The 144,179-nt window shown below is 40.2% G+C and overlaps 3 protein-coding genes and 1 non-coding gene across 6 annotated transcripts; 3 read left to right on the forward strand and 1 right to left on the reverse strand.

The window, feature by feature from the left end:
- Positions 1 to 43,714: 43,714 nt before the first annotated feature.
- Positions 43,715 to 43,797, forward strand: trnal-uaa (transfer RNA leucine (anticodon UAA)). The gene has a single exon. It is a non-coding gene; the product is annotated as a tRNA-Leu (tRNA).
- Positions 43,798 to 47,361: 3,564 nt separating this feature from the next.
- zfand1 (zinc finger, AN1-type domain 1) lies at positions 47,362 to 62,055 on the reverse strand. Of its 2 annotated transcripts, none has more exons than XM_066687162.1 (8): positions 61,951 to 62,055; positions 61,038 to 61,080; positions 59,012 to 59,051; positions 58,584 to 58,711; positions 53,899 to 53,990; positions 52,186 to 52,322; positions 48,949 to 49,104; positions 47,362 to 47,634 (listed from the first exon to the last, which is right to left on the reverse strand). In XM_066687162.1, exons 1-8 carry the CDS (start codon positions 62,003 to 62,005, stop codon positions 47,458 to 47,460), a joined length of 828 nt encoding a protein of 275 aa, XP_066543259.1. In that variant the 5' UTR covers positions 62,006 to 62,055; the 3' UTR covers positions 47,362 to 47,457. The 2 variants fall into 2 exon arrangements, with proteins under 2 accessions (XP_066543259.1, XP_066543268.1); XM_066687171.1 differs by having other exon boundaries at positions 52,186 to 52,307; positions 61,951 to 62,054.
- A 1,951-nt stretch (positions 62,056 to 64,006) lies between these two features.
- Positions 64,007 to 93,208, forward strand: chmp4c (charged multivesicular body protein 4C). Its single transcript, XM_066687184.1, has 5 exons — positions 64,007 to 64,346; positions 75,654 to 75,831; positions 85,631 to 85,745; positions 86,059 to 86,170; positions 91,231 to 93,208. Exons 1-5 carry the CDS (start codon positions 64,160 to 64,162, stop codon positions 91,290 to 91,292), a joined length of 654 nt encoding a protein of 217 aa, XP_066543281.1. The 5' UTR covers positions 64,007 to 64,159; the 3' UTR covers positions 91,293 to 93,208.
- Positions 93,209 to 101,097: 7,889 nt separating this feature from the next.
- gimap4 (GTPase IMAP family member 4) lies at positions 101,098 to 121,156 on the forward strand. 2 transcript variants are annotated; one of them, XM_066687196.1, is made up of 6 exons: positions 101,098 to 101,212; positions 101,928 to 102,082; positions 104,868 to 104,970; positions 107,451 to 108,188; positions 115,241 to 115,300; positions 120,166 to 121,156. In XM_066687196.1, exons 3-5 carry the CDS (start codon positions 104,910 to 104,912, stop codon positions 115,285 to 115,287), a joined length of 846 nt encoding a protein of 281 aa, XP_066543293.1. In that variant the 5' UTR covers positions 101,098 to 101,212; positions 101,928 to 102,082; positions 104,868 to 104,909; the 3' UTR covers positions 115,288 to 115,300; positions 120,166 to 121,156. The 2 variants fall into 2 exon arrangements, with proteins under 2 accessions (XP_066543293.1, XP_066543301.1); XM_066687204.1 differs by lacking the exon at positions 104,868 to 104,970.
- The last annotated feature ends 23,023 nt before the right edge of the window (positions 121,157 to 144,179 follow it).

The raw sequence follows: 144,179 nt of genomic DNA on the forward strand, positions 1-144,179 counted from the left end.
TTGTTGGGGTTCAGGTCATGCCAAGGTTCTCACGTTCTTGTCTCTCTCCTGTCTGCTGTCCATCTGTATCAGGGCTGGAGTTTGAAAAGGTGTGGTGAGGGGGAAGGCTGTGTGTCCATTTAACATCTGGATATATATACAGTGGCTCTCAAAATAATCTACCCCCCTTGAGAGCCACTGTTTATTTATAAAACAAACAAAAGACCAGCTGGACTTAATGGCATTTTATGGACATTTGCATTTTCTTTCAAACTAATAAAATTGCTTGTGTGTACTCTTGTTATTATTTTTCCTTCAAGTGTAGCATGTTCCATATAATTTTTTCCACACAATACCACATGATCCTGTGCAACACTAGGATCTAGTACAATATGTTGTCAGGATCCTGTGCCAGATCTTAGGATATGATTTAGGATCCTGTAGGATGCTGTAAGACCTTGCAGGATCCTATAGGATCTTGTAGGATCCTACCTGATTTGGTTCAGGATCCTACAAGATCCTATAGGATCCTGCACAGGATGTTGTAGGATCTTGCAGGATCCAGCACAGGTGATTTTAGGATTGTGTGCTGCTGCTTGGCCATGGAAAACAATTTCATGAAGCTCCTGACAAACAATTCTTGTGCTGAAGTTGCTTCCAGAGGTAGTTTGGAACTTAGTAGTGATTGTTGCAACCGAGGACAGACTATTTGTATGTGCTACGTGCTTCAGCACTTGGCGGTCCCCTTCAGTGAGCTTGTGTGGCCTACTGCTTCATGGCTGAGCTGTTGTTGCTCCTAGATGTTTCCACTTCACAATAACAGCACTTACAGTTGACAGGGGCAGTTCTAGCAGGGCAGATATTTGACTAACTGACTTGTTGGAAAGGTGGCACCCTATGACGGTGCCATGTTGAAAGTCACTGAGCTCTTCAGTATGGCCCATTCTACTGCCAATGCTTGTCTAAGGATATTGCATAAATGCATAAGTAAACACCTCCTTCAGTCAATATTTGGTAGAGGCACCTTTGGCAGCAATTACAGCCATGAGTCTAAGTGGAGAAGTCTCTACCAGGTTTGCACTTCTGGACACAGCAATTTTTGCCCAATCTTCTTTGCAAAAATGCTCAAGCTCCATCAAGTTGTATGGGGACCTTTGGTGAACAGCAATTTTCAACTGTATTTTTAAGGATGATGTGCAGTGTTAGACGTATGCCAAATGTAGCACTTAGCTTTTAGGCCAAAAAGCTCTATTTTGGTCTCATCAGACAATAGAATCTCCCTCCACTTGGTCTCAGAGTCTCCCACATGTGTGTGGACATATACACTGATCAGCCATAACATTATGACCACCTGCCTAATATTGTATAGGTCCCCCTTTTGCTGCCAAAACAGCCCTGACCCGTCGAGGCAAGGACTCCACTAGACCTTTGAAGGTGTGCTGTGGTATCTGGCACCAAGACATTAGCAGCAGATTCTTTAAGTCCTGTAAGTTGCGAGGTGGGGCCTACATGGATCGGACTTGTTTGACCAGCACATCCCACAGATGTTTGATTGGATTGAGATCTGGGGAATTTGGAGACCAAGTCAACACCTTGAACTCGTGATTCTTCAGACCAGGCCACCTTCTTCCATTGCTCCGTGGTCCAGTTCTGATGCTCACATGCCCATTGCATGCCTTATGTTGTAAGTCGCCCTGGATAAGGGCGTCTGCCAAGAAAAAATAAAAAAAAAAATAATAATAATAATAATTGTAGGCGTTTCGGCAGTGGACAGGGGTCAGCATGGGCACCCTGACTGGTCTGCGGCTACGCAGCCCCATACACAACAAACTGCGATGCACTGTAGGTTCTGACACCTTTCTATCAGAACCAGCATTAACTTTTTCAGCAATTTAAACTACAGTAGCTCGTTTGTTGGATCGGACCACACGGGCCAGCCTTTGCTCCCCACGTGCATCAATGAGCCTTGGCCACCCATTACCAGGTCACCAGTCCACCACGTTTCCTTCCTTGGACCACTCTTGATAGGTACTGACCACTGCAGACCAGGAACACCCTACAAGAGCTGCAGTTTTGGAGATGCTCTGACCCAGTCGTCTAGCCATCACAATTTGGCCCTTGTCAAAGTTGCTCAGATCCTGCTTGTAACACATCAACTTTGAGGACAAAATGTTCACGTGCTCCCTAATATATCCCACCCACTAACAGGTGCCATGATAACGAGATTATCAGTGTTACTCACTTCACCTGTCAGTGGTCATAATGTTATGGCTGATCGGTGTATATATTCAGTTGTTAAATGGAAACACAGCCTTCCCCCTCACAACACGAGAGAGTTTCATTTTACATGACTTGTGCCCAATATACACTCACCTAAAGGATTATTAGGAACACCATACTAATACTGTGTTTGACCCCCTTTCGCCTTCAGAACTGCCTTAATTCTACATGGCATTGATTCAACAAGGTGCTGAAAGCATTCTTTAGAAATGTTGGCCCATATTGATAGGATAGCATCTTGCAGTTGATGGAGATTTGTGGGATGCACATCCAGGGCACAAAGCTCCCGTTCCCCCACATCCCAAAGATGCTCTATTGGGTTGAGATCTGGTGACTGTGGGGGCCAGTTTAGTACAGTGAACTCACTGTCATGTTCAAGAAACCAATTTGAAATGATTCGACCTTTGTGACATGGTGTATTATCCTGCTGGAAGTAGCCATCAGAGGATGGGTACATGGTGGTCATAAAGGGATGGACATGGTCAGAAACAATGCTCAGGTAGGCCATGGCATTTAAACGATGCCCAATTGGCACTAAGGGGCCTAAAGTGTACCAAGAAAACATCCCCCACACCATTACACCACCACCACCAGCCTGCACAGTGGTAACAAGGCATGATGGATCCATGTTCTCATTCTGTTTACGCCAAATTCTGACTCTACCATCTGAATGTCTCAACAGAAATCGAGACTCATCAGACCAGGCAACATTTTTCCAGTCTTCAACTGTCCAATTTTGGTGAGCTTGTGCAAACTGTAGCCTCTTTTTCCTATTTGTAGTGGAGATGAGTGGTACCCGGTGGGGTCTTGTGCTGTTGTAGCCCATCCGCCTCGAGGTTGTACGTGTTGTGGCTTCACAAATGCTTTGCTGCATACCTCGGTTGTAACGAGTGGTTATTTCAGTCAAAGTTGCTCTTCTATCAGCTTGAATCAGTCGGCCCATTCTCCTCTGACCTCTAGCATCAACAAGGCATTTTCGCCCACAGGACTGCTGCATACTGGATGTTTTTCCCTTTTCACACCATTCTTTGTAAACCCTAGAAATGGTTGGGCGTGAAAATCCCAGTAACTGAGCAGATTGTGAAATACTCAGACCGGCCCGTCTGGCACCAACAACAAAATTGCTTAAATCACCTTTCTTTCCCATTCAGACATTCAGTTTGGAGTTCAGGAGATTGTCTTGACCAGGACCACACCCCTAAATGCATTGAAGCAACTGCCATGTGATTGGTTGGTTAGTTAATGAGAAATTGAACAGGTGTTCCTAATAATCCTTTAGGTGAGTGTACACATATTTAGAGTAAGCTTCATTCCAAGTTAGGCGCATTCTAAGTTATAATTGTATTTGCAAATATGCCTCCCCACATGCATACCTTTCTTGTATATATTTTAAATGTGTTTATTTGAAATGTAACCACAGTTCCAATGTCAAAGTATTTTTATTGTTCTTGTCAATTACAGGAAACCCTGTCAGTACAGGGATTAGGTCTACTATCAAAATAATGCATGGAAGGCATTTCCTTCTCCCTTTCCCTCCCCTCCCTCCCCACTCCACCCACTCTCTCGGTCAGTGGGTCCGCCGTAATCTCCACTCTCCCCCTCCACCCTTGCCTCCACTGCCCTCAATCTCTTACCTTTCATTGACTGTTTTTCCCATCTATCTGTCAACTGTGCTACCTCCTCTTTGTTCTCCTCCCTCACCTCCTCCCTTGACTCTCTCTGTCCTCTCACGTCTCGTCCTGCTCGTCCCTCGTCCCTCCCCTCCTCAGCCTTGGCTCTCTGCTGTTCTCTGCTCAACGTGAACTAGTCTGCGTGCCGCCGAACAGAAGTGGAAAAGGACCAAACTCTACCGCTCTCTACTGTCCACATTCTCGTCCTCTCTCACCTCAGCCAAGAAGTCTTACTTCCAATCTCTCTTCGAATCCACTGTCAACAACCCCCGCAAACTCTTCTCCACCTTCTCCTCCCTCCTTGCCCCCCTCCCCTTCCTCCTCCCCCATCTCTCACTGCTGATGATTTCGCCTCCTTCTTCTCCTCCAAGATTGCAGACATCCGCAGGCTCTTCAATACTCCACCCTCCTCTCCCATCACACCGAAACCTCCCACCGATCAAGCTTCCTTTTCTTCATTCTCACCCCTCTCAGATGCTGAAGTTTCTGCTCTCCTCCTACGTCACAAACCCACAACGTGTGCCCTGGACCCTCTCCCTTCTCGTCTCTTCCAAGCAACCGCTCGTGATCTTCTCCCCTTCATCTCCTCCCTCCTCTACTCCTCACTCCTCTCTGGCTGTTTCCCCTCTGCATTTAAACAAGCTGCTGTCATCCCACTACTCAAGAAACCAACCCTTGATGCCACCTCTCCTCAGAACTACCGCCCTGTCTCCCTACTCCCCTTCCTCTCCAAGACTCTCGAGTGGGCGGTCCACAGTCAGCTCTCGGACTTTCTGTCCCAACACTCACTCCTTGATTCTCTGCAATCCGGCTTCCGCACAGCTCACTCCACTGAGACGGCTCTCCTGGCTGTCACTGACTCCCTCAGCTGTACTCGGACGGCCTCCCTCTCCTCAGTCCTCATCCTCCTTGACCTCTTTTTGACACCGTTGATCACTCTATCCTCATCTCCTGCCTCGCTGACCTTGGGATCTCTGGGACTGCTCTCACCTGGTTCTCCTCCTACCTCAGTGACTGGTCCTACCAAGTGACATGGCGAGGCTCCTCATCCACCCCTCAACCTCTCCTCACAGGTGTTCCCCAAGGCTCCATCCTGGGCCTGCTCCTGTTCTCTCTCTACACTCGCTCCCTGGGCCCCCTCATCGCTTCCCAATGTTTCTCCTACCACTTCTACGGTGATGATGCCCAGATCTTCCTGTCTTTTCCCTCCTTCTGACCCTCTCATCCCCTCTCACATCTCTTCCTGCTTGTCTGCTATTTCCGCCTGGATGCACTTGCACCACCTCAAGCTCAACCTCTCCAAATCGGATCTCTTGTTTTTCCCCCACTCTTCCTCACCTTCTGCTGACCTCCCCATCTCGATCCCCTTGGAATCCACCACACTCTCTCCTTCTTCTTCTGCAAGAAATCTAGGAGTCACCCTCGATCCTGCGCTCTCCTACACCCAGCACATCACCACGCTGACACGCACATGTAGATTCTTCCTGAGCAACATACGCCGGATCCGTCCCTTCCTCGCCGACTACTCAACTCAGCTACTCGTCCAGTCACTGGTCCTCTCCCGCCTGGACTACTGCAACTCCCTCCTGGCCGGCCTGCCTGCATCTACTACCCACCCGTTCCAGCTCATCCAGAACTCTATGCCTCGTGTGGTATTCTCTCTGCCACGATTCGCACACGCTACTCCACTGCTCCGCTCCCTCCACTGGCTCCCGATAGCGGCACGCATTCAGTTCAAGACTTTGACCCTCACCTACCGCTATCTCGACCACACTGCACCAAGCTACCTTCAGTCACTCGTCTCTCCATACACCCCCTCCAGACTACTGCATTCCTCCAGTGCCAGAAGACTAACTCTGCCTCCTCTCCACTCTCCTTCCTTCAGAGCCCGCTCCTCCTCATCCCTGGCCCCTAAATGGTGGAACGACCTGCCCACCGAAGTCAAAACAGCAGAGTCCTTGACCTTATTCCGGCGCTTACTGAAGACGCATCTTTTCTGACAGTACTTGTAATATTAGTCCTCTATCCCTGCTAGATAGCACTTCACAGGTTTTATTATGCTTCTCGCGTTCTTGATTGTTTTCCTCCTTGCTCCCTTTCCCGTAGCCCTTGTGTGTGACCCTACATCTTGACAGTACTTAGCTTTTACCGTCCAGGATGTAGGAAGTCACTTACTGTACTTGTGTAAATTGTAAATTGGAATTTGTAAAATGTATTATTTTGAATTGCTGTTTTAGCTCAATTGAATTTGTAATGATTGATGCCTTGTACTGTATTTTTGCACTTTGTTTGCACTTATGTTGTAAGTCGCCCTGGATAAGGGTGTCTGTCAAGAAATTAAAATAATAATAATAATAATAATAATAATAATAATAATGTATTTATTTTCTGTGAGTGACGTCACTCAGCCCCCCACAACAACAGAATCAAACCAAACATACCTTTTTAGTTTGTGCTACATTTGTGCTGGTTGGTGACGTTGAAACTAATGTTTGAACTATTACGGTTTTAACATTATTAATGATTTTTTATTAAACGAGTGACGTCACTCAGCCCCCCCACAATAACATAATTAAACCAAATGCCTCTGTTTCGTTTGTGCTATGTTTGTGCCGGTTTGTGCCATTTAAATTAATGTTTTAACTATTATGGTTTTAACGTTATTCGTGTTTTTTTTATTAGCAAAGTGACGTCACTCAGCCCCCCCACAACATCAGAGAGAGGGGGTTGTAGCATTCTGTGGTCCATGGTCCAGGAACCATATCGATCGAGTGGTCCTAGTGGTCCCTGGCCTGGTCCGAGTGGTCCTTACACTGGTCCGAGTGGTCCTTGCACTGGTCAGAGTGGTCCTTGCAGTGGACCGAGTAGTCCCTGGCCTGGTCCCAGTGGTTCCTGCAGTGGTTCCAGGAGTGCTGCGGACCGCTGCGCAGTGGTCTCTGTTGTTCCCCGGACTCCTCCGCTGAGCACCTTACAGTGATAGCTGTGCTTTGAATTGCCAGTTCAGTCCTTTGAGGAAGACTATTCTTATCGTTGTTTGGTTTTAGTTGTGTGTGTGTATATATATATATATTTCTGTTGTTGTTTTTGTCTTTATTTTTGAAAGTATTTGTATTTTTAGTAATACATATCTATTGGAATTTGCAAATTACATAATGCTTTGAACTGTCCTGTATTATTGCACTTTGTATTGCTCTTATATTCTGGATAAGGACGTCTGCTAATAATAATATCTGTAATAGGCTATATCAGGGGTGGTTCTAGACTTCAAGGTCTAGGGGGGCTACAAAACAATGTCCAGGATCGGTGTAGGTGGGGGGTTGTTGCTGACAGTGTTTTGCGGAGTGACTTCTTCACTCTTGGATTCCTGTGTTGTATTGATTTTCATAATTGACTTCATAATCGTATTTTTTTAGGTGGGCTGACAAAATACAGGGGGGCTGAATCCCCTCTAAATAAGGTTTAGCACCGCCACTGGGCTGTATGTGAGTTAGCCAAAGCACAATAACATCACAATCAATGGTTTCGAATATAATGTACATTATATTTATATTTATCAATATTACCAACAAGGACAGTAATACATACTTATATCAGCTCGTATTAATTGATTATTGTCAATCAATATTTATTAATTCATTAAAGTAAGGTCTGCCACAATATCATAATGTGTTTCTCTGGTGGCTGGCGTGGTCGGGACACTGCTGATGGTCCGAGTGGTCCCTGTGGTGGTCCCTATTGCCAGCGCTGTAATTACGGTGCTCTGTGTGCTGTGAATTGCGAGTTCCTACACTACATTGAAGACTACTTTATCTGTTAGTGTTAAACAGAGTACAATACAATGCACGGTGTCCTACAGTGAACTAACCACTCAAACTGTTCCATTACTATTTGGTAGTTTTATATACAGTATTGTCTAGTTTGCGTCTCAATAATAAAATGCAAATTACATTAACTAAGCACAAATAAGTATGTTTTCCTTAGTGTGCTGAACGAATAGTAAATGCATAAAACATGAACATGCGATTTTGAGTGTGTCACGGTTCCCACGTACTCACCCTCTCTCACCGCTAGAGGCCGCAATCACCCTGTCTTTCCCTGTCACTTCTGCCAGCTCCTGTCAATCACCCTATTAACATTCCGGTCTCCCATGTGGACGTGTTCACTCTACCTCTGCTTCCATTGGCCCTGCACCTGCCTTCCCAGTTCCTGCTCCTCTTCTTAAACCCTTCACTGCCCTCACTCGGGGCGAAGTTTCGTAAGCTCTGTCTGAGATTCCAAGCCTTGTCTCCTTGTCCTGTCTAGCCTCCATTGCCCTGTTCCGCCAGCACTCGACCCTCGCCTGTCCGACCACGCACTGCACTTGGGTCCCCTGTTCCCGAACTCCCTGAGGTAAACGTGACAGAGTGTTGTGACTGGGCACTGCTGTGTTCCCCTGGTATGGTCTCTGTTGTGGTTCCGAGTGGTCCGCACTGTGTAATTTGAGTTGGCTCAGACATTTATGTAATCTGTTATTACTTTTTGTATATGTTGTTCTTCCCTTTGTTTATATATATTTTTAGCGTTTTTTTGCGTAGTCTATCACAAGGCTTAAATTATCTGTTGCGAGTGTATTGACAGCTTGTTTTCTAAATATCTGTGTATGCATTTGTTTGTTGATAGGAATACAGCCTTATTGTACTACTGGATTTACAGTACGGTGAAGGGCACACAGAATTCTGAAATGTATAAATGTAAATACAAACCGTTTTTATGAATCAATTACATGACACAATATTACATAATCTGAATTGTATCCTAATAGTGATACTTTCATCTGGCAAGAATGACTCAATATAGCATTAATTCTGACAAGTTTTAAATAAAAGAATAACTGCGTTCTATATTGGGGCTTTCACTGTACTTGTCATTATACTTGCCTTATGCTTATGTTTAAGGTCCATTAAAGTGCATATACATCTCTATAACTTTGTCACCTCTCAGCCTTAATTGTTTTGCTTATTTGTAATTTGTTTTAAATGATGGAAATATAAAATGGATTCTACCTTATAAATTAGTCAAATTGGATGCGAATATGGAAATTGTTAATTTCTAAATTGATTTCACTTGGTAGACTAAATTAGATTGGACACTGTTGGCTATAAAAGGCAAGGGAATTTGAGGATTTGAGATTCATTTGTCTTCTATTTTGAAGCCTAAAATACAAACACACCAGCACTGAAGCCAAAAAAGAAAATGACATTATTGCTGTTCAAACAGTGGTTACAGTTTCTGCTTTAAGAGTTAGATAATAACCTTAAAAAAAACAAAAAACAATGTTTAATGTTTTTTGGACATTCTCGTGTTTCCAGGAATGGGAACTCGGCAGTCTTTTGGGATTACTACATAATCTTCAAATTTCGATTAGGCCCTTCTGAATCTAATGTGACTTCTGCCTAAAATCTGCAGAATCCTTCATGCTTTTCTAATATTTTGATGATGTGAAGAAAAAGTGCATCAGTTTCTGTTAGAGATCACCATTGCAGTGTTAACTGTGGATATTCATTATTTAATTCATAAATAGTGACATTTTTCACATGCATAGTTTGCCTACATAAGTAAAAGCAGTCCTAGCATGGCTATCATATATTACATGGTAATGCAAATTGTAAAATATTTAAAACTACACAAAATAAATATTTACCTCTGGAGCCAACACATCTACCAGTAATAATGTATTCTTATACGTCATGTCCAAGTTCACCGCACTTTTTATTTTATCATATAGAAAAACTGTCTGCAAAAGAAAGGGAGATCACATAACATAGTACCAACACTGCTATCAACATCAATGACAGTGAAATACTCTGTGTAAATGTACTTGCCTCTTTTTCATCGAGTATTGACATCCTCATTTTTAGTGTCTGTTTCAGTTTTGGCATATAGGAAGGGTTTTGGCACAGAAACATCCTGTTTGATTTATTTTTGCCCCTCATTAAGTCATGCACCAGTTTCTGTTGGATTAACAATATATTAAAATATCGCATTTATATCAGGTCCTCTCTCCAATTAATAATATCCATTTAAACTTTAAATAGCATTATTTACTTTCCTATGCATTACATTTATTTCAGTGTTTTATATAAGCTGGAGATAAGAACATAAGAAAGTTTACAAACGAGAGGAGGCCATTCAACCCATCGTGCTCATTTGGTGTCCATTAATAACTAAGTGTTCCAAGGATCCTATCCAGTCTATTTTAGAATGTTACCAAATTTTCAGCATTTACCACATTGCTGGGGAGTTTGTTCCAGATTGTGACTACTCTCTGTGTAAATAAGCGTCTCCTGTTTTCCATTTTGAATGCCTTGTAGCACAATTTCCATTTGTGTCCCCGGGTGCGTGTGTCCCTGCTGATCTGGAAAAGCTCCTCTGGTTTGATGTGGTCGATGCCCTTCATGATTTTGAAGACCTGGATCAAGTCCCCACGTAGTCTCCTCTGTTCCAGGGTGAAAAGGTTCAGTTCCCTCAGTCTCTCCGAGTAGGACATTCCCTTCAGACCTGGAATAGGTCTGGTTGCTCTCCTTTGAACTGCCGCTAGAGCAGCAAAATCCTTTTTGAAGTGTGGTGCCCAGAACTGTACACAGTATTCCAGATGAGGTCTAACTAGTGCATTGTACAGTCTTAACATTACTTCCCTTGTTTTAAATTCTACACTTTTGACAATATACCCTAACATTGTTTGCCTTTTTTATTGCTTCACCACACTGTTTGGATGGAGAGGAGTGAGGAGTCCACATAGACTCCTACGTCTTTCTCATGCGATACTTCATCTAGTTCTATTCCTCCCATAGTGTAATTATAGTGGACATTTTTGTTACCTGCGTGTATACCTTGCACTTGTCCACATTGAATTTCATCTGCCAGGTGTCGGCCCACAACTGAATGTTATCTAAGTCCCTTTCAATAGTCTGTGCTGCCGAGATTGTATCTGCTGAGCCACCTATTTTAGTATCATCAGCAAATTTGACAAGTTTGCTAACTATCCCAGAGTCCAGATCATTAATATAGATTTGAAAAAGCAAAGGCCCTAGTACTGATCCCTGTGGAACTCCACTAACAACCTCCCTCCAGTTAGAAGCGACTCCTCTAATCGACACCCTCTGTTTCCTATACATCAACCAGTTCATAATCCATCTACTTACATTACCCTGAATGCCTACAGCTTCCAATCTGAGGATCAGTCTTTGGTGTGCTTTATTCCATGTAAGTATAATAACTTACGGTAAAACACATTAAAATTAGATTCTCTAGTAACCTTTTGTACAAATAATATTGTTCATTTTGATTTACCTTAATTTCTTCATCAATTCAAGCACCAGCTCCTCCCATCCTAAGTGTTTTTACACAGCAAAATATAAATTTATAACCAAGCATAGACTGTCAGAAAAACATTTTAGTGTAACATGAAGCATATATTGCAGTTGAGAAAGTATTGTACAAACCATGCATGAAAAAAAAATTCAGCATGTTGAGCTGTAAACTTGCAGAACATCAATTAATAATCCAGTGTGTATTGCAGGTGAAGGCTTTATTTAAATCAAAATCATATCTTTATGTATTACTGTCACAATATGATAGGTGGTCGAAAAATAAATTATGCAAACCTTTGAAAGTGGTATGGACTTGGAAGATTGCAGCCACAATTAAAAGCTCTCTCGCCAAGGTCTTCAGGTGTTACCTCTGCTCAGTCCATATGAAGCCAACCCTTGCAAACACTGCATTGTTTTTTCTTCTGGGTACAGCATTCTAAAATGTGGAGCACAGAATGTAATTAGAGTATTTGACAATTATACAATATTTTTTACATGCTTTGAATATTGATCTTGATAGAATAAAAGTTACCCACTTCTTCCCAGTTGTACTTCTTTGATAAATGCAGGCACTGATATTGCTGGCCATGCACAAATCACTGTCTTCTTCAGTTTCAGGTAATGTCAGTGTGTCTTTTTCTACCTTTAAATATTTCAGAGGCAATAGTATTATATAAGTTTATATGTCAGTATTTTCTGTGCATACTTTTATGGAGAATGGTAAAGTAATATTTTGTTACCTTGGGATGCAAACAGGTCACCAAGGCTGAAGCATGGTACACTCTCAGATGTGAGACTTGGCTTCTGTTCATTATTCTTGGTATCATGTCAATGCCTTTTAATTTCAAGCTCTGCAGTCTTGAGAGATTCAAGGAAACCTATGTATCAAATACATACACACTATAATGGTTTAATTTGTAACTTAAATATTACTTACAGTGCAAATGAATACTCCACAGCTTTCTGAATCATTCTGCATCCATGGGGGTGGATAAATTGTACTCCATGTAAATAAGTCCCATGTTTCTCTGAAAACATTCCTAGATAAATATAAACCATACTTGTAATTGTGTACATATGAAGCTTCCTAGCTCCAATACAAGAAAAGATAAAAATAGAGCACATTGTAATTTGGTTGCCATTAACTCATCTACATGTACATTAATTCATATATACAATGTGCCTCTCACGGTCTCACTTGACCCTACCTGAGTTCACCACCAGAAGTCTCTCTCTCCCGAATATTAGCCCCAGTGTTTCTCCTTCCCTGTATCCAGATCAACCAGTCACTCCACATTCCTTCCATCCAGGTGCACCTGTTTCATCCTCCCTTCTTCCCATTGGTCAATCAGTCCTTCACCCAGTTCTAGCCTTCCCTTCTACACAGTATTTAAACCCCTCCGTTTCCCAGTATTATCGTGAAGTCTTGCATTCTCTCTCAAATCATTTCTAAGCCTTGTTATTTGATTGCTTTCCCATGTTTTTTTTTTTTTTTACTCCTGCTTCCCCGTTTCATTCACCTCTTTCGGATTTCCCCATTAGCCTGTTTGCCCGATTGACTGACCCTGGACTGTCCCTGTTTACTCTCTCTGATTTTCCCTGTCAGATTGTTTGCATTAGCATTTTACCAACACAGAGCCTGCGATTGGATCCTTTCCCATGATTCTCTGAGGACATTACAGTGCCAGATGCATCGTATATCTGAAGTAATATTAGGAAAAGGACGTTGTAAGAATGGAACCTATAAAAGTGACGGGAACCAAGACAATTCAGGTTAAATGCAACGTATTACAGACCTCATAATATAGAGCAGTTTAACAGTAGACTTGATTGACAAGCCTGTCCAACTCCACCTTCCAGTGTTCCCACCCCTCCCACCAGAGTAGCCAATGGCAGCCGCATACAAGGAGACAATGAAACTCTCCCACATTCCTGGGTAACGACTCACACCTGTATCTCTTGAAGGTGATTCAATTATCTCTCCCCAAAGTCTCCTCACTAACCTTTAACAGTGGCTATTGTTGTGCTATTGCAGTATTTTATTCCTTACAGACTTCTAACCAATTATAAAAAATAAAATACCTCAAGATTTCCATGTCCTGTTCTTGAATTTGTTTGTAGCATCCGAGGGAGTCATACACTCTGATTTGTTTTTGTTTTCCATCAAACACCTTGTGAAAAATACAGAAATGCAATGAATACTTTTATGCAATTTTCAGAAAATGTAAGTATTAGGTATTTTACAAAAGTAAATGAGTGTTCTGTGTCAAGGCAAAGTTTTTAATACCTCTTACTCCAGTACTTAATTGATATCACTTCCACTCTCCATTATCAAGATATTATTAAATCAAATTAAACGTTTTTATATTGGTTTTCACTTACCCAAAGAATAAAGTGGTTTCCTGATTCAGGGGCCGAGTGGCCCACAACTCATGGAAACAAAACTTTTGTCTCTTTTGAAAGGATCTGGTCATACAAATTACAATATAATTTTACTTACACATAGAGACATTTTTATTTTCAAATTAACAGAAATGTTGAGAAGCACTAAACATATTGCTAAGATTGCTAAATAACCAAATGCTCAATATGTACGTACTTTTTGTGCACTTTAGATACATGAGCGTAACCTGCTTTTTGGTTTTCCAATCTCTCCACCAAAGTGTGAACCAAAATGACTCAATCTGTGAAGAAACATTTTAACAATTTAACATTGCTTTAAAGGTAAGGCTGATTTAAATTTTGTATTGAATAAACATAGGTATGTCCTTTTTCCCAGAAGTTGCTTGTTTTATCCTCACATTGACAATCTTTAAAATAAAACAAAGTTATTTTAAATGAAATAGGACATATCATGTTCATACAATTTAATTTTACAAAGAAGCCTTACTTACACTATCTGTCAGCCAGGGTCCACCACCCCAATTCTTACGTGTTTCTTCTTCAGCAAAAATAATGTAGGGTAGCACAAACTTTTCACATCTCTTAAAGTGGCTGTAGTCATCTCCACTGTAATCACTGGGTCGAATTCATTCTGGCCCTCCTGCAGAAGCCTGTGCAGTTTACCCTTAATAGGAAATACAAAACCATTAATAATTTTCAAATGGATATTTATTCTTTATCAAGTGTGTACATATACTGTAATTGCTTTTAAATACCTTATTTTCATTTTCTATGGGAAACGTATCAAAAGAAAATGTACTGCTGCTGCCCTTCTCATCCGTGTCTTGGGGTTGTGCAGAAACAACCCGTCCTTGTGCCAGAGATTGCCTTTTGAGCCTCACTGCTGGCATTCTTTGCTCTATCAAAATCAAAACAGGGTAGGTTATAATCCTCAACATATATGATATTGTTTATTGCATACTGCAAGGGTTTCTTTTGTTTCATTTTTATGTAAACTGTGTTGACGTGCCGCTTCTGATGTACAGTGTATATATATAGAAGTAGTTTAAGGTTTGTTCTTGTGTACTGCCTGGTTTTAGGTTTCATATTTGTACTTATTATTGTAACCCACAGAACTGCTTGTAATCCCTGCAGCTGTGGCTGACACAAAACATGTTATTCGCACAGTATGTGCTAAACTATCTCCCCCTTCTTTGCCACAAATATATTCTGTGTTACACCTCCTCGGACAATAACATTCCCACGAGGCATGACGTGCACCTGCTTGTGGGAACACTGCAGAACTTTTTCTTACTCAAACCCATTAACCAATGAATCATTACTATTATGTTATGTAACTACGTATCGGGACTGCCCTGTAACTGTTGCTGAAGTTGTTTGTTAGACTGTATAAAGGCTGTGTGAAACTTTCAATAAACTGAAGATAAACAAATGGACTACTTCTGTGTCTGTGCATTTTTCTTCCCAAGCGCTCGTCTCCTGCTGAACGGTCTCTCCTGTATTTGAAACGCTGACTGGCCTGACTGCCTGATTCACTGGGATCTGAAGGGTTGCTTCAACTGAAGCATTGTACCTTAACACATACAAACATAACATTTGGTGTAAAATAACCTAAAGTTCAAATAAGTAATCGTAGCTTGTTTAGTTAGTTGATTCTTAAAATGGTAAATACTAACCAGATCCAAAAAGTGTTAATCTTCCATCAGGAGAAATTTCCAAAGGGTCCGATGTTTGCTTTCTCATGTGTCTTAGAAATTCCTTATTTATCTTTTCATTATGAAAATAAAAAACTAGCCGTAAAGAAAACATGTAATGGGTGTCTTTCATTTCTGAAAGGAAATAACAGCTTGAGGAAAGTTCCCGGTTCAGCTTCGGAGGTATTGACGATTCCTAACAGCTCAGGCAACAGTTTCATACTCCTTAATTTCTCCTCTGGCCTCTTCTGTTTTTTTTTTTTTTCATGAAACCGGTCATACAGAGAAAAATGTTCATTTGTCTCGGTTAATGGATGCACTTGAGTGTATCTTTCACATGGCACTTGCTCAGTCTTCACAGCAAAACCTTTAAAGTGTAGCGCAGCTATCCAGGGCAATTCTACGTTAAGTGTGTCATCTAGGGCATTGTTGATATTGACTTCTGATGCTTCACAGAGCCTGCCATCATGTGGTTGAAAATACTTCTGTGAGTTCCAGTTGTTGGTGTGTCTTGCGACCCTGCCTGCAATGTCTGAGATATAGATGTTTGGAGGGTGTCTGAAACTCGGCAAACCATCCTCATGATCTCTTGCCGATTCTTGCCACCACAGTGGTGAAGAGTAATAGACCACAGAGTGCATACACCCCATATGCAAAACTCCACCTGGACAGCAAGGAAATGAAAGAGTAATACAACAAAGTTACGTTTTTGAAACTTCTAAAACAAGTAATCATGCTTTTGATTGATTTCTTTATATTGTTTTTCAAAATATACATACCTCCTGTTTTTTGAATCTGAACAAACATCTTTGGATATAGGTCTTTATAAAGTAACAGCTCCTGCAGTCAAATGATCAGGTCAGCTCGGGAACCTTGACCAGACACACCAAGGTTTTGACAGGCTGCTTCCAGCTGATCTCTGTTGGCCTATGAATATATATGTATTTTTACATTACTTTTTTGTAGGGGGGGGCAGTCCATATAGAAGCATAGTTATTGTGTGTATCTGTCTGATAACACTTAAGTGATTGTATGATGAAATAACCTAAATAGATTTATAGCCAGCTGATCAGTTAAATGCTGGATAAGATGCATGTTCCATGTTTTCGGGAAAAAATACCTTTCCAGATTCCAGAAGGTGAAAAACCATGTCCTCATCAATCTTGGTGATGCTTTTAATTTGCTGCTGGTCAGCTTTTCTTCTAGGCATACCCTTTAATGCTTGTGTTTTTCTATTCTGCTGGCTGCCCCAATCCAAGGTGCAAATGCAGAATATGACAATGGTTTATGGAAGGGATTGTTACCAGTATAACCTATAAGAATAGAAAATAAAAATATAAAATTTCATAGCAGAACACATGTGCATTTTATTTCATACATGGACTACAATTCGAATACACACGCATTACATGCTAATTATTATACAGATATAAAATATTAAAATGGCTACGAAATAATCAAACGTATGAAATTATATATGATATGAGATAACATAAATGTTGGATATCCATAGAATGACCTCTTGCAATGAATGTGTCAAGGATAATAAAGTTGAATGTTATTAAGAAGTGTAGGTGAAATTTCCATTCTCAAGGACTTCTAAAGGGAAATACATAGTATGTGTATTTGACTGTTTGAGCATTGTTTATCATTTTAATTACAATTTCTTACCATCACATAAACCATTGGCTATAATTTCTCCCTCCAAGTTTTGCCATGTTAAGTCTAAGTCCATTTCCATATCCTCTGCAGGTACATTGTCCTGATTGGGTCTTTTAAACAGATTGACTAAAGGAAAAAAGAAATGCTCATCAATTAATTGTATAGCAATTTATTAAAATCTGTGGACATTAGATACAACAACATAAATTACACTAATCAGGAAGATCAAATACGGTTTTCCAGTTTGCATCTGCAATGATAACAGGTGGTTGGTGGCCACATCGCAAGCAAAAGTAATTATAAGAACATGCTCTCATAGCAGAAAAATGAAAAAAATCTTTTGTTATGGTGTTGTGATGTATTTTAATCCCCATAAAGGTTTCCATTGTCCTCAGAAAGTGTCCTACTGCTGTGTGGTTCCGTTGAGAATATGTATGACAGAAACTCATTTTTAATTAATAGTACTATACAGTGGGGGAAAAAAGTATTTGATCCCCTGCTGATTTTGTACGTTTGCCAACTGACAAAGAAATTATCAGTCTATAATTTTAATGGTAGGTGTATTTTAGCAGTGAGAGACAGAATAACAACAACAAAATCCAGAAAAACACATTTCAAAAAAGTTATAAATTGATTTGCATGTTAATGAGGGAAATAAGTATTTGACCCCTTCGACTTAGTACTTGGTGGCAAAACCCTTGTTGGCAATCACAGAGGTCAGACGTTTCTTGTAGTTGGCCACCAGGTTTGCACACATCTCAGGAGGGATTTTGTCCCACTCCTCTTTGCAGATATTTGCAGAAGGAGGTTCTCACCCAAGATTTGACGGTACATGGCCCGGTCCATCGTCCCTTTGATGCGGTGCAGTTGTCCTGTCCCCTTAGCAGAAAAACACCCCCAAAGCATAATGTTTCCACCTCCATGTTTTTGACGGTGGGGATGGTGTTCTTGGGGTCATTCCTCCTCCTCCAAAACACGGCGAGTTGAGTTTGAGCCTCACTGCTGGCATTCTTTGCTCTATCAAAATCAAAACAGGGTAGGTTATAATCCTCAACATATATGATATTGTTTATTGCATACTGCGAGGGTTTCTTTTGTTTCATTTTTATGTAAACTGTGTTGACGTGCCGCTTCTGATGTACGGTGTATATATATATATAGAAGTAGTTTAAGGTTTGTTCTTGTGTACTGCCTGGTTTTAGGTTTCAGCTCAATTTTGGTCTCATCTGACCACAACACTTTCACCCAGTTCTCCTCTGAATCATTCAGATGTTTATTGGCAAACTTCAGATGGGCCTGTACATGTGCTTTCTTGAGCAGGGGGGCTTTGCGGGCGCTGCAGGATTTCAGTCCTTCACGGCGTAGTGTGTTACCAATTGTTTTCTTGGGGACTATGGTCCCAGCTGCCTTGAGATCATCCTCCCGTGTAGTTCTGGGCTGATTCCTCACTGTTCTCATGATCATTGAAACACCACGAGGTGAGATCTTGCATGGAGCCCCAGACCGAGGGAGACTGACAGTTATTTTGTGTTTCTTCCATTTGCGAATAATCACACCAACTGTTGTCACCTTCTCACCAAGCTGCTTGGCGATGGTCTTGTAGCCCATTCCAGCCTTGTGTAGGTCTACAATCTTGTCCCTGACATCCTTGGACAGCTCTTTGGTCTTGGCCATGGTGGAGCGTTTGGAATCTGATTGATTGATTGCTTCTGTGGACAGGTGTCTTTTATACAGGTAACGAACTGAGATTAGGAGCACTCCCTCAGCTCGTTACCTGTATAAAAGACACCTGGGAGCCAGAAATCTTGCTGATTGATAGGGGATCAAATACTTATTTCCCTCATTAACATGCAAATCAATTTATAACTTTTTTGAAATGCGTTTTTCTGGATTTTTTTGTTATTATTCTGTCTCTCACTGTTAAAATACACAAACCATTAAAATTATAGACTGATCATTTCTTTGTCAGTGGGCAAACGTACAAAATCAGCAGGGGATCAAATACTTTTTTCCCTCACTGTATGTATTTTAAACGGCACAGCGCGACTCCCTTAATTTATTAATCTTACTACAGATTTGTAACTGCAAACAATACTTTTTGCCGAATTATTTATAATTTACTTATCAGATGTCCTTAACCAGGGCAAGTTACAGTTGAAACAAAATACACACGTTTCATGATTATTCATCCAGCTACAATATAGCAGGTTATAGTTTAATTAAAGTGTGCATGTCTCAGTCATGGCGTTTATGGACTCATTTATTAAACCAGTCCTTAATGTTTTAGAGGGAAACCCAGATCTGCTGTATTCATTTATTCATTAATTTAACTTGTAAATGGGCACACGTTAACTTAATCGTGATCGCCTTCCCACTGATTGTCTCTGCGGATTGTCCTGCACACCATTCACAAAACACAGCCTGAAACACCGGCCAGCTGTTCATAAAATATTAATAACATCGGCTGCTATGATGCGATTATTATCCTTCAGTTTATTTTTAACTAGTCACTGCACCGGTCCTGTGAAATCCAAATTTTTAATGCACTTGGATATTAACTGTAAGCAGTCATTGTTTCTGTACGTGGATTTCACTCCATGCTGCTAATAAAACTGTAATTTATTCGTGATCACACAGGGCACTTGAGATTATATCTTCTGATATAATGTATCTGATCTCTTCCCTGTGTCTGCAAGTCAAGCGCACACCTCCGTTCCTGAAAGCGAATCATGTCCTCAGTGGGCGGGACGGACGCTTACTGACACGTCTAGCACCAGATATTTAACCGTCCACAAAACACTGACGCGTCCGGACGCTTAGCCAGTGGAAACACCCTGGGGCATTGGATGCCTGTGTATATACAGTATACAGTGTATATACAATACTTAAAAACAAATATTAATAACTGCTTAAATAGAAAATACTTACCTTTGTGAACCTTGAAAAGTCCATATACAACAGCATTCTTAGTCACCAGTTTTGGATCGGAGAGCTGTGGTGGGATTGGTCCAGGACAGTAAGGACATCTTGTTTCATGTGGGATGAACTGTCCAGGTACATCTTTTTCTTGCTTTGGTGTGTCTTCCCAGTGTACACAAAAAGTACACAAATCTGTCAGAGAACCTAGCATTAAACAAAACTGGGTAAACACTACACACCCCTTCAATGGATGTTTGTGTTTGTAATGAAAGACATTAATCTTTCCTAAACTTTGAAATAAGGCCATTATCACACATATTTTCAAAAACTTTGTCTTGTAGTGTAGATGGTGGAGTGAATGGTAGTAACACAGCAGTTCTCTGTAAATTAATACATTCCAAAGCAGGAGCCATAAACTCCCTACACTTCTCCGATTCACAGTCAATCACTTGTGCAGTGAAAGATTTGCAGATATGTAATGGTGCCCTTTGACCACTTTTGACTTTGGGAGTGAAATAAATACCACTTTTAACAGCAACACAGTAAATGGGATCCTTTGCTACCCCATGTTGATGCATAGCGTGTTGTTGCAAGGAAGCATCACTTCCAAAACTGGCATTGCAGGTTGCAATGGTTTAAGTTTAATCTTTCCTCCAGGACTGGTTGGCTGTCTAGAGGAATCTTTCTCCTTTCAGACAGTGTTTCTAATAAAACAAATGCACAATGTTTAATGAAAAACACATATGTCAGTATAGTGTATGTTAGGGTGCTCTACTCACACGAAAGGGTTTTGAGATCAGTGGTTTTCTTATTTCATCTGATTTGCCTGTATAGCATTTTTAGAACTGTGTAGGAATGTAACTTGTTAACAAAAATACAACAGTGGTAAAATATTAGGATCAGCCTTAGATAGTAGAGTCATTTAAAAAGCAAGTTAGAATGTGTTAAAAAAGAGTCCTTACCTGTACCATAGTTTCCATTTTTAATTTTGCAATCTGTAGTAAGAAGGACATATATAGTTTTGGGAATGTTTTTTAAAGCAGAATAGGCTAGTATGATGTACATTTGACATAAAAAATGATCAGTATGGAAGAAAGTGGAGCATAAGACTGACTATGAAAATATACAAAAGTAGAGCACTTATTCTTAGGCATTTCAAAGAGTTAAAATTAATTATATAAAAACAATTTTACTAATTTGTAATGGTATGAAATTTGTAAAATACAATGGCTTAAATATCTGTATTACCATGTTTTTCAAGGTGTTTCTTGAAATTATGCTTTAACAGCCATTTTCCATTCACCAGGAAGAGTCCCTTCGTTATTATAGTGATTAATATGGAGCAAAGCTTTAACCAGGCTTTGAAGGAACTTCATCAATCTTTAGTAGATTGTCTCTTAAGAAGAGATAAGCAAATAGAAACCAATCTCAAAGTTCATGCCATTAAAAGTAGCACTCCTCATAAACACAATCAGAACACTTTGAGTTTCCAACATCCTGTTCCCAGTGCTAGCACAGGTAGAAGTAGTCTTGCTGTGACAAACATGCCTCAACATTTTTCTTGTTTTGGAGGAGCGGGAAATGAAACTGACCCATTGTCTTATATGGAACGTTGTGAGGGATTCCTGGCTTTACAACCTTTGTCAGATGCTGAAGTTCTTGCCACACTGAACACAGTCCTGAAGGGTACAGCCAAGGACTGGTGGGTGGCTATGTGTTCCTCGGTTTTCACATGGCCTCAGTTCAAGGCAGCCTTTCAACGTTTGTTTCTCGCAGAAGACTATGAGGCTGAAGGGGAAAAGCGCCTGAGAGAGTGAATTCAGAGACCCAACGAAAGCATCAGGGACTTCGCCTTTCACTATTGGGTGTTATGCATGCGTTGGAAATCTGGTATATCAGAGAAGGATTTAGTTCAGCTTATTTTGCGAAACAGTAACCCCAAATTGGCCAGTAGCCTGAGAGGAAACATTACTACCATGGATGAGTTGGCTCGGGTGGGCACGTTGATTGAATCGGACTGGGCTGTGCAGAAACAATACTGGGCAAAGGTAAACTATGTTTCTTTTGCCTCTGAGCCTAGTAAGAACATAAAAGCACCCAGTTTTCCATCTGTCAAAGCTCCAGAGTTCAAATTCCCTCCTAAGAAAGGTAATCAGGGGGTTATCCAGCCAAAGAGCAACCCCACCTTCTTGGGTCAGATTACAGTGCTGGTGGAGGTGAGATCCTTGCAATGTAAGGCCATGATGGCTGTACCTTCACCCTAATGCGTGAAGATGTTTGGGATCGCATTAAAAAGCCACAAGAAGTGTTGAACACCTGCAAGGAACAGTCCTTTGTACTGGCAGATGGGAATAGCAACCCAGCGCTTGGTTCTGTGCAACTTGTTTACAACCTTCATGGGAGAACAATGGTCACTTACCACCTTCATCATGGCTAACTCACAGCTTGCTTTCTCCCTTGTTTGCTCCTCAGTAGTCAAGCACCGCATCTACACCTGTGATGATATCCCTGTAAGTAAAAAGGCCTACTGAGTTTCCCCGTAGAAGCGCCAAATAATGAAAGATCAGATAGCGGACATGCTTCAAAATGGCATCATAGAACCATCCCTATCATGCTGGGCTGCTCCAGTACTCATTATTAAGAAGGAAGGAGGTTTCCACTTTTGTATTGATTACCGAGGGGTGAACGCCAAGACCAGTTTGGATGCATATCCTATGCCACACGTACAAGAAATTCTGGAGTCACTAAATGGAGCCCAAGTTTTTAGCACACTGGATCTGAAAAGTGGTTACTGGCAAGTTGCCATGGACAGAGCCAGTATGGAAAAAACGGCATTTGTCTCTCCTGATGGGCTCTATCAATTTAAGGTCATGCCTTTTGTCTTGAAAAATGCAGCTGCTACCTTTCACAGACTGATGGAAGTAGTGCTGGCAGATCTGAGAGGCAAGAACTGCCTAGTGTACATAGATGACATCATTGTTTACTCTCCATCAGAAGCACAACATCTGAAAGACCTGGAGAACATGTTTCTACGAGTTCAACAGGCAGGGCTAACTTTAAATCTTAGCAAATGTCATCTGTTTCACCACTGCATCAAGTTCCTAGGTCACACTGTCACTAACCAAGGCATCACCACAGATGAACAGAAGGTCAAAGCTGTCCAAGCTTTTCCTACTCCACGATCGGTAAAGGAGGTGCAACGATTCCTGGGTTTAGCGGGTTGGTACCACCGCTTTATTCCCAACTTCGCCGAAAGATCAGCACCATTGAATAACCTCAATTGAAATGATGTAGTGTGGGATTGGACAGTTGAATGCCAAACTGCCATTGAGGATTTAAAATTTTCTCTCTCCTTGGCTCCTGTTTTAATGCACCCAAACTTTGAGCTCCCATTTCGGGTACATACCGATGCCAGCCACATAGGAATTGGCGCTGTATTGACACAGCAGGGACAAGACGATGAAAAGGTGATCGCCTATGGCTCCCGCCTCCTCTTGCCCACAGAAACCAACTACTCTGTGTCTGAAAAAGAGTGCCTTGCAGTAGTATGTGCAGTGGAGAAGTGAAGGAAGGAAGGACATTTGAAGTCATTACGGACCATGCTGCTTTAGTTTGGGCTTTCAATCACCCGAAGCCAACCTCCAGGCTGATTCATTGGACAATACGCTTGCAGGACTTTGACTTTAAAGTGGCCTATAGAAAAGGGAAGTGCCACACCGTTCCTGATACCCTCTCTCGGGCTCCCCTTGGTTTGGAAGGATTTGCTGCCTCCTATGTCAGCAGAGATATGGATAACTATTATTCCAACTTACCTGCAGACTGGCCTGACATATTGAAATTCCAGGGTCAAGATCAAGAGACACAGGCCCTTAATAGCACGAATGGGAAGTCATACAGATCAACTCCACTGCATCACTTACATTCTGGAGCAGGGTATTCTTTATCGACAGGTACCTGGGAAAAATGGTGGTTTCCATTTTCAATTGTTTGTACTAGCTGTGCTCCGAAAACCATTTTTGCACTACTTTCATAATAATCCTCTGGGGGGACACCTTGGGAGGTTTGAAGACACTCCTGAGAATTCTTTGAAGTAGCCTACTGGCCACAAGTGCGTCAAGATGTATGGGAACACACCAGAGGATGTCTGGTGTGTCAACAGATTAAGCCCACCTGCCTTAGACCTGTTGGGATGTTACAATCCACCCCTGTGACAGAGCCTGGAGAGATGTTGGGAGTGGATTTGATAGGACCCTTTCCACGAAGTAAACAACGGAACCAGTACTTGATGACACGGCGAATGACAGAGCTCCGTTTGCAGCGCAGCTCCCCGGCTGAGCAGCGACTCCCACAGGCTCTGAAGCGCCGCTCTCCATAGTTATAAGGACATCCTTAAAACTCGCCTTTAAATAAAAAGCTTTTATGAATCTCTGTTAGTTAGTTGATAGTTTTAAATAATACTTTTGTTGCTACTGCTGTTGCATGTTTTATCTTTTTACTATGTCTGTTTTGACTACTTGACTTGTCGCTTTGTTTATGATAAAAGAGGGTTATAAATAAAATTATAGGATTATTATTATTATTATTATTATTATTATTATTATTATTATTATTATTATTATTATTTTTATTATTATTGTAGTTGATGAGATACAGAAACAGTGACGTAGCTTGCGATATGCACACCAGTGCGAGAAATAGACTGTGCAATTGGTGCTGGGGCAGAGCAGACTGACTAACATGTATTGGGAAATGGAGTGAACAATTAAGATTGTTTAATTAATAAACTGTACAGCACTTTAGCACAATATCGTTTTATGAAAGTTGTATTATTGACTCTTTCATTGCAGCTGCAGAGCCACGTTCAGATACAGCAGCAGTCAGGCAGCTGGATTAACAGGAGACTCACAGTCACCGCAGCGCTGCTCAGTACCGGATCACATACTCACATCAGTGCTGCCGGATCTTGACTGCTTCGTACAAAGCCTTTTCATGATCCAGATCTAGTGAGCCCGGATCCGATCCTGTTTTCGGATCCTGTTTTTTGATCCTGTTAGTACTAGGACTGTAGCCTACTGTGTTTCTTATTCATATGCAATAGGAGTTTCAGCACATTAATTTCGTTATATCTTTAATACTAGAATAGCTGAAACATTAGTTTCAACGGCACAAACCGGCACAAACATAGCACAAATGAATGAGATATGTTTGGTTTGATTCTGATGTTGTGGGGGGGCTGAGTGACAACACTCGTCTAATAAAGAAACACGAATAACGTTAAAACCTTAATAGTTCAAACATTAATTGAAATGGCACAAACATAGCACAAACGAAAGAGAGGCGTTTGGTTTGAATATGTTATTGGGTGGGGGGGGGGCTGAGTGACGTAACTCGTTTAATACAAAATCAAGAATAACGTTAAAACCATAATAGTTCAATCATTAGTTTCAATTATTTTCAACGGCACAAACCGGCACAAAAGTAGCACAAACGAAAGAGGTATGTTTGGTTTTATTCTGTTGTTGTGGGGGTGCTGAGTGAAGTGACTCGCCGAAAATAAACAAATGTTAATATCTTCAAAACCAAAGCAGCACAAACGTTTATTTCAACGACACAAACGGCACAAACCGGCACAAACGAATGATATGGAATTTATTGTTTGTGCTGTAAGTTGGGGGGCCAACTTCACGGAGCTAAAGGAAACCAGAACCCAACTCTGCTGCTGCCCCTCAGTCCCAACAGGTTTCACTATTTTCATATTGTAACACATTATGCGACATTCCTGTTTTAGATGCCATATTTTTCAAGTTCGATTGTAATACATAAGAGTGAACGCTAAAATAAGTGAACTATTATGCTATTAAAGTTTTCACGTTAAGTTGTACATCTGATAGACTAACAAATATGGATATTCGGATTTTGTTTTGTGAAAGTGGCAAATGATTTAATGCAGGATTTACATTATATTAAAAACAGTATTTATATAGGCTATAAGACAAGGTTTATGTAGGCTGTGTGTAACACCGGGGAGACATCATTCATAAAGTGTGCATTTTGTTTGTTGTGCTAATGTAGGTAATCTGGTAGATATATACAATAAAGATCAAAAATAATAAATTAAGAGTAATTAATTAATAAACGTAAACCATAACTGTGATAGCAAAATCACTTTGCAGGAAATGTTTGTCAATAACTTTTCATGCGGCCAATCTGCAGAAGATACCTGTCAGTCATGTTTAATGTGACCAATCACCATTCTTTGTAAGCACTTCAAGGAGGAGGGAGATACACAATCTTCCTGTCAGATCAAATGACATGTTTACACTCTGTGGAGCTGAGTATAATTCGCATAGCATATTAGCATCACAATAACATGCCACAGCAAAGCAGACCCCCATTCCCCACAATATACGTGCAAAAAGCATTGTTCATTAACAACTCATCAGAACAGTCCACACTCCTTTATTGTCTTCTTTACTAACGGTAAAGTTTAGCTTGGGCTAACAAGACCCACCCTGCCCAGAACACCCTGCCTACAGAATGAAAAGAAGCAAAAAAAAAACGTCCGGGTTCCTACGTCCTCTTTAAAGCTCACATCTTAAAAGTCCAGTCAGTAAGTGCAGAACGTCACGGTGTTACATAATAACATTTGCAGGTTCGATTTTTCAAATGGGCATTTTGTGGGGCATTTTATAGATCTTGTGGAACGCTGGACAAAGGGTACAAATACGGGACTGTCCCACGAATTTGTACGTAAATACAATTTTAGATATCTTGAAATGGAGTTAGTTTGAGATATTTGCAACTCAAATCAAAATATCTCTAAATTACACTTTGGTTTGCCATAGAGGTTTGCCCTGCCTGTGTTCGCATTTTCCTTGCGTTACATGGAAAGAGAACAACAAAATAAAGTTTTAATAAAAAGTATTTTAAACTGTGTTTAGTGATGTGAGTGTGATGTTTTTAGGTTATATATTTTATGATTAGGTTTGGCAGGTAACAAGCTGAGATTAGGAGCACTCTCTTAAAGGGAGTGCTCCTAATCTCAGCTCGTTACCTGTATAAAAGACACCTGTCCACAGAAGCAATCAATCAATCAGATTCCAAACTCTCCACCATGGCCAAGACCAAAGAGCTGTCCAAGGATGTCAGGGACAAGATTGTAGACCTACACAAGGCTGGAATGGGCTACAAGACCATCGCTAAGCAGCTTGGTGAGAAGGTGACAACAGTTGGTGTGATTATTCGCAAATGGAAGAAACAGAAAATCACTGTCAGACTGACAGTGATTTTCTGTTTCTTCCATTTGCGAATAATCACACCAACTGGCTCCATGCTAGATCTCACCTCGTGGAGTTTCAATGATCATGAGAACGGTGAGGAATCAGCCCAGAACTACACGGGAGGATCTTGTTAATGAACTCAAGGCAGCTGGGACCATAGTCCCCAAGAAAACAATTGGTAACACACTAAGCCATGAAGGACTGAAATCCTGCAGCGCCCGCAAGGTCCCCCTGCTCAAGAAAGCACATGTACAGGCCCGTCTGAAGTTTGCCAATGAACATCTGAATGATTCAGAGGAGAACTGGGTGAAAGTGTTGTGGTCAGATGAGACCAAAATCGAGCTCTTTGGCATCAACTCAACTCGCCGTGTTTGGAGGAGGAGGAATTACCCCAAGAACACCATCCCCACCATCAAACATGGAGGTGGAAACATTATGCTTTGGGGGTGTTTTTCTGTTAAAGGGACAGGACAACTGCACTGCATCAAAGGGACGATGGACGGGGTCATGTACCATCAAATCTTGGGTGAGAACCTCCTTACCTCAGCCAGGGCATTGAAAATGGGTCGTGGATGGGTATTCCAGAATGACAATGACCCAAAACACACAGCCAAGGCAACAAAGGAGTGGCTCAAGAAGAAGCACATTAAGGTCCTGGAGTGGCCTAGCCAGTCTCCAGACCTTAATCCCATAGAAAATCTGTGGAGGGAGCTGAAGGTTCGAGTTGCCAAACGTCAGCCTCGAAACCTTAATGACTTGGAGAGGACCTGCAAAGAGCAGTGGGACAAAATCCCTCCTGAGATGTGTGCAAACCTGGTGGCCAACTACAAGAAACGTCTGACCTCTGTGATTGCCAACAAGGGTTTGCCACCAAGTACTAAGTCGAAGGGGTCAAATACTAATTTCCCTCATTAACATGCAAATCAATTTATAACTTTTTTGAAATGCGTTTTTCTGGATTTGTTTGTTGTTTTTCTGTCTCTCACTGTTAAAATACACCTACCATTAAAATTATAGACTGATCATTTCTTTGTCAGTGGGCAAACATACAAAATCAGCAGGGGATCAAATACTTTTTTCCTTCACTGTAGATATTGACATGGGTGACCAATGACCCTGCCTCCCCAGCACCTACAGCAGCCAGGAAGAAACAACTGAACTGTACTGCACTAGCAACTCCCTCTACTTGTATATTGGCAAGGGCTGTGACACTGATCATGACTATTCTGTCTAGCACAGTGTAGAAATTGGGTTTGGTCATGATAGGAATAGTATTTCCAACAGAACTCTGCAGAACTTTTTGGACAGCTGTAAAAGCAGATTCACCAGGTGGTGACTCTTTTTACAGCATTCTCTTGAGCACATTGGGGAGGGCCTCCACTGTTATCTCAACATCAGCAACTAGTGATTTCACATCAGAATTACCAGTATCATACAAATCACCAATCTTGTGAGCTATTAGAGTGAGTGCCACGGTCTCCCCTGTTTCTACCTTAGTTCACCACCAGAGGTCTCCCTCTCCTGAATACTAGTTTAGTGCTTCTCCTTTCCTTTATCCAGTCAAACCAGTCTTTCCACATTCTTCCCTACCAGGTGCACCTGTTCTGTCCTCCTCTCCTATCATTGGTCAATCCTTCATTCACCTTGTTCAATCCCTCTCTCCTTCACAGTACTAAAACCCCTGTTTCCTAGATTCATTGCGAAGTCTTGCATTCTCTCCTGGATCATTTCTAAGCCTTGTTTCTTGATTGCCTTCCTGTGTATTTTTGACCTCTTGTTTCCTTCTCTCGTTTACCCCTTTTGGATCTCCCTACTAGCCTGTTCGCTTGATCGTTTGACCTGGACTGTCCCTGTTTATGGTCTCTCGTTTTTCCCTTATTGGATTATTTGCTTCAACTCTAAAAGCCTGCACTTGGATGCTTTCCTTTGGTCCTAGAGGACGTCACAGAAGACTTCGCCATTAACATGGATCCAGCGGCTTTACCTGATGTTGCTGCAGCTTTGACGGCTCAGGGGGCATTATTGGGAGAACACGACGCGATGCTACGTCAGATCAACTCCACTTTGGAACAGCTAATGAGGCGATTACCTGCTTTATCTCTCGAGCCCACAAGACAGACAACGCATGAAGCAACCCCAGGCTCGTCAGCTTCTCCAGTTCCAGATAGACCTGTACATTTGGCCATCCCAGACAAATATGACGGCTCACCAGACCGCTGCAAGGGTTTTATATTACAGTGCTCCCTTTATTTCACCCATTTACCAACTTCCTTCCCTTCTGATGATGCTAAAATCGCCTTTATTATTACTCTACTTACCGGAAAGGCACTTCGCTGGGCATCAGCTGTATGGGCTCGTAAGGGTGAAGTAACAAGATCTCTCTCCGGTTTCCTTGAACATTTCAAGCAGGTTTTCCATCATCCGACAGCTGGAAAGGACGCTGGTGAACAACTGTTCTCTCTCCGTCAGGGTACCTCTTCTGTCGCTGAATATGCTCTGGAGTTCCGGACCTTGGCCGAGATAAGTGGATGGGGTGAGCCTTCTTTAATCACTCTTTTTTGTCGTGGCTTATGTGATGATTTGCAAGCAGAATTAGCTTGCAAGGGAGACACACTTGATCTGGAGCAGTTAATTCAACTTGCCATTAGACTCGACAACCTTATGAGATCCCGAGGCAAACGGTCATTGTCTGCTACATCCCGGTTATCCACCAGATCTTCTTTCAAGCCTAGCCCCATTACAGAACCAGAAGCCATGCAGATAGGAAGGACTCGACTACCTGCTGAGGAAAGACAGAGGAGGATACAACAGCGCCTCTGTCTGTATTGTGGTCAATCCGGTCATTTCCGAGACGCCTGTCCTAATGTTCCTGGATCTTCTTCGACCACTCCACAGAAATCGGTGAGTACTTGTCCCCTGATAACACCTGCTCAGTGTATGCTCTCAGTACGCATCCAGCTCCACACCCAACACGTCTTTTTGTCTGCTTGAATAGATTCGGGGTCCCCGGGGAACTTCATTGACAGAAGAACCGCGGAGCGTTTGAACCTTCCTCTCTCACCGTTCTTGCCACCACTTAATGTCAGAGCTATCAACAACCAACCCATCGGTTCCAGTCCAGTTTCAATGAAAACCAAGCCAATCACTATGTCCATCAGAAAACGACATTCTGAAAAACTGTCTTTTTTAGTGATTGATTCCCCTGGAGCTGACATAATACTTGGACATCCCTGGCTCGTACATCATAATCCCAACATTTCTTGGATCAAGGGGACTATTATTTCTTGGGGAGAACATTGCCTTTCTAATTGTTTTTCTTCACCTTGCAGAGCCACCCACATCGAGAGTCCGTTTCTATCCACACCGCCCGAGTTTCCATCAGAATACAAGGATCTGGCTGCTGTGTTTAGCAAATCCCGAGCCTCCTCTCTGCCTCCACATCGTCCTTGGGATTGCGCAATTGATCTTCTCCCTGGCTCTACTCCATCTTGGGGCAGAAACTTTCTTCTCTCTCTTCCAGAGTCGCAGGCCATGGAGGAATACATCAAGGAGGCTTTAGCACAAGGCATAATTCAGCCATCCACTTCTCCTGCTGCGGCAAGCTTCTTCTTCGTGGCAAAGAAAGATGGTGGTTTAAGACCCTGTATTGACTATAGGGGTCTTAATTCGCTTACGGTCAAGTATAGATATCCTTTACCTTTAGTTCTGGCTGCCCTGGAACAGGTAAGAGGAGCTCGGTACTTTACAAAACTTAATCTACGTAGTGCATACAATCTAATCCGGATACGAAAAGGAGATGAGTGGAAGACGGCATTTATTACTAACTCGGGACACTATGAATATTTAGTCATGCCTTTTGGTCTGGTCAACGCACCTTCAGTCTTTCAAGCTTTCGTAAATGAGTTATTACGACCTTATCTTCATCACTTTGTGATAGCCTACATTGATGATATTCTGGTCTACTCCTCTACTCTCTCTGAACACATCTCCCAGGTTCGTCAGGTGCTTCAATGTCTACTACAAAATGGACTCTACGTCAAGGCAGAGAAATGTGAATTTCACCAACAGCGCGTGGCTTTTCTTGGATACATCATTGATGCCAGTGGAGTTCATATGGATTCTGAGAAGGTGAAAGCAGTTACTGAGTGGCCTCAACCTCAAACTACTAAAGAGTTGCAACGTTTTCTGGGTTTTGCTAACTTTTACCGTCGCTTCATCCGAAACTTCAGTTCGGTCGCCTCTCCTTTAACCTCTCTATTAAAGGGCTCTGCTCGTTGTTTATTATGGACGGATTCTGCTGAAGTCGCCTTCGACAAACTCAAGTCCCTGTTCACCACTGCTCCAGTCCTCAAGCACCCAGACCCTAATCTCCCTTTCGTTGTGGAAGTAGATGCTTCTGAAAATGGCATTGGGGCAGTGCTTTCTCAACGACACGGTCAACCACCTAAGCTTCATCCCTGTGCATTCTTTTCTAGGAAGTTATCACCTGTAGAGAGGAATTATGACATCGGTAACCGGGAACTCTTGGCAGTGAAATTGGCCTTTGAGGAGTGGAGGCATTGGCTGGAGGGATCAAAACACCCTTTTCTGGTACTCACAGATCATCGAAACTTGGAATATATTCAAGCAGCAAAACGCCTTAACCCCCGTCAAGCGCGCTGGGCTTTGTTTTTCACTCGGTTTCAATTCACCCTGACTTATCGCCCAGGATCCAAGAACATCAAAGCAGATGCTCTCTCCCGTCAGTTTGACTCTGTTCATGAACCTCTGTCTGATGATCCCATTCTACCTTCTACCTGTATTGTCGCTCCTATCAAATGGAATTTCTTGGATCAACTTCAAAGGGAACTTTCCTCTAATCCTCCCCCTTCCACATGTCCTTCTAATAAGATCTATGTACCTTCATCCAAGCGTCACACACTCCTTCAATGGATTCATTCTAACCCTACTTCTGGACATCCAGGGATTCATCGTACCATTACCTTGATAAGACAGAAATTCTGGTGGCCCACTCTGGTACAAGATGCTACCCAGTTTGTCAACGCTTGCTCCATGTGTGCCCAGTCTAAGTCTTCACGACATCCCCTCTCTGGTCTCTTGGAACCTCTTCCAATTCCGCGGCGCCCCTGGTCACCCATTTCTATTGATTTTGTTACCGACCTTCCTAGCTCTCAGGGTTATACTACCATTTTAGTGGCAATAGATCGTTTTTCTAAATCATGTTGGCTTGTACCCTTACAGAAGCTTCCCACTGCTCTTGAAACTGCGGAGGTCCTGTTCCATCATGTGTTTCGCATTTATGGGATTCCCGAAGACATTGTGTCTGACCGAGGTCCCCAATTCACATCCCGCGTCTGGTCTGCATTCTTCAAGGCTCTAAATATTAAGGTCAGTCTCACCTCCGGTTATCATCCACAATCTAATGGACAAACAGAACGTCTAAACCAGGAGATCATACGCTTTCTTCGATCCTACTGCAATACTTCCCAAGATGATTGGAGTCGTTTTTTGCCATGGGCAGAATACGCCCAGAATTCCCTAATCAGTGCTTCTACAGGCCTCACCCCCTGTGTGTCTCTTAGGATACCAACCGCCTCTGTTTCCTTGGAATGAGGAATCCACCAAAATCCCAGCAGTTGATGATTGGTTCCATCGCAGTGCAGATGTCTGGAATGCAACACATGTCCGTCTCCATAGAGCTATCCACCGTCAAAAGACCTTGGCAGACCGTTATCGACAACCTGCTCCGCAATATCATCCAGGACAGTTGGTTTGGTTATCAACTAGAGATATTAAACTTAAACTCCCATCCAAGAAATTGAGTCCTCGCTTCATCGGTCCCTTTCCTATCCTCCGCCAAATTAATCCAGTCACCTATCGTCTCCAGTTACCTCCTCACTACAAAATAGCATCATCATTTCATGTTTCTCTGTTAAAACCTTTTCGCCCCGATCCCTCCTCTCCTTCTGATTCTCCTCAGGTCTCTTCTTCCTCTATTCCGCCTCCTCCTCCCTTGGATCTTGACGACGGTCTGGCATATGCAGTCAGGACCCTGTTACGGTCTCGTCGCCACAGAGGACGCCTGCAGTACTTGGTCGACTGGGAGGGGTATGGTCCTGAAGAACGCTCTTGGGTTTTTGCCTCAGATATCCTGGATCCGTCTCTCATTGCGGACTTTCACAGGGCTCATCCCACTGCTCCTGCTCCTCGGCCTCGTGGCTGTCCTCGCCGCCGTCTTCACCACCCTGGTCCGGCCGAGGCCGATTCTGGGGAGGGGGGTACTGTCACGGTCTCCCCTGTTTCTACCTTAGTTCACCACCAGAGGTCTCCCTCTCCTGAATACTAGTTTAGTGCTTCTCCTTTCCATTGTCCAGTCAAACCAGTCTTTCCACATTCTTTCCTACCAGGTGCACCTGTTCTGTCCTCCTCTCCTATCATTGGTCAATCTTTCATTCACCTCGTTCAAACCCTCTCTCCTTCACAGTACTTAAACCCCTCTGTTTCATAGATTCATCGTGAAGTCTTGCTTTCTTTCTAGAATCAATTCTGAGCCTTGTTTCGTGTTTGCGTCTCTGTGTTTTTTTTTTGACCTCTTGCTATCTTCTCTCGTTTACCCCTTCTGGATCTCCCCACTAGCCTGTTCGCCTGATCGATCTACCTTGGACTGTCTCTGTTTCTCTCTCTCGTTTTGCCCTTATTGGATTATCTGCTTCAACTTCTAGCCTGCACTTGGATCCCTTCCTTTGGTCCTTGTGGACGTGACACATACAACCTAACAGCATGTAAACGCCGGCATAAATTTAAAAGTAATAATAATATTCTAAACACATTTTTGCTAAGTAAAAATTTTGTTTTACATCTTCAGTCCTTCTAAGTTTTGTGCTTGGGGCCCAAGTATCATCATCAGCAGAGTGGTCATCAGCGGAGTGGCCGTTAGGGGAGCTCTTCTTGGTCGGTGTTTCCATGGCTAGCAGTGATCCTTCCAGGTGTTAGCTGAGAGCTGGCCGAGCCAACCTGATGACGTTTTCAATGTCTGCATGCACTTGTTTTATACCGTAAGTGGGGTGGGGTGGAGAGTTCTTTTGAGGAGTCAGGGCATAGGTGGAGTTGGAGGCATGTATATTTTTTTCTCAAACCGTTGGGTTGGGGGAGAAAAACATTTTTGGCGGTTGCTCGGAATGTGTTATGGAATACAAGTTGTGAAATAGGTGGGTTTTAAAATAGGTAACACTGTGGAGTAGCGGTTAGGGCTCATAACCAGAAGGTGGTGAGTTCAAACCCTACGTGTAGCAATGCTGTTGTATGCTCAAGCAAGGGGCTTTACTTAGATGGCTCCAGTAGGGTACAAATGTAAGTTGCCCTTGCTAAGTGATGATATGTAAAACACACACACATTCTGGCCTAATAAATAAGCATCACCATTTGTCCTATTTACACGTCAGACACAGCAGCAGCTATACCATGCCACATTTTCAACAATATATTAACCACCAACGTGTTCATCATGTCAACTGACTGGGACCTCTTCGACGAGATAGAACTACTGGAACTAATATCATGTATTGATGGTAAGTATAGTTCTGAAACAGGGGTATTGGGGCTGGGTATGTATATTAATATAGTCTGGTTCCTTTAACCTAGAGGGTAGTATTCGAAATGAAGAATATCGAAAGCAGTTGGTAAGTTTCTTAGGAACTCAAAAATCAAATTTACACTGTTACGGTACAAAGCTTCAGTTGAAGTTCGGATTCCCCAGTGAATCAGGCACCCCAGTTAGCGCTTCCAGTAACAGATGAGGCTTTTCAACAGGAGACAGGCCCGGGAAGTAAAGTCACTGACACAATGTCTGTTCGTTTATCTTCAGTTTATTGAAAGTTTCACACAGCCTTTTATACATCTACAAGCAATATTTCAAAGGAGGTTCGGGGCCGTCCCGAACTTGGATAATTTCTTTTTGACATATGTCCCGGGGCAGTTCCGAGACACGCGAAACAATAATTCATTAGGTATTCTTTATAATTAGGGAAACACTATTTCATCCAGACATGGTACCAAGAACACAGCACACACTATACTGATAAGAACGTGATATATATATTTTCGGTTCGTTACCTAAGGAATGTCCACGGCAGTAGAAATTATCTCTATCTGCCACACAGATAAGTCTAAGCAGAGAAATTCTAATAAGAACAAAGAAACCCTCATAGGAGCAAGTTTTAACTAGTAACTTACTGGAAGGTTTCTTATATTTTCTAACATACACAAAATAGTTTCTTATTATTTTACATTATGAAATATTACCTCTTGGTATGTTGTTGGGACTGAGTATATTTAGTGTTGCAGTAACCATGTATACTGCAGATTTGGGTCACTGCACCGATGTGACAGTTTAGGCTCCTGTCCCTTTTATTCACTGGAGAAGAGGACCTTAGATAAACCACACAAGCAGTCTGGTAGAAACATGTATTCTGGAAAAATAAAAATATATACAGGGTGCAGGGCAACATTCCTCATTCGGCAAAAAACGCAATGGGTACTAACTTAGTACCGCACTATCTAGTATGCAACTTAGTACACAGCTCCTTACTAACTCTGCAAGTTTGTTGACTATTAAGTCCATTACACAGACACTTTAATTATTTATTTTGAACCAATCTTTCAATGCCAATTTTCCTGTTTTACTATCCAATTTGGAATATCCAACTGTACCCTGGTCAGTCTGGTTCACAGCTGCAACCCCCTGCACCAATCCAGGAGGGATGAAGACATGCTACATGTGTCCTCGTGTAAAGACATGTACAGTCAGCCATCCAATTTTCTCACACCACAAGCACTGACAGGGAAATCCATTGCACTGATTGGAGCATAGTACTGGTCTCTCTGACTTCAGCCACAGGTTTGCAGGTGCCTGGTCAATCAGAGGGGGGGGTGCTGAAGCATGGTGAGCTGAGGAATCTAATGTTGACTCCTCCCTCCCAACTCTGGGCAGCATTCATTAAATTATATGGCTGCTGTAGACACTGTTTTAACGTTGCATGGTGGACCAAATTCCCTATCAGAACCAGTTATGTTTAATACAACACCTGTATTGACATACATTTCAATAATTTCAAATATCAAAACTTGGCAAAGTAGGTGGGAGTTCTGTAAGAGACAACGTCCAACAAGTGATGGAATGGTAATATTTTCCTTTTTTTTTAATAGATTGTGGTATAGCTTTTGCTTACTTTCCAGAAAGTATATGTGGGGTTAAAAAAGGTATATTGTATACTAAACCAAACTTTGCAGGCCATATACTTAATTTTATACAGATAAGTTCACTTTATTTTTCCAATAATAACAGCTTTATTTTGTGGTTATTATTTTTTATACATGTTTATCTTTTTGTGACATTTACAGACTCATGACAAATGAGATTATGGCTGGAATGAATCTGAAAGGGAAAGGTGGGAAAAAAACATTTGTGAAATCAGACATTTGAAAAATTGTTACAGGTAACCATCAGATCCAATATATTTAAAATTACATTAATTAAATCAATCTCACATTAATTAAGCATTTGAGCCTGGGGGCTTAATCATGTGGTTAAATTAACATAAGAAGAAATGCACCACAGACTTATGATCACTCCTGAAGGCTCAAATGCTATTAGAATATGGATACATTACAGATAAAATATATTTATATATTTTGTATAGTATGTTTTGTGATTGTATTAAGGATTTGTCAAATTAATATAATTTGAATACTAACAATCACCATGATTTTTCAACCTTTCCTTCAAAATGTAAGTTTAGATAAAAGTTTTTTGTATCTAAATATGTATATATTTTTAGTTTTAATTTTCTGTACTTACAGAAAGTGTGATGAAAACACAGAAGACCACAGAGGCAGAAATATATCAAGCACTGGAAAGGATCCTCAAGTATGCTCCTGATAGATGAGGTGGAGGTGGCAGGCAGAAAAAGATGCCAAACTTAGTGTTTAGATGCTAATGGCAAGGTAAAAAATATTTATATCTGTCCTAATATTTATTTTTCATGTATTTATTTTTTACCAGAAAGTAATGTCAGCATGTCAGTAACCTAGCTGAGTCTTGGTCCTGGAGGACCCCTTACCTTGCTGGTTTGTGTTCCAACTGAGTTCAGTTATTTAATTGAACACTTTAATTGGAGTAATAATTTACATGCATTTGACTTTTTAAATTAGTATCTTATAAAAAGTTTCAATTCAAATTTCTAATACCATATTATGCTTAACTTGAAAAACACCTTTTTAAAATTATTTAAAGGCTCAGATTAGGCAAATTATTAGTTCAAAACAGTAATTGAGAGCTCAGTTGGAACAAGAAACAGAATGGTTAGGGGGTCCTCCAGGACCAGGGTTGAGAACTACTGGCCTAGCTAAATGCAGCTTATGTAGCTATCCCAGTTTTTTTGGCTGTGTTTTTACGGTGTGATTTTATTCTTGTTAATTTTCCTTTTAATGCAAAATTGTATTCAATAAAGTATGACTTTCTACAATATAGTCTCACATTATTTCAATTATAGTAATGTCTAAATTGGGGTATTAATAGCATTGTAGCATAGACTTGCAACATTGATATGATTGATATAATAATGTTATACAGAATCTGACATCAGATTTTGGTCATGTAATTGTTGTATATGAAAGTTAATGTCGTTGTTATGATGTCAGAATCTGACATCATTCCAACTTTCATATACAACCATTATATGACCAAAATCTGACATCGGTTTCAGACGTCTATACAACGTTACACATAAGTCAGCATCTGACGTCAGATTTTGGTCATATAATGGTTGTATGTGAAAGTTGGAATGACGTAAGATTCTGACGTCATTACAACGACATTATTCCAACGTCAATCCAACTTTCATATACCATTACATGACCAAAATCTGACGTTGGTTTCTGACGTCTATGCAACATTATTCCAACTAACTGTGCCTGCTGGGCTACTAGAGACAGTTCTATGTCTATAGAGAAATCCTATTCTCCTGAACCAGACTTTTATATTTCGATGGAGGGGGTGGCCGCATCGCCCGAAACGCCACAAAGAGACCAGCCTGCTAAGAGGCACAGGCTGTTTGGAAAATTACCATGGCTGTCTCTGTAAAGCGGGTCCTCATGGTTTTATTTATTATATTATTTTGGTTGGCGTTTGTTTATATATAGGCTATAGAAATACATAAATTGTTATCTGTAAAATGTTTAATCCTTGTGTGATTCTGATAAAAAAAAAATTATCATTATTATTGTGTTTGCATGTCAAATAACATTATCAGTGGTGTTTAACTGTTTTTGTTTATTTGTTTTTTGTGATAAGTGTGCTGAATACAAAATGTAATGCGTGATAAACAATGGTGTTTGTATGTATGGATTTATTAACTAAATATAAACATAATTCATGTGTATATAATATTTTATTATCAGGTTAACAGGCGTTACGTAAATGAGAATTTCAAATGTCATTAAGCTTAAACACACACACAAGCACTATTCTATCATTCCTCTGTGTCTATAGCGTTATCCATACACTGTTCTAACATTGTTTATCTCTGATTTAGCAATTATGACAGATCCTAAAATCATGCATTCGGTTACACACCTGGCAATTCTCATTTACATGAAGCTTAAACAAATACATAGGTCTCGTTCTACTGTTATAACTTTTCACAAACTGCATTACCATGTTGTCATTACTAATTAAATCTTCAGAATACAAGCTAAACCTTTACAATGCTGTTGTAAAAAATACACACAGTGGTTTCCACATGTTGTGGATAAAGCATCCTGCAACTGTTTGGAGTTATACACTGTTAACACTGCGTTTGTGTTTAAAAAACGCATTATTATTATTATTATTATTATTATTATTATTATTATTATATATTATATCAGTCTCATTTACGTTTAGGTGCCGAGAAAGATCCTATCATTACTTGTTACCACAATTTCCCTTAACTGATTATTATTCAATGATTAAGGATAGGCAGGGCCACTAATAATGTAATGTCTATTAACTTGTGTCAATTTCAGACTAAACAGTTAAACAGGAATGAGAAGATATTTCTCGGCGTTGACAGATTTTATTTCTAAAATTATCAACAAAACAGTTTAATGCAACACACATTTATATTTAAGAAAACTAAATGATATTACACATTCTAAAGATATGAATCACAGATTAACATTTCTAATTGATTTCTCAAATGTCATGAATCACAAACTCCAAACTGTTAAACTTATCTGAACTTCGTCGCAGAGAGGCCTCTCTGGCTTCGGGCTCAGATAACAGCACACGGCACGAGGTCCGTGTGGTTTGGAAGAAAGGCAGTCCGGTTCAGCTTTTTCCAAGAACTTCCACTCAGTCGATGCACCTGGAAGTTGGGGTTTCGCGAATGTAGAGTCTTTTCCAAACAGATTTTCCACTGGTTTGAAGGCTCCAAGGTTGTGCACAAAATCTTCTTTGTAAGCAGGGTTTCCACCGTAGTTACTTGAAGACAAAGTCTTTGAGGAAAGCAGGGCCCTGTTTGTTCCAAGGGTCAAGTTTCTTAAGACTCAAAGAGCTATTTAAATGACTGAACACTTTCGTATACAGTCGACTTAGTCAATTGTCCAGCTGTAAAACTCCACTGGGAGGTGGGCACAGGCGGGCATGCGCAGTCTGTAAAGTTCTTTATTTAATAAAGTCCTTTAAAAGAATTCTTCGTACGGCTCAAATCTCCTTCTCCCAGTTTAACTCTTCTGTTGCCGGCAAAGACTTGGTTGGTTTCTGGTTCCGGTTCGGGCAACAGAGCTACAGGTTGAGCTGTTGCAGCGAGTTTCTGGTTCAGGTGAGAGAGAGAGAAAAAGAGGTTGTGCGCTGTTCTTTATACGTCTGTCTGATCAATAGGTGATTGGTTCTTGAGTTTTTGAGATTGGATTTCGGTTTCAGCCACCAGTGTCCTATTGGAGGGGGGTTTGATTTATGACTGATGTCAATCCATGCCATCTTTTGGAAATGCCGGTTGGCCCGGGTTCGTACCTCTATGTCGGGATTTCGGCTCTCGTCCACTTCAAAGAGTTTTTTTATTACCTACAGGCCCCTTTCTCCAGACATCTCATAGCAGGATTCCAAACTATTTGGCCTATTCTCGGTGCCATCCTCCCCAAAACTGTCATTTTGATGTAAACCAGTTCCAAGCTGATGAGTTAAGGAAATCTGATAACTTCAGTGCTTCAGCTCAGAGCTAAAATGCTCTTATCAAAATACACCCAATATAACGCTACACTGACATCCTTGGACAGCTCTTTGGTCTTGGCCATGGTGGAGAGTTTGGAATCTGATTGATTGATTGCTTCTGTGGACAGGTGTCTTTTATTCAGGTAACGAGCTGAGATTAGGAGCACTCCCTTTAAGAGAGTGCTCCTAATCTCAGCTCGTTACCTGTATAAAAGACACCTGCGAGCCAGAAATCTTGCTGATTGATAGGGGATCAAATACTTATTTCCCTCATTAACATGCAAATCAATTTATATCTTTTTTGAAATGCATTTTTCTGGATTTTGTTGTTGTTATACTGTCTCTCACTGTTAAAATACACCTACCATTAAAATTATAGACTGATAATTTCTTTGTCAGTGGGCAAACGTACAAAATCAGCAGGGGATCAAATACTTTTTTCCCTCACTGTATATATGCCACTATTTCTGAACCCCTGGTTTGCACCGTTCAGTGCGGTTACTTCATGCTGGCCGGCTGTGTCCTTGACAAAAAGGCCTGCAGAGTATTGTGTTCAGGGTGCTTTCACTGTAGTTGAGAATGGATTATATTATAGCCCTGTATGGATAACAGTTGTTGCTCTGGCTAATAAGTCTGTCGCCGATTGTGATGTTGACCGATCATCCTGGGCCAGATCGGTGCCATCGTGCTTAGTTATTTTACAAGTAAGATAGATGACAGTGTTGTTCAGATCTAGATAGTCTTCGCCATTTCCAGTGATGTAGAATTCCAGCGGGGCGTTGTCAGAGAGCGCTGTGAGGGGCGGCACCTCCACATAGAAGCTCTTTTCATTGCTGGTCTGTGTGGGCGCCAGCTGAAAAAGGTCCAGTTCAGATTTGGTGCAAAACTGCAGTGAACGAAAGCCATGTTTAAAATATATCCCCGCAATGTTGTTGCCTGGAGCTCCTCTTCTTACCGGTCCCGTTTCTTTTATGATTGTGTTTCTTCCGTACAGCCTTCATTTAACAGGTGCCGGGGGTCCTGTGAGCCCCAGTGGTGTCGTTATTTTCCTTTTAATGCCTCTCCTTATATACATTAGGCCCGAGCCCTCCTGTTTTGGAGCATTTATTCTACTGGCCACTGCACTTGTAACCTGTCCGACCACATCTTTAGCTATGTTTGTGGCCGCCGATCTGACGTGTTGTTTGACAATTTCTAATCCGCATCTCAAAAAAGGCATAGCTTTTCTGAATAATGATCTAAATTTTCCAGCTACCCCCACACCGTATTGTACCGGAATCCTGGCGAAACCGGGGACGCCGTTACCTGCCTGATACTTGTAGTAGTTCCTATACATGTGCGGGTCTCCATAGTTCTTAACAATCACCATGATTTAAAAGTGGTTGTATCTAACAGGTCGGAAATGCAACTTCACTATCACCTTGCCATATGCGAATGCGACATGTTCGTTCTGATCAGTCTTTATTTCAATGCTGATGGTGTCGAATTGATCCATGCTCAGGGGGACATAGTGGGGCTTATCATATATATATATATATATATATCATATAACTTCCCTTTTCCCCTTTTTTAGGCATACAACGCAGAAGTGGGGCATATGTGTCACCCACTAGTTTGTGTTCAATTATATCGGTATAAACATACATGTGGTTAAAACCAGCAGTAATAGCCACAGGATGGGGCGATTTTTTCCCCCCTTCTTGGGAATGAACCCCAAGACGTGTGCTAGTTGGCCCCTGGTAAAAAACAATAAAGTCGAATCCCCGAAAAGCCTCACGCTTCTACTAATATAATTGTATTGAAAGTATACCTTGGGTGATGTGGGGACTGCCTTGACAGCATTATTCATGGCTGTTAACAATACATCAATGTTTTTATAGTAGCCTTGTGATATTTCATAATACCAGTTTGTATTGGTTGTTTCAGAATGCAATTTGAAGCTCTGTTTCCTGTCAAATGTACTGATGGTCATGGGGTAGTGCATCTCCACCATCCCTACCTCCCATTTACCTGATAGATCGATGGATTTGGCTAGATGATCAGTGAAGTTGGAGGCATTACTGGTTAAAGTCAGGTAAAATCCATTTTCACTCATTTTTTTTTAACCTCTCACAACCCCTTTAACCTCACAATGTCTTTCACCTCAGAAGCTTTGATCCAACTATTTAATTTAAGTCCCCAACCCAGCCATTTGATTAAAACTTGTTTATTCTGGCCACGGCCTCTGAAGTCTAAAATGTTCTGTATACGATAGACTCTATCACCATTTGGGTTTATCTCTTGTAAGTTTTCTGTGTAAAACTGCCCTTTTATGTCATCACCAGCATAATCTTTTAGTTTGTAAATAGGCCTTAATACAGGCACACATTCTTTGAAAAATAATATTTCATCTGTGAATGTCTGGTCATACCCCTTTTCAAATGTCCCTTTTATTCTCGACACCCTCACATGATCATCTTCTTTAAACTTAAATTTTGAAGGTTTGCTTTTCACAAATGACCCATACACAGTCCTCCACACCCTCAGGGCATTGTCTGGGGTGACATCTACTGGACGTTCCTTGACAGTTCTGTGGAATGTGTGATTGTAACTGTGAACCAGATCTGGTAAGACATCCACATACCTAAAAGTGTTCAAGGTTGTAAAGTACTTCCACATTTTTGATTGTATAGTTCTATTGAATCTCTCTACCACGCTGGCTTTCACTTGCTTGAGAAGACTTTGAAAACCATGGTTGAGGAATTCTTTCCCCTGATCTGTCTGCAGTTTCTTTGGAACGCGCCCTTGGGTGAATATTCTTTTAAAGGCTGCGCACACTTGCTGACCCATTTGGTTTTTAACGGTACTGCCCAGGCATATTTGGACAGCACATTTTTACAGGTTAGAATGTTTTTCATACCGTTATTGAAGTTGGAGAACTGACCCATTTCCACCAGGTCTGCATGCCATTGCCAGTTAATGTCTTGTACCCGTGTCAAGTTCCTCTTAAACCGCACCCTCGCCGGTTTGTGCACTGTGTATGTATATTGATATGATAACCATCGTGAAACATGTTCTCTTTTTACATGGTCACCATTTGCTCTAGTACTTCTCAGTAGTGTATCGAGTCCTCCAAAACTACTGGCTTCATTAGGCGTATAATAGATCTATTTTAATCTCTCTTCATGGTTCATTTTCTCATGACTTATTCATACACCCTTCAACTTAGTAACTTATACTAATTAATAACACCTGGGTGGCCAAGTGGTTAAGGTGTTGGACTTAAGATCCAATGGATTTATGTCTATGTGGGTTTGAACCCTACTCTGGGTAAATACTTTTTTATTAAAACTTTATTTTGTTCTCTTTTTTATTTTTATTTATTTTATTTTGAAACTTTATTTTGTTCTTTTTTTTTTTTTTTTTTGCTAACACCATATCATACCAAACCTAATCATAAAACATATAACCTAAAACAAATTATAATAAGTTTAAACTCTTAAACATTACACACACACCATCAGAGGTGTCAGTGAACTGCTGTCAAGATGACCTGTGCCCTTTCCAAAATGACTGTCATCCTAACAAGATGGTGGCCATCCTTACAAGATGGCTGACTGGAGAGGGTCAAAGGGTAAAACCTGGGGGATGGTGGGAAGGAGGAGAGGGTTCCGGTTCAAGGGGCCAACTGGGGTAAGGAGGGGCTTCCTGGCCCATGAGCACCCGGGGTAAGGCGGGGGCTACCTAGCCCATGGGGCTTCTGGGTAAGGTAGGGCTTCCCGGCCCATGGGGCTTCTGGGTAGGGGCGGGGCTTTCAACTGTCACTTTGACATGAAGTGCCATTATCACTACTATCTTCACTTCAACATGAATTTATAAATGTTGTAGCGTTAAGTGGGGGTGTATTTTGATAAGAGCATTCATAGCTCTGAACTAAAGCTCTGATCTAAAGAAGACCTATCCCCCAAAGTTATCAGATTTCCTTAGCTCATTGGCGTGTGAACTGTTCTACATCAAAGTGGCAGTCTTGGGAGGATGGCACCAAGATTGGGCCAAATGGCTTGGAATCCCTGCTGTGAAATGTCTGGGGAATAGGGCCTGTAGGTAATAAAAACTCATTGAAGTGGACAAGAGCCGAAATCCCGACACAGAGCTACGAACCCGGGCCAACCGGCATTTCCAAAAGATGGCATTGATTGACATCAGTCATAAATCAAGCCTACTCCAATAGGACACTGGAGGCTGAAACCGAAATCCAATCTCACAAACTCAAGAACCAATCATCTATTGATCTGACAGGCATATAAAGGATAGCGCACGGCATCTCTCTCTCTCTCACCTGAACCAGTAACTCGCTGCCACAGCTCAACCTGTAGCTCTGTTGCCAGAACTGGAACCAGAAACCAATCAAGTCTTTGCCGGCAACAGAAGAGCTAAACTAGGAAAAGGAGATTGAGCCATACGAAGAATTCTTTAAAGAAATTTATTCAGTTAAAGAACTTTAGAAACTGCGGATGCCCGCCTGTAACCATCTGATCAGTGGAGTTTTACAGCTGGACAATTGACTAAGTCGACTGAATACGAAAGTGTCAGTCATTTAAATAGCTATTGAGTCTTAAGAAACTTGACCCCTGGAAACGAACAGGGCCCTGCTTTCCTGCTTGCAAAGAAGATTTTGTGCACAACCCTTGGAGCCTTCAAACCAGTGGAAAATCTGTTTGGAAAAGACTCTACTTTCGCGAAACCCCAACTTCCATGTGCATCGACTGAGTGGAAGTTACTGGACAAAGCCGAACCGGACTGCCTTTGTTCCAAACCACACGGACCTGGTGCTGTGTGTTTTATTTGAGCCCGAAGACAGAGAGGCCTCTCTGCAACGAAGTTCAGATAAGTTTAACAGTTTGGAGTTTATTATTCATGACATTTGAGAAATCAATTAGAAATGTTATTCTGTGAGTCATAAACTTTAGAATGTGTAATATCATTTAGTATTTTCTTAAATATAAATGAGTGTTGCATTAAACTGTTTTGTTTGACAATTTTAGAAATAAAATCTATCAACGCTGAGAAATATCTTCTAATTCCTGTTTAACTGTTTAGTCTGAAATTGACACAAGTTAATAGACACTAGATTATAGGTGGCCCTGCCTATCCTTAATCATTGAACAGTAATCAATTAGGGAGAATTGTGGTAACAAGAAATGATAGGATCTTTCTCGGCACCTAAACGTAAATGAGACTGATATATATATAACGAGAAGTTACCTGACATAAATACTAACCTGCAATTAGTGTAGTGCTACATTTAGTCTTTGTTTTGAATAAATTTGACAATTTATATCTTTGGAATTGGTGTCTGCATCCAATTATTACAGAAATTGAGTTCTACAAGATTCCAGGATTCGTGATAAGGTGATACTATAAATTCACTTCTTTAATTGAAATTTATAAGTGTACCTTACGCTACACCAGCACAGATGTTGATGGGATGACACACACGCAACAATCTTCCAATGCACAAAGACCTGCGACATGAAAGGGAGCACACAAAGTCAAACGCTAAACGCTAAAGAGGAGCTAAAGAAAAAATAAAAACAACTACATGACCAGAGTGCTAAACAATTACCCAACCTGAGGCCTGGAAATCAAGTATGGCTCCAAGACTATTCCACAGGAACTTGGACACAAAAGGGAGGTGTGAAAATAAGAAATAACACTTGTTCTTATCAGATCCAGACAGAGCATAGGACAGCTCTGATGAGAAAGTGAGTGGATATTTGGCTTCAAATATCAAACCAAGAGACTGATACCAATCAAAAACACATCAGAAGTTCAAAAAGTTACCAACATTGAACAAGATGAAAGCAGTTCCCTAAATCATTCTGACTCGGGTCTGACAGCTATACGCAGTACATCAGTGGAAATATTTAGCAGGACACGAAGTTAATAAAAGTTATAAATCTATGCCCAGTTTGTCTTCACAGAAAGAACAAACAACACTCACAATAAGGGACAGTTGTAAGGTCCTCAAGGTGAGAGATGAGACAATTCTCACTCCAAGCTCATCTATCACGTGATCTTCATGTTTTAGATCATAGTTTGTTTACTTGTTTATTTTGTTTAAAAACAGAATTAAGAATTTAATCTATTATTAAATATTTTGTATACAAATTATATCCAATTATATATTTGTAAGGTAAGTGCAATGGTAGAGGCAGAGATGGTAATCAAGCAATGTTATTACTAAAGACCATTTTTTATTTCCAATAGAAAAAATCTTATAAGAATCATTTTGGAATTTATATCATGATTTGGAAACAATTCTATAAGATTCCTACTGGAAATTCTTAGAGGATTGCCAATGGAAATTCTTATACGATATTTATCGGAGAAAATCCTACTGAAATTCTTATATTGCATTTTACAGAGCAAAGTCCTATTTGTCATCAATAACAATAATAATTCTAAGACTTTGTAATATTTCTTATTATTCTTCTTGAAGATGATGTAATTGCATTATCTTTTAGGCTTATCCTAAAATAGCAGATTCAGGACAACAATGATTCCTTGTGGATTATATACTTTCACATTTTCTATTGGGTTTGAACATGTCATTTACACACACCTGAAGTTAATTAAATATATAAGAAATCAATTAATATTTTCTGTAAAGTCTACTGAATATACACAGCACTGGCATTTGTTTGCAATTTTACTTTTTATTGCTTGAAATTGACGTTTAAAAGTAATTTTGATAATGTCTGAAATTCAATGTTCTAATTAAGCCTCTTTACCCTCCAGCAGTGTGCACATCCTTGTTTCTCAACTGGATCATCAATAACTTAGAATTAACTCACCTTACTCACAAACTGAGGATCCAATACATTGACTTGAATGTATTATTAACTGAAATATGTTTTAATACAAATTCAAAGAAAACATTTTACAAAATGAATTATTTTCCAACATCATAAGAATCTGAAAATATAATTGTTAACACTCAGTGAGATAGGCACTTGTATATTTTACTCCAATACTGTCATTGTCAAGATATTCTAGAATGACATCTCCCCCATTATAAAGAGGGGATTCTGTGTTGGAGAGCAAGGATTCCAAAGATAGTTCCATTTTCAGTGCTTCTCCAGAGAGAGGATGGCACAGCCTCAGTTTCTGAAGAGAGCAACAAAAATTACTTAAGAACACCATGGTATATTAAGGCAATTGTTACAATAAAGGACACATATTTTGTGTGTGTTAATAAATTAATACAATTAATAAAATGTTTTGAAAAATAACCATTCGTAAAAGGAATTGAGCTAGGAATAATTAGTAGAAAAGTATTCGTTTCCTGTGATTGTGTAGTCTTTGGGTCAATGAAGTTACATTGCTGTTGTTGTTACAAACAGTTCTACGTCTTTCCATCATGCAGTTTTCACCATGGGCATTTCATCATGGGGTACATTTCATCAACCGTGTCAGTTCATCACCAATTTGAATAATCATCAGCATTTTCCATATTCAGTTACAAACTACACACACACAGTCTCTTTTGATTTAGATAGAATATTCTTTAATGACCTATGATTCCAAAACAGACTTTTATCAAATCCTAAAGTTACAGCAAATGTAGTCTCTCTTTAATTTTACCCACCCCTTAGTTCTAATGTTTATCAACACTTCTCCACTTTATATCGATTAATGCATCACTCAGTTTACACGGGGTGCGTTCAAGTCATGCAGACTTTCTGCATTAAGTGTGAAGGAAGCTGTTTACATGATCTAAAAGTGAGAAAAATATACACGGGAAGGAATTATAACTTTTCCATTCTGAGGAGTTTACAGCTGAAACACCCTATGTGTATTTTATTCAAATATTTATTAACATATACAACAGATATGAGGGAGAAATTTCGTTATTTATTTATTTTGGCACAAATTACCCTCCATATATATTTACTGAATTGATTATTGACTACAACTGCTGGTCTAAAAGTTTGTGTGTAATTTCTAACTGAATATGTATTTTGCTGATGAATATGAAAATTGGTGATGAACTGACCTGGTGATGAAATGTTTGTGATGAAAAGTACCTGCCAAATTCTGTTACAAACTATTATTGTGCAGTTAGTTTACCATAAATTAAAATAAAATAATATATAGACATTAACATTAACAATGTCAAGCTGTCAGTTTTTGGAATATGCATAATAACACACAATAATTAAACTCCCGATACTGTAAAGTCTTAGATAAACATTCTGTGTGTGTGTAAAGATTAGAAGGCTTTTTTCTACTTTTCTTACTTATTTCAAACTCTATTATATATATAATTGTATATATGTGTTTTGGGCTGAGAAAGAAAGCATAACATAAAATACACGAACAAATGCAACCACCATGTATGTTCTAGGAACACACACACTAGAATGAAAAAGAACTTTAAAGGGCATGCATGACAATTTAATATAATATTTGTGAATCTACCTTGGCTGTTAAAATGTTGTTATTGTTCTTTAGACTTGCCAGTGAGCTGGCAAAGTCCACCACTTTCCCCACACTCCACTTAGAACAGAAATACATTGGCAGACATCTGTCCTTGGTTCCTTTGGGCAGAAATACTTGGAAATGTATCCTTTCACTCTGTAGGGCAGAAAAGGTTTGTCCTTAATATTTTTTAAATATTTAAATCTGACAGCTGGCCTATACAAATTGTAGTCTAAAAGTTCATCAAAATAATCTGGATCAAGCTCTGAAAAGATTTTTGTGTCATAACATCAACCTACCTGACATATCCATATTCACTAGTGAGGGTACAAAATGCTGATTCTGAAGTGAAAGTGGTTGTGTGTGGGGGAGTCTCTACGTAAGGGAAACCACGGTAAGTGTTGAATCAGCACAATAATCTAGTGTTGAATGCCATTTCTAATTTAAGTGACGATAGCAGCAATGAGGAGTATATATTAGATCTAGAATGTGAAAGTGGCATAAAGCAATAATTCCCAACCTGCGGGCTGCAGCTAGTGGGCCGTAGAAGTACTGCAGGTGGGCCACGAAAATATATTTTTTTAAATTGCTTTTAAAATGGCCTAAATAGGATTACATTTTTTGTTTAAAATAATAATAATAATAATTAGGGCTGTTTTCAAAGGTTTGTTCAGTCTTAGAAGACTAGTCACGTGACAATCACATCGGTTTTCTTTTGTTAATAGAAATTTAATGTATTCAAAACTACATACTATATGTACTACATAACAACATTTCTGAAATGTTGGTATGTAGTACGTATAATATGGGTTGTATGCAGTTTCAAATACAGCCATTAATTTCAAATGTCACTCCCCAGCTACCACACAACATTGCCAAAACATTGTATAACGTTGTGTGTTAGCAGGGTCGTAGCCTATCTAAATTAAAACATTTGATTTGTATAATGCCCATTACTTAAATAATAGTTATGGGATATAACAAAGTTTAAAACTGTTGTGTCAGCAGGTATTGGACCAGATTCAATTTAAACAATGTATTTTGAAAATGCACAATTATACTAATAATTTAACATTTAGAAGAATCTACCAGCATGCATGTGGACCACTCTGTGTTATTCTGCGTTATTGTTTCTTTATCTGCCATCATGTAAAGTGTTGTGCAATATAATGCAAAAGTTAAAAAAAAACTAAACAAATGGCTGTTGTGATTTTTTGCTAAATGCCCAGAAGACACCCAGAAAGTTGAATGTAAGCTGTGCAACTGAAAAGTGTTATATCACAGAAAAACAATCTCCAGGATCCTTTAATCAATATAAATTTAAATTATGTATAATTTATTCAACTTAATGGGTCAATTGCACCAAACTGAAAGAAGCACACCAACTGGAGATCATCCTGTGTTTAGTACGCATCTCCGTACTAAGTTCATTGCAATTGACCCATTAAGAACATAAGAAAGTTTACTAACAAGAGGAGGCCATTCGACCCATCGTGCTCGTTTGGAAGACATTATTATTAATATTATTATTACTCAATTACTTAGCAGACACCCTTATCCAGAGTGACTTACAATTGTTATAATATATCACATTATGTTTTACATTTTACACAGCTGGGCATTTACTGGAGTAATCTAGGTAAAATACCTTGCTCAAAGGTACAACAGCACTGTCCCCCTCCTGGGATTGAACCCACAACCCTCCACTCCAGAGCCTACAACTCCACACTGCTGCCTGCTCATTATTACTGCTTATTATTAACAATGTTAGGTTATTATCACAACCCCGGTTCCCTGAAAACCTTTCAGAAACTGGATCGCCAGGAAATGGGCTCCTGGGGAGACATTGTCAATCTTATCATGGCATGCTGAGATGGCAGCCAGATAAACTTACAGCATGGATGCAGATTTCCCATCTTCAAGCAGCTGTTGCACAGCACAGAATCGTCGATATTGGGCACTACACATCTCTCTACACACCAGTTCTAGAAGGCTGACCACTTATAACTATATTAGGCCCTGGTGGAGGGGGCCCTGGTAGACTGCATCATTTCCACAACATTAACAGGCAGCCTCAGAGACATCAGGTTGTGCGTTGCAGGGGCCAAACCCAAAACTGTAGCTGTGCTGGGTTGGGGTGCGACAACAGTCCATCTGCTTGGCTCAGCATGTCCAGTCGAAGCGGAAACTGCCATGGATCCACGTGAAGTGTTTAGGTGTTACCCAAGTCAGACACAGGACAGGTGAGAGAGAGCATGCTATTTTGTTGTGTTGTTCTTTCAGAAAGTATTCAAGTTTACAAATGAGATGAGGCCATTCGACCCATCGTGCTCGTTTGGTGTCCAATAATAACTAAGTGATCCAAAGATACTATCCAGTCTATTTTTAAATTTTCCCAAATTTTCAGCTTCAACCACATTGCTGGGGAGTTTGTTCCAGATTGTGACAACTCTCTGTGTGAAGAAATGTCTCCTGTTTTCTGTCTTGAATGGCTTGAAGCCCAATTTCCATTTGTGTCCCTGGGTCTGTGTGTCCCTGCTGATCTGGAAAAACTCTTCTGGTTTGATGTGGTCGATGCCTTTCATAATCTTGACATTTTGAGCTCTCTACGGGTGTGTGTTGCTTCTACCAAAACATTAATGGTCTTGTTTTGATCAGTAGACTGTCTGGTTCTAGGATATGTCATAATTGTCAATATTTTCTGAGATTTCTGTATTCCTACTCAGACCAAGTATCTCCCCACCCCCCCATTTCAGAATAAAAACCTAAATTTTTCACATCGTTCAAAAGCTGAGTCTCAGCTTTCATGGGATACCAAACATTTGGCAAACAACACAACAGTGAAGAGTATAAATGGGATTAAAGAGATGCACATGGATTTGGTGCCCTTTTAAGGGTTTTGTTAAACAAAACGATTCCGTTATTTATTTTTTTATCTTCAATTGTTTATTTGTTCTTTGCTTTAATTTCAGAGTACATTAAGATATTTAACTGCGTAAATTTCAATAAAAACTGGAAAAATTGAAGTGTTCTAAAACTTTTGACCAGTAGTGTATATATATTAAACTATAAACTATAAAAATATATCTTAAACTTTTCCATTTATATTACTTGACTCACCATTTATTTCAATATGAGGACAATTGAAATAAATTTAATAAATTGAGAAACAATCTGAGAAGCCTCTCCAAGGTTATGAAGTTTTGAGTAACTCCATCCACATAATAATGAAAGTACCTGTGGCAACGACTTATCCCCAGTTGCACAGAGTTTCAGCTTCATCAAGGCCACCTTTGCTGCTGTTGCACTGTTTCTTGCCCCTCTTCGACCTTTGCTGTTTGGAGCCCCTTTCTTTGATTCTGTAAAGCAATGTTCTTGACAACATCAAACATTCTCTCAATAGATTTATGCATTTAGGGCCATTTTCAAAAAGTGTTACTTCATGTTAAGTTTATCGCTCTTTAAAAAAAGATTTAAAAAAGACATGGAATAAAATAAAATAAAACTTTATTTTTATTTTCTCATTAGGAAAACCCCCGCCTCAGAGTCTCAGCCACGTCTAATAATTTTTGCTTTGTTTTACACTATGCATAATGCAAAACCAATGTGCGTGTTGTGCACACAAACACTAGAAAGCTAATTTCTTCATGCCAAAACTGTGTTCTTGTGATCCATAAAACCACATGCATCCAGGAAAACGCATCAGCAGCTTCCCCTTGTTTTGCATGGCGTCTTGCAAAAAGCAAAAAGCAAAAAGCTTTTAATATTGTGTGCTATATATATGCTGGAAGAAGTGCTAAATCAAGATTACAAAATACAAAATATGTACCATAGAGCTGTTCAATTAAAATTCAATTGATAACAGCACTTTTTGATGGCAAGTATATCGAAAAGAGCTGTTCCTTTGCATGGGCTATTGGTGTTTTTGAGAAACTTGGCAGGTTTTTTTTTTTTTTTTTAAGAACAATTTGCTCTCGGAACGGCTCAGTTTTGTCATGTCCATCCATTGTATAATTCACCAGTCCATCTCTGTGCAACACTAGAGCAATGCAGGAAACCATGCCTTGCCATGCTTTGTTAATTTCATTCGGGAGCATCTAGTCTTCAGCATTGCCTCTTCAGGGATCAATTTGGAAGATGCATAAGCGGCACACAGACTTGTTACTGCATAACGAAGTGTGTTGTCTTAGTTAGGGCAAAGCACTGGATAGTTTGTGCTGCAGGAGGAGATCCGCAAAAGGCGAGCACGTTTCATGAATTTGAGTGAAAAAGACAACATTGTATTTTGTATGCTACATTTAAACACGGGGGGGCCTCCCAGGCATTGCGTTAGGGGGGTATGGGTAATATTCTTGTCTCGCCTGTTGGTTCATGTCATTCTTTGAATATGGCCCGCGGTGAAAAATAATTGGGGAGCCCTGCCCTACAGTGTCACAGATTATATATTATATATATGTCCACAATTGTTGGCACCCTTGCCTTGATAAAGATGAGCAAAAAAGGCAGTATGTTCCTGGAAATCAACAACGTCATGAACTCTATCAAGTTCCAGGACATTTTAGCCAAAAACATGGTTGCCTCTGCCAGGAGTCTGAAACTTGGCTGCAAGTGGATCTTCCAGCAAGACAATGACTACAAGCACACATCAAAATCCACAAATGGTTAATTAAACACAAAAACAAAAATGTTCAATGACTATCTCAGTTTCCAGACTTGAATCCCATTGAAAAGCTGTGGTTTGAATTGAAGAGGGCGGTTCATATGCACAGACCGAATTATATCAATCCTCCAATCTCATAAAAAAAAAAATTGAAATTATTAACGTGGGAATGCATATAGTACTGAAAACAAGGGTGACAATAATTGTGATACATTATTCAGCTTCCACCTTATTTTGATTCTGTCACATATTCATTTACTTATGGATTATTCAGAAAATAGTACACTCACCTACTATTTGTTTAACAAGCTGCTGAGTGGCAGACATTCTTGGTTTATGTGCTTCTAATTTCTCACACTCATGGTCATCTTGATGTCGATGGCTGTTAAAAAATATTTATTAAATAACTATTTTACATTCAAGTGTAGGCCTAATTAATTCAATATTTGAGAAAAGCCAGATAAATACTTTCATAGAAATTTGTAAAATCAAACGTAACATTAATGTAAGCATCACTATAACATATCTTGTTTACGGGTATTCATAGTCATATTTAAAAATGTCAAAACAATTAGCAACTTATTTCAAACCCCCTACTCAGATACTTGCTGAATGAAATATAGCAGTGATGCTTAAGTCATAAGACAAAAAAATAGCTTACATACATAGGGACACAAACATATTTTTGTAATTAAAAAGACATCACTCATGATAAATTAGAAAGATGCCTCCGCTTAATTTTAAGTTGCAGTGGAAAGATCCAAAATGAAATATTCATTATTTTATTCTGGACAAATCAAAGATGAGTACACACAGTTGTCTATTTCCTGGCTGACTGGTTGAATGCTCTGATGTAATGTATACAAAGGTTATTTTGAATTTAATCTTAAACACTCATAAAACTGTACTTCTTACTTCCAGACACCTTTCAAACATTATATCATTATCTTTTTTCCACCTTTGAAAGATTTACAAAATGAGGCCTATGCTGTACACGTATGTAAACATGATTCATACTTTTGTTTTCTCATATTGATTATTGTAATCTAAATGAGCTAGTGTCATTAACACACTATGTTTTATGCAGATTACAGTATGTTAAGAACTCTGCTGCCTGCAAACTTACCAGATCGGGGTACTGACCACATTACTCCTTTCTTAGAATTGCTGGAATAGCTTTAGTTTAGTTTAGGACCAGAATTAATTTTAAAATCCCAAAAATCTGCACCCTCATATGCTCTTTGTACTTTGGAATCTGGGGTCCTGTTTGTCACTAATGATAAGTTAATTATTTTTTTGTTTGAATTATCTGCCTGTAAAGTCCTCTGTGAAACTTGATTTAAGGGTACTATATAAAATAAAGCTGAATTATTAATATTATGATCAGTATTGTCCATTCTTCACAGTTGCTAGTGGATTAGCAAATTCAGTGATTGCACTTTTTACAGATAAATCACAGTACACACAGCATTCTCTCAATACATGATTCACCATTTTGAGAAGGGACAGGATAAGGCCCTCATCCCGTTCCACCAAAAATCATGAGTTATGTAAAGCAGTGGTTCTCAATCCTGGTCCTGGAGTACCACCTATCCTGCTGGTTTTTGTTCCAACCGAGCTCTCAATTACTTAATTTGCCCTTGTTTTCAAGCTGCTTCACACTAGAGGTCTTCACAGGTCCAAAAATGTGTACCCAAACCCAAAGAGACCCGAAAATGTGCTATCCGGAACCGACCCAGACCCGTCTATTATTTGAAAGTTTGGACCCGGAACGTGCAGAACTGAGAAATGCCGTAAATGTACCACCCGGAACCTACTCGGAGCCGTCTATTATTTGTAATCTGGACCCGGAACCAGCCGGGACACATAGACCCGATTGAACACGATCGGCACAGATCTCCTGTCTTTTCCCTCTTCTGACCCTCTCATCCCCTCACGCATCTCTTCCTGCTTGTCTGCCATTTCCGCCTGGATGCACTCGCACCACCTCAAGCTCAACCTCTCCAAATCAGATCTCCTCTTTTTCCCCCACTCTTCCTCACCTTCTGCTGACCACCCCATCTCGATCCCCTTGGAATCCACCACACTCTCTCCTTCTTCTTCACATAAAATCTAGGAGTCACCCTCGATCCTGCGCTCTCCTACTCCCAGCACATCACCACGCTGACACGCACCTGCAGATTCTTCCTGAGCAACATACGCCGGATCCATCCCTTCCTCACCGACTCAACTCAGCTACTCGTCCAGTCACTGGTCCTCTCCCGCCTAGACTACTGCAACTCCCTCCTGGCCGGCCTGCCTGCATCCACTACCCGCCCACTCCAGCTCATCCAGAACTCTGCGGCTCGTCTGGTATTCTCTCTGCCATGATTCGCAGACGCTACTCCACTGCTCCGCTCCCTCCACTGGCTCCCGATAGCGGCACGCATTCAGTTCAAGACTTTGACCCTCACCTACCGCTATCTTGACCACACTGCACCAAGCTACCTTCAGTCACTCGTCTCTCCATACATCCCCTCCAGACCACTGTGCTCCTCCAGTGCCAGAAGGCTAACTCTGCCTCCTCTCCACTCTCCTTCCTCCAGAGCCCGCTCCTTCTCATCCCTGGCCCCTAAGTGGTGGAACGACCTGCCCACCAAAGTCTAAACAGCAGAGTCCTTGACCTCATTCCAGCGCTTACTCAAGACGCATCTCTTCCGACAGCACTTGTAATATTAGTCCTCTATCCCTGCTAGAAAGCACTTCAGCTTATTATGCTCCTCACGTTCTTGATTGTTTTCCTCCTTGCTCCCTTTCCCGTAGCCCTCGTCTGTAACCCTACATCTTGACAGCACTTAGCTTTCACCGTCCAGGATGTAGGAAGTCTCTTACTGTACTTGTGTAAATTGTAAATTGGAATTTGTAAAATGTATTATTTTGAATTGCTATGTTTTAGCTAAGTTGAATTTGTAATGATTAATGCCTTGTACTTCTCTGTATTTTTGCACAAATGTTGTAAGTCGCCCTGGATAAGGGCGTCTGCCAAGAAATAAAAATAATAATAATAAAAAAAAAGATCCCACAGCGAATTGCTATTAACAAGTTAATTTACAAGTTGTGAAAATAAAACTTTGTGTCTTACCTAATGTAACGTTAGTAGCCTTCTATCCTGTACCTGACCGTGACGCATACAATCCATCCTCCTTGCTAAGAAAGTTGATAAAATAACACCCATGTTGTTCCTCTCTTGGTGATTGAAAGAGCATGTACACTCACCTAAAGGATTATTAGGAACACCTGTTCAATTTCTCATTAATGCAATTATCTAACCAACCAATCACATGGCAGTTGCTTCAATGCATTTAGGGGTGTGGTCCTGGTCAAGACAATCTCCTGAACTCCAAACTGAATGTCTGAATGGGAAAGAAAGGTGATTTAAGCAATTTTGAGCGGGCATGATTGTTGGTGCCAGACGAGCCGGTCTGAGTATTTCACAATCTGCTCAGTTACTGGGATTTTCACGCACAACCATTTCTAGGGTTTACAAAGAATGGTGTGAAAAGGGAAAACCATCCAGTATGCGGCAGTCCTGTGGGCGAAAATGCCTTGTTGATGCTCGAGGTCAGAGGAGAATGGGCCGACTGATTCAAGCTGATAGAAGAGCAACTTTGACTGAAATAACCACTCGTTACAACCGAGGTATGCAGCAAAGCATTTGTGAAGCCACAACACGTACAACCTTGAGGCGGATGGGCTACAACAGCAGAAGACCCCACCGGGTACCACTCATCTCCACTACAAATAGGAAAAAGAGGCTACAATTTGCACAAGCTCACCAAAATTGGACAGTTGAAGACTGGAAAAATGTTGCCTGGTCTGATGAGTCTCGATTTCTCTTGAGACATTTAGATGGTAGAGTCAGAATTTGGCGTAAACAGAATGAGAACATGGATCCATCATGCCTTGTTACCACTGTGCAGGCTGGTGGTGGAGGTGTAATGGTGTGGGGGATGTTTTCTTGGCACACTTTAGGCCCCTTAGTGCCAATTGGGCATCGTTTAAATGCCACGGCCTACCTGAGCATTGTTTCTGACCATGTCCATCCCTTTATGACCACCATGTACCCATCCTCTGATGGCTACTTCCAGCAGGATAATGCACCATGTCACAAAGGTCGAATCATTTCAAATTGGTTTCTTGAACATGACAATGAGTTCACTGTACTAAACTGGCCCCCACAGTCACCAGATCTCAACCCAATAGAGCATCTTTGGGATGTGGTGGAACGGGAGCTTCGTGCCCTGGATGTGCATCCCACAAATCTCCATCAACTGCAAGATGCTATCCTATCAATATGGGCCAACATTTCTAAAGAATGCTTTCAGCACCTTGTAGAATCAATGCCACGTAGAATTAAGGCAGTTCTGAAGGCGAAAGGGGGTCAAACACAGTATTAGTATGGTGTTCCTAATAATCCTTTAGGTGAGTGTATAATCCACTCATTATTTCAGCTTCAAAAGTCCACTTGCTGTCACGGTGGCAGATGACAAACGCGACTTTGCAGCTTTGCAGTTTTTTTGGTATCTCGCATAATACGATAACTTCCACTGTTTGCCCTTTTGAACTATAATAACGATTGCTCGTTCAGTGCCACGGCCGCCGACGTTAGCATTACTAATTTGCTGTCATCTGTGTTCTGAGATGTGTCTGCCATAGATTTTAGATATACAAAGTGAACGAACTCCAACCACGATATCTCAAAAATCGCGCCGCCGCCAATAATGCACTTAGGTTTATGTCATCTGTCAAACACTGATATGGCGGAATAAGTCCCGCCTTATAAATAAAAGAGCCAATCACCAATTGGTAAAGTAATCGCGTCACTCGGGTATTACACACAATGTTTAACAGACCCGGGTCCTCGGGTTCGGGTGGACCCGTGAAGACCTCTACTTCACACTATACAGGAGCATTATAAGCAAAAACGTATACTTACGTCAGGCAGACGTTTTTCTGGCAATATGGGCAAACAACTGGTAAAAGTTCTTTGCCATCGCAGTCGTGAAAAGAGCACAAATAGGAAGTGTTACTGACAGACTTGAAAATGTCCTTTCTGAGCGATACCTAAAAATAAAAATAAATTAATCTGAATATGCCTATTCAATTTGCATAAATGGCTGTAAAATGCAGATTACAAAATTGAAACTTGATTCTTCAATAGTTTTCATATTACAGTAATTTATAGTTAGCTTTTTATTATTAATAATTGTACACCAATTTTATACATTAACTCTTTAAGTAAATTAAACTCTTCAGAAAAGTGGTGATGTGATCATTATATCAAGATATAAATCATATAGGTAAAATCCATAAAGTTTTTGCAACTACAACAATATACAGACTAACTCAACAATAGAATATTACCTCAGAACAACAGTGTGATTCTCTTCCTTTATGATGGAGGCTTGAAAAGAAAAGACAGACAATCAGCATAATATACATTTCACATACATCTGGAATTGGTTTAAAAAATGTGTTATATAAAAAAAAATATTAGACATCAAATGTTTATTAATAACATGTAGCGTTATGTTGGGTGTATTTGGATAACAGCATTTGGGCTCTGAGCTGAAGCACTGATCTAAAGAAGACCTCTCCCCCCCCAAAGTTATCAGATTTCCTTAGCTCATCAGCTTGGAACTGGTTTGCATCAAAGTGACAGTTTTGGGGAGGATGGCACCGAGAATGGGCCGAATGGTTTAGAGTCCTGCTGTGAAATGTCTGGAGAAAGGGGCCTGTAGGTGATAAAAACTCTTTGAAGTGGATGAGAGCCGAAATCCCGACATAGAGCTACGAACCCAGGCCAACCGGCATTTCCAAAAGATGGCATGGATTGACATCAGTCATAAATCAAGCCCCCCTCCAATAGGACACTGGGGGCTGAAACCGAAATCCAATCTCAAGAACTCAGGGACCAATCACCTATTGATCTGACAGACTATAAGGAACAACGGACAGTCTTTCTCTGTCTCTCTCACCTGAACCAGTAACTCGCTGCCACAGCTCAACCTGTAGCTCTGTTGCCCGAACCGGAACCAGAAACCAACCAAGTCTTTGCCGGCAACAGAAGAGTTAAACTGGGAGAAGGAGATTGAGCCGTACGAAGAATTCTTTTAAAGGACTTTATTAAATAAAGAACTTTACAGACTGCGCTGCCCGCCTGTGCCCACCTGATCAGTGAAGTTTTACAGCTGGACAATTGACTAAGTCGACTGTATACGAAAGTGTCAGTCATTTAAATAGCTATTTGAGTCTTAAGAAACTTGACCCTTGGAACAAACAGGGCCCTGCTTTCCTCAAAGACCTTGTCTTCAAATAAGTACGGTGAGAGACCCTGCTTGCCAAGAAGATTTTGTGCACAACCTTGGAGCCTTCAAACCAGTGGAAAATCTGTTTGGAAATGACTCTACTTTCGCGAAACCCCAACTTCCAGGTGCATCGACTGAGTGGAAGTTCTTGGACAAAGCCGAACCGGACTGCCTTTGTTCCAAAACACACGGACCTCATGCCGTGTGCTGTTATCTGAGCCCGAAGCCAGAGAGGCCTCTCTGCGACGAAGTTCAGATAAGTTTAACAGTTTGGAGTTCATGATTCATGACATTTGAGAAATCAATTAGAAATGTTAATCTGTGATTCATGACTCTAGAATGTGTAATATCATTTAGTTTTCTTAAATATAAATGTGTGTTGCATTAAACTGTTTTGTTGATAATTTTAGAAATAAAATCTGTCAACGCCGAGAAATATCTTCTCATTCCTGTTTAACTGTTTAGTCTGAAATTGACACAAGTTAATAGACATTAGATTATTGGTGGCCCTGCCTATCCTTAATCATTGAATAATAATCAGTTAAGGGAAATTGTGGTAACAAGTAATGATAGGATCTTTCTCGGCACCTAAACGTAAATGAGACTGATATATATATAACGAGAAGTTACCTGACATAAATACTAACCTGCGTAGTTATTTAATGTCTGACTAATAATACTAACGAGAGACTCACCTTCGTCTTACTAACCGGTATTGTAGTCAATGTGTTTATAACCTTTTTTGTTTAACGATTTGTGTTATCATATGCGATCCCATGGTCTTTGATTTGGTCACGGAAGTGATTTGTCTTTGATTTGTTGATCTAGAGTTGAATTTTAGTTAGTTTTTCCCTTTTGTATAATTAGTGTAGTGCTACATTTAGTCTTTGTTTTGAATAAATTTGACAATTTATATCTTTGGAATTGGTGTCTGCGTCCAATTATTACAGAAATTGAGTTCTACAAGATTCCAGGATTCGTGATAAGGTGATACTATAAATTCACTTCTTTAATTGAAATTTATAAGTGTACCTTACGCTACATACATCATACAGACTGATTGTATCTTAGTGAGACCTTACCAGAAAACCCGGGAGCAGCCATCACAAAAAAAGGGTAGAAAATCTGAAATTAAAAAATATAAATGGAAGTGATTACATAGATCCTTCCACTGATATATATCATTAACAAGCTCACTACAAAGTTTTCCATAACTTGGTATGAAAAACCTTGTAAGTGGCTGAAGTAACTTCTGTGTGTAAGCAGTATATTAATTAATTATATTCACATTAACACTAATCATTTCTTAGACATCACTATTAATTGCAATTTTCTTCCAAAGCCTTGTTGTGAATATATATATATATATATATATATATATATATATATAGACTTAAAATTAAAGGTGTCCTGAAAATCTTAATGAAGGAAAAGTATACATAAACCCTTGTCTTAAGCAAAAATGTATAACTAAATTCAAAAGAAAATACAAGTGTTTATCTTATAGTTTTTCTAAAGAAACTTGTATTCATCATATGATTGTATAGTGGTTTAACACTGCTCTAAAGAAAATAATCGATTATTGGATTGTGTATTTTGAGTTACTGTTGAAATAAAAAATAATAGGAAGTCATTTTAAATTAGGTGCGCAACACAAAAGGCAATTGAAAAACAATGGGAAGGCATGCAAAATATATATATTACTTAATGGAAATGTTAAGGACAGCACAACTGAGAGCGTTTATATTTATGTATAGCTTTGAGATTAAACAGCATGTTAAAAGTTGAGATGTAAACGCTATTATTGCTTTAACACAAATACGTTTCTCGAAAAAAAACAATTACACGTACATAATGTAAATATGCGACTATGAAATGAATAACGAATGAATTTACGAGGTATATATATATCTCGTAAATTCATATATATCTATATACACACTGACTTCTAATACTGCTGTTTAAACATTTAAGTTTTCCTAACAGTAGTTATACCTTTCTGGTTACAAGTTCCAAATTGACAGTGTTTACCAATATCCAACTCCGCCATGATTGTTTGGCCATCAACTTTAACCTCTGAACTTTAGCATCATCTTGATCATGTGATTGTTAGGGGTCGTGATAAATCTGGGCTTCGTCCAAAACCTGAGACTGAGACTCCAGCAGAACAAACATGGAGTCGCTGTTGAGAGAAATCAGTCCTATTCACAGAAGTTAATGCAATCGAATCTCCCACCAGCTTCACACTTTACAGTGTAATCAGAAAATGGGCCATTTAATCAGTTCATATCAGATTAAGTAGCTTTACGATCCGTTAATAATCTTTAATTAATAGAAATCTGTATTCCTACTCATTGTTGGGACACTTAAGGGTTAAATACTCACATACTGATCAAATTAATTACAACAGATTTTGTTTGTGTGTGTACAATATTATATGTGCACTGGTTTCGAATCTACATTAAACCTGTGCATTCAGAGAAATACAAATGTACAATATGCTGTATGTATTATTATGGATTTCCTTGCCAGGTGTGCAATTTACAAATTCACATAATACGTGGAAATTAAGTTATAATGTATACGTACACCACTACACATGCATATTATTTTATTGTTGAACTGTCAATCTTTAAAATATATTATTTCTGTTGTACTTAGCCATATCTAGCATTAAATTAATACGATCCTTCATGACATGACTCAAGGGTGATTCACACCCCCTGACTAGGTGGCGCTGGCACATGCAGTGAGCTCTGTCTCTGGCTGATACACACGTCTTTGTCACACAGCGCTCCTTTGTTGTTTTGAAGCCGCGGCTGCACCAGCGCAGTACCTTTTGAGAAGCTGCGCGGCTGTGCAGACTTTGCAGCCTGTGGATGCGTCGCATTGTGACGTGTTTTCCGACTGAGTTCATGCAGACGGGTAACTTGGACAGTTTCGTCGCAGAGTATGCGAAAAGTATGCGCAGACTCGGCAAAGTATGCGTGTCACCTAGTCAGGGGGTGTGAATCACCTTTGAGTCATGTCATGAAGGATCTTATTAATTTCATGCTAGATATGGCTAAGTACAACAGAAATAATATATTTTAAAGATTGACAGTTCAACAATAACATAATATGCATGTGTAATGGTGTACATTATAACTTAATTTCCACGTATTATGTGAATTTGTAAGTTGCACACCTGGCAAGGAAATCCATAATAATACATACAAAATATTGTACCTGTGTATTTCTCTGAATGCACAGGTTTAATGTAGATTCGAAACCATTGCACATATAATATTGTACACACACAAACAAAATCTGTTGTAATTTATTTGATCAGTATGTGAGTATTTAACCCTTAAGTGTCCCAACAATGAGTAGGAATAAAGATTTCTATTAATTAAAGATTATTAACGGATCGTAAAGCTACTTAATCTGATATGAACTGATTAAATGGCCCATTTTCTGATTACACTGTAAAGTATTAATCTGGTGGAGCACGAAGGGAACTTTGATTGCATTAACTTCTGTGATTAGGAATGAATTCTCTCAACACCGACTCCATGTTTGTTCTGCTGGAGTCTGCAGCTCCAATGCCAAAGCTGTCCACGCTCCGTCTGCGCAGACCGTGACGTCACATGCAGACTCCCGTCTGCAATCTACCCGGCAGAGAAGTGTAGTGAACGCGGCCATAGTTTTAAGCTTGTAGACCTGGTGACGTAATTTCTTACTGAGTTCACGCAGACGACGAATTTGGACAGGTTTATCGCAGAATCTGCGCAGATATAGGAATGTCTGCGTGTCGTGAACGCCTTAGCATTGTCGATGCTTTAATAAATAATTACATACATTATTTTAACAAATATAATATAAATATATGATGTATAATAAAGCTGTAACCTAAATTATTGGCAAAATAATAATACAACAACATGTCAATTACATCGATTACTGCAGGATTTGTGAAAGGTGCGTATCGATCAGACAGACCGCAGCCACAAGCTGCCAGCAGAGCAGTGGGATACGTCAATCCACCAAAGTTTTTTTTTCTCCCTCACATTCCCTTCGAAGTGTCAGGTTTCAGGAAGTGTCAGGTGTGGCGTTCTTTATAGTAAGAAGAATATCTGGAATTGTGACTTCCTACCGTTTCGTTGGTCTGACATTTTTGTTTATAAACATACATACATCAATATATTAGTTGTAAATTGAAAACATGAGCAAAATCTCCAAACTTTTTAAAGGTCCAAGCTCCTCGAAGAACCGAGGACCGTCTCCGCAGGAGGCGATCCATAAACTCCGGGAGACCGAGGAAATGTTAACGAAAAAGCAGGAATACCTAGAGAAAAGAGTGGAACAGGAGATCTCTATTGCCAAAAAGCACGGTACCAAAAATAAAAGAGGTAAGGACGCTTATAATCATACAGTAAATTGCACTGTGTGTCAAATTGATGGACCGTAGTAAATTCTTACTATATTTTAATTTGGGCACCAGACTTACCAATCCATTTGATAATGCAATATATTTTAACAAAGTAGTTTAATATATGTATCGTGTATTTAAAACGTAAATTATTATTCTGCAATTTTTTATTTATGTATCTTAATTGTTTAAAATATTTTTCATTTATATTTTTATTTATACAGTTATAGCCTAACATTTTTTTAAATAATTATAAGGTATGTAAAAAAAATTACACAGTTATCTTGTCAAACTAAAATGTATATATTTTCAAAAAACAAATAACAAAGCAAAACGTTGGTATATTAAAAAAAACACGTTATTGTTACCATTAACTTTAATAAGTAAGCGCTTAGTTTGTATCCACATAAAAATCTAACGTTTAAGGGTCTACATCAGATCATTGGGATATTTAATTCCTGTATAAAAAATATTGATTATTCCTGAAGACCTATCAACTTTATGAACAGTGAAATATTTTGGAAACTTCCAAATAACAAGCATTATAGAAAACTAAAAACATCTGGTAACTTGAACTGCTGTTGAAATGGCTTCATTGTTTAAATGTACTGTCAGGCCTACACCCTGCAAAAAAATTCACTTAAGGAGGCTTCCAATATTGCAGGGATGGCAATATTGAATGGAGTGCCCAAAATCTGGTTTGTAAACTTTGCTAAGTGCCAAAGGGTGCCAATGATACATTAGGGGTATTAAAGTTTATACAGGGTCTAAACAGCATTTTTTTTTAACCAATAGTTATATGTATTTTTTGTTGTAATTAACTTATTAAGCAAACATGCCAACAAAACAAACCGCAATCCTGAAAAATGTAAAAACTATGGACAAGATAGAACCATCCCACCCACACGCCACCTGTATCCACTGCCAACCTCCCCCCACCTTGAACCCACCCCTTATCCCTCTGTAGTCTGGAGAGCAAGTGTAGCTCCAGTCTGCCAATGGGAGTCTGCTGCAGAATATGAAGCTGAATGAAGAAAGGCAGATATTCTTCCTAAAAAGATTATAAATATGCAGGTTCCATTTTTGCTCACAGATTATTGTCAATTTACAAATATAAAAAAACAATAGTAATAGCAATAACCACTAGCTCGGTAATTATTGGAATATGTCCCTTTTTATTTTGGACAATGAGAATCTTTATTTCTCATTCAAATTAAATCAATCAATCTTAATTGTATATAGTGGAACACCATGCCATAGCATGTCACAACATGAAAGAATAAAGAATAAGTGTTTCATACAATTAATACATCATGTATATGTTGCAGTATTGCTACAGTGCAGAAAAATGTATGAATCACATTTCATCAGGCATTAAGTTTGAGGATTATAATGCTTAAGTACATTTAAAACCCCATTAAAATCACAATCTACCCCCAAAACAAAGTCCCGCAGGTTCTCCCAGTGCCCTGCCGTTACATACAAGAAGTAGAAGTTTGTTCATTTGGCTACATTAGTAATCCTTCCATATTGTTTTGTGTTTTGCTTGCACTTACACAAATGACGGCAAACCTAAACGCACAAATGGTGTGCATTCCCAGAAAAAATAAACACTCCTGGAGCTCCATCTTTTCTTGTACTCCTCAACTTTTATAAACAAAAACATTCTGTATGTAATGTCAATATAATAGTGTTTGTGTGTAGTTCTACATATAGAGGGGCTAAACATTCTCTTGGAAACTAAAATGCTATCACATAATAAAATGGTTTAACAGCTCCACTCATTAATTTCACATTGACTCACATGTGGTCTAACCATCCTATTTCTGCAATAACAGGTAGGGATCAAGTAGAGAAGTACTGTTCATGGTTATAGTTTCCACTGCTACCTGAAAATATAGGGGAAACATCAGTCTCGGCAGTTATGAATATGTATTTATTATTTGTGTGACTCCACTACTAAAAATGTATTAAAAATGTGATTCCCAACGATCTCTGAAACATTCTTCCATGCATCAATTTTTAGAATTAGATCTCTAGCAAATATAATTGGGAAACCGGACACCGCAATAATACGTTTCTCGTCCATGTTTTAAGCTAGCCAGTAGAAAAGAGAAGGGACTTCAAGATGCAGAGAACATCATTACAGTTTTTGTCACCTTCCTGCTGCTCCCAGAGTACCGCACAGTAGCATAAACAGATATCATAACATTAACATCTCGTTCATGATTTTCGCAGTTCTGTGCAAATCTGTGCAGCTCCACCAATGGGAGAGGAGGATTCTGCAGTTCTGTGCATAACTGCGAAAATCTGCACACAAGAACCCAACCCAAAACATGAATATTCAGAATATAACGTGAGCACTGCTCAATTACTTGGGGACGGTGACGCCACTGCCAAATATATTGACTGGTTTTCTAGTGCCAATTAGTTTATATAATTGAGCGGAGGGCTGCCACAAGAAAAAAAATGCAGATAGTTGCTCACGGTTTCGCCATCCCTGCTATATTGTAGTTCAAACAGAACTTTAAAGAGGACAATTTTAGATTTTTTTTCTTTGTCTTCTGTGCCTTGTGTAGTCAAAGTTAACTTATTTGTTTAACATACTCTCGTGGTATTTCCTCCCAAAAAGAGTCAGGCCCAGGATGCCATTATCATTTTGAATGGACTTCCTCAGAAAAGTAAACTGGGCAAAATGCTAAACTAGACAAAAAACATTAGTATTTCAGCAAGTCAGTGTTTTAATTGTAAATGCTGACCAGCACAATTAATTAGATTTAATTGGAGCACGCAGGAAGTTTCGTTTTTAAAATTCCAACCTATAAGTTAGATGTTTTTACTTTGAAGCCCACAGTTTCTGTATTTTAAACCGAAAATGTTAGTTTTTATGGTAGCACATTTTCAAACTGTATTGTTTTATGTATTCAATTATATTTTACAATATAGAAAATTATACATTTTTATTTCAAAATAAATAGTCACTAGCCTGTATGCCATTTTGACAGAAGGTCAGAATCCACAGAAAATGAAACCATACCCAAGACTATATGGTAGAGATCATATCTTGATGGAGGACCCATATTTTGATGATGTTCCAAAGTTTGATATTTATAAATCTATTTTGCAGAATGTGCAAGAATCTGTTTTGCTTAGTGCAACAATTATTGGATTCCTAAAGAAAAGTTCACATTGTGCCACTCAGATATGACATTGCTATGCAAAACACCTAACAAGTTAGGCAAGTGGTAGGAATTAGGGTTGGCAGTGCTCTGGGTTTGCTGGCTCCGGCTCTGGAGTGGCTCCAGAGGTTCAGCTCCAGCTCCAGGCTGGCTCCAGAGCTGATGGAGACCCCCTGCTGTAGCTCCAGGCCGGCTCCAGCAGCCCCAGCTCCAGCTCTGTAGCGGCTCCGGTGGGGCTCCACACTGTGGCTCCGGCTCCGGCTGCTTTTAACCAGCTCCGGCTCCGGAGCCACAAAAAACAGTGCAAACTAGGATGTGAACGTTATAAATAAGGATTTATTTTTTACTTCCTGTATGTAAATAACCGTAAAAACTAAATATTAATAACAAACATCTGTTTAACCATTCAAACATGAAAAAGTAGAAAATTGTAAAGATGTCTGTGGCAATCAGGGTTGCCAGCCGGTCAGTATTTTAGCGGACTGTCCGGAATTTGTACACTACATGGCCAACAGTATGTGGACACCCATTCTAATTAGTGTACTTGGCATGTGGGAGACTCTGAGCCCAGTCAATGCCTGGACCTCAATCCAATTGAAAATATGTGGAAAGAGTTGAACATTGCTGTTCACCAAAAGTCCCCATCCAACTTGATGGAGCTTGAGCAATTTTGCAAAGACGAATGGACAAACATTGCTGTGTCCAGATGTGAAAGCTGGTAGAGACTTATCCACATAGACTCATGGATGTAATTGCTGCCAAAGGTGCCTCTACCAAATATTGACTGAACGGGTGATTACTTACAATAATTTTCTGTTTCGTATTTGCAATTAATTTAGAAAAAAATGCAGATCATATTTTTCACTTTGACATTATGGAAATTTTCTGTGTTGATCAGTGGCAAAAACTCCTGATTAAATCGATTCTGATTTCATGTTGTAACACAATGACATGTGGAAAAGACCAAGAGGGGTGAATACTTTCGAGAGCCACTGTAAAATCAAGCCACATGGCAGTCTCCTTAGACAAGCATTGGCAGTAGAATGAACTTTACTGAGAGCTCAAAGACTTTCAATGTGGCACCGTTATGGGATGCCACCTTTCCAGCTAGGCATTTTTTAAAATTTCTGCCCTGATAGAGCTGCCCTTGTGAGCTGTAAGTGCTGTTATTGTTAAGAGGAAACATCTTGGAGCAACAACAGCTCAGCCGCGAAGTGGTTGGCTACACAAGCTCACAGAACGGGATTAAAAATAGTCTTTCGTTGGTTGCAACAATCACTTCCGAGTGCCAAACTGCCTCTGGAAGCAACGTCAGCAGAAGAACTGTTTGTCAGGAGCTTCATGAAATTGGTTTCCATGGCCGAGCAGCCGCACAAGCCTAAGATTTCCATGTGCAATACCAAGCATCGGCTGGAGTGGTGTAACCATTTGGAGTGAATCACGCTTCACCATCTGGCAGTCCGACAGAGGAATCTGGGTCTGGCAGATGCCAGGAGAATGCTACCTGCACGAATGGATAGACCAACTGTAAAGTTTGGAGGAGGAATAATGGTCTACCATTGCTGGGGAGTTTGTTCCAGATTGTGACTACTCTCTGTGTAAAGAAGCGTCTCCTGTTTTCCGTTTTGAATGCCTTGTGGCCCATTTGTGGTCTCAATTCTCCTAGGTTTTGGCGTGCACACAATCTCTCTAATGGGTTGATTGACCAATTCTTCTATATCCCTAATACAGCGCAGATCAACAAACTGAGCCTCAAGATCATGAACCTTGATCTCTAGGATTTCAACCTGTCGACAACGTTCACAAATGAAACCTTCTTGGATAAGTTCATCCAGGAAGGCAATCATTCTGCAAACCTGACACTGTAGTGGCCACATGCTTCTAAATGTGAGTTTTTGTAACCCTTGGTTACTGTTGCCTAGTCAACTGCTTAACTTTCGTGACCGAGAAACAGCACAGCTCTTTCTCAACAGCTGCTTTAAGTAGCTTTTGTCTACCTGCCCCCAATTCACACCTAACTAGCCACACCTGGCTCCTCCTGCAACAGAATTCCTGCTAGTCCTAGACAAAATCTCCCTTCTACAACCTGTTTACTTTCACCAACTCAGCAGCTGAACTGAATTGACTTCAATTTAGGCAAACTACAGACAATGCTAACTTCAATTTAGGCAAACTTAAAACAAAATGAGCAATGCTAAGACTGGTCTAATGCTCTTGTGGCTGAAATCCCCTCAACAATGTTCCAACATCTAGTGGAAAGCCTTCCCAGAAGAGTGAAGGCTGTTATTGCTTCAAAGGGGGGACCAACTCCATATTAATGCCCATGATTTTGGAATGAGATGTTTGACGAACAGGTATCCACATACTTTTGGCCATGTAGTGTATGTACTTTGACCCCCTATCCAGTATTTTTGGACGATGTCTGGTTATTATAAGTACTGTAATCTATTGAATATGTCATTAAAAATGTTATCAGTGTACAATTTGCCCCCAACCACCCCATCATTGCCAGCACCCCCTCTAGGTTGACATTTCGCAAACCAGGGGTCCGGTATTTTCATATCTCAAAAGTGGCAAACAAGGTGCAGGGGGCATGACTCTGCATGTGACCTTAACTCCCTGGCAACCAACTTTTGGACAAACTTCAGATACATTTCAGATAACAGATGGCTGAAAAATGAGGTTCATTTAGGCCAGGGGTGGGGAACGTCCGGCCTCCGGGCCATATAGGCCCCTGAGGCTGTTTGCTCCGGCCCTAGAGTCCATTTGAATAAAATAATTTCTGTGACATACACTTAACACTAGAAGTGCCAAGCTTATGCAATAAACATCTCTACTGCGTTTTAACTGCATAAACACGAAAATAAATAAGTTATAAACACATTTACCTAGAATAGCCAAAATCAGGTTATTTTCACCGGTCATTAAGATATATCATAACTCAGATAATAACCCATAATCCTGCCTGCCCTTTACAATAGAGTCAGTCTGGCACTCCAGTGATCTCTACCTGTCTACAGTCTTTCATGTGATTGGAAAACACACGCATTGACAGCATTAGAGGTGTTTTCTTACAACTGTAGTCAGTGGATACAGTGATTACCCACAAATAAACATGGATTCGAAACGGAGATTGAAGAGAGCTCGTTTTGGACATGCTGTGTATATGAACATGACTGATTCAAGGGGCATCAGTGATACTGGCAATGACAGATCATTTGTGGGTTTGTGCCAGTGTTGTGAAAACATTGTGAGTGAAACGCCAGGTCCAAATGGCACTGAGTGCTTTTACTCTACTGATCAATATGCGATTGCTACTGCAATAGCGCAGGCACATCGCATGCAAAATAATGATTCATGCACATTATCAGCGAAGGAGCATTTATTGTGATGTTATATATTCGTGGAGTAAAACACCTGGAGAGGGCTGTCAAAATGTAGTGTGAGGTACGAGCTTATGCAGGGAAAGTGGACAAACTTGTCCTGTGTGGACTGTCAGGTATGCAGGCTAAATATATAGTAAATAGTTTATCGAAATACACTGATTTTATTCACTGTAGCTTTGTATGTTGAAAACAAAGTTTACACAGTGTTGAAAATGTTTACTTTAGTGTACAATTATGTTTTGATAAATGCAATAGTATAAATAAATGAACTATAAAATATTGCTTTTGAGCATTATTCCAATATTTACGTTTACACTTGTTTCATTATCTTATTGTATGCCGTTTTTGAGCTATATAATTTATGTTTTGACTGCAGTGTATGGTTTTAGAAAAAAGTGATTTGTTCTTGCATTAGAATGTAAGTTTCATCTGTATTAATGTTTTGATGCAGGTGTATTAATTAAGGTTGTGGCCCGTGAATACATTTGTGAACATTCGAATGGCCCTTGATAGGAAAAAGGTTCCCCACCTGTCATTTAGGCAAATGAAGAATTTGGTTGGAATAAAATAATTTGGAAATAGTTAAAACTTTAGAGTTAAAATGGACTTTACTTCTTTTGCAAGTGGTTTATGAGAGATGCACTGAGATTATAGAATCACTTCTAGAAAGTGAGAGGTCTGAGAAAGTGAAGGTGTCATATAATTACAATTAATACAAAATAATGTATTATGTACTAATAGCTGGAGTGGGAACTGATCTTGATTTATAACCCCCAATACGCAACAATACCTATGAAGTTATATATTTTGTTAATTTAAGAAAACTGGACTTAATATCTGGGTAATGGAAGGGGGAGAGAGTGGGTTTAATGAAGGGGGAAAGAGTGGAGCAGCTCCATGACCTCAGCTCCGGCTCCAGGCTCCGGAGCGCTCCGATGAGCTACGAATTGGCTCCAGCTCCGCTCCGGCTCTGGAGCAAAACTAACAAAAACTGTCCAGCTCCGCTCCGCTCCGGCTCCGGAGCCGGTGCACGGCCAACCCTAGTAGGAATTGATTGACTGGGGCATGTCATATGGGATAGTCAAAGGTCTCTACTTTTTTCATCACTACTTTCAATCAATAAGTGTTGACTGATAAGGGTAATCCATCCACAACAAAACTAAGCAACTTTTAAATTATAATTCCTTTAAGTATTAAAGTATATGTTAAAGTATTACTTTGATTACATGGTTAAATTTTCAGTGAAATGCTGGTTATACATCCCATATTTCTTTATTTGGTAAAAAAATGTATGGGGCCCAATGTTTCTAAACACTTTCTAATTATCAGACTGAGATAAAAGATATTCAAACTTTGTAAAAGTAATTTAATGTCTCAGTGAGATTCTAGCCCAGCTAGGTCTCCTGACACAGGGTCAACAAGGTACCGACCAGATTTCTAAACAAGGCTTCAGCATTGCTACAGTTACATAATTAATTACAGTGGATCGGCAACAGTAAATCTAATTATCTGTAATGGTTATTTGTTAATTGAATTTGTTTGATCCCTGGGATTTTATTAGTTATAGACTTTCTGATTATCTGCATTGATGTCTGCATTTGCTACATTTTTCTTCATTTGAGGCAATTCTTGTGTGACTAATGACATGCACTGATATGACTTCTGTGGTTTGGTACATGGGTGTCAGTGTAGTCACTTTATTGTCCGACTCTCAATTTTGAACATTTATTGTAGCTATATTGTAGCTGCTGTTACTGTATGATTAATCGTGAAATGTGTGTATCAACTGTAACTTACCCTGGTTAAGGAAATCTGCTAAGTAAATTATAAATAATATGGCAAAAATATTTTTGCAGTTGTTTGCTGTAACAAATCTGCACAAAGAGGAATAAGTTAAGGGAGTCATGTTCTGCCATTTAAAATACATCTATACTAGCACAAATGATGATAATAATAATACAAATATGTATTGTTATTGTTGCACAGGGAAACGTATACTTATGGGAACGTGCTTGTCTGAATATAATGTTGTCTATACATGTTTAGCTCTTCCTAATATCTCTTAACAGAAACGTGTATTTATTAAGCTGTTTACAGTCATGTAAAGCAGAAAGAATATAACAGACACAAAAGTCCTTTCCACGTCAGGCTGTAATCACTCGTATTGTTGTTCTCTCTGTCTTTGTTTTTAAAACTAAACACAAACCAAACCCACAATCACTCTGCTCCAGAAATAAGAGGGGATGGACTTCACAATGGCCTTGCTTTCCAAAAAAAGCTCTGGGACACGTCCGGCATGGCACGGACGCTTAAGCCAGTGGAACCGAGGCATTATTCTGCTCATTGATATTCTTGGTGGGGCTAAGGTGCGGCTAACACGATTCTTGGTGGGGCTGTAGCCCAACCAAGCCATACCCCACTGCTGCCCCTGGTCAGTACTGTGACATAGTAGAATGCCATAATCTGAATTTACATTTTGTGGTGTAACTTTATTCTGAAGATCCAACCCAACCAATCAAATTCCAAAACTTAAAAAGTATATCACTATGAAATGATAATGTCCTAATTAAATTAACTGGGAAATACACTTTGAAGTAATAACTAGATAAACAGTTGTCAAGTCTCAGTTCTCTGGTGAAGATGATAGTACATAAGCATTACAATGACAGTGCAGTGTCCTTTCTGCCACCAAATCAAATTCATAAATCGGGTACAGCATGTTTAAATATTTGTTTAAAAAGCCTTTTAAAACATGTATTTTTTGTTTGTTTCTTTGATTGTTTCTGAACAGCCTGAACCTTCACTTCCTTTCTCAACTATCCTCCTGATTTCATTCATTTGGACCAAGAATAATTTATATCTTTCTAATCTTCATATCTGATCTGGGACAATGTAAGTTCCACTTCTTGCTATTACGTATTGCTTTTGTAACTTCAGTAGTCTCTTTGTTTTGGGTGACTAAATTAGATACACTTCTAACTATGCCAACTGTTGTTCTAATCTATATTTTGTATCTTGATCAGGTGTTTTTAATTTTTACATACATTCATTTATGTCTTCTCCATACTCCCATTCTTTTGGATTACCCTTCTTATTTAGTATTCTTTTAAAGACTGCTGGCCTCTGTTTTTCCTTATTTTAAATCACACTGCAGAATGATTTATAATTCAGCATAGGCTATACCAAATGTTTAATGGCAACCTGTAGCCTATGCCTTGTGACAGATGTGTTAAAGTTCCACGCATAGAATTATATATACATTTTTATATATTGATTGTATCTAGACATTTCATGAAGGTATCTAGAGAATCTTGGACACAATATCTAGCTCACCTACCCTATAAGTTAGAGCAATCTATTTGATGGAGATCTGCACCTGCTCTTTGGGATACCATTTTAAATGGGTATAACAGTCTGTTGCATCTGACACACTGTGGCATATGAAAGAAGTGTTTTGGGAGGCAAGGGAAGAAGCATAAGGTTGAAATAATAATAGGTCTTCTGGGAAAAAATAAATTGAATACACTTTCTAATTCTGTATTTTATCTCGTAAGTATATATGCTGTAATGTCACAACCGACCATGAGAACTGAGATTTCTGTGAATACATTTAAAACCATATTTGAACAATACATAAAAATTTGAACTGAAACGTTGGGGGGAAAACTGCCTCCAAGAGCAGTAATGCTTTAAACAGATTGAGGTAAACAGATAAATAGAGGTGCTTGGACCTTATTTTGACATACATTTGACATTGTGTTGCATAACTAATCATATGAACTGACTGTTAAGTGACCCAGTCACATAAAGCAATAATATGTGTAGGGCTGCAACAAAGGGTAATTTTTCACTTTTTAAGGTTTTTTTTTTTAGTGCATAATTGTTTGATAACATCACCACAGCTTTGATTAATAAGTTATATTTTACAAGTAATCCAAACAATTATACACCTACAACTTTCCATACAGTTAAAGTTATTTTGTTTTTGTTGACGTTTAATCATACCTAATAAACATATTGATAACTGCAAAACAGAACAAAGCAATGGTAACCGCAAACTTAAAAACAATTAAATAATAAAGACCTTAATAAAATATCTTGGCTATTAGACAGCAATATCACTGGTCTACATTTGCTAAAATAAATAAGTCCTACTTCAAAATGTTTTCTAATTGTTTGATTTGTTTGGTTGTTTGAGAATTGTCAAAACAAACAAACAAGCCAAAATAGCAAATAGGAGGTGTTCATTACATTAAAATAAATACTACGCTATAATTGACTGTAGAGATCTCGAATTAAGAAATTAATTGTATCTGTCTGGATAACACTGGGGTGGAGCAGTAACAGTAATGTAATATAAAATAATTGTCAATAAATACAAATTCTGGCATATATTCTAAATGTCATATTTAATGTTCAATTAAGTTTTGTAACTTTGTGAAACAGTTTCTGTTTAAAAGAGAGAGGAAAAAATAATACATGAAATATGCATTGAAAAGTATATCCATATTTAACTCTTTAAAAAAGTATACTGAAAATGTGCAAACCAGCCTTTGCTTACAGGAAGTACATTAATTCTGATTGGTGGTTAGCCAAAACAACTGTATTTAAATTACAAGGAGAAATTGAGCCAAGATGAGTGTAAAGGTTTCACTAATTATCAATGTAGATCTGTGTTTCTCAATTGTAAATAAAACAATTATATATTTGTTTTTACCCAAGCTGCTCTCCAGGCGTTGAAGAGAAAGAAGCGGTTTGAGCAACAGCTGGCTCAGATTGATGGCACAATATCTACCATTGAGTTCCAGAGAGAGGCTTTGGAGAATGCCAATACGAACACAGAGGTGTTGAAGAACATGGGCTATGCTGCCAAGGCCATCAAAGGGGTGCATGAGAAACTGTAAGTAACAGAGTGTAGTGTCAGTGACCACAAAGTGGCAACAAACTAATTATATTTGCAAATATGGAGGTCAGTAGATCCCAATTTTATTACAATAAATTAACACAAATACAGGTTCAAAGAAATACAAAATAACCAATTTTATTAAGGCAACAATGAAACTACTAATACAAGATGAGGAAAAGTAATTAGTCAGCTATATAAAAAACATAAGAAGTTTACAAATAAGAGGATGCCATTCGACATCATGCTCATTTGGTGTCCATCAATAACTGCAATTTTCAAGTCATGCCACAAATATTCAGTGAGGCTTTGCCTGGGTCACTCAAGGACATTTATTTTTTTGTTCCTTAGCCACTCCAATGTAGCTTTGGCTGTGCGCTTTGGTTTGTTGTAATGCTGAACTTCCATCCGTTTCAGCTTTCTTCTTCTTTTTCAACCATAAAAATAATTCTAACTGTAACCTTTGTTTCAACCTTAGTTAGCTTGGTTTTGTTGACATAATCCCACCTCAGTTGTTTAGTTTTTATTTTGGTTTAGGAATAAGTAAGACAGTTAATTGTACTGATTTAGCTTACAACATGAAAAAAGTGGTTTTACACAAACACAGGACAGTGACTTCTAAAGCAGTCATTCATAACCCTTGATACCCCTTCTGTCCCCTGGATTGTGTTCCAAATGTGGCTCACTGTTATATCAGACACAACTGTTTTAAGGCATAAGGTTATTCAGAAAACTTTGGAATTCTCAACAACCCACAGACCAGCCCAGTGGTGTACTTTTGTTGTCTAATGTGAATCCACCTAGCTATATACCAGTTAAGCAATGTGTGCTGGAAAGCAGGGTCAGAACATGGGTTATGTAAGAGGGTGGCAGTCTTGCTTGACAAATTCATATATTTGTTTTGGCTTTGTCAGCTATAACTTTCAATTAATACTTTTTTGTATTGAATATAATTACCTAGTCTACACCCCTTTCAATTTATTTATTTTTTGACTGTCCGCTACTATGACATGAGTAAAGAGAACAAAGGGAAACAGCTAGTAGAAAGTCCCGAAATGTTTGTACCACAATGCCAGGAGTATACAGAACAAGATATTAGACCTAGGGAATAAACAAAGCTCAGGCAAACAGGAGATCAGTATACAGGTGGGACACTTAGCAATGCAGGAAAACTGACTAGACTTAGCATTGAATTAAACGAACAGAGGGTTTAAATACAGAACAGAGGGAAGCAGGGGACAGGGATGTGTGGTGCTGGTCCAATGAGAGTAGAGTGTTGATGGTGAATGTGCACATGGTAATGAGGAATGTTAATTGGGTGATTGATCATTGTGCTGGGGAATGAGAGACAGAGTTAGAATTCTGGTGATGATGACCTCTGTAGGCGAACTGTGGAAGTGTGGAGAGCAGAATTAAAAACAAACAAATCACCTGGGCCAGATGGTATATTTCCAACAGTACTTAAAGAAATTAGATAAATTATGTATAGGTCACTAACTAAAATATTCCAAATGACACAGGGGATGTGCCAACTGACTGGAAGACAGCAAATGTCATACCAATCCACAAGAAAGGGGACAAAACTGAGCCAGGAAATTACAGACCAATCAATCTCACCTGCATTACTTGTAAATTGTTGGAAACAATGATTAGACAGGAGCATCTTAATGAAAACCATATTCTTGGAGATAGTCAACATGGGTTTAGATGAGGCAGATCATGTCTTACTATTTTTTATAGATGATTGAACATGCAACTGCAGCCGTAGATCATGTGAAAGCATATGATATGATATACTTAGACTTTCAAAAAGCTTTTGATAAGGTTCCGCACCAAAGACTGATCCTCAAATTGGAAGCTGTAGGCATTCAGGGTAATGTAAGTAGATGGATTGTGAACTGGCTGATGTATAGGATACCAAGGGTGTCGATTAGAGGAGTTGCTTCTAACTGGAGTGAGGTTGTTAGTGGAGTTTCACAGGGATCAGTATTAGGGCCTTTGCTTTTTCTAATCTATATTAATGATCTAGACTCAGGGATAGTTAGCAAACTTGTCAAATTTGCAGATAATACTAAAACAGGTGTCTCAGCAAATACTATCTCGGCAGCACAGGTTATTCAAAGGGACTTGAAGATAATATTCAGTTGTGGGCCGACACCTGGCAGATGAAATGCAATGTGGACAAGTGCAAGGTATTACATGCAGGTAACACAAATGTCCACACACAGACCCGGGGACACAAATGGAAATTGGGATTCAAGGCATTCAAGATGGAAAACAGGAGACACTTCTTCACACAGAGAGTTGTCACAATCTAGAACAAACTCTCCAGCAATGTGGTTGAAGCTGAAAATTTGGGAACATTTAAAAATACTGGTCTCCAGATATGCTGTTTAATGGGTGGGGTTCTCTCAAAATATTTTTCATATTCAAAAGCTTATGTGAGAATGTGTGACAATTATCATACTGTAATTAATGCAAGACTCGTATGACATTTGCCACAAAATGCCTGAGATTAGATTTCAAACAGACACCTTAAAAACTGACATAAAGTTTCCACATTTCATTGTATTACAAAATGAAATCAGAATAGATTTAATCAGGAGTCTTTGCCACTGATCAACACAGAAAATGTCCATCATGTCAAAGTGAAAAATATAATCTGCAAATTCTTTTAAATTAAGTACAGATACAAAACAGAAAATAACTGAATGCAAAAGTAATCACCCCCTTTGCTATGACACACTTGTACACCATCCCTACCATGAAGCATGATGGTGGCAGTATCATGCTATGGAGATGCTTCTCTGCGTCAGGGCCTGGAAACCTTGTAAAGATAGAGGACAAAATGGATGCAGCAAAGTACAGAGAAATCCTGGAAGAAAACCTGCTGAAGTCTGCAAGAGACCTGGGACTTGGGAGAAGATTAATCTTCCAGCAAGACAATGACCCCAAACATACAGTCAAAGCCACACTGGAGTGCCTTAAAAACAAAAAGGTCAATGTCCTGGAGTGGCCCAGTCAAAGCCCGGACCTCAATCCAATTGAGAATATGTGGAAAGAGTTGAACATTGCTGTTCACCAAAGGTCCCCATCCAACTTGATGGAGCTTGAGCAATTTTGCAATGAAGAATGGGCAAAAATTGCTGTGTCCAGATGTGCAAAGCTGGTAGAGACTTATCCACATAGACTCATGGCTATAATTGCTGCCAAAGGTGCCTTTACCAAATATTGACTGAAGGGGTGATTAATTATGCATTCAATTATTTTCATTTTTGTATTTGTAATTTAATTTTGAACAATTTGCAGATCATATTTTTCACTTTGACATTATGGACATTTTCTGTGTTGATCAGTGGCAAAAACTCCTGATTTAAATCCATTCTGATTTCATATTATAACACAATGAAATGTGGAAAAGTCCAAGGCAGGTGAATACTTTTGAGAGCCACTGTACATCTTAGACCGCATTCACATTTGAGATTTAGGCCAGCCCAGGGCCACCTTAAGACATATGTGAAAAGTAGTCCAGCATTTTGACCCGGCCTAAAGGCGACCTAAATGTAAAGGTGAACACGTCGGGCCCTGGGCCAGATGAAAAGCGTCAGTGCGTCATGCAACTCAAACTGCGCCCCCAGACACTCGATTCAAAATAGACTCCGCTTCTCGCCAACTCAGAAGTAAATACAGGAACCAAAAAAGCTTACATGACAAACAGTATTTTCTCTATATTGTTTGAATGTTACATCGATCTATAGCCTTATATGTACCGATACATTTCAATAGCTCACATCTAAGTAATTAGTTATAATGTAAACAGGTCAATGAAAATAAAAATGTGTGTAGCTGGTAAACTTGTTGTTCTTTCTTCTTCTACTAAGTATGACTGAGGTCTGAAATTTAACAGTATACAGTTTTCTGGTGTAAAATGCATTGTGAGATTGTGAACAGGATCAGGTAACTTTATTCACTTACCTGAATTTTGCATTAAAACTATATAAATTTAACCGAAACAGCTTTCCATTCAAATCAATGCATTTTAAAACGAGACCGATCACAGAAGGCTTCTTTCGATGAGTATCAATCACTCACACAACGAAGTTAAAAGGAAAATACAAATGCAAAGATGAGACTTTAAAAATGACAACAAACGCAGTGGAGTCCAGAGAAAAGGTTGAACTCTGAGAAGAAATACTGAGCAGCAGCTTGGATTGCACGGGACAGATCGACCTGCAGCAAAGAGCACCGAGGAGACAGACACTTTTGAAGTATTACTACTATAATATACACCGATCAGCCATAACATTATGACCACTGACAGGTGAAGTGAATAACACTGATAATCTTTATATCATGGCACCTGTCAGTGGGTGGGATATATTAGGCAGCAAGTGAACACTTTGTCCTCAAAGTTGATGTGTTAGAAGCAGGAAAAATGGGCAAGCGTTAAGAATCTGAGCGACTTTGACAAGGGCCAAATTGTGATGGCTAGACGACTGGGTCAAATCATCTCCAAAACTGCAGCTCTTGTTGGGTATTCCCGGTCTGCAGTGGTCAGTACCTATCAAAAGTGGTCCAAGGAAGGAAAAGCGGTGAACTGGCGACAGGCGAAGGCTGGCCCGTGTGGTTCGATCCAACAGACGAGCTACTGTAGCTCAAATTGCTGAAAAAGTTAATGCTGGTTCTGATAGGAAGGTGTCGGAACACAAACTTGCTGGTCTGGAACCAAGGAACTGTGACGTCAGGGGCGGGGTAAAGTCATCTCCACAAAAAGTTATTTGCTGGACTTCAGCTACCATTTTTAAAATGCCAGCAGAGATGCAAGCAGTGAGGAGAGTTTTGATTAAAAATTAGTGAAATCAGCAGCAAACAGCTGTGGAAGAGAGAGACACTTTAGTAACAATATGATCTCACCAGGTCCACTAACTAGTTAGGAGTTGGCATACGGAAGCAATGAGAGACGACTGAGCACACCTTCTGTGACAGGAAAGACGTGTTACAGCCAGGGAATAAAATTAACACTCGCCACCCGCCAAATGCGGGTAGATTTAGCCAGTGGCGGGTAAATCTGTCAATCTTACCAGCCATTTTGGTGGGTACCCAACAAGTGTACGGGAACTCAACTCGTTTAATTTCTCCTAGTGTATTGGTCGATATGTTTCAAAATACAAATTAATTTGTTGACGTTGTAGTGTTGGTATCTTAGTTGATTTGGCCAACCTCAATATCTTGTTTTTTGAAAATATATGGCAGGAGGACATATTTCATGGAGAGCAATGAGCAGAAGCTAGGTTCCTGCAGGTTAAGGATGTGGAAAGATAATGACTTTTAATGACTTTTCATATAATTACTGACTTTTTAATTACCTGGATCAAAGTGTTTTCTAATTATAATAGTTGCATTGACAAAGTTCATACATGCACACTTGGTGGAATTCTGCAGGTCTGCGCATATCTGCGGAAATATGCCCTGGCATTTTGGGCCAGGCAGCCCACCTCTACGATCCAGAATCGGTCCAGGAGGACACCACCCATATATATACACTGTCGTTCAAAATACACACACACACGCACACATGAACACTGTATGTTTATGTCTGTGTATACCTACTGTGTATACCAGTTTAAGTGGACCAGTGTACTCACTGGTGGCCAATCTCCATGCTCAAGAAAAACTGTCAAAGAAAAGAATAAGGTCAAAGTATAATTTCCAATTATGTAATCAAATGTAAGTATACAACTGTGTACAACATATACAATAAATCAAAATGCTGTGATCTCCACACCAAGGGACAGCAAAGACAATCAAAGAATCCAACCTTTAAAAGAATAAGAGGGGAAGACAGAAAAAGGAGAGCATAAGTTAATGAATTATCAATCACAGTGATTACAGTACTGGTATCTTTAATCTTGAAAAATGTAGAGATAGTTGTATGTACTGTATACTTGCATGGTAGAAAAGGGTACATTCAACATTTAATGCATGAAGAAGAATGCATGCTCTTTTACGTCCTATATTTTCATTAATGACGTGAACCTTGTTTGTTTGCATTGTTTCAATATAGCATGACATTTTACCCAAAGTATAGTATAGTATATATAGTATTACAGATTTTGTGTTCAGACGTTCGTGATATAAAAAATTAAGATTAAAATAACTTTAGAGTTTTATAATGGAGTGAACGGAGCAGATTATCTCCGTGAGCGGGAATGGAAAACCTGGAGATGAGCTGGAGCGGAGTGATTACAGAACACTCTGGAGAGAGGAACGTGCTGTCACTCCACTCCATACTGTGATCAGATCCCCCTCAGCAGTGTGAATCTACCTCGTCTCCTGTCTGTTCCTAAATTTAATACCTCTACAAACAAAAATTAAGACATTTTTTACACTATTTGAGAAATTTAAGACTTTTTACGGCCTTAAAATTATGAAAAGTGAATTTAATACATTTTAAGGACCCGCAGGAACCCTGCAATTGATGGAAATTGAACTTCAATCCCTATACTATCATAGATAGAAACTAGAATGCCAGTAGAAACTGTGTCTGCATGTGAAAGTGTGTTTGAGTATAATAAGCAGTATGTTTCACTGTACATATAGTAGTGTAGTAAGTACAAGATACTACAGTACAGTATAATAGTCTAATATGGTATAAAAGTGTATTATAGTATTTATTGTACTGTAGTAATGTTTATAATACATCACATTAATTCAGTATACTATAGTATACAACACTGTACCACAGTATGTATTGTAGAACTGAAGTATATTACAAGGCACTACAGTATTCAATAGTGTACTATAGTATATCACAAGCTACTATAGTATACTGTAATATAATAGTGTTTTATGGTATAATAAAGTATAATACAGTATGAGTTGTACTGCTTTAGTAATTACTATAATACATCACAAGGTAATACAGTATACTATAGTATAAGACACTACCATAGTATTTGTTGTAGAACTGTAGTACTGTAGTATTTGTTATACTATAGTATATGACAAGGTACTACAGTATATACACTCACCTAAAGGATTATTAGGAACACCTGTTCAATTTCTCATTAATGCAATTATCTAACCAACCAATCACATGGCAGTTGCTTCAATGCATTTAGGGGTGTGGTCCTGGTCAAGACAATCTCCTGAACTCCAAACTGAATGTCTGAATGGGAAAGAAAGGTGATTTAAACAATTTTGAGCGTGGCATGGTTGTTGGTGCCAGACGGGCCGGTCTGAGTATTTCACAATCTGCTCAGTTACTGGGATTTTCACGCACAACCATTTCTAGGGTTTACAAAGAATGGTGTGTAAAGGGAAAAACATCCAGTATGCGGCAGTCCTGTGGGCAAAAATGCCTTGTTGATGCTAGAGGTCAGAGGAGAATGGGCCGACTGATTCAAGCTGATAGAAGAGCAACTTTGACTGAAATAACCACTCGTTACAACCGAGGTATGCAGCAAAGCATTTGTGAAGCCACAACACGTACAACCTTGAGGCGGATGGGCTACAACAGCAGAAGACCCCACCGGGTACCACTCATCTCCACTACAAATAGGAAAAAGAGGCTACACTTTGCACAAGCTCACCAAAATTGGACAGTTGAAGACTGGAAAAATGTTGCCTGGTCTGATGAGTCTCGATTTCTGTTGAGACATTCAGATGGTAGAGTCAGAATTTGGCGTAAACAGAATGAGAACATGGATCCATCATGCCTTGTTACCACTGTGCAGGCTGGTGGTGGTGGTGTAATGGTGTGGGGGATGTTTTCTTGGCACACTTTAGGCCCCTTAGTGCCAATTGGGCATCGTTTAAATGCCACGGCCTACCTGAGTATTGTTTCTGACCATGTCCATCCCTTTATGACCACCATGTACCCATCCTCTGATGGCTACTTCCAGCAGGATAATGCACCATGTCACAAAGGTCGAATCATTTCAAATTGGTTTCTTGAACATGACAGTGAGTTCACTGTACTAAACTGGCCCCCACAGTCACCAGATCTCAACCCAATAGAGCATCTTTGGGATGTGGTGGAACGGGAGCTTCGTGCCCTGGATGTGCATCCCACAAATCTCCATCAACTGCAAGATGCTATCCTATCAATATGGGCCAACATTTCTAAAGAATGCTTTCAGCACCTTGTTGAATCAATGCCACGTAGAATTAAGGCAGTTCTGAAGGCGAAAGGGGGTCAAACACAGTATTAGTATGGTGTTCCTAATAATCCTTTAGGTGAGTGTATATATATATATGGTGTCGGCTCCAAAGTGCGTCGGCACACCGGGAAAATGCCAGGTATGCCCGATTACCAATCCACCCCTGATGCTAACGTAAGGTATTTTCGTTGCAGTTCACATTGCTAAACTGGCAATTGAATGAAAATGTATAAGATATGAAAAAGAAAAACATATTGATCGGTCAGTTACAGACAAAATATTCCCTTTTAAACAAATAGTCACAGACTTTATAGTTAATGTGAAATTGTGACAATAATAATAACGAGAGTTGACAAGTCTGCTGTTATTATGCATAACAATGTAAAAAATTCCTTTCTATAGGGAGATTGTATAATGACAGCAGCAATAAACCTCCATGAAGTTGGCACCCCATGTGTTTGGAATATGAATACAAATATATGCATGCATTTGTGCTGGTTTGTGTCACAAAAATCAATGTTTGTACCGGTATGTTTCCCGAGATATTAAAGATTATATTTTATGAGCTGTGACGTCACTCAGCACCCCATCAACATCCAAATCACACCAAATCACGGCAACGCCGGCTGCTGAGTGGCGGCGAAGGCGACGACCGCTGGCTGCTTGGGCTGGAGGGTGGCGGCGGTGGCTACTGAAAAACAGGGTGCTGAAAAACAGCTGGTAACCAATTCAGATAGGTCCTTTATGTCTGACAGGATGAGCTGCTTGATATTTTCAGTCGGGGCAGCTCATTCCAGATGGTAGCCCATTGTTTTCAGTCTACCGAGCAGCCCAACCTGATAGGGAAGCTCAGTTTGTCAGAACACCGGCAAGGATGCATTCACACAGAAAACAGAGATTGCAGGTGTGAACACCGGCAATTGTATCAGTGTGAATGGAATGGGGTTTTACACATAAAGACTTGAGGCTATAATTGCTGCAGTAGGTGCTTCCACCAAATATTGAGTTGAGGGATCTGAATACTTATGCAATTCAATCACCATATTGTAGCGACTGGCAAACTGACTGTTAATGGGAGACACGGGGGCTGTGTGTATGTGCGTACTGTCTGTGTATTGGGGGGTGGGGCGGTTTGTAGTGTGCATGCTGTGTGTTGTGATCGAGTGGCGCGCATGCTTGTGTTAAAGGTTGCGGGGTTAAAGGTTGACTCTGCGTGGGAGCACGGGAGGCGCCGTGATTGGAGGAGCCAGTCACGGGGCCAGAGGAAATAAATAGGGGTGCCCGGTTCCCGCGCAGGCAGTTCAGGGGGAGTAGTAGTGTAGTGCAGTGGGGAGGAAGATGGTCACACCAGTCTGAATCATGTGTCCCCTCCATTATTTGCTGCAACGAAGACGAAATCCTAAGTCATTACAATATTTATTTCTTTTTCTCTAGTTTTTTCTAACATTTACTTATCTTACCCTTAAAAGTCTTTGGTTTAATATTCAAGTTTTTAATAAAATATTAAGTTCCAATAAATGTGTATTCATAATATTGTAACTTCACAAAATAATCTGAATCCCTTTGCAAGTCATTGCATATGTATTTATGTATTCATACATTTTATTTATAAATCTTTAATTTTCACCTTACAGGGACCTGGATAAAATTGATACACTTATGCAAGATATTACTGAACAGCAGGAGGTTGCACAAGAAATCTCTGATGCCATCTCAAGGCCTGTTGGATTTGGAGAACAGTTTGATGAGGTAAAAAAAAAAAATGCATTTTAGTGGAGAGCTTAAATGTTGTTGTTAATGTTCATGGTTAAGTTTGAAGCATTATTTTGAAAAGCAATGCAACTTTCTTTGAAACTAAGTGCTTTGCTAGTTGTATATATTTGTTTTTGTTTTGTCGATTTAATGGATTTTACATTTACATAAAACACTGGAACTATAAAAAAAAAAGTAAAAGCAAACATTTCTTCCCCCCTAGATCAATACAACATATAATATATATTTATAATCCCTGATCTCGGAGAGGTGAAGTAATGAGATTTTGTTCTAAATCATTGTTTTTCAGGATGAGCTGCTGGCTGAACTGGAGGAACTAGAACAAGAAGACTTGGATCAAAAGATGATGAAGATGGGAGGACTACCAAGTGTGCCATCTGCATCTCTGCCCTCCAGGCAAAGTCAGTTTAAGTATATGAAGTATATATACAGTGAGGGAAAAAAGTATTTGATCCCCTGCTGATTTTGTACGTTTGCCCACTGACAAAGAAATGATCAGTCTATAATTTTAATGGTAGGTGTATTTTAACAGTGAGAGACAGAATAACAACAAAAAAATCCAGAAAAACGCATTTCAAAAAAGTTATAAATTGATTTGCATGTTAATGAGGGAAATAGGTATTTGATCCCCTATCAATCAGCAAGATTTCTGGCTCCCAGGTGTCTTTTATACAGGTAACGAGCTGAGATTAGGAGCACTCTCTTAAAGGGAGTGCTCCTAATCTCAGCTCGTTACCTGTATAAAAGACACCTGTCCACAGAAGCAATCAATCAATCAGATTCCAAACTCTCCACCATGGCCAAGACCAAAGAACTGTCCAAGGATGTCAGGAATGAATTTAATGTCAACTAAACCTGTACTTCAAAAGACCAGTAACACTGTAAAATAATGCTCAATGTGCATTGCTTCCTGAGTGAGATGTAACATGAGAATTCAGGAACAGGAACTGAAACTGACGCTTTCACAGACAGACAATTTTGTTTTTACAATGTATTTATTATTAATTTAAAGTTGAGATGATTTAGATTCATAATAATTTATGTAATGTTCGGGAGATCTTTAAATGTTGTGTAAAAATATTTAACTTCTACACTGCTCAGTGGACAATTAATGATATTTTGCAACATTGATGAATCTTACTACACCTCTACCCCGATATAACATGATCTGATAAAACGTGATGAAGCAAAAATGGGTGCCAAAAAAATCAGAGCGCATTTACTGCATTTTGAAACTTTTACTTATGCACTTCATTACATAAAAAACAGTCTTGTCTACAAGTCTTAAAGTTATAACGTTGACAGTTTAAATCAATTGATTACTTTTTTTAGCTTAATTTTAAACTTTTCCATCTCCATCTTCAAACTATTAATAGTTAACAGTTCATAATACTTCACCATCAATGTGTGATAGTTGACCTAATGACAAAGTGGAACATGCTCATATATGCTATAATACCAAACCCCTTTTTAAGCAAATTGTATGGATATGTAATTAAAAGCGTTTTCTGGTATTTTATGTGAAAAATTTGCATTATTTGCCATATTCAAAGCCCAGTTCTGCGTGGCACAATCCATTCCGTGACATTTACCAATGAATTGCATTCATGGCACAATATGGGGCCACAAAAAAAAAATTGGTTTGCAACATGCAAAATAACGCTTAGAGAAGGATGGCATTAACTCCATGCAGAGCACCATTCCCGCACAGTCAACAATGGAAAGTGTGGAACTGTCTTTTTTTATATATGGTTATATATGTGCTGCACCAGAACAAGTTCCTAACAGTCATTCATCATACGAGCCATAGAACATATATACACGTATATATATGTATGTATATGTATGTATATATATATATATATATATATATATATATATATATATATATATATACACACCAATCAGCCATAACATTATGACCACCTGCCTAACATTCTGTAGGTCCCCCTTTTGCCAACAAAACAGCCCTGACCCATCGAGGCATGGACTCCACTAGACCTCTGAAGGGGTGCTGTGGTATCTGGCACCAAACCGTTAGCAGCAGATCCTTTAAGTCCTGTAAGTTGCGAGGTGGCCTCCGGATCGGACTTGTTTGTCCAGCACATCCCACAGATGCTCAATTGGATTGAGATCTGGGAAATTTGGAGGCCAAGTCAAAACCTTTGAGCTACAGTAGCTCGTCTGTTGGATCGGACCACAGGGGTCAGCCTTCGCTCCCCACATGCATCAATGAGCCTTGGCCGCCCATGACCCTGTCGCTGGTTCACCACTTTTCCTTCCTTGGACCACTTTTGATAGGTACTGACCACTGCAGACCGAGAACACCCCACAAGAGCTGCAGTTTTGGAGATGCTCTGACCCAGTCATCTAGCCATCACAATTTGGCCCTTGTCAAAGTTGCTCAGATCCTTACACTTGCCCATTTTTCCTGCTTCTAACACATCAACTTTGAGGACAAAATGTTCACTTGCTGCCTAATATATCCCACCCCCTGACAGGTGCCATGCTAACGAGATTATCAGTGTTATTCACTTCACCTGTCAGTGGTCATAATGTTATGGCTGATCTGTGTATATATATATATATATATATATATATATATATATATATATATATATATATAATTTCCTAAAATTAAACAGTATTAGAGTAGAATGAACAGTTATAAGACAATTAATAAGGCTTTTACACAGCTTCTATTACACGGTTCAGGGAACGTTTAAGTGAGAAAAAATACAAAATAAATATTTCATTAGCTTTGTTAGAAGGACAGTAATTACTGTATTTTCAAAAGATAAAAACAAACTCTGAGTAAGTAATGAAAGCTTACTTACGTAAATCACCAAGGATATTGCGGTAAGGCTACTCAGCACTGTAGTAGGTCCTAGACATGTAATGTTGGACACACAGTAGTAGTAATGTATATAATAGCATTATGTTTGATTGTGTTTCCTAATTATCCTGCAGTAAGATGTCCTACATACCTACAGAAAATAATGGGCAGACACAGGTCTGAGTGTTGTCAAATGTTTCCTATGGTGGCCCTGAAGTGCAACTGCTAAAAAAATTAACGAGCGTGTGAAACATTCACAGTAGCGGCCCTGAAGTGCAGCTGCTGAAAAAATAAAGCAGCAGCTGTAACATTTTCAGAAGCAATTACGGAAAGGGAGGGCACATTGTAAAATATATTTGACTTTTGCCATTGGACAGCAAGCAAGTCACGTTGGCCAAGTCCGCTTCTCCGGAAGAGTATTCATATTAACATTTTTGTGATCTTCTGCTCTCTATCCACTTTGTGGTGGCATATTAATAGAGTTAGGGCTGTTGTAAAATAAATTAGAAATGAATGAAAGCACCGTAGTTTCCACTGCTGATGTAGGATTTTCTAGGTGAATACAAGCTGTGCCACTGTGCCCCCCACAAATACGCCACTGGTGTGTAGGCACTTTTATATTTTGGAGGCGAGGTTGAAATATGTCCACAGGAAACGACACGCAGTTTAGCTGTTTATTTATAGAAATTAGAAAAACAAACCGAATACCTGTTTTTTTTCACTAGTACAAAGTGATGCTCTTGCCTCAGTCCAGAAAGTGTATAGAGATGTCCGTACCGGGTATCTGCGAGCAATCAACTAACTAACTAACTAACAGGAACACTAGCTCTATATAGGACAACCCATATTACAGCAAATACATAACATCCTATTGGCTAATAACCAGGATGGGCTGCTACTAGCTTCCACACAATAACAAGCACTAACTGCAACACAACTCTATAACAATACATTAAAAAAAAATCAATCTTGATAATGTAGCGTAAGGCACACTTATAAATGTCAGTTTTATATTTAAGTTATCACCTTATCAAGAATCCTAGAATCTTGTAGAACTCAATTTCCGCAATAATTGGATGCAGACACCAATTCCAAAGATATAAATTCTCAAATTTATTAAAAGCAAAGATAAAATGTAGCACTACACTACTTATACAAAAAGGGAAAACTAATTAAAATTCACTCAAGATCAACAAATCAAAGACAAATCACTTCCGTGACCAAATCAGAGAACATGGAATCGCCTCTGATAACACAAATCGTTAAACAAAATTTGAAACATGTTGACTACAATACCGGTTAGTAAGACAAAGGTGAGTCTCTCATTAGTATTGTTAGTCGGACATCAAAATAACTATGGAGGTTAGTATTTATGTCAAATAACTTCTCGTTATATATATCAGTCTCATTTTTGTTTGGGTCCCGAGAATTGTTACCACAATTCTCCCTAATTGATTACTGTTCAATGATTAAGGATAGGCAGGGCCAGCTATAAACTAGTGTCTATTATCGTGTGTCAATTTCAGACTAAAACAGTTAAACAGGAATGAGAAGATATTTCTCGGCGTTGACAGGTTTTATTTCTAAAATTGTCAAACAAAACAGTTTAATGCAGCACTCATTTATATTTAAGAAAATACTAAATGATATTACACATTCTAAAGTTTATGAATCACAGAATAACATTTCTAATTGATTTCTCAAATGTCATGAATAATAAACTCCAAACTGTTAAACTTATCTGAACTTCATCGCAGAGAGGCCTCTCTGCCTTCAGGATCAGATAAAAGCACACGGGACGAGGTTTCACAGGGTGGCACGAGGTCCGTGTGGTTTGGAACAAAGGCAGTCCAGGTACAGGCGGGCAGGCGCAGTTTCTAAAGTTCTTTACTTAATTAAGTTCTTCAAAAGAATTCTTCGTACGGCTCAATCTCCTCCCAGTTAAACTCTTCTGTTGCCAGCAAAGACTTAGTTGGTTTCCGGTTCTGGTTCCGGCAACAGAGCTACAAGTTGAGTTGTGGCAGCGAGTTACTGGTTCAGGTGAGAGAAAGAGACAAAGTGCTGTGCGTTACCTTTTTATGCCCTTTTAGATCATAGGTGGTTGGTTCTTGAGTGTGCGAGGTCAGAGTCTGGTTTCAGCCCCCAGTCTCCTATTGGAGGAGGCTCGATTTATGCCTGATGTCAATCCATGCCATCTTTTGGAAATGCCGGTTTGCCTGGGTTCGTAGCTCTGTTTCAGGATTTCGGCTCTCACCTGCTTCAAAGGGTTTTATTACCTCCACGCCATATTCCCCAGACATTGGGATTCCAAGCCATTTGGCCCAGTCTAGGTGAGCCGACTCCCAAAACTGTCACTTTGACGTAGAACAGTTCATGGGCCGATGAGCTCAGGAATTCCGGTAACTTTGGGGGAGAAGTCTTCTTTAGATCAGAGCTCCAGCTCAGGGCTAGAATGCTCTTATCACAATACACCCCCCCCTTAACGCTACAATAATAAGTTAATTAAAATTAAGCATACACCATGTTAGTAACCATGCTTGAAGTAACATTGTTTTTGTTCTTTACTCCCATGAAACAATATGCTTTTGTATCTATATTTCACCTATTTTTTTATTTTTCTTTAAGCATCAAAGAAGAAGGTGGAGGACGAAGAGGATATGGAGATGTTGGCAGCTTGGGCATCATAATTTAATAAACAAATTTGTCATTACATATTACAACAAGATACTTATTTTACATGCTACACTACTGTATTGCATTGATTTCTTTGATTCATAGTTATTTTACATTTATTTTTGTTCTTTTTATATTTGTTTTTCCAATTATTCATGTTTTTGGGTTGGGTCTGCATTTTAATATGAAATATATAAGAGAGGCTATTCAAAACACTAAATAGTTTTAGATGATTTGAAGTATGAAGCAGATTGATAATAAAGGAATGTTGCCTTTCCCTTAATTGCAAACTTACACATTATTAGGTATATTTTCACAATATTTTTAAAGCTAGGCATTGTAAGCTGTTTTTGTTGTTGTTATGCATGTTAATGTAATTTCATTTTTTCATCAAGGTTTTAAAAAATAATCAGAGGACAGTCTCTGGTTATTATCACCTCCAACTGCTTGAACCATATTAGGCTTTGGAAGAAGCAGTGTAACTAAATCTGCTTTCCTGTTTATTAATGTTTCTTGTTGATTATTATTTTAATTTTTTTGTCAGCGTCCAATGGTATAGTTAATTAAAACAAATACTATAGCTGTTTAAATATATAATTTGTCACGCTGTCATTTGGTATTTAATAACTTCTGATTCTAATTTTCTACCCATTTCAGTATAATCTCCCCTACAAGTTCAAAATTATATGAAGGAAATTATTTTTCAAACTGCAAACAAAATCAGATTGCTCATGATGTCCATTACAGATATGAGATAAATACAAATTGTGTAATAGCACAATATGGGACATATAAGTAATGATGTAACAGAAAGTTGATACACTCGAGAGGCTCTTAATTATATTATGAAGATAAAATGTATAAACACTACCGTTCAAAAGTTTGGGGTCAGAAATGTCCTTGTTTTCTATGAAAACATACATTAAATGAGTTTGAATAGGACATATAGCAAAATTAATAGGAAATATTGACAAGGTTACAAATAATGATTTTTAAGTGAAATAATAATTATGTCCTTCAAACTTTGCTTACGTCCTCCATTTGCAGCAATTACAGCCTTGCAGACCTTTGGCATTCTAGTTGTCAATTTGTTGAGGTAATCTGAATAGATTTCACCCCATGCTTCCTAAGCACCTCCCACAAGTTGAATTGGCTTGATGGGCACTTATTACGTAGCATACGGTCAAGCTGCTCCCACAACAGCTCAATAGGGTTGAGATCCGGTGACTGTGCTGGCCACTCCATTATAGACAGAATACCAGCCGATTGCTTCTTCCCTAAATAGTTCATGCATAGTTTGAGCTGTGCTTTGGGTCATTGTCCAGGAAATTTTATTGCTTCTTTAATCAGCACAACAGTTTTTAGCTGTGCTAACATAATTGCAAAAGGGTTTTCTAATGATCAATTAGCCTTTTAAAATGATAAACTTGGATAAGCAAACACAATGTGCCATTGGAACACAGGACTGATGGTTGCTGATAATGGGCCTCTGTATGCCTATGTAGATATTCCATTACAAATCAGCCATTTCCAGCTATAATAGTAATTTACAACATTAACATTGTCTACACTGTATTTCTGATACACACTGTATTTAATGGACAGAAAATATATTTTAATTCAAAAACAAGGACATTTCTAAGTGACCCCAAAATTATGAATGGTAGTGTACAAATAATTATTACTGTGGGTTAAAAGTAATGTAACTTGTTGAATTTCGTTGAATTATATTTTTTGTTGTACAATGTTTGCATGTTGTCGAAGACATTGAATGTCACTTCTTGCAGTGGTGTTTTTTTGTTTTGTTTTTAAATATTTAGGATGTAAACAATATGTGCAATGTGATGTATGTTCTTTTCATTACTTGCTGTAATGTGTGAATATAAAACAACATTAGTAGTGGTTGAATAAACATTCACTATTAATTGTGTTATCACAGCACTTATGAGCTTTCTTAAAATAGACATGTTTAATAGGTTACTATAAGCAAAGTTTAAAGTGTAAGGAGTGACATTAGGCACAACACATTAAGTTTCTAGATTGATTAAAAGTTTAATTATTTGCATTATATTTTCCTTAATAAAAAAATTGAAATTATTAAGAATTAGTTTTCCTGTTTTTAAAATTGTAATTTTATTCAGTTATTATATTTTCAAAGATTTCTGTATTGTTTCTGTCCTAAAGGTCCTAAAAATACTTAACATGGATCAGACCCAATGCAAGCATACAATTCAACCAAATTTGCATTTTAGTTATGATAATTTGCAAGTATACTTTTTCCCTAGATACTAAGAAAAACATGTTAATGAAGAGCATTGCAATATCCTAATGTAAACATTGTAACATTGTAACAAACATTGTATTTTCAATCAAGAGGAATTTATTAGGAGCAGCTGCACGGAAGAGGTATTTGAGAGGCAATCTCAAGAAAATTCTTAGAGAAGATACAAACTACAGGCAATTTTATGCAGACAGGAGAGAAAGATAACAGGCCCGGTCAGGAAGACCCATATATGGCTAAAAGATGGAAATATTAAGGCATACATAGTGTTTAATATAAGGAGGGACTGTCCGATGTATCAATGTGAGGTGTTCCCCTCACACTTCCTTGGTTCCCCACCTGAGGTCATCATCTCCAGAATTCCAAACCCAGCTTCTGACATTCCACAGCAACTTGTGCAATAATCCAATTAACATTCCTCATCACCATGTGCACTTGTTCCATCAACCCTCTTTCCCATTGGTCTATGCTCCCTCCTCTGTTTCCTGCCTCCCTCTGGTTCTTCTATATATGCCCCTTTGCTGTACTAAACCTGTGTAAATCACACTCTTATGTGAGCATCACTGGTTTGCTAGCTTTGTTGACCAGTACTAATGTGTGATTCCTGGAGTGCTGTCTCTGAACTGTTTCCATGATCACCTGACCCTTTGCCTGCCTCATTGAGAACTCTCCTGCCTTCTCTCCAGTTGTTCCCTTGCTGGCTCTTGACCCCTTGTTTGTCTGACAACTCTTTACAGCTCTGCTCCTGGGTTAATCTCTCCTGTGCAACACCTCCTCTAGGTATCTATAGCACAGTACGGTGAGACAGTGACCTTGTTCACACAGACATGCAGGGAAAGAAATGCAGTTCTTCATTCTATACCAAAAATCCTGTTATTTATCAACCACATTATTTTTAATATTTATGTTATATGGAGTCAGATATAAAATTGATCAATAATAATAATTTAAATATATGATTAGAAAATACAGTGAAATGTTTCAGCATCTGTCAATTAATTTATTACTGAAGTGTAGTATAAAACTAGGAGATAATTTAAGTGTAAAATATGTGACTACACCACAAAAAGTGGGGATTTAAATTCCCCATCTGCAGACTTAATAAGCTGCAGTAGCCTGGCCAGGAGTCCCTTCTTTCATTTAACTATAATTGTTACATCTTTCCTTTCCTTTGACACAAACTTTCCTTAGCTGCAGTAAAGGGATGTTGTCTCTTTAAGGGGGAATACAGTCTACACAGGAAATGACAGGCAAGGTGTCACATGGCCTAGCCTCTGGCGACATATATACTTCCTGTTCACGGGTGTTTGGGATGGCTGTGTGTGGTTTCAGGGTCATCATTTCTCTAACCCTATTGTTTGGAGCTGCCTTTGAAAGTGTGGAACGCTGGGACCCTGGTTATATTCCTACTACTTCAAGTTCAAGGGAACTCGGCAACATTGGACATGGAAAAACCAAACTGCAAACAAGCCTGAAGTGCATCCTTGACTGTGACAGCACTTAGCTTTTACTGTCCATGATGTATGACCTCACTTACTGTACTTGCCTGTGTAAATTGGAAGTTGTAAAATGTATTATATTTTGAATTGCTATGTTTTATGTAAATTGAATTTGTAATGTTTGATGCCTTGTACTTAACTGTATTTTTGCACTTTGTTTTGCACTTATGTTGTAATTTGCCCTGGATAAGGGCTTCTGCCAAGAAATAATAATAATAATAATAATAATAATAATAATAATAATAATAATAATAATAAAATAGCCAAATCCACTAATTAGAAAGGGTGCCCACATACCTTTGGCCGTGTAGTGTATGCAGATGAAACAGTCCTATATAATTCAGCAAAGACAAGCAGGGAGTGTGAGGAAGCAGTGTTAAATTATATCCTGGCTAAATAATTGAAATAAATAAATAAATAAATAAATAAATAGGCCTGTGACGTCCTCAAGGACCGAACGAAAGGATCCAAGTGCAGGCAAGAAGTTGAAGCAGATAATCCGATAAGGACAAAACGATAGAGAGTAAACAGAGACAGTCCAAGGTCAATCGATCAGGCGAACAGGCTAGTGGGGATATCCAGGTCAAATGGTCAAATAACACGGAAAAGCAAACATGAAACAAGGCTCAGAATTGATTCAGGAGAAAATGCAAGACTTCATGATGAAGCTATGAAACAGAGGGGTTGTACTGTGTAGGAGAGAGGGTTTGAACGAGGTTAATGAATGATTAACCAATGATAGGAGAGGAGGACAGAACAGGTGCACATGGAAGGAAAGAATGTGGAAAGACTGGTTTGGCTGGACAAAGGAAAGGAGAAGCACTAGACTTAGTATTCGGGAGAGGGAGACCTCTGGTGGTGAACTACGGTAGAAACCGGGGAGACCGTAACAGTACCCCCTCCCCAGAATCGGCCTCGGCCGGACCAGAGCGGTGAAGACGGTGGCATGGACGGCCACGAGGCCGAGGAGCAGGAGCAGTGGGATGAGCCCTGTGAAAGTCCGCAATGAGAGATGGATCCAGGATATCCGAGGCTAAAACCCAAGAGCATTCTTCTGGACCATACCCCTCCCAGTCGACCAAGTACTGCAGGCGTCCTCTGTGGCGACGAGACCGTAACAGGGTTCTGACTGCATATACCAGACCGTCATTGAGATCCAAGGGAGGAGGAGGCGAAGAAGAAGAAGAAGAAGAAGAAAAGACCTGAGGAGAATCAGAAGGAGAGGAGGGATCGGGGCATACAGGTTTTAACAAAGAAACATGAAAAGATGATGCTATTCTGTAGTGGGGAGGTAACTGGAGACGATAGGTGACTGGATTAATTTGGCGGAGGATAGGAAAGGGACCGATGAAGCAAGGGCTCAATTTCTTGGATGGGAGTTTAAGTTTAATATCTTTAGTAGATAGCTAAACCAACTGTCCTGGATGGTATTGCAGAGCAGGTTGTCAATGGCAGTCAGCCAAGGTCTTTTGACGGCGGATAGCTCTTTGGAGACGGACATGTGTAGCATTCCAGACATCTGCACTGCGACGGAACCAATCATCGACTGCTGGGATGTCGGTAGACTCCTCATTCCAAGGAAACAGAGGCTGTTGGTATCCTAAGACACACTGAAAGGGGGTGAGACCTGTGGAAGAACTGGTCAGGGAATTCTGGGTGTACTCTGCCCATGGCAAAAAACGACTCCAATCATCTTGGGAAGTACTACAGTAGGAACGAAGAAAGCGTATGATCTCTTGATTAAGACTTTCTGTTTGTCCATTAGATTGTGGATGATAACTGAAGGTGAGACTGACCTTAATATTCAGAGCCTTGAAGAAAGCAGACCAGACGTGGGAGGTGAATTGAGGGCCTCGGTCGGACACAATGTCTTCAGGAATCCCATAAATGCGGAACACATGATGGAATAGAACTTCTGCAGTTTCGAGAGCGGTGGGAAGCTTCTGTAAGGGTATAAGCCGACATGATTTAGAAAAACGATCTATTGCCACTAAAATGGTAGTATAACCCTGAGAGCTGGGAAGGTCAGTAACAAAATCTATAGAAATGTGAGACCAGGGGCGCCATGGAATTGGAAGAGGTTCCAGGAGACCAGAGAGGGGATGTCGTGAAGATGTAGACTGGGCACAGATGGAGCAAGCGTTGACAAACTGGGTAGTATCTTGTACCAGAGTGGGCCACCAGAATTTTATAAAGGCAATGGTGCGATGAATCCCTGGATGTCCAGAAGCAGGGTTAGAATGAATCCATTGAAGAAGTGTAGGACGTTTGGATGTAGGTACATAGATCTTATTAGAAGGACATGTGGAAGGGGCAGGATTAGAGGAAAGTTCCCTTTGAAGTTGATCCAAGAAATTCCATTTGATTGGAGTGACAATACAGGTAGATGGTAGAATTGGATCATCAGATACGGGTTCATGAACCGAGTCAAACTGACAAGAGAGAGAGCATCTGCTTTGATGTTCTTGGATCCTGGGTGATAATTCAGGGTGAATTGAAAACAAGTGAAAAATAATGCCCAGCGTGCTTGACGGGGGTTAAGGCGTTTTGCTGCTCGAATATATTCCAGATTTCGATGATCTGTGAGTACCAGAAATGGGTGTTTTGATCCTTCCAGCCAATGCCTCCACTGCTCAACGGCCAACTTCACTGCCAAGAGTTCCCTGTTACCGATGACATAATTCCTCTCCGCAGGTGATAATTTCCTAGAAAAGAACGCACAGGGATGGAGCTTAGGTGGTTGACCGTGTCGTTGAGAAAGCACTGCCCCGACGCCTGAATATAGTTACTGGACTGATTCCACATTATCTCTACTTATCTCACAGGGCTGGTAGAGATGGTGTGTTCCCCCTTATGGTCAGCTGGGCCCGAGGCTGGAAGTGGTGCACCTGTGGAGAGAGACACGCGGGGAAAAAGGATAGCAGAGGGACGTGAATGGGGAAAATAACAACTGTAGTGTGTGTGATCTCACTTACCTGGCCTCAACGACGTAACCCTCTTGAATTTCCTTTTCTTCTTTCTCGCTCCCTTTCCAGGAATGGTGGCACTGCAGAGCCGGGTCTGTGACTCTGTGGTGTGTGCACTGGAATCTTGCTAAAGCCAGCGCGGGGAGAGGGGGTAATAGTGAGACCACCTCCTCACTGGAATAAAATAGGGGTGGCGTGGTCACGTGACGGTGGCAATTGTTCCCCCCTTTGTCATCGTCACATAGGTATTTCTGTCATTTGAAATATAGCCTAATTATCTGTTCTTTCAGTATTACTGGGTTTACAGTACGGTGAAGGGCAGAGTGAATTCTCAGATGTGTCATGTGAAGATATTGTTTATTTAGCAATGTAACTTTAAATATTTACAACAGTGAGAGAGTGAAGTCACAAAAGACAACACCACGTGAAATACAGAAACTCACAAAAGTTATAGATAGCTGATGCAGGTTGTTAATAAATCTATGGAGTTCTAAAAAGAAACTGCCTACACTCAGTCATTTTAAATGGTGTCAGGAGTGTCGAAAAGACAGGATTCTAACGCATATTGATACGAAGGCAAAGTTTAATCCCCCGGCAAGTTTTTCCTTCGATAAGCCGACAGACTGGTTGGATTGGAGACCGCACTTTCAGTGATTCCGGAACGCTACTAAATTGGATAAAGAGGACGGAGAAGTACAAGTGAGTTGTCTCATTTATGCCATGGGAAGCAAGGCAGAGAACATTTATAAATCGTTTGTGTTTGCCGAAGAAGCACAGAAAAATGACTTTATGGTCGTTCTGGAAAAGTTCAATGAGTATTTCTTCCCAAGGAGAAATCCATGAACGTGCGTGCGTGCTTTCATCAGAGAGTGCAAAAACCCGGGGAGAAAGCAGAAGTTTGCATTAGGGCGCTGTATGAGCTGTCCGAGCACTGTGACTTTGGCAACACGCGAGACGAGAATATCGGCGACCGCAGTGGTCGGCATTCTGGACAAATAACTCTTTCGCAAATTGCAATTAACAACTGACCTCACGTTAGCACAAACAATTCAGACTGTCCGGCAGTCAGAAGAAGTGGCCACACAAGTCAGCATGCAAGGAGAGACAGTGCTCAGTGAGGGTGGTTGCTAGCTCAAATAAGAAATATGTGAGTGGACAACATAAGCCTACAGACAAAAGCTGAGCAGACGGTCATGTGAAATGTGGCAAATGTGGAAATACACAGCATGCAAGCGATGAGCGCTATCCTGCAAGGAAAGGCAAATGCCACGAATGTCAAAAAATTGGACACTGGGCCAGAGTATGCCGCAACAGGTCCGTAAGAGAAGTTACTGAATGTTTAGACCAACCTGCATATTTTTTAGGCACTGTTTATAATGCAAATGAGCTCGAAGAACAGTGGACAGTGCAGCTCTTGGTGGGGGCCACTCAGGACTGGATTGGTAATCGGGCATTTTTTCCCGGTGGGCCGATGCACTTTGGGGCCGATACCAGGTTCACTTCATTAAGGAAAATATAGGACGTAAATTCGAAGAATATGTGAAAAGGTATAGAGATTTTTTTCTTCATGCATTAAATGTTGAATGCACCCTTTTCTACCATGCAAGTATACAGTACATACAACTATCTACATTTTTCAAGATTAAAGATACCAGTACTGTAATCACTGTGATTGATAATTAATTAATTTATGCTCTCTTCTCCTTTTTCGCTGTCTTCCCCTCTTATTCTTTTAAAGGTTGCATTCTTTGATTGTCTTTGCTGTCCCTTAGTGTGGAGATCACAACATTTTGATTTATTGTATATGTTGTACACAGTTGTATACTTACATTTGATTACATAATTGGAAATTATACTTTGACCTTATTATTTTCTTTGACAGTTTTACTTGAGCATGGAAATTGGCCACCAGTGAGTACACTGGTCCACTTAAACTGGTATACACACACATAAACATAGTGTTCGTGTGTGTGTGCGTGTGTGTGTGTATTTTGAACGACGGTGTATATATGTGGGTGGTGTCCTACTGGACCGATTCTGGATCGTAGAGGTGGGCCGCCTGTACCAAAAATGCCAGGGCTGATTTTTTTGTCCCAGTCCAGCCCTGTCTGTCACCGTCACCTTCCACTCTACGAACATCGCTCGAGCGCTTTCGCTTGACCCTAGGGTTCCTCGCGGACAGATTACGTCACTTAGTAAACCGCTTTGCCGCGCTGCGCTGCTCTGGACTGAGTTTGCACGGCTCAACACAATGATATGATTTGGAACACTTTTATCAGTAGTACTAGTAGTATTACTATAAATTATGTATCAATCAAGTAATGTATCAATTACTTGATGCATAATTAATAGTAATACTACTACTAATAATAATCATAATAATAAAAAATAAAAACAACGTTTTTAGAACGTTGCCATAACGTTATGTAAAACACAACCAAACTAGAACCTTCCAGCAACGTTCTGTGTTGGTTGAGATACAACTTTTACAGAACGTTTTTCTTTCATATTGCTAGAACGTTCATAGAACATATGTAACGTTCTAAAAACGTTGTAGCGACTTTGTGTTTGTCACAACCAAATGGCAAAATTACGAAAACGTTTTTGTGTTAGATAGGAGGTTTATATAGGCTATTTGAAATACCGGGGAGACATCATGATTAATAAAGTGCGCAGTGGCGTTTGTTTTTATGATAATGTAGATAAGGTAGCTGGTTAAAACTTTATTTTATATAATCAATCAAGGGTAATTAATTAATCCACGTAAAACATATTTGTGATTTCAAGCACACTCTAACACTACAACTATACTAACAAGCTGTAAATTATGAAGATGAGAAGATATATTAAAACTAAGTATTCGGTGTTTCCCCTGTCATGTACATGTAACTTGATACAGACAGGACTGTTGTAAACATGGCATGTAGTTATTACTGTTATATACATGTACAATGTCTAACGTTGACATTGTCAACTTTCGGCGGCGGCCCTCGGCTGTCTCCGTGAGCAGGAGTCACCTTCGGCGGCTCTCGGCTGTCTCCGTGAACAGCGATGCATTATGGGAAATGTTTACCAGAAAAGTCCGTATAGTCGCACCCGACCCACGTTGCTTCACAGCTGCAGGATCGTGCTGTGGGGTCCTGTGGTGGCTGTGTGCTGCACTGTGACGGATTGGCGTCCCAGCCACGGTAGATGCGGCTTTGAGCAATTTGCTTGCCGGTTTGGTGGCAGTGTACTGGTTGAAGTGGTTGTTGAAATTAAGATGACAGCATTGTTTAGCTTAAAAATGTAGATACTTCATTATAAACCGCTCATTTTCTATATAAGGTTTATTTGTTTTACCAAAATAATCTAGTTTAGCTCCTACTGCAGAGTTACTGCTTCCTCTGCAAACGCAGTTATGTATGTGTGTGTGTGTGTGTGTATATGATTAAAACCACGATTGTGTTGTCACAAAACAACGACTACTCTCCGCGTGTAGATATACACACACGCGAAGAGTAGTCGTTGTTTTGTGACAACACAATCGTGGTTTTAATCATCTTAACCTTTTTGTTTTAAGAGGATGTTCATCCAGGGACTACTTCCTGGAACAAGGGCAACACCGCAAAATGAGGATGTTCATGTCATCTTGAAATAAGAAAAAATACTTAAGCTTTAAGTCAGTCTAATGTAAAAACAACAAATTAAAACGTTGTGACAGACCCATTATTCAGAGGTTAACCTACATTAACATATTTAACTTTACATTGAAAGATACTTGCCTATTTACAAAAATGTGTACGAAAAGCAATTAATTTTGTGCAGGATTTGTCTCATGGCTGGTTAAGTCTGAACTCTAGCATTTTACATTAGGATGTATCTCCATGATGGATTATTACAGACTCATTTCACTCTTTGCAGCATCTTTGGGAGCCTCAAGGGGGAACCAGCATTCCTGTTACTCCTCAGGTGAGATCATCCTTCCCGTCCAAGGAACCAGGAAATCCTGCATTCTCGAATTACAGGGACAAACACAGAAGCAGAGATGGCATCTGAGAACTCTTGTCCATATACCAGTAAGTTTTGAATATTGATCAATATTACTTTGTATTATACAGGGATACACTTTCCAGTCTAGCCTGTAGCTAACTGTGGTCTGTACAGATTGGATAGCTGCTCTGTTGATTACAAATTTGAGAAATAATTTGGAATGAAACTGAAGTAGTGCCCCTTTAACATTCACTGATAGTGACATAATCGTGAATTAATAGCACTACAGTGTTAGATAAGTATGTTGTAAATGGTTATTATGAATTTATTCTGAATATTTGGGTTGTGCAGGAGTTCATACAATCATTAAAATCTGTACATTTGAAATGGGTTGAAATAGCAGGCCTTCCTACACTGCCTCTGAGAATGAAATCAACACTTTCAGTATATATAACTGAAGGAGTTCTGCAAAATAGTGCCAGGTGTCCATTTTGATTTGTTATTTAAAAAATAAATAAACCTGCAGGATATTTTAATTTATCCTGGAAAACTTTTTGGATGACTTTTGCAGGGGGCATTTTGTATTCTTACCTCAGTGAAGAAAGTTTGATATTTAATTTTTGAATGTAAACATTTTTAAATATTTAATCTGTTTAAAATATCTAAAAAATAACTAAAATATTGTGGTTCCAAAATCATTGATTTAATTTAACAAGATACGTGATTTAAATGTATTCCCAGTAACTTTCCAGTCAAACTTTACAATAGGAATAATTATGAAGTTACATAGATCTAATCACATAAATTTGAAGTTCAAAAAGATCAACCTATTAACTAAAATCTATTTTAAAACATTGTTTTATTAATGTAATGACTCCAACAATTCATTGTTTTTAAAGATAGTAATCTTCAAAGGTTACAGTGCAGTAAAAACATCTTTTGGTCTTCATCTTTGTTAAAGCATAACTCTCATTTCTAGAACTGTGTTTTTCAGCATCTTTATGCTATTGTAATAGCATATAAATCAATGCAATCATTAACAACTTTGACGTTTTAAAATGTTTAAATTTATCATGGTGAATGTCAAACATAGGGCCTATGTTCTCTCAGTTTGTCTTTCAGTTTGTCTGAATGTGTCATGTCATAACATCCTGGATAGCAGAAAAAATGATAGAATCACTCACCAGATTTGTCTTCCACATAGTTTTTTATAAAATCTATTGAATGTTAGTATTTAATGTTCTTACTCCTTGATAGTAATTATAGATTCCATAGACAACAGAAAGTGTTACTGTGCCCATGGCTGCAGGAAACACAGTGCTATGTGGAGGCAAAAAAACAAACAAATTACATACACAATTAAATGTGTATAGCTTTTAATCACTCTATGTGGGATGGATGTGGGATGGGGTGCTTGCAGATCGAGTTTAGCCAGGCGACGAGAGCGGGGCTGAATGTGTGCGCTTGTGGATTTGTAAATTTTCTTATGTTAATTGGTGAAGAGTTTTCATGTGTATTTACAGTCCACAAGAAAGGGGACAAAACTGAGCCAGGAAATTACAGACCAATCAGTCTCACCTGCATCACTTGTAAAATGTTGGAAAAAATGATTAGACAGAAAATAGAGGAGCATCTTAATGAAAACCATAGAGATAGTCAACATGGGTTTAGACGAGGCAGATCATGTCTTACTAATTTATTAGAATTTTTTGAACATGCAACTGCAGCTGTAGATCATGTGAAAGCATATGATATGATATACTTAGATTTCCAAAAAGCTTTTGATAAGGTTCCACACCAAAGACTGATCCTCAAATTGGAAGCTGTAGGCATTCAGGGTAATGTAAGTAGATGGATTATGAACTGGTTGATGTATAGGAAGCAGAGGGTGTCGATTAGAGGAGTCGCTTCTAACTGGAGTGAGGTTGTTAGTGGAGTTCCACAGGGATCAGTACTAGGGCCTTTGCTTTTTCTAATCTATATTAATGATCTGGACTCTGGGATAGTTAGCAAACTTGTCAAATTTGCCGATGATAATATTCAGTTGTGGGCTGACACCTGGCAAATGAAATTCAATGTGTACAAGTGCAAGGTAATACATGCAGGTAACAAAAATGTCCACTATAATTACACTATGGGAGGTACAGATCTAGATGAAGTAACGCATGAGAAAGACCTAGGAGTCTATGTGGACTCCTCACTTTCTCCACCCAAGCAATGTGGGGAAGCAATAAAAAAGGCAAACAGAATGCTAGGGTATATTGTCAAAAGTGTAGAATTTAAAACAAGTGAAGTAATGTTAAGACTGTACAATGCACTAGTTAGACCTCATTTGGAATACTGTTCTGGGCACCACACTTCAAGAAGGATATTGCTGCTTTAGAGGCAAATTGGGCTTCAAGGCATTCAAAACGGAAAACAGGAGACACTTCTTTACACAGAGAGTAGTCACAATCTGGAATAAACTACCCAGCGATGTGGTAGAAGCTGAAAGTTTGGGAACATTTATGGATAGGATCTTTGGATCACTTAGATATTAATGAACACCAAACGAGCACGATGGGTCGAATGGCCTCCTCTCTTTTTTAAACTTTCATATGTTCTTATGAAGTAAGCAAGTCTGAGTTTCAAGCCATTGCTAAGATGGCAAAATAAGAAAAAGAACACGACGGTAGGCTTCAAATCATGGAATGGTCTCGGACTTAAACCACATCGGGCTGGTTTGGGATTAATTGGATGGAAGGGTGAAAGCAAGGCAACCTACAAGTGCAACACATTTGAGAGAAATTTAAAATTGTGCTGCTTTTAAATTGTAATGTATTAGAATGTACAATGAGTATACAATCAATAAATATTTATTATACTTCTTAGGTGTTATCATTCCAGCAGCTTTGATGTTTGTGTTGATCCATAATGATGCAGTCGGACTCAGATTCTGAAACTGAAAACAATGCATTGTGCCAGAATTACAAAGGTGTGTATAGGCTGTTCACAATGACATTTATATAATGAAAAATACATAAAAATAACCTGAAACAAACCCATAAGAGATGTAGGCTATGATCAGGGCCCCGTTCCTCGTACCTGGCTAACCAGAAGTTCAATTAATCTGATAATTTAAGACAGGCTATGTCCGTTCCTCGAAGCCAAATGGAGGCGGTAATCGGTAAAATTTTGCTTCCCAATTATCGGTATCGGACCCAAAAAACCTGTATCAGTTGGCCTCTAATATTTATTGTAGGTAATCGAGGTTTTCACATCCTTATTGCCCTGATCCATACTGCTAACACCTGTGTTTTTCAGGAAATGGTACTGCGAAAGATAGAACGATAGGTTACAAATGCAACCCCGGTTATCTGAGAAAGGAAGCACTGCCCAAGGACGAGGGGTTTCGGCACACTTCCATTGGAACCCAAACGAAACATCTCTATAGCAAAACAGTATACAACGCGGGCAGCAGGAACATTCATGCTGCCTCCGCGCAGCACAGGAGCAATCTCGCTCAACTAATCAGTGCAGAGTGGCCAGCTCCACTGTGCTGTCATGATATATATCGTGGGGTGGCAGATCAGGCACCCTCTCGTGCAACACTTCTACTTGCACAGCTAGGAGCAAGACCACACCAAGCTCAACCATGTTGTGACAAACTAATGGTATACACCGCGGGGGTGCAGGAGCCAGCTCATGCACCTCTTGTGTAATACAGGATCAGTTGATTAGCACAGCTAATGCAGGGCAAGGACAGCTCTTCTGTGTTGGGACAAATACTCTGTATACAGCGGGGCACGAGTAGCTCAAGTGCCCTCCGCTGAAGACAGTGGCTGCAGTCCACTGCTCTGCTAGCTCAGGGCTAGGGCAGGGTCACAGATCTGCTGTCCAATAAACTACCCACACAGCGAGGCAGCGAGATTCAGCTTGAGTGCCATGCACTGGGGACAGTTCACTAGCACAGATTGGACCGAGCTGCAGACCTGCTGTCTAACTAAAAACACCGTGGGGTACAGGAACCATCTTGTGCACCTCCCACGAAACACTGGAGCATTCGACACCTGCCGATTAGCACAGCTAAGGCAGGGCAACGGAAGCTCTTGCAGTGTTTGGGATGAATAACTACCTACACAGCGGGGCACGAGAGCCAGCTCGAGTGCCCTCCGCTGAGGACAGCAGTAGTGGTTTCTTGTTCAATGGTTCACAGCCAGAGTGGGCCACAGACCTGCTGACCAAGAAACTATATGCACAGTGAGTCAGCGGGGACAGCTGAAAACAGGGACAGTGGCCTTCCAGTCTACTAGCAGAGCTAGGACGAGACCACAGTCCTGCTGTAAACACGTAGTATGTACACAGCTGGGTACGGGCAAGATGCATGCACCACCGCAACACAATGCAATAATAAACAAACTATATTCTTGGCGGCCTCGTAAGCCAACGTACTTGGAGGCCGCGTGACAGACCCTGGGAACACATGTGGCTCGATCAGCAAGCCCAGGAGCAGCTCCCGTGGGTGGTCATAGTCTGGTAGGAAGGGAAAACATGGTTCAAACTAGCTCCATCCTGGATGCGCTAACAGGGGCAGACTGGGAATAGAGACCAGGAGCCAGAACCTGCAAGCTACTGGGGCTCGACTGAAGCCAACACCAGGTTTCCAATGGAAGAGACCGGGCCTGTCATATCCAACCTGTAGATCCGGACAAAAGTGAGCGATGGAGCCCAAGCTGCACAAATGTCTACCAAGGGAGTGCCTTGAAAAAGGGCCCACGATGTGGCAACGCCGAGTCGAGTGGGCCACAACCAGCTGTCCAGGCACTGGGGTCCCAGTGAACTCATAGGCCATGGAAATAGTGTCCACAATCCAACGTGAGAGGCGCTGCTTTGAAAGCGCCTGGCCCTGTGTCCGCGCTCCATAGGACACAAACAGTTAGTCTGAGAGCCGACTGTACTCGGTGCGTCCCAAATAGCACCCGAGGGCCTGCACAGGGCAAAGCAGGTGAAGCTGACTCTCCTGCTCCGAAAAGAAGGGAGGAGGATGAAAAACCATCAACTCAATAGGCCTGTTTACATGAAAAGGAGACAGCACTTTTGGGAGGAATGCAGGATTAGGGCGTAGCGTGACCCTGGAGCCATCTCGCGCAAAACGGACAAACGATGGGTGTACGGACAGGTCATGTAACTCGCTCACGCATTTTGCAGAGGTGATTGCCAGCAAAAATGCAGTCTTAAGTGACACTTAATGGCAGCTTTGATATAGAGATGTTTCAATTGGGTTCCAACGGAAGTGTGCTGAAAAACCTCCCCCTTGGGCATTGGTTCCGACTTGAAATATAAGACGTTTATTTCCTGTCCATGGCTCGAATTCTTACATAAATATATATATATATATATATATATATATATATATATATATATTATTAAATACTATTTTTTCATGAGTGATAAACTAATCTTTTTCTCTGACAGGTGAAGGGGTCCAAGCCGCAGATACAGTGGAGTGGCGGGATGCTACTCGGATTGTATTGCTGGGATGGAGATGGCCTGGGAAGAGTTTAGCAGGAAACACCATCCTGGGCAGAGAGATGTTCTGCTCTGAGAGGGCTTCTGAGTTTTGTGTGATGAGACAGGCTAAAGTTGCTGAAAGACAAGTCAAAGTTGTTGACACACCTGGCTGGTATTCTGAGCAGGTCACTCCAAAACATTTTAAACAGGAAATTGTGCACAGTGTATCCCTGTGCTCCCCAGGGCCTCATGCTTTCCTCCTGGTGGTTCCTGTGGGTCTGTTTACCAAGAGTGACCTGATAAAGGTGGAAGAACACATTAATCTCCTGAGTGATCGAGCCTGGAAGAACATGATAGTACTGTTCACATGGGGAAACATACTGAAGGACAGAACTATTGAACAGCACATTCAAAGAGAAGGGAAAGAACTCCAGTGGCTGGTTGAGAAATGTGGAAACCGGTATCATGTTCTCAACATTGAAAGCATTACAGAGCTACCTCAGGTCATGAAGCTCCTGGAGAAAATAGACACGATGGTGGAGAGGGAGGGTTTATATCATTCTGACATAGATGAAAAGGAATTACATGACATGAAAGATGAAGGATGGATACCTAATATTGTGGTGCCAGAGGAAGAAAGTGATGATTTCAAAAAACAAGTCATGACCAGAAAAGAGATCGAGAGTCTGGACCTACCACTAAGTAAGTTATTATTTCCTGCGACAGAAATGTAGCTGTAAATTTGCCATACTTACCAATATAGTCGAACATTCAACTATTCGTTAACATTGGTACCTATCGACTGAATCCAAACACCCTTCTGCAATGCTAGCCCTGATGGAAAAGGAAAGAGGACTGCAACAAATACATTAATATTAATTAAGCTAGCTACATCCATAGCCAGCTATTTCCTATATGCTATTTATTATTTTATTCACTGGAACTCAAACACACAGGTATGTTTGCGATTTTATTTGTGGGGCGCACCCCCTGAGGGGGCGCAAGACCCTTTATGGGGGGGCGTGGGGAAAGAGCTGAATGTGTTAAAAGACCAGACGCAAGAAATCCCCAAGGGCATCTGACAACTGTTGATTGCCGCTCCGCTGAAATTGCATTGAATAAACTGCATCGACCTCTCTCCATGAAACGACTTTTTTTACACCTACACACATTAAAAACAAACTGTACTGTTGCGACTCACGAGTGGAAATCGGGTCTCGGTTATTGGATTCTTCCATATCTAGTCGTGGCCAATCAGAATAGAGGATTGTCAGGTAGCAGTGTCTGTGAAAGCTGCTAATTGGTAGTTTCAGATCAAAATACACAGCAGTTTATATGAGGTGATAATTAAATAAAAATAAATACATAAGAATAACTTGTAGCTCCAAAATGTCATCGAGTGGAAAACGAGCTCACCAGGACTCTCTGCTGCAATATTTTGGAAACGCTTTAACAAAACATACATTAAATGCGAAATAATGCAATGTGACGATTTTTGCAATTGCAAGAAGTTCTGAAATTTAAACATTTTTAAATACTCTTCTAACACAACAACGTCATTAAATCAATTCGGAAACATACCTGTGTGTTCAAGTTCCAGTGAAAACAAAATATATAGCAATAGCTGGCTGGGTGTGTTTTAATAATAATTGTTTGTTGCTCCTCTTTCCTTTTCTGTCATTTCTAGTTTCACAGAAGGGTGTTCGGCTTTTACATACCAGCTGTAGATTTGTGCTATATTAATTGCACTGCACATATAAACCCCAAGTTTACAAAGTATATTCATCCTTGGTAAACTTGGGGTTTGGGTGGGGTTAGGGGTGTGAGCTGTGACCCAAATGTTTTTGGGGGGGCGCCACCCAGAAAGTTTGGTAACCACTGGCCTATACAACCCTATTCACATTTACTAGGCTGGCCCTCGGCCACCTCAAATGTAGTCCTGCTTTTATTTTTTTATTTTTTTATCGCATTTGAGGTTTTAGGAGGGCCACATATGTAGCTGAAATCGGTTTTGGCAAAGTGTAAAGAAAGCCTGTTCGGCACAGGTTTGCACAGGTGCTGCTTTGTTGTTATATGTATTTCTTCATGACTTATTTGTTTAATTCACTTGTTCATTTATTCTGCTGTTGCTTTGTTCGTTGTTCTGAAAACTATTTGATGTCTTAACAATTGTTTCCTTCTTAAGATATCTTTCATGGGAGTAGTGCCCACTCCCTATAAAAGTTATGTATTTTCAGCCTATATCATATATAAGGGGGGTGTTTCCATACATAATACATTTGGCATTAGATGAAAGTTTTACACATTACAGAAAAGGTGGGCTGTGTTCCTTTCAATTTAAAAATGAGAAAATGCACTCACCAGTGTACAGCTTATTCCAGATGGGGTATATCCAACAGAAGGGCAAATGTAATGCCGGCCAGTATCCTTTATATTAGGTTAGCATACATATTCTTGTTAAAATACATCAGCATAACATCAGTTCTCGAGTTGAGCATTCAGTGTTGCCACATCTAGATACAGCCTAGAAATCCATGTAAGTATACTTCAGGGGATAAAATTAACTTTTTTGGCCACTGTGTCTGGTAGAAGGAAAAAACTTACCAGCCAGTTGGTAAAAATCACCAAAAATGCATGAGGGTGCGTAAATGTGTGGGGAACATGTTAAAATGTGGCATTTATTCAGGTAATTAATCAATCACCATAATTGCATTCTATTGAATTATAACACTTGCTAGTAGAGACAGTGCGGGAGCAGCTTTTTCAAATTAATCAGTTACATATGCAATAACATGGCAGCTAATGGGGATCTGTATAAACACTAAACTAACACATGAGATGGGGTGTGTGGCAGGTAGGGGGTTAATTGTCCCTCCCTGCCTGCTCATGGACTGCAGGTGGCAGGGGTGATTGATCAATTAAGGTCAATCAACCCCAGCCCCCTTCTATATAAGGAGGCCTCAGCCTCCTTATGTAGCACCACATATGGTGTCAGAGTGGGATAGCGCCACCAGGAGGCTTGGAGCAGTACCACGGGGGGGAAAAAAAAAAATGGGGAAGAGGAGCAGGCAGCAACCCCAGCCGGTGACGAAGAGGTGGTGGTCCCGGGCCCCCGGACTTGGCTGCGGAGCAGGAACAGTGGAGGGCTGAAGGGGCCGCCCCTATGTGCACGGCCTGTGGCGAATTCGCGCATAACAGGGTGGACTGCCCCTATGGAGACCCCGAATTTGAGGAGGCCTGGAACCAGGGCCTGGTGGGGGATGTGGCAGGGTGGTTCTGGGAGCCAGAGGGGGAGGAGCTAGAGCTGCTGTCCCCATCCCCGGAGCCAGAGGGGGAGGAGCTGGAGGCCCAACCCCCTGAATTTTTTTTGGGGGGACAGGGGCAGGCATGGGCTCCTCCTCAGCAGCCTTTGCATGTGCTGCTGAGGAGGAGCCCAGCGGATGCGAGCCCAGTTGCCCTGGCTGAAGCTGTCCCGAGCGACGGAGGGGGACATCCTGCCCTCTCTGCTGTCTACGGGGGACGTGCTGCCGCTCCTGCCTCCACCTTCTGAGGCGGAACTCCGGCTGCTCCTGCCTCCGTGGCCTGAGGGGGGTGACTTTCCTGAGCCCGAGAGGGAAGTCAGCCTGCCGCTCCAGGAGGACACGCCCGCACCGCCCGGGGTCGTCAGCCTGCTGCTGCCGCCGCCCGGGGAGGACGCGCCCGCACCGCCCGGGGACGTCAGCCTGCTGCCGCCCGGGGATGAAGAACTGGTGCCGTGGCTGCTACTGTGCCCTGAGGGGGGCACTACCACTGCCAGGGAGATTACCTCACCCGGAGGTAGAATCTGGAGGGGAGGGAGAACCTGGATGGGGAGAGGGACCATTGCCTCGCCCAGGGTCACAGAACAGGGAAGACGGTGCCAGAGTGTATGACCCTGGGGGAGAAGGTGGCTTCCCGTTCGGCCCTCCCGCACTCCCCTCGGCATTGGGTTCCAGCTGGGGAGGGGGTGGCCGATTGTGGCCTTCCATACTTTGTCCCTCCCTGCCTGCTCATGGACTGCAGGTGGCTGGGGTGATTAATCAATTAAGGTCAATCAACCCCAGCTACCTGCTGTATAAGGAGGCCTCAGCCTCCCATTAGGGAGAGTTGGTGTTGGAGGGTTAGAGAGTTGGGTGTGGGAGGAGACCTGCCCAGTTTGCTGTTTTGTTGGGGCTTTCGTTTTATATCGTTTTAATGCAAAATTCGGATAAGTGAATAGTTACTTGGTCCCGTTCACAATTGCACTATAAGAACATAAGAACATATGAGAACAAGTGATACAAATAATGAATGGAGCTAAGAAATAAGACAGAACAGCTGCATTGCTGGCAATGTGCAAGCACAACTACGGGTCCAGTTGTGGTACATGCTAGTAGATTCTGAAGCCTCCATCTCAATCATAAGAACATAAGAAAGTTTACAAACGAGAGGAGGCCATTCGACCCATTGTGCTCTTTTGACAATATACACTAACATCCTGTTTGCCTTTTTTATTGCTTCCCCACACTGTCTCCACATTGACTCCTAGGTCTTTCTCATGCGATACTTCATCTAGTTCTATTTCTCCCATAGTGTAATTATAGTGGACATTTTTGTTACCTGCATGTATTACCTTGCACTTGTCCACATTGAATTTCATCTGCCAGGTGTCGGCCCACAACTGAATGTTATCTAAATCCCTTTGAATAACCTGTGCTACTGAGATTGTATCTGCCGAGCCACCTATTTTAGTATCATCTGCAAATCTGACAAGTTTGCTAACTATCCCAGAGTCCAGATCATTAATATAGATTAGAAAAAGCAAAGGCCCTAGTACTGATCCCTATGGAACTCCACTAACAACCTCACTCCAGTTAGAGGCAACTCCTCTAATCGACACCCTCGGTTTCCTATACATCAACCAGTTCATAATCCATCTACTTACATTACCCTGAATGCCTACAGCTTCCAATTTGAGGATCAGTCTTTGATGTGGAACCTTATCCAAAGCTTTCTGAAAATTGAAGTATATCATATCATAAGCTTTCACATGATCTACAGCTGCAGTTGGTATCATTTTGAATATTTGAATTAGCGGCCTATAAATAATTTCCCTAATTTCTTTAAGTACTTTAAGTTGGAAAGATCCCATCTGGCCCAGGTGATTTGTTTTTAATTCTGCTAGTCCCTTTAGTACCTCCTCCTCATATATCCTGATTTCTCTTAGGATTTGACTGGACTGATTGTTAACCTGTGAAATTCCCATTTAGAACATCTTGTTCATTTTCCAGGATACTTCAATTTTTGCCCTTTAGCTGTTTCACTTACTCCTTTATTGACCTCTTGCTGTTGTAGTATTAAAAAAAGCTCTTTGCTTTAGTTTTAGCTCCAAGAGCTATGTTTCTCTCCAAGAGCAATTTCCCTCTTTGCTTTCCTGATCCCTTTCTTAAGATCTCTTTGTAGCTCAACATATTCTATGTATTTTGTTTAGTCTCCATCCCTTTGGTATGCACTATACAACATTTTCTTTATCTTGATATTTTTTGCATACCTCTATTAAACCATTTTGGCCAATGTTTTTTGGTCTGCAATTTGCTAAGTTTTGGTACAAATTGCTCCTGAGCCTCAAGTAGTATGTTCTTAAAATTTAACCATCCATTTTCAACTGAATCTGTATCCAGTGTGCCCCAGTCTAACTCTTCAAAGTGCTGTCTCATACCTTCAAGGTTTGCTTTTGTAACATTGTAGACCATTGTTTTAGACGTGGTCCTCTTTGTTTTTAAAGTATGGATCAAACCTAACCATATTGTGATCACAGTTTGCCATTGGTTCTCTGACTAGATCTCGGTCATTAGAAATGATCAAATCAATGCATGTTCTCTCTGTCAGGGAACCAACCACATATAGCAGTCATTTACCATTCCAACCATTTTTTCCTGATTTACATTTTACAATGCACTTTCTGAAAATCTGAGTTGGGTACTCTGTAACACACTCCCACCACTAATTCTCCAGATCTTTATTCAGAAGTTTAACCCACAAAGATTCTGTTTCGTTACTAGGATCTAATTTGAGGTCTTCTGCCTCAATGTCATTTCTGACATATAATGCTACCCCACCACCTCTTCGATTTTGCCTGTCTCTCCTAAACTGTGTGTATCCTTTCAACTTGTATTCATCCCCATAATTTTCCGTAAGCCATGTTTAAAAGTTGAAAAGTAGTTGAAAAGATTCTCAATTACTCCACACATACACTCTCCCAATGCATTAGCCCACCTTCTGTTTAGATGTAGACGTCCGGTTTGTACAGGTCCCATCTATCCCAGAAAACAGATCAATGCCCCATAAATCTAAAACCCTCTTCCCTACACCAGGATTTCAGATTTCAACCACTTGTTGAACTTTCTATTCTTTGCCTGACTCCCTTGCCTGGCACGTGGTACCGGACGTACTTCAGAGAAAACTACTGTGGGGGTTCTGCTATTTAGTTTCTTTCCTAACTCTTTAAATTTGTCTTGCAGAACCTTTTCCCTACCCTTTCCTATGTCATTGGTTCCAATGTGGACCGTGGCCAATTGATCCCCCGCCCCGTCTTTGGCCAGTAGCCTGTCTACTAGTTTAGGGAGATCTGCAACCTGAGCACCAGGCAGGCAAGATACCATGCGGGTCTCCTTATCACTAGAACACACTGTTTGATCTACACCTCTAAGAATCGAGTCTCCTACTATAACTACCTCCCTGTTCTGGGGGGGAGTGGACACCATGGTGCTCTGGTGATCAACTGCCCCCCATCACCCTCTGAGCTGTCACTGTCCAACTCTGTGTCCAGCAGTTCTGACCTGTTGGGCATTTCTAGCTCTTGGGTTGTCTCTACTAATGGGTGTGTTCTCTACTCTGTCCTGCTCTAAGGGCTCAACCTTCCTAGGTTTCGGCGTGCACACCATCTCTCTCATGGGCTGATTGACCAATTCTTCCATATCACTAATACAGTGCTGATTAGCAAACTGAGCCTCAAGATCTTGGACTTTGATCTCTAGGACTTCAACATGCCGACAACATTGACAAATGAAATCTTCCGGAATGAGTTAATCCAGAAAGGCAATCGTTCTGCAAACCTGACACTGTAGTAGCCACATGTTTCTAAATGTTATAGTTTTTCATTCTCTTGGTTTCTGTTTCCAAGTCAACTTTTTTTTTTCCACAGAGAAACAGCGTAGAAGTAGCTTTTGGCTACCTGCTACCAATTCACACCTGGTTCCACCTAGAACAGAATTCCTGCTAGTCCTTGACTAAATTATCTTTCTTCAACCTATTTACTTTCACCAGCTCAGCAGCTGTATTGAATTGGCTTCAATTTAGGCAAACTACAGACAAGATTAACTTCAATTATGGCAACGTTAAAACAAAATGAGGAATGCTAACACTGGTCTGAAACTAGGAACTCTCACCTGTACTGTCCTGGGTCTGTCTGTGGTAACTTGTAAATACTTCTGTTCACTTCTTGGTCTCAACAGCAGCTTTAAGTAGCTTTTGTCTACCTGCTTCCAATTCACACATAACTGGCTCCAGCTGGTTCCACCTGGAACAGAATCGCTGCTAGTCCATCTCCCTGAGTGGAACATTTGATCCAATCGCTGAGTGTTTTACACTGCCATTTCTGAGCAGGATCAGGTGCTACCGATGCATGTGAACCTGCTCAGAAATGGCAGTATAAATGCACCTATTGTAATCCTCTCTTTTTCTCCTTCCATTTCCAGAGTCTACAGGTGAAAGGCCATGCCAGAGGAATGCTGATCAACCATAGCATAACCAAAAAGGTAATATCTGGGAGCTCCGTCATACTGATGCCTCTAGCAATATTATGATTTGAAATTGAGAATCCCACAGTGATTGTAATTAGCATTTTCTTGTAAGTTTTATATTTTGCATTGAGAGCTCTACTGATTCACATTAAGCTATTATCAGGGCTTGGCCAAAAATCTGTGCCACCTGGCCAAACAAATGCATGAAGGTAAAAAAAAAAAAAATGTTTTAAAAACAAGCACACTTACTCTTGCTCCACCCCCTGTTTTCCCCACAGTTGCTCTTGTTCATAACCGCTACATCCCCCCTTGTTCTCATTCAAAGAGCTTGAGATGACATGGTTCTCTGACTCAAATGGTCCTTTCACAGGCACCCATAGGTTCACGGTGTTGTTGGTCTCTGTGCTTGCAATGCAGTATTTGGAAAATGACTATGACAAGTAGAATAGTGGGTTCCATGGGCACGGCCACTTCTTTTCTTTTATGACCGGTGACGTCATCTTATTCATATCCTTACGTCATAGGGGGTATGATTTTAGGGGTGTCATCTTATTAATATTCATACATCATAAATGGGGTGTGTGTTTTGTTAGGGTTTTCACCTATCCTGATATGTTTGAACACTGATGTAGGGGCCCCCCTATTTAAGGTTCCGATCTGTTTTTAGGCAACCCAGCTTTTTCTCTCGGTGAGTGAAATGATCCTGCCGCTTCAACATGTCCGATGTCTATGAGAAAACCCTGGGCTACGATTCACTCAGAAATTTGAAAGCTACAAAATTTGATGAGTCTAACTATGTCTGATGACAACACGATTGTGTTTAGAAGGACCCGGATTACCAGCAAGTTTTGCTGCCCAAAAAAGCAGCTCCGTGCCGGCCATGAACCATTTTTTTTGCGGTGGAAAAGCACAGAACGGCTCTGAACTAATACCGGCTCCTTGTCGGTGGAATAGTGCTATGAGAGCCTGCAGGCCTTGTATTTGGCTTGGAGCTGGATGACGCATCACCATTGCGGCTGACCAGCTGATGATGGTGATGCGTCAGGGGGCAAGGGTGACTGGGCAGCCATGGGCAGGAAATTCAATGTAACACTACTTGAAAGTTTAATCGGTGAAACCCATTATCTTGCTACCCTTCCCTATAATTTTAGGGGTCACCCCATTTTCCACCTGATACTTCATCAAAATGTAAGAATCGTAACCCTTAGCATTGTGCTCAATAAAAGTTGAAAGTATAATTTATATATTTTGGACAGTGATACTTTATAAATAAATCCTTCACCGCACACTGACCACTCATGATCCTGCATGGCTATACAGTGGACATAATTTGCCACAGTGCCGACACACAAAAACAAATAAGATTGTTCGGCGGTTCCTTTTTAACAGGCTGCAAAAAACATTGATATTCAACCTCGGGGGTTAAGTTCTGCATTACAGTCGACACCGCGGTGCGGCACATTTATGGGGCTTCCCCTCATGAAAACAGTACTGGAAGCAACACTTGGGGCAATATTTTGTTGGATCGCAGGAACTCCATTTACTTTTACCCCCCGGCCCATTAGACCTCGGTACTTATGCTCGTAAAAACAGAAAGCAGAGACAATCCTTAAACAGTCTTTACAGCGGATGGTGGGTTACCTCCCCCCTTATGGAACTGAAGTTGGAAACAAACGTTGCAGTAACCGGAACATCTGTGTTTTAAGCTCAACATTATACCCTTTACGACAGAAATCACAAACAGTGAGCAGCCCAAAAAAGCAGTAAAACTCATCATCCCAAAGTAATGGCTATAATTAAGGAAGATAAACAGAGTCTTGGAATGGGGTGCAGGAGGCGTCTGAAATTTCACAAAAATATACACTCACCTAAAGGATTATTAGGAACACCTGTTCAATTTCTCATTAATGCAATTATCTAACCAACCAATCACATGGCAGTTGCTTCAATGCATTTAGGGGTGTGGTCCTGGTCAAGACAATCTCCTGAACTCCAAACTGAATGTCTGAATGGGAAAGAAAGGTGATTTAAGCAATTTTGAGCGTGGCATGTTTGTTGGTGCCAGACGGGCCGCTCTGAGTATTTCACAATCTGCTCAGTTACTGGGATTTTCACGCACAACCATTTCTAGGGTTTACAAAGAATGGTGTGAAAAGGGAAAAACATCCAGTATGCGGCAGTCCTGTGGGCGAAAATGTCTTGTTGATGCTAGAGGTCAGAGGGGAATGGGCCGACTGATTCAAGCTGATAGAAGAGCAACTTTGACTGAAATAACCACTCGTTACAATCGAGGTATGCAGCAAAGCATTTGTGAAGCCACAACACGTACAACCTTGAGGCGGATGGGCTACAACAGCAGAAGACCCCACCGGGTACCACTCATCTCCACTACAAATAGGAAAAAGAGGCTACAATTTGCACAAGCTCACCAAAATTGGACAGTTGAAGACTGGAAAAATGTTGCCTGGTCTGATGAGTCTCGATTTCTGTTGAGACATTCAGATGGTAGAGTCAGAATTTGGCGTAAACAGAATGAGAGCATGGATCCATCATGCCTTGTTACCACTGTGCAGGCTGGTGGTGGTGTAATGGTGTGGGGGATGTTTTCTTGGCACACTTTAGGCCCCTTAGTGCCAATTGGGCATTGTTTAAATGCCACAGCCTACCTGAGCATTGTTTCTGACCATGTCCATCCCTTTATGACCACCATGTACCCATCCTCTGATGGCTACTTCCAGCAGGATAATGCACCATGTCACAAAGGTCGAATCATTTCAAATTGGTTTCTTGAACATGACAATGAGTTCACTGTACTAAACTGGCCCCCACAGTCACCAGATCTCAACCCAATAGAGCATCTTTGGGATGTGGTGGAACGGGAGCTTCGTGCCCTGGATGTGCATCCCACAAATCTCCATCAACTGCAAGATGCTATCCTATCAATATGGGCCAACATTTCTAAAGAATGCTTTCAGCACCTTGTTGAATCAATGCCACGTAGAATTAAGGCAGTTCTGAAGGCGAAAGGGGGTCAAACACAGTATTAGTATGGTGTTCCTAATAATCCTTTAGGTGAGTGTATTTTATCTCACAGCGATACCACACTGCAATTTTAAAATCCAAAACCTTCTCAAATTTGGAGATGTCGTAAAAGGCCACCATCTGTTGCTTGGTTAATCCTACCCTCTGAAGAAGTGTTAAGGCCTCCTGCAGAGCTAGGGGTTTAGGCATTTCGGGATTGAGCTGTTAAGAACATAAGAAAGTTTACAAATAAGAGTAGGCCATTCCACCCATCGTGCTCGTTTGGTGTCCATTAGATCCTTGGATCAAACAACAACTTACTAACACCTTCCAGCCCGACTAAGCTTAATTTCACAGCCCAGACGGTCCCGTCTGACTACATAAGGTACCCGCAAACACCCTAGTTCTAACCACATTTCCCAGGATCCCTCCTATTACTTCAAATGGGTTTAGCCACACAAACCTAAAGAAAGCATCTGATCACCACCCGGCGGACTCCCTCAGCTTTTTGTTGTATTGCCTCCTTCCTGATATGACAGACATATTAATAAGATGACGTCACAGGTCATACAGAAAATGTGGCCAAATCCATGGAACCCACTATTCTAAAGACACAAAAGTTAAACAGTAGTGATTTATTGGGAATTGTGTCTATTAGAGAGTGTTTAATAAAAAGTGACACACATTAAAAACTCAGGAATTCACATAGATAATTGAGCTTTCAATACGTGTCAATAGGTAGGGTTGAAGAGTTTGCAGCAACCCCATTAGTACCAAAAGTACATGTTTTACTGATGAATGGATTTCACACACTTCTACGATTATGGGGGACAGCCAGTTTAAAGAAATAACCTTTTGGATGAGACAATTTTCAGACTGGATGTGTACCATCAACAATAAAGTACTTTTCACGTTTATGTAGCCCTGAAGCATGTTGTTATGAACTGGTTGATGTATAGGAAACAGGGTGTCGATTAGAGGAGTTGCGTCTAACTGGAGTGAGGTTGTTAGTGGAGTTCCACAGGGATCAGTACTAGGGCCTTTGCTTTTTCTAATCTGTATTAATGATCTGGACTCTGGGATAGTTAGCAAACTTGTCAGATTTGCAGATGATACCAAAATAGGTGGCTCAGCAGATACAATCTGGGCAGCACAGGTTATTCAAAGGGACTTAGATAATATTCAGGTGTGGGCCGACACCTGGCAGATTAAATTCAGTGTGGACAAGTGCAAGGTTCCAAACAATGTGGGGAAGCATTAAAAAAAGCAAACAGAATCTTAGGTTATATTGTCAAAAGTGTAGAATTTATAACGAGGGAAGTAATGTTAAGACATTAGTATAATGCTGCTCTATAGGCTGTTCTTTTCACCCTGGAACAGAAGATACTAAATGGGGATTTGTTTCAAGTCTTCAAAATCATGAAGGGCATCGACCACATCAAACCAGAGGATAGGATCACTTGGTTACTAATGGACACCGAACGAGCACGATGGGTCGAATGGCTTCCTTTAGTTTGTAAACTTTCTTATGTTCTTATATTGATATGATATATCAGCCCATATCATATTGTTCCACTGCTGGATGAAGGCATCCCCAAGATGTTTCCACATGCTTCAGTCTATTTTTATATATATATATATATACATACATACATATATATACACATTGTATTTCAGTCTGTTTAGTGTTTCTAACCAACAAAACGACAGGGAAAATAGCACATACATTCTTTCTGTTTTTCTATTTAGAATATAATTGCCTATACTGTGGCATTTTTATCATTTATTATTTTTCCCAATGCAAAGTATCATTCTCTGGAGTAAAGACTGATTTTTTTATTTTTTTATTTTTCTTACAGGACAAGATTTGAATCTTGAAAACATTAAAGACTTTGTGGCAGGTTTGTTCATGAGAAGGTTTGGAAATGAGAACCATACTCCTGCAAACAAAAACCTTAAAAATAATTTAAAAAATGTGACCTTGCCTTCTCAGTCAATTTGCAGAATCCAGTCCTCCTGGAACAGCACTACACCCTATTTAAGGAGCCTATGCAACTAAAACAGTCAGGTGAAATCATGACGAAAGACTGGAGAAATTTACCCCCAACCAAACTGGCATGTTTTTGTGAATTCTATGTTGTTATGTCAGTCCCTTGTGCTTGTGGTTTTGTTTTGTTTACTTAAAAGTATTTATATTTTCATTAATATGTTTTATGTCTCCTGGGTGCCAGCTCACTATATGTAATTAGTTTTAGTTGATTAGCAATAAACAAAGGATGTAGCTTTAGTGATCATTAGACAATATTAAATACAATGCTTATGTGTATATATGGAGGAATATTTTGTCAAGAAGATATTCTTACATGGCATGCAAATTACTACAGGTGTAGTCTTTTATTCAGGCCCTGTGCTCTTCACGAGAGGTGCTGTAACCTGCTTAAACCCTATTTCCCATACATAGTCGATTTTGGAAGTGGAAAGGGGGCAACATCCTTTTGATGCTTTAGTGTAGCTGTTCCTATTGATCTAGGTATCTGTTATTCAGGTTATGCTTTTTTAATGAAGGACATATTTTTCTTGCTATTTACTTATTTTGTTATTATTACTACATCTCATGGATCCAATGTTTGTATAAAGGGCAATTGTTGCATGGGTTGCTTAAGAAAATGTTTTATTTTTATAAATCCTAAGGTGATGGTTTTGCTAAACTAAGGCTACTAGTTCAAATTGAGGTTAGGACATTCACCCAGTGTGGCCAATGTACTGTTTGTTACACAATGGCTTAGCATTGTTCTGTATGCAGTATATAATTGGAGAATGCTTTCCACAAAATAAAAATCTCTAATTTTATTTAGATGTTTTTTGTATGTTATGTTCCCATGTCCAGGTTACTTGTACACAATCAATGGTAATTTAGGAAGGTATTTTTAAAATTGTTTTTCAAATCCAGGTATCTGCTATCTGTCAAATTTATAGTGTATAATGTATACTGTATGTCTCTATATATATATATATATATATTGTAAAATGGTTTATTACATACTGTAAAATAAAGGCTAAACCCAACAATGATTCTTTGTATTATATTACAGCTATTTTAAATCAATTCAAGAATGTAATGCCACATTTACTCTAGCCATGTGGGGGGGTAGGAAGAGTAGAGGTGCAAATAACTCCAACGGAAATCCATATTTTCTCAGGTTATTCTGTAAGTATAAGTATCATATTCTGTAAAGTGAGTTTTTCATGCTCATTCTATGTACAAAGAAATCAGATATCAAAAAATATGTCATGATGTCACGGGGGTGCTAATTCTGGAGCTGCTTTGCTGGAAGTCAATGGAGAAAATCAGAATAATTTTATCCACGTTCGATTGCCCCATCACACTATTTTTCAGAAAGCTCCATCGGTTTGTAGTCATAAAACTGTCTTTATTATTTTAAATTATTATTTTATTCCAGGCACATCCGGTGTAGGCTATAGCAGAGTGTGAACTGCGACTGGGTGGGGATAAAATAATCATGTAAGTTGCCCAGACCTAACCAACCACATAAATCCCTCTTGCTCTTTTGTGTTGGTTCAGATCTACCCAGTGTGGCATAATAAGACAATGTTGCCACTATTCCAGCCTGTTTGGTGTTCAATGTCCCAGTATCATTACATTTTGTGAAATAGCCAGTCCTGAACATTGACAATGATTGGCACATTAACCTATTGTACATTATTAAGCAAAGTCGGTGTATACACTAGTCCACTCATCGGTTAATAGTGTAGTGTAGGACATTGCATCGGAAAACCGGACACCTTTTCCTCCGGTGTCATTGACAGAAACAGAGTAATGTTTGAATAATCACACTGTCCATTACAGTATTTTACGTGGTAGTGTTCTTCCATGAAAACATAAAAGTTAAAAAATGTCAGTTCAGACACCGTATCACTATATGCAAAAGCGAACATTGTCTCCGCAATGTATTTCTTTACCATCCTTGTACCAGGGAGGAGTGTCCACACACAGTCCATGCCAGGTGTTTGTACCCAGAACTTCAGGATGTTCAGCTGTCAGCACTCCCAGGTCCACATTTGTCCATAATAAGTGTTTAGTTAGTAGACATAGGAAAGTCAAGTGCTCCATCTGAAACAGATCAAGTGCAGTATTTATTCTTTGTTAAGAAAGTTTACAAATGAGAGGAGGCCATTCAACCCATCATGGTCGTTTGGTGTCCATTGTTAACTGAGTGATCCAAGGATCCTATCCAGTCTATTTTTAAATGTTCCCAAACTTTCAGCTTCTACCACATCGCTGGGGAATTTGTTCCAGATTGTGACTACTCTGTGTGAAGAAGTCTCCTGTTTTCTGTTTTGAATGCCTTGAAGCCCAATTTCCATTTGTGTCCCCGGGTGTGTCCCCCTGCTGATCTGGAAAAGCTCCTCTGGTTTGATATGGTCGATGCCTTTCATGAATTTGAAGATTTGGATCAAGTCCCCAAGTCCTCTGTTCCAGGGTGAAAAGGTTCAGTTCTCTCAGTGTCTCAGTTAAACCGTCTGTTGACTGTCCCACATATGGGTCTTAAGCTGATCAACATGAAATTATTTTTGCCACTGCTTTCTCCCTGTAACAATCTAATATTTATACAAACTGGGTCCACATTTGTCCATAATAACAGGGACCTCTCCAATTAGCAACTCATCACTTTTTGTCATAATTCTTGATCATGACATAGTCTCCCAATTCGAATTCAGTTTCCTTAACCTTTTTGTCGTAGTACACTTTAGTAGTACACTACTGCTGAACCTGTCCCAATTGCCAACAGCTTGTTGCAAGATGTATCAAGATGACATAAAAATGCTTAGCAGATTAACAATCCAATTAGAGCCATTATCCAGAACCACTTTTTCCAATGTGGTTTTCGGGGTCCGATTTAGTCACTTCACCATGCCAGAAGACTGAGGATGTGTGATGTGAAGCAAATGTTTAATTCCTAATACATGTGACCAGTATCTATGAATTTGTCCAGTGAAATTAGTTCCTCTGTCACTTTCCAATGTTTTTGGATGTCCCCATCTACAATGGACTTCTTCCCATAGAACTAGCAGTATCTTTGGCTGAATCTGATTTAATGGGAAAGGCTTTGACCCACTGTGAAGGTGTCTATCACTACAAGAATGTATCTGTATCCTCCTTTTGAGCAGGGCAGGGGACCTTGTAACAATCTCCTTGTACTTAGGGAGTATTGCCAGACTTAAAATAACACCAAATGAAGCAGATTAGGTGATATCCCAAAGAATATTGTGCCTTACCACAAATATGTATATAAATATATGTACAAGCTACAGTTAGGTACATTAACCACACACTAAGCACTGTAGAGAATCGATGAAGAACATAAAATAAAACAATAACAAAAGAGGTAGACAGTGGCTTAGGACAAAATATCTTAACTCCCAGTCCATGCCTTTCCAAAACAAATGACACAAATTTGAAAAGTGAATAAAATCCTTCAGTATTGGACTGATCTCACCCCTGAAACTGGAACAGTCTAATAAATGGTCCTCTGGAATCCGGATGGAAATCCAAACAAGCAGTTCAATAGAAGGAAGAGAAGAATCCATCCAAAAACCAGAAAACGAAGTCCTTTCAAAAAATAAATCCGCACCAAAACAACATCCAAAAACAACAAAGTTCAAATTAAAGAAGCACAAGCAAAAATAAAGACCTACGCATCAAAGAAGGAGTCTGTTGTTAAAGTAGGGATCTAGTGTAGTCAAGACAGGCCATAAAAAAACCCTCTTCACTCTCACCCTGCATACTTCGAAACAACACAAAAAGGAGTCTGCCTAAAACAGTGTGCTACCTAGAGATCCTGGAGTCACACCCTGCAGGCTGTAGAGCAGCACTCAAAAGCACCTGTGTTGCTCCCTGAAAAAAAGTCAAGAAATCAAGATCAAGAAATGTGGCTTGGCCAAGCCAGTTTAAGCTGACAAGTTACTCCAACAGCCTATATTCTTTATCATTTGTTTGTTTTTATGTAATTGGAATTACAACTTACATAATCAATTTGCAAATTAGTCCAAGGCCCTTCACCCAGACAAGTAGGCAGCAGTCTGCCTTTCTTAGCCACAGCATCGGAATTCATTTGTGTACCAGTCAAGCAATTTAGGCAGTGTGTCTCCATATCTTTTATTTAATGTTTTGCTACCAAAGTACTACAAAGCCTATCCCCCCATCATTTGCATGCCCAAATTACCTCTCTCAATGTGGGCCATATACAAAAGCTCAGAGGAGCTTTTCCAGATCAGCAGGGACACACGCACCCGGGGACACAATTGGAAATTGGGCTACAAGGCATTCAAAATGGAATACAGGAGACACTTCTTCACACAGAGAGTAGTCACAATCTGGAACAAACTCCCCAGCAATGTGGTAGAAGCTGAAAATTTGGGAACATTTAAAAATAGACTGGATAGGATCCTTGGATCACTTAGTTATTAATGGACACCAAACGAGCACGATGGGTCGAATGGCCTCCTCTCGTTTGTAAACTTTCTTATGTTCTTATGTTCTAAAAGATCAGACTGGAGAGGGTCAGGGACAACCCACAACATGTCCCCGGCCCCCATGGTGTATGTCAAAATATCCTCAATCAATGCCAAATTAGTCTGAAAACCATGGTAGGAGTCAGACAACCATCCCTGCTGTAGAATGCAGGATTCAAAGCTAATGCTGACTGTACATCCAAAGGGGATGGTGCAGCTGCCATTACAGCACACACTCTCTCAACTGTTTGAGTGGCACACCTCACCAATTGTGTATAATCTATTTAAAACTAAAAGCTTCCTAGAAATTCTGCTCTACATCTGACCTCTCATCACATACTGTAAACCTTCATCCATACTCCCATTCCTCTCTCACAGATCAACTATTGTAAGAGCTACACTTAACTCGTCCTTATGCTTATTTCAATTCCCTCATCTTGCATCTACTTAAAAACGTACTTATGAGCCTTATGATCTCCCTACACTGTTCAAAGAGTTTGTGTCTAAAAACGTCTTCTGAAATGGGACTTGTGAACAAAAAACAAACAAGAAAACTGCATCTGTTGATGGGGAAAGGCTCTGTTTCGCAAAAATGGGGCTCCTTCATTCTTCTATGTCACTTTCTGCACTTTAGAACACAGCTAACTGATCTAACTTCACTAAAAACTACTGGATCCCCATCTGCCTCAAAATGTCCAATATTCACAATAGTGACTGTCTCAGTGGAAATCAGGGGAGTAGTCATGGTAATGGTCGGTACAGGATTGACCCCCCCTTCCCCAACCACAGTTGGGCAATCTGTACTCTGGTGGTAATGGGGGCCATTTGAGGAGCAGGAGCGATTGTACAGTCTGAGCCCCACTCTCTCTCATCTGAATCCTTCCTAAAATATCTCATCCTCATCATTATCCTCCAGCTGCTCAGGAATATTAATTCCTACAGTGGCAATGTGAGCCTTAAGTAAACCTAATTTATTTTGGAGTGTCTTTACCAAACCATTGTTGCTTGCCTTGGAGAAGCTATCACCTGCAGGGCCCCTATGTCGTTATTCATAGGCTCCCTGTGCTTTCTATAGCTCCCTCCTAGCAACAATTAGTCCCTCTGACAGACTCTGTTTCTCCCCACAGAGGCCTGCGATATCTCTCCTCAGCTGCAGCTGGCTGTCTGCTCCCAGAGCACCTTCTGCAGTGAGTTTTCTCAATCCTTCAGTTCCACAACCTCTTTCATAAGTTTCTCATTTTGTTTCCTGAGATTTTCATGTTGATCTTTGTACGCACTTTTCTGTTCTACACAACTCTCTAATTTAGATGCTATAGCCCTTTCACTGGCTACTAGTCCTTGAAAAATTGTAGCTACCTTCTTTTTCTTTTCAGATGGAATTTTGTGCACAGTATACTGTTGTTTTACCCAGGTGAATGGTTACTCTTCTCCATGTGCCCCAACAAATATATCCTCTTTAGGGCCATGTTTAGTAAAATAATCTGCTATGAATTTCTCCATCTTACTGGTGTTTCTGTCTCCGCAAAGTGACAGTATAAGATATGAATGTGATCTGTTTTACACAGTGTTCAAATTAAGGGGGGGCTGGGGGGGTCCAGGACACCCCATAAGAGGTTAGGGACCCCCATAAGAGAGAGAAATTTGAAATTGGGGGTCCCGATATTTCATTGAATAAAAATAAATGTTTTTGTTGAAATGAATGCCCTGACATGAGACAACTTTGTCGGCTTCTTCCAATTTTCATCAGTGTTCCAGATTCGACTATTTTTTTCTTCAGTGACGTTCTAAACAAGCGCACATGGGGAGCACATCAATTCGTTCCCGTCATGGACCTGCACGCATGCTCGCAAACTCACAGTTTTGTGAATCAGTTTACAGCAGCAACTGACACAGCAGAGGCTTCTTGAGTTTTCACCAGCTAAGTAAGTGTAAACATAACATTCTTCTCTGATTTAGGATTGTTTACACTTTAGTTACTATAACTATCGAATTTTTCACCATCGTGCTGAACAGCAGCTAGTTTGTATAATTGACTAATAACTCTGACTCAGCAGACCAGATGCTCTCTGCCACTTTCAGGTGTTACCTACTTCCTGTTCTCATAATTAAACTTCCACCAAAACCAAGCAATGCTACAGCTTTGGGTTGGCAGTGCTCCGGGTTTGCTGGCTCCGGCTCCGGAGTGGCTCCAGAGCTGATGGAGACCCCCTGCTCCAGCTCCAGGCCGGCTCCAGCAGCCCCAGCTCCAGCTCCGGAGTGGCTGTGGTGCAGTTCCACACTGTGGCGCCGGCTCCGGCTGCTTTTAACCAGCTCCGGCTCCGGAGCCACAAAAAATAGTGCAAACTGGGATGTGAACGTTATAAATAAGGATTTATTTTTTACTTCCTGTATGTAAATAACCGTAAAAACTAAATATTAATAACAAACATCTGTTTAACCATTCAAACATGAAAAAGTAGAAAATTGTAAAGATGTCTGTGGCAATCAGGGTTGCCAGCCGGTCAGTATTTTAGCGGACTGTCCGGTATTTGTACACTACATGGCCAACAGTATGTGGACACCCCTTCTAATTAGTGTATTTGGCATGTGGGAGACTCTGAGCCCAGTCAAAGCCCGGACCTCAATCCAATTGAGAATATGTGGAAACTTGATGGAGCTTGAACAATTTTGCAAAGACGAATGGACAAACATTGGTGTGTCCAGATGTGCAAAGCTGGTAGAGACTTATCCACATAGACTCATGGCTGTAATTGCTGCCAAAGGTGCCTCTACCAAATATTGACTGAACGGGTGATTACTTATGCATTCAATTATTTTCTGTTTTGTATTTGTAATTAATTTAGAAAAAAATGCAGATCATATTTTTCACTTTGACATGGAAATTTTCGGTGTTGATCAGTGGCAAAAACTCCTGATTAAATAAATTCTGATTTCATGTTGTAACATAATGACGTGGAAAAGACCAGGTGAATACTTTTGAGAGCCACTGTAAAATCAAGCCACACAGCAGTCTCCTTAGATAAGCATTGGCAGTAGAATGAACTTTACTGAGAGCTCAATGACTTTCAACGTGGCACCGTTATAGGATGCCACCTTTCCAACAAGGCTAGAGCTGCCCTTGTGAGCTGTAAGTGCTATTATTGTTAAGAGGAAACATCTTGGAGCAACAACAGCTCAGCCGCGAAGTTGTTGGCTACACAAGCTCACAGAACGGGACTGTTGAGTGCTAAAGTACATAGCGCATAAAAATTGTCTTTCGTTGGTTGCAACAATCACTTCCGTGTGCCAAACTGCCTCTGGAAGCAATGTCAGCAGGAGAACTGTTTGTCAGGAGCTTCAAGAAATTGGTTTCCATGGCCGAGCAGCCACACAAGCCTAAGATCTCCATGTGCAATACCAAGCATCGGCTGGAGTGGTGTCACCATTTGGAGCGATGAATCACGCTTCACCATCTGGCAGTTCGTCAGAGGAATCTGGGTCTGGCGGATGCCAGGAGAATGCTACCTGCACGAATGCATAGACCAACTGTAAAGTTTGGAGGAGGAATAATGGTCTCAGGGCTCAGCCCCTTAGTCCCACTGAAGGGAAATCTTAACACTACAGCCTACAGTGACATTCTAGGTGATTTTGCACTTCCAAATTTGTAGCAACAGTTTGGGGAAGCCCTTTCCTGTTTCACCATGACAACCCGTGCACAAAGTGAGGTCCATACAGAAATAGTTGTTGAGATCGGTGTGAAAGAACTTGACTGGCCTGCACAGAGCCCTGACATCAACCCCATCCCACCTTTGGGATGAATGGAAAAGCCAACTGTGAGCCTGGCCTGATCGCCCAACATCAGTGCCCAACTTCACTAATGCTCTTGTGGCTGAAATCCCCGCAACAATGTTCCAACATCTAGTGGAAAGCCTTCCCAGAAGAGTGAAGGCTGTTATTGCATCAAAGGGGGGACCAACTCCATATTAATGCCCATGATTTTGCTATGAGATGTTTGAGGAGCAGCTGTCCACATACTTTTGGCCATGTAGTGTATGTACTTTGACCCCCTATCCAGTATTTTTGGAAGATGTCTGGTTATTTTAAGTACTGTAATCTATTGAATATGTCATACAAAAAAAATGCAGTGTACAATTTGCCCTCAACCACCCCCCCATCGTCGTCTAATTGCCAGCACTCCCTCTAGGTTGACATTTCACAATGTCCAGTATTTTCATATCTCAAAAGTGGCAAACAAGGTGCAGGGGGCATGACTCTGCATGTGACCTTAACTTCCTGGCAACCAACTTTTGGACAAACTAGTCGGGACATTTCAGATAACAGATGGCTATAAAAATGAGGTTCATTTAGGCCAGGGGTGGGGAACGTCCGGCCTCCGGGCTATATACGGCCCCTGAGGCTGTTTGCTCCGGCATTTGAAAAAAATAATTTCTGTGACTTACACTTAACACTAGAAGCACCGAGCTTATCTAATAAACATCTGTACTGTGTTTTAACTGCATAAACACAAAAATAAATAAGTTATAAACACATTTACCTAGAATAGCCAAAATCGAGTTATTTTCACCGGTCATTAAAATACATAATAACTCAAATATAACCCATAATCCTGCCTGCCTTTTACAATAGAATCAGTCTGGCGCTCAAGTGGTGATCTCTACCTGTCTACAGTCTTTCATGTGATTGAAAAACACACACATTGTACAGCATTACAGGTGTTTTCTTACAACTGTAGTCAGATTGAGTGGATACAGTGATTACCCACAAATAAACATGGATTCGAAACGGAGACTGAAGAGAGCTCGTTTTGGACATGCCGTGTATATGAACATGACTGATTCAGGGGCATCATCGATACTGGCAATGACAGATCATTTGTGGGTTTGTGCCAGTGTTGTGAAAACATTGTGAGTGAAACACCAGGTCCAAATGGCACTGAGTGCTTTTACTCTACTGATCAATACACGATTGCTACTGCACATAGTACAGAGTGCAATAGCGCAGGCACATCGGACGCAAAATTCATGGACATTATCAGCAGAGGAGCATTTATTGCGATGCTATATATTCTTGGAGTAAAAATGTTCACCTGGAGAGGGCTGTCAAAATTCAGTGTGAGGTACGAGCTCATGCAGGGAAAATGGAGAAACGTGTCCTGTGTGGACTGTCCTGAGCTGTCAGGTATGCAGGCTAAATATATAGTAAATAGTTTATCGAAATACATTGATTTTATTCACTGTAGCTTTGTATGTTGAAAACAAAGTTTACACAGTGTTGAAAATGTTTACTTTAGTGTACAATTATGTTTTGATAAATGCAATAGTATAAATAAATGAACTATAAAATATTGCTTTTGAGCATTATTCCAATATTTACGTTTACATGTTTCATTATCTTATTGTATGCCATTTTTGAGCTTTTTGCTTATTGTAGGCTATATAATTTATGTTTTGACTGCAGTGTATGCGTTTAGAAAAAAGTGATTTGTTCTTGCATTAGAATGTAAGTTTCATCTGTAAGGTTATGGCCTGTGAATACATTTGTGAACACTCAAATGGCCCTTGATAGGAAAAAGGTTCCCCACCCCTGATTTAGGCAGATGAAGAATTTGGTTGGAATAAAATAATTTGGAAATAGTTAAAACTTTAGAGTTAAAATGGACTTTACTTCTTTTGCAAGTGGTTTATGAGAGATGCCCTGAGATTATAGAATCACTTCTAGAAAGTGAGAGGTCTGAGAAAGTGAAGGTGTCATATAATTACAATTAATGCAAAATAATATATTATGTACTAAACCTGGAGTGGGAACTGATCTTAATTTATAACCCCCAACACACAACAATACCTATGAAGTTATATATTTTGTTAATTTAAGAAAACTGGACTTAATATCTGGGTAATGGAAGGGGGAGTGTCATGGTTCCCTAGCCTTGACCCTCTATCCCCACTAGAGGCCACCATTGTTCCCCTGCCTTTCCCTTCTCTTCTCACTGCTTTCCTTTATCACTCTTCCAATTTACATTCCTCCACACCTGCACTCTTTTTCCTTTCCTCTTCTCCCATTGGCCCTGCACCTGCCTTCCCAGTTTCTGCTTCCCTTCTTAAACCACTCACGGCCTGCTTCACCTAGCCTTGCTCCTTGTGCTCCTTGTGCTCCTTGCTCTCTCTCTCTCTTAGTCCTGTCTCTCTCTCTTTCGCTCCCAGTCCTCTCTCTCTCTCTCTCGCTCTCAGTCCTGTCTCTCTTTCTCTCTCTCACTCCCAGTCCTGTCTCTCGCTCAGCCTTCTTGTTCCTGACCATCGCCCGTGACCTCGACTACGTCCTTGTCTAGCCCTTTTGTACTGTCAGCCGCCTCTACGAGCGCTGCACCTGGGTCCTTAACTCCCGTGCCCTGCGGTCCTCCTTGAGAGACCGTGACAGGGAGAGAGTGGGTTTAATGAAGGGGGAAAGAGTGGAGCAGCTCCATGACCTCAGCTCCAATGAGCTCCGCTCCAGCTCCAGCACTTCCAACTCCAGCTCCGCTCCAGCTCCGGAGCGGTGCATGGCCAACCCTACTAGAGCTGAGCAGATAATAACAATGCTACTACACGACAGTCCTGGTTCACTAAGTTTTTCCAGAGAGGGGAATCCCTATTCATTTCCCTAACTCCTCTCCTATGTCTGAGAGGAGTCAAGTGCTGTTGTGCTTAGTGCAGGACCAGCCCGGCTTCTGTCCCTGCACACTTTATTACTGCACAAGAAATTATAACTTTAAGTCATGTACTTATAAGAATAAACTTACTCACCATCACAGTGTTCTCATACTCACAGCTGTTGGTTGTACAGAAACTCCCTCCTGGCTGGCTTGCCAATTGTAAGAAATGTGTAATGAATCCACAGGACCATGGTGAATCAATAAAATGTTTATTGTATAATGGTAATACAATTATTCATAGGTCAAGACCAGAGGTGGAAAGAGTACTGAAAAATCCTACTCAGAAGTACTGTTATTTTGATGAAATTTTACTCAACTAGAATTAAAAGTACTGGTATAAAAAACTACTCAAAAAGTAAAAAGCTCATTTAAAAAGTACTTGGAGTAAAAGTTACATAGTTATTTTAACAAAGCCTTGTCACATGTTCTCCTTGCAAACACTAACACTATATATACTCAGCCAAGAAACGTCCTCTCACTTTCAACAGTTTTTATTTTCAGCAAACTTAATGTGTAAATATTTGTATGAACATAAAAAGATTCAACAAGCAATACATAAACTGAACAAATTTCACAGACATGTGACTAACAGAAATGGAATAATGTGTCCCTGAACAAAGAGGGGGTCAAAATCAAAAGTAACAGTCAGTATCTGCTGTGGCCACCAGCTGCATTAAGTACTGCAGTGCATCTCCTCCTCATGGACTGCACCAGATGTTACCCCACTCTTCCACCAAGGCACTTGCAAGTTTCTGGACATTTCTGGGGGGAATGGCCCTAGCCCTCACCCTCTGATCCAACAAGTCCCAGATGTGCTCAATGGGTTTGAGATCCGGGCTCTTCACTGGCCATGGCAGAACACTGACATTCCTGTCTTGCAGGAAATCACGTCCAGCGAAGGTGGGTTTGTGCCCATAGGCAACGTTGTTGCCGATGATGTCTGGTAAGGACCTGCATTACAATCTTAAGAAAGGGATCAGGAAAGCAAAGAGGGAAATATAAAGAAACATAGCTCTTGGAGCTAAAACTAATGCAAAGAGCTTTTTTCAATACTACAACAGGAAGAGGACAATAAGGGAGGAAGTAAAACAGATAAAGGGCCAAAATGGAAGTATCTTGGGAAACGAACAAGATGTAGCAAATGTTCTAAATGAGTATTTCACAGAGGTTTTTACAAAAGAAAAGACAGATAACATGCCACAGGTTAACAATCAGTCCAGGCAAATCCTAAGAGAGATCAGGATAAATGAGGAGGAGGTACAAAAGGGACTAGCAGTACTTAAAGAAATGAGGGAAATTATTTATAGGCCGCTAAGTCAAATATTCCAAATGACACTTAGAACAGGGGATGTGCCAACTGACTGGAAGATGGCAAATGTCATACCAATCCACAAGAAAGGGGACAAAACTGAGCCAGGAAATTACAGACCAATCAGTCTCACCTGCATCACCTGTAAAATGTTGGAAAAAATGATTAGACAGAAAATAGAGGAGCATCTTAATGAAAACCATATTCTTGGAAACAGTCAACATGGGTTTAGACGAGGCAGATCATGTTTTACTGATCTATTAGAGTTCTTTGAACACGTAACAGCAGCTGTAGATCACATGAAAGCATATGATATGATATACTTCGATTTTCAAAAAGCTTTTGATAAGGTTCCACACCAAAGACTGATCCTCAAATTGGAAGCTGTAGGCATTCAGGGTAATGTAAGTAGATGGATTATGAACTGGTTGATGTATAGGAAACAGAGGGTGTCAATTAGAGGAGTCTCTTCTAACTGGAGTGAGGTTGTTCCACAGGGATCAGTACTAGGGCCTTTGCTTTTTCTAATCTATATTAATGATCTGGACTCTGGGATAGTTAGCAAACTTGTCAAATTTGCTGATGATACTAAAATAGGTGGCTCAGCAGATACAATCTCGGCAGCACAGGCTATTCAAAGGGACTTAGATAATTTTCAGTTGTGGGCCGATACCTGGCAGATGAAATTCAATGTGGACAAGTGCAAGGTAATACATGCAGGTAATTCAAGGGTATATTGTCAAAAGTGTAGAATTTAAAATAAGGGAAGTAATGTTAAGATCAAGGCACCACACTTCAAGAAAGATATTGCTGCTATAGAGGCAGTTCAGAGGAGAGCAACCAGATTTATTCCAGGTCTGAAGGGAATGTCCTACTCGGAGAGACTGAGGGAACTGAACTTTTTCACCCTGGAACAGGGGAGACTACGTGGGGACTTGAGTCCCAAGTCTTGAGACTCCAAGTCTTCAAAATCATGAAGGGCATCGACCACATCAAACCAGAGCAGCTTTTCCAGATCAGCAGGGACACACGCACCCGGGGACATAAATGGAAATTGGGCTACAAGGCATTCAAAATGGAATACAGGAGACACTTCTTCACACAGAGAGTAGTCACAATATGGAACAAACTCCCCAGCAATGTGGTAGAAGCTGAAAATTTGGGAACATTTAAAAATAGACTGGATAGGATCCTTGGATCACTTAGTTATTAATGGACACCAAACGAGCATGATGGGTCGAATGGCCTCCTAAACTTTCTTATCTTCTTATGTTCTTATGTTCTTACAACAGGCCTACAAGCCCTCAGTCCAGCCTCTGTCAGCCTATTGCGGACAGTCTGAGTCTGAGTCTGATTATTATTATTTATTTTTTTCACTTTTTTTTTTCTTATCCAGGGCTGATGGAGGGATTGTGCATTCCTGGTGTAACTCAGGCAGTAGTTGTTGCCATCCTGTACCTGTCCCGCAGGTGTGATATTCGGATATACCGATCCTGTGCAGGTGTTGTTACATGTGGTCTGCCACTGCGAGGAAGATCAGCTGTCTTTCCTGTCTCCCTGTAGCGCTGTCTTAGGTGTCTCACAGTACAGACATTGCAATTTATTGCCCTGGCCACATCTGCAGTCCTCATGCCTCCTTGCAGCATGCCTAAGGCACGTTCACGCAGATCAGCAGGGCCCTGGGTATCTTTCTTTTGGTGTTTTTCAGAGTCAGTAGAAAGGTCTCTTTAGTGTCCTAAGTTTTTATAACTGTGACCTTAATTGCTTACCATCTGTAATCTGTCTTAACGACTGTTCCACAGGTGCATGTTCATTAACGGCTGAAGCGGCATGGGGTGCGTGTGAAATTGTAAAAATGTAAATTTATGGAAAAAAGTGTGGAGAACCTGGGACACCTGATTGACGACACAGCTGAAAAAGTGTCAGCAATCATAGATGCACCAAGACCTACTAATATCATGGAGCTGAGGTAGTTTTTAGGTCTTTTAAATTACTATGGAAGATTTCTGGCTAATCTTTCCACAACTCTGGAACCATTACTTGAACTACTGAAGAGAGAGGTACCATGAAGTTGGACGTCTGAGTGTGATGCTGCATTTGAGAAGAGTAAGCAGCAACTGTTGCATAGCAAGGTTCTTGTGCATTACGATACCAAAAAACCCCTGAAGCTCATATGTGATGCATCAAGGGGTTAAATTGGGGCAGAATGGACCGGAACGGCATTCCAGCAGTCTCTAGGTCGAAGGAGTGGAAAAACAACCCATATTGTAAAAATAGAACGTGATTTGACCTTCCATCTTTTGCTTAGTTTTACTTGTATTAAGTATTTAGTAGAATAAGTAGATATTATTATATATTATTATATATTATTATAATAATAAGTAGAATAAGTATTTGACCCCTTCGACTTAGTACTTGGTGGCAAAACCCTTGTTGGCAATCACAGAGGTCGGACGTTTCTTGTAGTTGGCCACCAGGTTTGCACACATCTCAGGAGGGATTTTGTCCCACTCCTCTTTGCAGATCCTCTCCAAGTCATTAAGGTTTCGAGGCTGACGTTTGGCAACTCGATCCTTCAGCTCCCTCCACAGATTTTCTATGGGATTAAGGTCTGGAGACTGGCTAGGCCACTCCAGGACCTTAATGTGCTTCTTCTTGAGCCACTCCTTTGTTGCCTTGGCTGTGTGTTTTGGGTCATTGTCATGCTGGAATACCCATCAACGACCCATTTTCAATGCCCTGGCTGAGGGAAGGAGGTTCTCACCCAAGATTTGACGGTACATGGCCCCGTCCATCGTCCCTTTGATGCGGTGCAGTTGTCCTGTCCCCAGAAAAACACCCCCAAAGCATAATGTTTCCACCTCCATGTTTGATGGTGGGGATGGTGTTCTTGGGGTCATAGGCAGCATTCCTCCTCCTCCAAACACGGCGAGTTGAGTTGATGCCAAAGAGCTCGATTTTGGTCTCATCTGACCACAACACTTTCACCCAGTTTTCCTCTGAATCATTCAGATGTTCATTGGCAAACTTCAGATGGGCCTGTACATGTGCTTTCTTGAGCAGGGGGACCTTGCGGGAGCTGCAGGATTTCAGTCCTTCATGGCGTAATGTGTTACCAATTGTTTTCTTGGTGACTATGGTCCCAGCTGCCTTGAGATCATTAACAAGATCCTCCCATGTAGTTCTGGGCTGATTCTCATGATCATTGAAACTCCACGAGGTGAGATCTTGCATGGAGCCCCAGACCGAGGGAGACTGACAGTTATTTTGTGTTTTTTCCATTTGCGAATAATCGCACCAACTGTTGTCACCTTCTCACCAAGCTGCTTGGTGATGGTCTTGTAGCCCATTCCTTGTGTAGGTCTACAATCTTGTCCCTGACATCCTTGGACAGCTCTTTGGTCTTGGCCATGGTGGAGAGTTTGGAATCTGATTGATTGATTGCTTCTGTGGACAGGTGTCTTTTATACAGATAACGAGCTGAGATTAGGAGCACTCCCTTTAAGAGAGTGCTCCTAATCTCAGCTCGTTACCTGTATAAAAGACACCTGGGAGACAGAAATCTTGCTGATTGATAGGGGATCAAATATTTATAACTTTTTTTGTTGTTATTATGTCTCTCACTGTTAAAATACACCTACCATTAAAATTATAGACTGATCATTTCTTTGTCAGTGGGCAAACGTACAAAATCAGCAGGGGATCAAATACTTTTTTCCCTCACTGTAGCTAGCTAGTTGGTTTGGATGGTGTAACATTAGCTTGTGTCATGGTGATTAAGTCCATTGCTGTAGCCTAGTAAGCTAGTGAATTTAATTCAGACAGTTGAACAGAACATTTTAATAATACATATGATAATCCTGTCATTAACTTGCAAACAGTGTATTACCGCAGTAGATAATTCAGAGCAACTAATTGATCGTTCCGACTTATTGTATCTTACAGAGATGGACAGAAGAGGAGCTAAGTAGAATTTACTGACTGATTATTTTCAAGGGTATTTTGTCGTGATTTTGTATTATTACTATACAATAACAGTGTACACCAAATAAATACATTAATAAAATCCAAGAATATAGAAACCTGTATAAGAGATATATCAAATATACAGTATGTACAATAATATACAATTATTTACTGTAGTTCTGTTTAATATCTAATATGAACTTTGCATTTGGTTTTAGAATGAACAGCTGCTCAAAATCAAAGATAAGCAAGGGTCAGGGCACTGCCACAGGTCAGACCAGCAGCAGCAGTAGTTCTTCATCCCAGAACAGCAGCAGTGCCACAGCGCAGAACAGCAGCAGCAACAGTGCCACAACCCAGATCAGCACCAAGATAAATTACTAAGATTACAGTAGCAGCAACGACATCAAACCAGAGGAGCTTTACCAGACCAGCAGGGACACACGCACCCAGGGACACAGATGGAAATTGGGCTTCAAGGCATTCAAAATGGAAAACAGGAGACACTTCTTCACACAGAGAGTTGTCACAATCTGGAACAAACACCCCAGCGATGTGGTAGAAGCTGAAAATTTGGGAACATTTAAAAATAGACTGGATAGGATCCTAGGATCACTCAGTTATTAATGGACACCAAACGAGCACGATGGGTTAGAATGGTCTCCTCTCGTTTGTAAACTTTCTTATGTTCTTAACAGTGCCACAACCCAGAACTGTAGCAGCAACAGTGCCACAGCCCAGAACAGTAGCAGTGCCACAGCCCAGAACAGTAGCCAGTGCTCCAAAGCCACAGAGAATGATTTGCCCAGTTGTTGGAGCATTTCTCAGTATGATTACTTGAAGAAAACCTATCCATTTATGTATACAGCAAACCAGAAGCTTGGTTGCTCTGTTTGCAAACACACAATGTGTATTGGTGCTTGTAGAACAGGATCACTAAGGTTTCTCAAGTGAATGGCAAAACTGCAGAGTTCGTCGATATGGAAACACAAAGCAGAAACAACTCACATCATTAAGAAAAAAGTTACATGAACACAACCTTTCACAAAGCCATAAAAAAGCCATCAAAGCCACAAAGTCGAAATTCTACAAAAGAGGTCAGAAAAAGTGTTGAATGCAGGCTTCCTTAAGGCACAAGAGGAAGTCATTGCTTCAACTAAATGTGTCTTTAGAACAGCTTATTACATTGCCGAAAACAATAGGCCTTATACTGACCACCCAAATCTCGTAGTCAAATGGGGCGAGTACTACATTCTAATGTTTCTTGTGAGGAAATAATCAACTTTATCTCAAAGGAAATGCTCATTTGACTGCCAGCATTAAATCTACTAGGCCTAAGATTACCATTCTCATCGATGAGAGCAAGTCTCTGAGCAAGACAACAATGGACAATTGGACAAACTGAGATGTGCAGCTTTCTTTCAACTACTTTCTTTCTAGACCTATTAGAACTGTTGTCCACCAATGCTGAAGGGATCACTGAAGCATTACTTAGCTGTTTACTCAGACATGGTTTGATGATGCTTTCCTGAAGGAATGTTTGGTTGGGTTTTGCACAGATGGAACTACAGTAATGCTGGGGAGGAAGGCTGGAGTTTTTGCAAAATTGAAAAGGATGTACCCTCATCTCATTGGATGGCATTGTTTCAGTCATAGACACCATTCACACTTATTAATTTATTAACTTATCAAATTTAGACTGGCTTTTTTTAGAGACCCCGTTCACATTTGCAGGTTTAGGAGGCCTAAGTGCGTTCACATATGTTGGCGAAAAGGGGGCCTAAACTAAATGCATGCCGGGAATAAACAAATCTGCTCAAACAAACCAGTTACGCATGACATTAGGTCTGCTTACAGGTGTATGCCATGTATTTATAAACATAACTTATTAATATTGATATATATATATATATATATATATATATATATATATATATATATATATATATATATATATATTGATCAGTTCTATATTTTCCTTGAAAGTAATCTCAACCCTTTGCAGCCGAAGCTTTCTAATATAATTTTAAAATGTGCTGGTTCAATGGGGAATCAAATTAATATATTTCCTTTTCAAATGTCTATCTTTGGTTCTGCAAGTCTAAAAGTGCCGTTATACAATTCACCTGAAAGCAAAGGACATTTAGTAGGACATCTGCATTAAATCACAATAAATGGTATGCATTAGTTATCAATAGAAAATTTAGATTTATAATCTGAAAATGTGTATTACATACAGACACACTGCTGTCATTTTTAAAGTCTGAACTTTGCATTTTTATTTTCCTTTTCATTTGGTCGGGCGAATGATTGATACCCATCGAAAGAAACCTCTGTGATCGCTTCTATAGTTATATCCTCAGACAGCAGCGCTCGTACACTTCCTGCAGTTTATCTTCCATCCACATTGTAAGCAGTGCTATAATATCTGCATCGTCCCAGTTGTTACCTCCAACGCCGGCATTTGTAATTGTACCTCAGCTCAATATAATCGCATTTCAGATTGGATATTAACAGCTGGTCTCGTTTTAAAATGCATTGATTTGAATGGAAACCCGCAGATTTGGTGATTTGGTGAAATTTATATTGTTTTAATGCACAATTCGGTCCCAGATTTTCACAATTTCACATGCAATTTTCAGGTATAAAATCTATACTGTTAAATTTCAGACTTCAATCATACTTAGTACAAGAACAAACAATAACAAGTTTACCAGCTACACACACTTTTAATTGACCGAGTAGTTTGAACTGTTTACATCATTGTAACTCATTACTTATATATAGCCTATACTTTTTTAATGTATATAAAGATGTGAGCTAGCGAAATGTGTCTGTACATTTAAGGCTATAGATCGATATGACATTCAAAAACATAGAGACAATACTGCGTGTCCTGTGCAGTGGTATAAGCTGTTTCGGTGCCTGTGTTTATTCTGCGTCTCTTTGAATCAGACACGCAGTCTCTGGGGGCGTGGCTTGAGTTGCATCACATGCTGACGCTTTCCACCCAGCCCAGGGCCCGGTGCGTTCACATTCACATTTAGGTCGCCTTTAGGCCGCCTCAAAAGAGTTAGACCGGGTCAAAAAGCGGGACTCGTTTTGATCCAGCCCAGGTGGCCTTGGGCCCAGCCTAAATCTCAAATGTGAACGGGGTCATAGGCTTGAGCTGTCTGTTGGGGATGCGGTAAAGGTTTGCTCTGAAATTAATCATTTCACTAGTTTCATGGACAAATTATATTATATATTCACAATTAGGCATTCAGTTGAAACTGACGAGTCCTTGGTGTTAGATGGGTGGCATCATCATATAGAACAGTTAAGCTGTATGGACAATGCATGGTGCCTTATACAGTCACTTCTCTAATGCAAGCAAAAATACAGTATGCAATGCAAATGAGAGATGCATGTTTGAGGGATTTGCAGCAAAGCTGTCCTCTGGAGACTTTATAAAGAATATGGGCATTATGCTAGATGCCCTGGAGGAACTGAAAGATTTGTCTGAGAGTTTACAGTTAAGGGATGGGACATTGTCTTATGCTGTACATCTAATAAGGAGGCAAATAGATTTGTTTTTGTCAAGGAAAGATCATGCTGAACTATGTTACACACAGCTGAAACAGTTTCAAGTGGATTCTTCAAAGGAGTCACACTGCAAAATTACTCCAGACAGAGGGAAATTAAGTCAACTAAATTGTAGCAGTATGGCTGGCAGTATGGGTGCAAGAATGGTGACCAATGAGGAAGTAACACTTTTTTGACAAGATAAATGTCCTTCAGCCAAGTTCATGGCCAACTCCCTTACCTGAGTTTTATGGAGAGGAGGAAACCAGGGAGCTTTGCGATCTTTTTGGTTTAAGCTTTTCCCCTGAGTGGCCTACTAAAACTGCAACAAATAGTTAAAACACTTGCAGTCAGTAGTGCCAATTGTGAAAGGGGTTTTTCTGAAATTAATTGTCATTACACCTTTACACACACAGCTAAAAACTGAGAATGTGTCTGCCCTAATGTTTATTTCTTTGGTTGGGCCACCACTTGAAGCATGGGATCCAACAAAGTATGTAAGAAAATGGCTTCTGAAAAGACGGTCTACTGATTATTTGGCATGGAGAGAAAGGAGTTACTCTGTACAAAGCCCTTCTTATGCGCTACTCTGGGAGCTGTTTTGAGGTAAGCTGCCGACCCTCCGCCCCGGTTTAGGTCAAGAGTTCCCTCACCTTCCAAATTCCAATTTAACCCCTGGATACATCCCCATATGACGCGGGGGCAGTTATATCACATTTTATTGCAAATGAAGAAGAGAGGCCGATTGCTTTTGCCTCATGTACTCTTTCAAGTGCAGAGAAGAATTATGCACAAATTGAGAAAGAGGCACTAAGTCATTATTTATGGGGTAAAGAAGCTCCATAAATACCTCTCTGGTTGAAAGTTTACATTGGTCACTGACCACAAGCCACTTCTCTGAATTTTAGTACCAAAATCTGCAATTCCCACATTAGCAGCATTGTGGATGTAACGTTGGGCATTGATTATACTTGCCTACAGGTATGACATTGAATACCATAAATCAGCTGATCATGCTAATGCCAATGCCCTCTCCAGGTTGCCAGGGCATGAAACAGCCAGTACAGTGGAAGAAGGTCATGTCTTGTATTTTTCATATGTTGAAGAATGGCCAGTCTGCGGTATGGACGTTGCACAAGCCACAAAGAGAGAACCCCTGCTGTGCAAAGTTTGGAACCATACATTGAGTAGCTTGCCAAATTACGTCACTGACGAAGCTCTCTGTCCATATTTTATCAGAAAGAAATAACTGTCAGAGGAACAAGGGTGTGTATTGTGGGGACTTCGTGTCATCATACCACCAGTGTACAGAGAAAAACTGCTACATGACCTGCATGAAGAACATCCTGGCATTTGTCGAATTAAGGCATTGGCCCGGAGTTATGTGTGGTGGCCAGGTTTAGATGGTGACATAGAACAGAGAGTACAGAAGTGTAGAGCTTGTCAGGAGGTGAGAAAGATGCCAGCTGTTGCCCCACTGCACCCCTGGAAATGGCCCATCCGAGTATGGCAGAGAATACATCTGGATTTTGCTTAGCAGGATATGGAACATTTCTTGGTCATGATGGAAGTGGCTGGAAGTTTTTAGGCTGACACCCAAAACAGCTACAAAAACTATTTAAGCTCTCCATGGGTTGTTTGCTTCTTATGGTCTACCCGAGGAAGTTGTGTCTGATAATGGAGCACAATTCACGTCCTCTGAATTCAAGCAGTTTTTGAAACTGAACAGAATAAATCAAACCCTTGTTCCTGCATATCATCCAGCCTTGAATGGTGCTGCGGAACATTCAGTACAAATCCTGAAACAGGCTCTTGTTTTGTTTGCTGATGTATAGATGCACTCCACATACGGTGACAGGCTGCTCTCCTGCGGAGCTGTTTTAAAATGACAACTTCGAACACGTTTCAGTCTGCTTAAGCCTGATCTCTCCAAAACCATTGAAGACAGGCAAGGAAGGATCCGAAGAGCTCTACCAAGGCTGAACTTCTAGAAAATTAAGTTATTTTAAAAATGTAACAAGTCTGTGGAAGAATGGGCAGAGTAGTCTATTATTATTATTATTATTATTATTATTATTATTATTATTATTATTTTCATTTATTTATTTATTTATTTATTTATTTATTTATTTATTAGCAGACGCCCTTATCCAGGGCAACTTACAAAATATAAGCACAATACAAAGTGCAAAAATACAGTGAAGTTCAAGGCATAAAACAATACAAATTCCAATTTACATAATAAAATACAATTCAAAGCATAATACATTTTACAAATTCCAATTCACACAAGTGCATACAAGATATGAGGTCTTACATCCTGGATTGTAAAAGCTGAGTGCAGACGTTAGGTCACAGTCAAGGGCCAGGGGAAAGGGAACAAAGGGGAAATAAAAATAATACGAGTACTAGTAACACAAGGCAAGTAGTATGATAAAACGGTGTAAAGTGCTATCTTACATTAGAGTAAATTACTAAATTACAAGCACTGTCTGAAAGGATGTGTTTTGAGTAAACGCCGGAAGGATGTCAAGGACTCTGCTGTTTTTTACCTCTACCTTGCTTTTTTTTTTCAATCTAAAAATACATACCAGAAGCTTAAAGAAGTATTTGTTCTGTTTATTTTTGCTAAATGGACTCTTAATTCAGTGGGTCACAGTTTAAGGGGGAGGAGTGTTATGTATGTATATATCTTTACTGTAAATGTAGTGGAATGCTGCCCCCTAGTGATACAGTGCCTTACGAAAGTATTCACCCTCCTTGGCGTTTTTTCTATTTTGTTGCTTTACAACCTGTAATTTAAATTGATTTTTATTTGGATTTCATGTAATGGACATACACAAAATAGTCCAAATCGGTGAAAATTAAAAAAAAAAAAAAAAAAAACGGAAAAGTGGTGCGTGCATATGTATTCAAGTTAAGTATCGCTTTTTTTCTCTAATGTTTGCTAGTTTAGTTAAGAGTTACATTGATTGTTTACGTGGTTACTTGTTTAGCTAAGAATTACATATCTTGCACTTGTATTGTAGTAAGGGCAGCGACTGTTTATTAGCAACTTACGTAGCACACTCGACACTCACTTTCTGTAAATCAGACTGTTATTTAGCATTGCTGCGAGCTGCTGTGTGCTATTGTTCAGTGTTACTGCATGTGTCCAGCACGGTCTTTGTCTGTATTCAGATATAAAGTGGCCATTAATTGTGCTATTAGCAGTCCTGTGTGGGAGGGATTGCTATCCTGACAGACTTGTGTCATTCAACGCAACGCAGGTGTGCACTGTCCTAATTAGTTACAGGTGAAGTATTTAATAGCCCCCTGGACCTCTGCACCAGCAGTCAGCGCCAGCAGCCTTCAGTGCCCCCCTTCTGTAGGGCCCCATCTCCAAAGGGCAGGGACTCTAGCTGCTAGGAGACGCCACACAGCAACAGCAAGAAGCCATGACTATCTCCGATTCCCGTCCTGCTCTCTCCTTCCTCTCGGCGTGCACCTGCACCCCATTGCTTCCCTAATCCCTCTAACCTCATCTCTCTGCCTCTCCCCTCCTCCTCCCTCCCCTCTACTCCACTCTATGGAGGCCTGTGGAACTGCCACTCAGCTTCCAACAAGGCTGACTTCATCTACGCCTTCACCTCCCACCACTCTCTGGATTTCCTCGCTCTCACCGAGACATGGATCTCCCCTGAGAACTCAATCACTCCTGCTGTGTTATCCTCTCTTTATCCTGTCCCACTCCCCTCATCTTACTGGGCAGGGAGGAGGAACAGGGCTCCTGCTCTCCCCTTCTCTCCTCTTCTCTGTTCCCCCCTTTCTCT

The sequence above is a fragment of the Amia ocellicauda genome, chromosome 2 (genome assembly GCF_036373705.1).
Source record: "Amia ocellicauda isolate fAmiCal2 chromosome 2, fAmiCal2.hap1, whole genome shotgun sequence".
Lineage (NCBI taxonomy): Eukaryota > Metazoa > Chordata > Actinopteri > Amiiformes > Amiidae > Amia > Amia ocellicauda.

What these genes read in the sequence shown, in the direction of transcription:
- chmp4c (XM_066687184.1), top strand. Translation starts at nt 64,160, where the DNA reads ATGAGCAAAATCTCCAAACTTTTTAAAGGTCCAAGCTCCTCGAAGAAC. An exon ending in CGGTACCAAAAATAAAAGAG is followed by an intron (nt 64,347 to 75,653) that starts GTAAGGACGCTT and finishes TTTTTACCCAAG; the next exon opens with CTGCTCTCCAGGCGTTGAAG. An exon ending in ATCTCTGCCCTCCAGGCAAA is followed by an intron (nt 86,171 to 91,230) that starts GTCAGTTTAAGT and finishes TTTTTCTTTAAG; the next exon opens with CATCAAAGAAGAAGGTGGAG.
- gimap4 (XM_066687196.1), top strand. Translation starts at nt 104,910, where the DNA reads ATGATGCAGTCGGACTCAGATTCTGAAACTGAAAACAATGCATTGTGC. An exon ending in ATTGTGCCAGAATTACAAAG is followed by an intron (nt 104,971 to 107,450) that starts GTGTGTATAGGC and finishes TTTCTCTGACAG; the next exon opens with GTGAAGGGGTCCAAGCCGCA. An exon ending in GAGTCTGGACCTACCACTAA is followed by an intron (nt 108,189 to 115,240) that starts GTAAGTTATTAT and finishes TTCCATTTCCAG; the next exon opens with AGTCTACAGGTGAAAGGCCA.
- zfand1 (XM_066687162.1), bottom strand. Translation starts at nt 62,005, where the DNA reads ATGGCGGAGTTGGATATTGGTAAACACTGTCAATTTGGAACTTGTAAC. An exon ending in AATCACACTGTTGTTCTGAG is followed by an intron (nt 58,712 to 59,011) that starts GTAATATTCTAT and finishes TTTTATTTTTAG; the next exon opens with GTATCGCTCAGAAAGGACAT. An exon ending in GCTTGTTAAACAAATAGTAG is followed by an intron (nt 52,323 to 53,898) that starts GTGAGTGTACTA and finishes GATGTTGTCAAG; the next exon opens with AACATTGCTTTACAGAATCA.